Source organism: Colias eurytheme, chromosome 17 (genome assembly GCF_061535395.1).
Source record: "Colias eurytheme isolate Ceu_HAF_F1 chromosome 17, ilColEury1 Martin Lab GWU primary, whole genome shotgun sequence".
NCBI lineage: Eukaryota > Metazoa > Arthropoda > Insecta > Lepidoptera > Pieridae > Colias > Colias eurytheme.
This window is the reverse complement of record NC_142996.1, coordinates 2,198,849-2,343,027: the sequence shown is the minus strand read 5'-3', so window position 1 is coordinate 2,343,027 and position 144,179 is coordinate 2,198,849. Positions and strand designations below refer to the sequence as shown.

At 32.6% G+C, this 144,179-nt stretch overlaps 2 protein-coding genes and 2 long non-coding RNA genes across 4 annotated transcripts; 3 read left to right on the top strand and 1 right to left on the bottom strand.

The window, feature by feature from the left end:
- Positions 1 to 42,646: 42,646 nt before the first annotated feature.
- On the bottom strand, positions 42,647 to 43,630 carry LOC149901054 (uncharacterized). The gene has a single exon (XM_090111992.1). It carries the CDS (start codon positions 43,628 to 43,630, stop codon positions 42,647 to 42,649), a length of 984 nt encoding a protein of 327 aa, XP_089968118.1.
- A 10,692-nt stretch (positions 43,631 to 54,322) lies between these two features.
- LOC149901052 (neuropeptide CCHamide-1 receptor-like) lies at positions 54,323 to 116,170 on the top strand. The gene is made up of 4 exons (XM_090111991.1): positions 54,323 to 54,516; positions 113,061 to 113,254; positions 115,746 to 115,972; positions 116,151 to 116,170. Exons 2-4 carry the CDS (start codon positions 113,070 to 113,072, stop codon positions 116,168 to 116,170), a joined length of 432 nt encoding a protein of 143 aa, XP_089968117.1. The 5' UTR covers positions 54,323 to 54,516; positions 113,061 to 113,069.
- Positions 68,790 to 69,536, top strand: LOC149901053 (uncharacterized). The gene is made up of 2 exons (XR_016457667.1): positions 68,790 to 68,972; positions 69,066 to 69,536. It is a non-coding gene; the product is annotated as an uncharacterized LOC149901053 (long non-coding RNA).
- Positions 116,171 to 129,922: 13,752 nt separating the features above from the next.
- LOC149901051 (uncharacterized) lies at positions 129,923 to 131,322 on the top strand. The gene is made up of 3 exons (XR_016457704.1): positions 129,923 to 130,443; positions 130,571 to 130,632; positions 130,707 to 131,322. It is a non-coding gene; the product is annotated as an uncharacterized LOC149901051 (long non-coding RNA).
- Positions 131,323 to 144,179: the final 12,857 nt, after the last annotated feature.

Genomic DNA, 144,179 nt, shown 5'->3' with positions numbered 1-144,179 from the left:
AAAGCTTCCTAATTAGAATCATTATTATTTTTAACAATGCCTACAGTTGAAAGTTGAAACTTGAATGTTTGATGGGCCTTTTGTTTATTTTATTCTATTCATTACTAGTTGTGCCTCGCGGGTTTACCCTCATTGCTCCGCTCCGCTTAGCACTTATATCCTTCCCTGATAACTGGATTATCTAAAAGTGAAATAATTTAATCCAGTATTTTCTGAGATTAGCGCGTTCAAGCAAACAGACTAAGAGTTCTAACAGACGAACGGCAAGTTGTAAACGGCAGAGGCTACTTCATCCGTCGCCACATGTCGACGGCAGTCGGCGGCACGTTAGCGGTAGCAGTTAATACGCAAAAACGGATGCTGTCAAACGTCAAACGCTTGTAGTTTGCCGTCAACACAAAACTGCAAGCGTCGCCACTTATCGACGGCAGCCGTCGACATATTAACTGCTGCCGCCGACGTGCCGCCGTGCCGTCGACACGTGGCGACGGCTGAAGTAGCCTCTGCCGTTCCCAACTTGCCGTTCGTGTGTTAGAACTTAGAACTGTAACTCTTCACCTTTATAATATTAGTACAGATTTCACTGAACACGTGTAAAATTCAATTTTCTACAAATTTGAAAATTTGAAAGTCGTTTAACTGAAACTTTAGTGTAAAAATATCGGCTGTCGCTTCAACGTTGTGCAACCTATTTATTATCCTTGTTTTTAAGCAGATTATCCGCTTGTGGCTTTCCACATATTTCACTTTGTAGTAGGGGAGCCCAGGATGCTAAATGTGGATTTACTCGAGCGTCACGGGAACCTATTAGAATTGGTAGATTAGACTATAGCGAGAAAAAAAGGTCCTATAATGTTTTCACTTTTAGCGGTGGGGAAGGGTTTTTTGATTTTTTTTAATCTAAAAAAGAAAAAAATTGGCTTGGAAATACTCAAGCGCGTTAGATATTGATATTTTGCATGCTCCAGGACGTCACTGAAAAAAAGTATACGTTAATCTGACGATTTAAGTGGCGATTTAATCGCTATGAAGAAAGGATAAAAAATTAAAGTAATATTATTCGAGCGCGTCAGATTAATATATGGGGGGGTTAATTACAATATAAGAAGTCCCCATTTCGCTAATCTGACGATTCGAGCTCAACCTTAGGGAATTATGGATTATTCAAATTTTCCAGCGGGGCCCCTGAGCGCACCCACCAACCATAACTGCTCATATTGACTAGAGGTACTAATGAATAGCTAAGGTACCGTCCCTTATAGTAATCTGACGCGCTCGAGTAAATCCCAAAATCCCCTCTTGGCCTCCCCTACTATTGTAAGCAAATTTTCTAAGTGTAATCGGAAAATATACATTAAAAATCGATTAATTCTTTTGAGGTGATTTAAATAATTTCTCGAAAAAAAGATGCCGTGTGGATTCGAATTTAACCTATTTGTATGTTATGAATATACACAAAATATCCATAAGCATAAGAAGTAACCGAATGTAAAAATTGGATTGAATATTTATCCAAAGACCTAAAACCCAATGAGATGAAATGCGGCGTTGTGATATGTCACGGGAAAATGTTCGGATTCAATTTATGGGGTGAAAATATTATAATGATTCAGCCAGAAATTACGAGCTAGATTTTCTGCGTTAGCATTTTTATTTTAGGCCTTAGCTTTGCGAAACGATAGACGTATTTGTAAACGAATTTATTTATTTATTTATTTATTTGGTCAACCAACATTTGTTTACAATGATTCCTTAATATAATAATTATTATATAACATATTATAGTTCTTGCGATAAAGTAACAAATAATTAGAGGTCAACACAGCATGCGCCAATTATACAGAGCTATTCTTAAGAGTATAATACAAAATTATTTTTATTATTAAAAGAATAAGAATTTTTAATTAACAGATGATAGATGATGACAACAATTTAAGGTTTCAATTTTTGTATATCCTTCACTATAGAACGGAGCTTGTTGGGTGTATGGAAGAAGATGTCGATTTTATCACTGTATTTATTGATAATTTTTGATAGTCTGGGTAGTGGGGAGTTGGCCCCGGAAACGGATTTGCGGAGTGGAGGAGCTAAGGGGGTTATTTTAAAGCGGGGATATCTAGCCGGTACACGAATGTTGAATCTTGCTAGTAATTGGGGACAGTTAATTTTATTATTAAAAAGTTTAGAGACGAAAAGTAGATCAATAATGTCTCTTCGATCTTCGAGCGAGTTCATGTTGAAGTAAGTCAGTCGGTCATTATATGAGTGTGGTTTTTTTCTTGGTGTTCCGCAATTATGTAGTAAATGCCATAAAAATCTCTTTTGGATGCGTTCGAGACGTAAAGTGTGTGTGGCGTAGTGTGGCCTCCAGACAGTAGAACAATATTCTAATACACTGCGCACGAGGCTGTTATACAATGTAACTTTAGTTTTATAATTTCTAAATCCTTTGGAGTTCCTCATAATAAAACCCAATATTTTAGAGGCGCGAGCAGTAATATTGTCTATGTGTTGTAAGTATGTTAGTTTGCTATCCAATAAAACACCCAAGTCACGGACCAAGCTTTTTTCTTGAATTTTATGGTCGCCTATACTGTAATTATAGTTTATTGAATTTAATTTCCTTGTAAACCTGATGAAGTAACATTTTTTTGCATTGATCTCCATATCATTTTGGTGGCACCAACTAAGAAAACTATTTAGATCAGATTGTAATTTATATGCATCTTCAATATTTTCTATCACTCTACTAAACTTAATGTCATCAGCATACATAAAGCTATTTGAAAATTTGAAGCATGAGGGTGCATCGTTAATGAATACGTTAAAAAGGATTGGACTTAGGTGGGATCCCTGAGGTACACCGGATGTGATGTAGCGAGGCAGCGAGCTGTAGCCATTAACAACTACAAAAAATGTGCGATCACTCAGGTACGACTCAAACCATTTGAGAAAAGCATGAGATACGCCATATCCGTTTAATTTACTGAGTAGAATATGATGAGGAACGCGATCAAATGCTTTACTCAGGTCTGTGTAGATGGCATCGATTTGCTTATTCGAGTCGAGAGCCTCAGCTATATCTTCGTTGAAGTCAACTAGATTTGTTACGGTGGATCTACCTTGGACGAATCCGTGCTGTCTACAAGTCATGAATTTATTGAAGTGTTCATTGAGATACGGACATAAAAGGGATTCAAATATCTTGGCAAAAATTGGAAGAAGTGAGATGGGCCTATAATTTATTACAAGATTGGAATCATCAGATTTGTGTATCGGTACCACTTTAGATATTTTCCATCGCTCAGGGAAAATTCCTGTGCGAAGAGATGCATTATAAATAATCAAAAGTGGTTTAACCAAGGATTCAGCACAGGACGCCACAAAGTATGGTGCAATATTATCTGAGCCGCTACCTTTGTGAATATTAACAGATCTGAGTTTCTTTAGAAGCATATTATGTTCTATGATCGGAAGAGTTAAAATAATGTTGTTATTATTATTACAGTAACTATTATAATTTGGATCTTTGGAATTTTGGTTAGTGGATGTTGTGTATATAGATTGAAAAAATGTTGAGAAGAGCTCGCAGATTTGGTGTCCGTCTGAGGTAGATACATCTTCGTGGGAAATTGAACTTGGATAACTGCTAGTGCCTCCGCGCTTGGCCTTAATATAGGACCAGAAGTATCTCGGGTTTTCATTTATTTGTGTTTCCAAAGAATTAATATATTTATTGTAACAATCCGTTGCCAAGCGTGTACATCGTGCACTTAAGAGATCCAGTTCGAATGCGTCTAGGGGGTTTTTATATTTTTTAAAGCGGCGTCTTTTGTTAAATTTCTCTTTTAACAGTCTAATAAGTTAAATGAATTTATTTGGAATAAAATTTTTCTCTTTTATCTTAAAATTTGATTTTTCATTAATTATTTTACTGGAAAATTAATACTGCAACATAAATGAAATGCGATGCGGCAGAAATTATTTTCATAAACTATACCAAATTAAAATTATTTTCTGTTCCTCAGTTTTTGTAAGACAATAAATATCTTCATGTTCATCTTCAAAAACTGTGAATTTAATTATTGGCGATTGATATCTAACTTTTTTTGTTTCGTGGACGTTTGTTTTGTTTACCGTAAAATAATTCATCGACCATCACCCACATGCAAATTAGTTCCCAAGTTTTCCCATCGTTCATCCATGTCAAGAAAATTAATTTAGAAAAAAAAATAATAAAATGGCGGTCTACAAGCCCCGGGGTCGGTTCATCAATCATAGCAATTAAAATATCAAGTGTTTTTAACAGGTTGAGGAAGTGGACGAAATATTAGCGTTTCGTGAAAACATTTTTTAAATTAAATCTGTTTGGGTAAGCTTAACCTTTTTTTTATAGCCGCTGTGGAACAGACTTGAACCTTTTTCTTATACATATAATATTATGTTGTGTTTCTAAATAATTATGGCTTATTTTTAAAAGATTTTCTCACTTTTCCAACCATAGGTCATTTATAGCCTTATTGGCTGTAAGATTAGAACATTTTATTCAATAAAGTTACATTGTTATAAGGTTTATTTGTTAAAAATAAGGAGGCTCTCCGATGTCATGAAAGCTAGAAAGCCTAAGCCTTTATAATTATTCCAATTTATTTTTAAGCTGCGCGTTTGTCTATTTATAGAAGAACTAGTTTTCCGCCCGCGGCTTCGCCCGCGTTTTCAAAGGAAAACTGCATAGTTCCCGTTCCCGTGGGATTTCCGGGGTAAAACCTATTCTATGTGTTAATCCAAGTTACCCTCTATATGTGTGTGTCTAAATTTCATTGTAATCGGTTCAGAAGTACCTATTTGCGTGAAAAAGTAACAAACACACACACACATCCTCACAAACTTTCGCATTTATAATATTAGTAGGATAGTAGGATGATTTGTTTTTGAGGAAGTTTATTTTGGATAAACTCAAAAAACGATTTCGAAAAACTGAAGCTAAAAGAAAACGTCTCTTGTAATTTTTTTATAGTCAAACCCGTAGTTTATTAATCATTTATGATAAATACAATTTAAAAGACTTTTTACGTACAAAATTTTATGTCAATATGGTAATGAAATTAGTAGTAAGTTTAATTGTTTGTCCGCAACTTAGCTAATAAACTCCAGTTTGGGAACAAAGCCAAGTCATCTTGCTGCACCGCTGTTGGTCCCAAAAGTTTTGCAGTAACATTGTGGTAATTGGTTAATCGATACATGTCGGATTGCTTGTTACAGGAAAAACGATAAATGTCTAGTTGCTCTGATGCTAGTGGGAATTAGTTAAAATGTCAAATGAAAGTTGGAAGCTCTGATAGTCTTCAGGATAGATTTTTACTTCTTTTCTTTACTTCTTTATCTTCTAATATTATAAATGTGAGTTTGTTTATTTTTGAAGTGTAACTTCTTTAGGCGCTTTGACAGGAAAATTTCAAGGTCGCGTCTTGGCAATAGCATCAAGTCATGAAGTAAGGCTACGATTTTAGTACCTATCTTTGAATCGTGTCAAAGAAGTTGCACTTCTGACAAGTGTGATCGGCACACTCGCTCTTTTTATGTGTCTTTGTTTCATGTCGCAATGGAGATATTCAATGCTTCGATTTTTTGTCTAAAGATGGTTGAGAAGCTTGAGACAATAATTGGCAATTTTCCACGGAGAAACGTCTTATTCCCATAGGAATTTACTATGACTAGGTACGTGGATAAAGCTGTGAGTGTGAAGCTAGTATTGTTTATAGTAACAAATACAAATATTGAAATTCAATTTTCAGGCCTCCTATTGTTTAGGTTAGTAATTATTACATCTCGCTGAGTTAAGTGCGGGCTTTATCATATTTATTTGGCCATTATTGAAAGCATGCATTTATTAATCGCATAATATTATGTTTGATATGATCACCTCTGAGGCGTAAGCGTAGACCCAGTGGTCCTGGGTTCTGGGGTATTGAGTTACAAAAAATAAAAATACGTGTGTCACTAGAGGACTTCCGCGGTAAAGCTATTGCATAGCATTGCATCGCTGTGCCGGTTGGAGTGGAGGCGTTAGGTTTTTTCGTTACGGAATTTTTACATTCGGTCCCGGCGCTTAAGGCCCGCGAATCCGCGATAGAAACTATGCAATAGCTTAAAAATAAATTCGCATAACGCTGATTACTTACTTGTACGTAAAGACAATCAGTTTGTGAAACAGATGTATCACACAAGGCATATTCCACAAGGAGAAATGGAAGTTCATATATGTAGGTATTTGATTGATTGATTTTCTGAAGGAACAGCACCTGTAGACTGCATTTAAAACCATAGATACACTTTTTTATTTCAAAAAGCGTTTAAAGCTCCATACAAATACGTCATAATTTAAAAGCTCAACCTAATAACAAATACAATTCACCTGTGTGAACACAGTTTATTCACAAGAGGCACATACAAAACCGACTTTTACACATAACATGATGATTTATTGGTCCCGTTCTGTTACGAGGAAATTGGCAAGTTCGGGAAACTCCCCTTAATTTTCCACCCAATACACATTTAATGTCCGAAAGTGATGACGGTTTGCTTTCCATAGTTTGCTCTACAAATCCGATACAAATGTTGTTGTTACAAAAACTTACGTGATATACCTACTAATAATATATTATGGTGTTCACTGTATTGATACTCTCTGATATTGTTCACGTCCAGAAATTTAAGAAGATGGGCTTGTAACCATGTTCTATTATCTGATCTACCTCAGTGCGTTCAATGCGCTATGCATACATTCAGCAAATAAAAACTTTGAATCTATTCAACGTCGTGATTTCCTCATGAACGGCGCTGGCTTGAATGAAACCCCTGGCACACCTTAATGGCGCATCCATAAATGCCATGCAAGTGCCATGCAAGTGCCATGCAAGTGCGATGCAAGTGCCATGCAAGTGCCATGCAAGTGCCATGCAAATGCCATGCAAATGCCTTGCAAATGCCATGCATATGCCTTATAAATGCCATGCAAATATAATGCAAATGCCGCCGGCATTTGCCTCTTTTACCTGCAGCACGCTCGAGTGGTGGTATACATGTAGTTGTAAGTTTTGTTGATTATTTTAAATAGAAAATATATAGCAATGAATATTTATAAATAAATAAAGAGACTTTTTAATTTATTTGTGTACTTTTTCTTGTTTTGAAAAATGTTTGTAGACCCTTGTAGACCACGCAACCTCATACGTCACTTTTAGATACGCGACTACTGTAGGGTTAATTTTTATAAAATATTTCTTTTAACACTACATGCTTTGATTTGATTTGATTTAAGTGAACATTTGGATTAAAAATTATTTTCATTCCGTAAATTTCTTGAACTTTTAAATATGCGTCTCATCTTCTTTTATTATAAAATATTTTTTATTACAAGTGTAAACCATTACAACCTTTTTAAAACATAATAAAATTTCAAACGGTTTGACCTTAGTTGAAGTAATAACGCGTTAATTAAAAAAGCACTAACACAAGCCGCTAGTTAAAATTATTGTTTTGCTAAGTAACGTGTTATGCGGCGTTGTAAATTTCTAGTCTATGTTTAACATAGCTATCTAGAATATATATCTAGAATACCTTGGGAATTATTAATAATCTTACCTAATACTGAAAATAATTACCTAATAATGAAAATATTTTTTGTTGCATAATTTAGGTACGTAGAAGTAATGTTTATCCACATACATATTTGGCAATGGGATGGTGAAAGATATTATTACTTATGTATACTAACCATTTCAAATAAGATACTTAGGTAGATTTTATATACAGGGTGTAATCGTTAAGTGTGCACAGGCGTTTTTTCGGAAAACTATTACAGGTAACAAAAAACTTTAAACTGATATCGAAAGTACTTAACCTAATGAGTAAAATGGCCGTAATAAATTTTTACAAATAAAACGAGAAATATCAAAAAAAAATTCTTTAAACCCTCCCATACATTTAGTCTGAGATATGAATATCCCATGTACATTTAATATGAAAGATTCTAGCTTTCTCTTTCTTTTTTTGGTTCTCTGTTTTAATTACTTCGCAAATTTGAAGGAAAGTTCATTTAGAAACTTTAAATAGAGCTCCTCATTGTATTGCACAATGAGGACGTCATTTCGAAAATCTGCTATGAATACAAAATGTATGGGAAATCAAATGTATGGGAGCGTTTAATGTAACATTTTTGGATATTTCTCGTTTTATTTTAAAAAATTTATTATGGCCATTTTACTCATTAGGTTAAGTACTTTCGATTTCAGTTTAAAGTTTTTTGATATCTGCAATAGTTATGGAATAATCGCTTGTGCACACTTAACGATTACACCCTGTATATTATGATGATACTCGACTCTATCGAAAAATGCCATGTATACCTACTTCTTCTTCAAGATTCGTTGCTTGCGTGTACATTCATGTAAGTTGCTTATAGTAAGTACAATGAATATAATTTATTTACTATTAATTAGTTATTATTATTAAAACATAGATTTATTGTAGAAGAAACATACCTAAACCTATGTCTGATTTCTGTGGTCTGATTAGATTATTATTGGTTCTTGTAAACTCAAGCAACCGAGAATGCTTCTTCGGAGAACATTGAATGAAAATGTCATTTTTCATTTGTCGCGTCTCAGTATCGCGTATTGAATATTGATATGCTGTCATCCACAAATATAATTTGCGGTAATAAGTCTTGGAAAAAGTAAATGGAAAAGTTGAGTGAATTAGCGATATTAAATGGAGTCATATTATACGAATATACCCATTTATTATAAGTGCATATATTTTGTCTATAACAGGTCGTTAAAGTTAAATTTAAGATGGTGTCTAGAAAATTGATACCGTATCGATTTAGCTGTGCCCCGCGGTTTCATCCGCAATGGTCCGCTCCTATTAGTCTCAGCATGATGATAGGTATAGCCTATAGCTTTCCTCGATAAATAGACTATCTAACACTGAAATATTTTTTCAAATCGGACACGTGCGTAATTCCTGAGATAAACGCGTTCAAACAAACAAACATATTCTTTAACTTTATAATATTAGTATAGATGTGAAAAAAGAGAGCATTCATGAAATAAATATACTCCAAATATTGCAGGCTATAATGATGTGGGTATTTCGGTATCATCGTTACTTCCAAATACTTAAGTTACGAGTGTAAGTTACACATTAGCACTAAGTAATATTCAAGTAGAGACTGAGGAAGCTATTACGTCAGATGCCTCCAAACTAGGTTCCCAAAACTTAACACGTGGCTTATTACTTTGGCAATAATAAATGTGTAGGGCTTTTTACGATAAAACAAATTATAATTAACTCTTAAAAAGCTCTTCGACTTTGCTCAAATATACTTTCTGATTTGTAAATTATTCCATTTTTTTAACATCAGTTTTAACATTGTAATAAGTATTATATTTTTGTCGTGTTAATAAAATACGGGAATTATTATTATCGATTTAAATAGAGGGAAATGGTATACTGAGTTTGCTAAAAAAAATAACACGATACTCTATGTGTATCCTATCTTACTGTATCTATCTCATCACAAAGGAATTGGAAGAGCTAATGACCCATAAACCTACATAATTACACGGTCATCTGTCTCTTCTAGTCAATTTATATCCGTAACCAGCAGTAATGTCTTATTACGTTCAATTGTGAAGGCAGTGTGTTCTAACTGAATTTTATTGCAGCCTTATTTTAATTGCTATAAAACCTTGGGGGTATAGTTTATGTTTATGTAAGCTCGAACTTAATTGAAATGTTGGATCACATTCTCTGGAATATTTGCAAAGGAATATGACGTACGTTGTCTTCATACAAAGATTTAAATATCTGGATATAAATAGTTATTCCATTGATTTTTAAATATATTATGCATACTTCATAGTATTTTGGGTAAGTATATCAACTATTTTTAGTGGCATATATAATTATTTTCGATCCCATTTTCACTATGATGGGATAGAAGCTTTATTGAAAAATTATATTCTTTTACTTACTCTCTGATTCCCATCGGAATTTCCTTGACTTTTCGATGTTTCCTTTGATTCCAAAGGCAATTGCGGAAAGCTAGTACCTAATCAAGAAATTAATAAGTATCTTCCAATATCTGCTAGTATTATTTCTCATGTCGTCTTTCAAAATCTATTATATCGTTTTCAGGTTTAATAGTGAATAAAACGAAGCTGACGCACGTTATAAATTCCAACGTGGAAGTAGAATATGTACTAGAGCAATATACCGACTCAAATATTGGTTGAAAATATTAATTCGTTTAATCTCACACAATCCAGCTACTTTATCGTTATGACGTACTTACCTAAATTACATAATTAATTAACATTAACTATGAAAAAACGTAAGAATATATTTTGATTTGTAAACCCTATCAGAAAGTGACTTGTGTTCTATTTATCAGTAAATATTGGAAACTAGATTCCTAGTTTCGGAATATCCTCACATTCTGTTGGATACGGGCCACGGCACGCAATTTTGTAAAGCCGCGTATAAACTAAGCGCGGCAAACCATCGAACATACATACATACATACATCGAACACCTGACACAGAAACTGGGGTATACCCTGTGTGTGTGTGTGTGTGTGTGTGAGCGTGAGCGTGTGTGTGTGTTATTATTAAATAAACTTTCATACCTTAATGTTACTGCCAACATTTCCTCTGGTGATATGGGATCTCGCATATTAGTATGTTGTTTTTGAAGAGCACTCTCTGTTTTTCTTAAAAGTTCTAAATAACTAGATTGGGACATTCGAAAATAATTAAAGAACTTATCATCATCCTTCTTTAACTCATCAATAAGAGTAACAAATAATCCATAACGATCTCTTTCCGCAATCAGTGGATGTATCCAGAACCTTTTAGGCCTTCTTTTTTTAAGTCTTCTGTGAAGTAAGTATAACGCAACAGCTCGTTTTTGGTGTGTGTCCATGGCGGTCTGGAGCTCAACTGATCGTTTAACCGCCCGTCTTGCAACCGCTCGTCTTGCGATAATCAAACGCCAAGTTTGCGAGCGATAATCGCAACCGCGACGGCTGCGTAACCGCAAAAAACTCCGGTCTCATGAGTTTTGAAAATAAAACTCTATTCCGCAACCGCGGCGGGCGCGGGTGTAAAACGCTTCGTGAGTCCTTAGCTATAGGCGCGCGCGGCGGCCGCGCACTATGTAGACGGGATCGCCGCGCGCGGCGACGCGAACATTGCCGCGCTCGAACGTGCCGCGGGGCGATCCGCTCACTGTCGGTTTTTGAGACCGCATCAAAGGAGCTTCAGGCGTTCGCTCGCGCGCCGTGTGGACGGTTTGTAGTTTTGGTGATTCGGCTCGCGCGGCGTCTACGTAAAAATGGACAACGAAAAGTGCCGTTTACTAATACAATTGTATGGCGCAAATGAATTTTTGTGGAACAGCAAATCCTCCCAATACCACAATAAATCGCTGAGGTATGATGTGTGGGTAGAAATCAGTAAGAAAATGGATATACCTATTCCTGACTTGAAAAAGAAAATGACTACACTTTTGGCGTCCTACAGAAGAGATGTTCGTGATGGATCGCCTGCCGCGCGCGGCAACTACGTTCAACTTAAAATATATCTACATATTGGCTCGCGCAGCAAATGAACGTCAACTCTGGTCGAACATTGGCTCGCGCGGCTGCCGCGCTTAATTTATACGCACCTTAAGATCAACATAATACCAAAGTTTATTCTCTATTTGTTTGTCAATATCTCTTGAATTATTTACACATTTTCAGTATTTTTAAAGTGAAACTTCTTTAGGCGCGTTGCGAGTACAATTTCAAGGTCGCGTCATGGCAATACCGTGATGTCATGGAGTAAGACCACAGTATTACCATCCTACAGTATGGCGACGAATGTACTTGTGCAGAGAAACGGAGGGGAACTGGCGGGGGGTCGGGCGACGCGGGCCGCTTAATGCAACCACGCTGAGTTTGCATTAACTATCGCGAAAGGATGACGCAGTCGTATTTTTTGTGTAATAATTTTATTATACATAAGTACTTACATATTCTATTATGACGCGCAAAAACTGTTCCGTTTACGGATGTAAATCTACATTGAAATCCCAGAAGGAAACAATATTTCAGAAAGATTGTATTAATTGTATCTGTTGAATTAAAATCAAAGCTATGTATATGTTGTCCTCATTATTTTCTAATCAGATTGTACATCCCAATGCGAATGCATTACTTAGTTAAATGGTATAATATACAATTATGAACATCCAAAAATAAAGTGTCCACGTAAATAATATTTAGCAGTGCAATATCTGTAATTATATATTTATGAACAAATAATTACATCAGATTTAATAATCGCAATTATTTTGAATGTACATATGAATAAATGATTTCATCATAATATTAATAATCAAAATTGTTTTATTTCCCATTTGTTGCAACCCTAGCGTATTTTCGTGTGGCAGCGTAAGTACCTACGCTGGCGGCGGCATCGCGCGACATCAAAGGCGATTCCTTACTGTAGGAAATAATATTGTAATACTGTGAGTAAGACATTGATTTTGGTATCTTTGAATCTTGCCAAAGAAGTTTCACTTCTGACACGTGTGCATACACGCTCTTTTTTACTATATAGTATTCAAATATAACATATTCCATTAATTAATATAAAGGTAGTTTGAACCTTTAGCTATTTTCTTTATTCTAATAATATGATATTAGAGCCACACTTTAGTCCCAAGGCTCAGCGTCGTCGCACATTAATATTACATCATCTCCATCTAATTTGATGATATAATTTTCATAAAAATTTAATATAATATGCGATAATCCTGGACATTTTTAGTTATATTATTATTGAAACTATATCTACAATTTATGATAAAGATTAAATGAATTAATAAAGGACAAATAAATACACATCAGATAAAAGATATTTAAAATATTTATTACAAAAATATTTTACAATTAATGTTCCACTTCTAAACTAATCCTTAAAAGATATAGTCAAAACTGTAAATTTGAAATTGGGTTATAATAATAAGGATCCACAATGGAATACAGTAGATAACATCACTGTAAAGTCTGATTTTATTTGAAAACTTTGATTAGAGAGAAGAACTAGTGTAAAGTAAAAACTAGAAAGAAAAATTGAGTTTTCTCTTATTCGGAGTGATTGTACAGTTCCTGTATTTTGAAAAATATATTTTCGGCTTGAAAATAGTCTTGTCATATTATAGTTTATCTGATCACTAAAAGCTGGTGCAATGCAAATTGCTATTAAAGGGAAATAAGAAAGTGTGGAAAGACGGGAGTGTAAAGGCTAGGAGGATTGTGGAATAGGATAAGTGTCCTACCATTCCAAGCTGATTTTCAATGGGGTTGTACCACCGTCCGTTGCGAATTATTCCTAATGTATGCTGAACACACCCTCCCGAATTATGTGATATTCCAGAGAATATCCAGAGAATAAGTTCCAGAGAACGTAACCAATTAATTAACACGCTTATAGCTTAACCTGTATTTCCCCGACTCAACTTCAACTCGATTTTATGTATCGACAATTAAAAATTGTTTTTTTTTTATTTGGGAGCAGAATACATAATAGTAGCTAAGTTTGGGTACTATTTTTTGGCAAATAAAAAAGCAGGTTAAAGAAAGCGTCGTACATCTAGTTGTTTATAAAAGAATCAATTACACTACAAAACACGATGAATGCATTAGACACTACGAAGTATTGGCAACTGTCAAACTGTCAAAACACAACCGTAGCACGACCTTTAGGAAATATTGACACAGGCATTTCGCAAAATGACTGGTGATTAACCTGTCTCTGCGCGTCAGCGGTTGAAATTTTAATTTCCCTTCATGCCTGTGTTCAGTTATTGTTTTAGTTCGGGTCACGGAAACTTTTGTGCTTGGCACGCATAGTGTTATTGCGATATTGCACTTGCTTGAAGTTGCTGAGTCATGCATTTTAGTTTTATATACCTACCTATAGGTACTAGATTTACCCGATTGAATGGTCAATGTGGATATTTACGATATTTGTTTGTAAATTTTTGAGACACAAATAGACAAGAGAATATAATAATTATTTACAATATAATTTCATAACAAACAGTTTGATTTCAATACATCATTCATAATAATTATTAAATCTGCATCAAATGTGATGCCCTACGCGAATGAAGATTTTCATAGATTAATATGTATTTGCTTATGCGTAGCTTCAGGTTAGATTCATAAAGAACATTTTCTTTTTATCGTTCTACGAAGAAGTAACATTATAATCTAAATAGCTTCTAATAAAAGTTGATATGCGGCGTAGAACAACGTAGAACTAATGTCTAAACAAAATAACGGTCAGGTACTTATGTACCTAATTCTGAGTGAAGTAAATAAAGGTAAAACAGGGCTAATAATAGCTCACAAATAAGAATTTTACCGCAAAAATGTATACAATAGCCACTTAAGAGTGATTTAGTGCTCTACGCAACATGTTTCCCTGAAACTTTAATTTCGGTTCGTGTGATGTTTAATGGCAGTTTACTTATAATGGAAACCTAATTACTTACTGTTATTAAAGCTTCCTTTGATACGTAAATATAGGGCTAAGAAAAAGCCATAGTAGAATTCAATTATTTGGAACAAAAAAGGCAATATAAATATATAGTAAACTACTATAAATTTGCTGTTCTCGTCACCATTTGTAAATAATCACATCCTGAATCAACAAACTCACCAAATCCGCAACGCCGCATTTGATATATATTTTTTAATTATGTGTAAAATTAACTCATACTAGAGGTATTATTTAAAACACATAAATTAAAATTCTAGCAGTACTGTACCAATATTAACCATGTAACTTTGACGTTTATTCTATTTTTTTCTATTATACCTAAACAAGTATTAGGTAATTTACTGATACCATTCTAATAGTAAATATCTACTGAAAATTTAATAAACGAATTTGAAAAGAAAATACCCCAAACTCAATTATACCTAAGCTTCTGATATTTATTATTTTTGGTTCCACTTATAGAGCCTTTTTATTGGTCTAAATATAACATTAACGAAGTTGACCTTTAAATACGACTTATAATCTCAATTAGTGTTGATTTACAGATTGATTAGAATAATTATGTCCAATAAACCTTTTCTACGAAAAAGTCACCCACGTTTCCATCAACAAATAGTAACAAATAATTATACCTTTTTGAAACTTTATTTATAAGTCAATGTTTATGATTATGAATGATGTCTTTTTGAAATATAGCTGTTGTCTTGTAAATGGACTTGCAAATGTGCAAAATAAGTGTTTTGGATGAATGAAATCATTCTTTTAAGGCGAAATTGAAGTATTTTTCTATAGTTTCAAGTACAACCATTTACAGAAAGTTTCCCGTTCATTGCCTACATTATTTACAATATCCTAACGTTTTTTGTATTACCTTATCTCTTATACAAAATTATTTTTCGATTTTGAGTCATAAATGTTGAACTAAGCTTATCTAGCGTGACTGGGTATGTACATGAACATTATTAGCTTTAGTTCAGATATTTTTACAATAAACATATTGTATCACGCAAAAAGCCTATGGAAGAGATTGTTTTCTATTTTTATTCGTAAATGCCTTATATTTACGCAAAATTATTTGTGCCTTCTGGTAAGTTTGGCTGAATTCTGATCACAAACTATAACAACAAAAGATTATTAGTAAATAAATTTGAAAAAGATCTTCCCATCTACTTAGTCTTTCACCAATGGATTTAACAATAAGTATGATTTTTGAGCTATATATTGCTGTATTATATGTGCAACAGATGAAAGAGAAGTCCGGCCGCGTAACTAGTTAAGAAAACAAATTACGATACACGTACAAAAGCCATAAGAACATTATTGTTATTACTGACGGTGTATGCTTATTTGCATTTTTTATTTCTAGGCCAAACCAAATATCTAGATAGACTAAAAACCTATTATATAAACGGCGTAGACATGTGAGGAATACTAAAGAACAGACCGTTGTATTCGACCATAATTGTATTCGTATTAATATAAATAAAATAAATCTAGCTTTCTCCTGTGTCTATATTTAATATACGCCATGAGAATTGAGAGAAATACTAAGGAACAAACGCTTGTATTCAACCTATATAAGATGTTTTCGTATTTATAAGGTAAATAAAATAAGACTAGCTTTTTCCTGTGTGTGATTTATTTTAATTATTGAGAAAAGCTTAGGCAAAATTAAAATAACCTAAAAACGCTACGGTATGTATTGTCCTAAGTCAACAAAGGGTCAGTAATGAGGAGGCCAATGAATTTGTATTAAAATACTTTTAAGAGAGTAAATTAAATAAATATACTGAAATTACACACAATATCTACATAGCATACATTTTACGAAACATAATACAAAAATAACTCTGTCTTTTTGTTACTTATTACGCCCTAACGTGTATTTTAATGAAATTAGAACATAATATTAAAATATGTTTTTAATTGAAACATATTAAAATAATGCTAAAGACCGTTTTGCACGGACACAACCAAATAAATATCAAATCTTCGTTCGCAAACAACCAAAATCAAAATTTAATTTTAGCCACAAAGCTGCTTTAAAGAAATATATAAACAAACTAGCTGGTGCGTTGTGCGCGGGCTGCAAGCAGCCCGCGAGCCCCTTTTGCCCCTGGGTTGAAGCAATAGGGCAGTCATTTGAAAATGCATCAAAATCCCCCGTCAATTTGTTATTATTTGCCAACAGCGATTCCACAGTCAATCGGAAGTGCTTATAAATTCCCAATTCAAATATTTTCTATTTTGAAATGCTGTCGACCTTCGAGGGTGCGTGGTGCGCGGGCTGCAAGCAGCCCGCGAGCCTCTTTTGCCTCTGGGTTTAAGCAATAGGGCAGTCATTTAAAAATGCATTCGAATTTCTTGTCCATTTGTTACATCTGCTAACAGCGATTCTACAGTCAGTCGGTAATGCTTATAAATTCTTCATTCAAGTATTTTCCACTTCGGGAGGCTGCCCACCTTCGAGGGTGCGTGGTGCGCGGGCTGCAAGCAGCCCGCGAAGCATCCCAGGGCAGAAATCTTCAGTCAGTTGAAAATGCTTAAAAATTCCCCGTCAATTTGTTAATATCTGCTAACAGCGATTCCACAGTCAATCGGAAGTGCTTATAAATGTCCCATTCAAATATTTTCTATTCCGGGGGGCTGTCTACCTTCGAGGGTGCGTGGTGCGCGAGCTGCAAGCAGCTCGCGGCTCATCCCAGGGCAGAAATCTTCAGTCATTTGAAAATGCATTTGAATTTCCTGTCCATTTGTTACATCTGCTAACAGCGATTCTACAGTCAGTCGAAACTGTTTATAAATTACTTATTCAAATATTGGTTAAATTCTTGAAACGTGATCCCCGAATTTCATCATTTTGAGGTGTCTAATCGATAGCGGGCAGTGACTTTTCATAATAAACTGTTAAAGAGTTTACTTAACACGCTCGTCGCTTCGCTCCTCGCTACCTATTTGAATATTTACGCCGGCCGCTGACGTGACTTGCTCGCTTCGCTCGCTTGGCTAGTGCGGTAGTTCAAAAGTAACCTAACTCGCTCGTCGCTTCGCTCCTCGCTACTTCTTTGAGTATTTACGCCGGCCGCTGACGTGACTTGCTCGCTTCGCTCGCTTGCCTAGTGCGGTAGTTCAAAAGTAACCTAACTCGCTCGTCGCTTCGCTCCTCGCTACTTCTTTGAATATTTACGCAGGCCGCTGACGTGACTTGCTCGCTTCGCTCGCTTGGCTAGTGCGGTAGTTCAAAAGTTAATCTAACTCGCTCGTCGCTTCGCTCCTCGCTACTTCTTTGAATATTTACGCCGGCCGCTGACGTGACTTGCTCGCTTCGCTCGCTTGGCTAGTGCGGTAGTTCAAAAGTTAACCTAACTCGCTCGTCGCTTCGCTTCTCGCTACCTATTTGAATATTTAAGCCAGCCGCTGCCGTGATTCGCTCGCTTCGCTCGCTTGGCTCGTGCGGTAGTTCAAAAGTTAATAAATATTTTCTACTCCGGGAGGCTGTCGACCTTCGAGGTTGCGCGGTGCGCGGGCAGCAAGCAGCCCGCGGCGCCGTCTTTTGCCGTTGCTATTCAATTACCCTTCCTACTATGGAAATTTCCATACAAAATTTTCGAAAAAAAAAATTTCGCTTTTTACCAAAAATTTTTATATGCCTGGAAGCGGACCAGGTTTTGAAGCATTTTTTGCTTCGGCGACCCCGACCTACCTGCCACCGGTTCAGAGAGCCGTTGAATTTCGTGATGTATGGAAAATGGAAACCGAGGGTCGGAGAGAAATTCTGAGTATGCAGTTTTGTAAATCTGGCCGATTAGAGCATAGAAGTCAATTTTCAGACCGATCGTAAAGTAACCGGCACCACCATCTTGCTTTGAAAAATTGGCCATTTTTGAAAAAAAAATTGCGTCCAATTTGAAATTTCTCGATTGCCCTGGTAGCGCCCCATCTTTCTGATCATTTTTTAGTTCTACACCCCCCACCTATCTCGCGCTGTTTCGGAGAGCCGTCGAATTTCGCGTTGTATGAAACTCGGAAACCAGCGATGGAAATTCAATTATGAGTATCCCACCTTAATGTGCAGCTCGATTAAAGCCCCTGTGCCAAGTTTCAGCGCGATCGGACCAGCGATGGCCGTTTTAGCATTTGTATGGCGGCGGCTATTTTTTCCGCCATTTTGAATTTTTTTCACTATCTGTGGTAATTGCTCGAGGTCTACTACAAGTTTAGTTTGAGCACCCCAGATGTAGCTGCTACCGTTTGCGCGGGCCGTTGACCGTCTCCGCGGGCTGTGAGAAAGTTCAAAATTTCGGATTTTTCTGGATATCCTGGGAGCTGGGCGAGTATGAATGCATCATTGGTGTGTTTCTCCGTTGCGCCACCTCGTCTAAATTTACGTTTTTATGTTTGCGCCAAAAATGGAAAAATTCCAAAATCGAGCGACCCACTATGGCTCCCTGGTAGCGTCCCAGGGTGGTGATCATTTTTAGTTCCGACACCCCCCACCCAACTCGCACCGTTTCCGCGGGCCGTTGGATTTTCCAATGTATGAAAGTCGGAAACGGGAGCCCGGAGCCACTCGAACGGGGCACCGATCGATTCGCCGGCTCGAACAGAGCACGTGTGCCAAATTTGAGACGTAAGGATTCATAAACGGCGATTTTGGCAAAGTACGGCGGCCATCTTGTTTTCGCGAAAATCGCCATTTTTCCACCACCCCTGGTAATCGCCACCAGTTCCGAGCATTTTTTGTTCAGACACCCCCCCTCTAGGTACCACCGTTTTTGCGCACCTCCAGGGGTCCACTTGGTTTTCGAAGATGATCGAGATCGCTATATTTTTCCGGCGGTCACTCGGCGCACCTCTACACGATCACGTCAAAATTCCCCCAACTTTCCGCGTAGTTTCCGAGAAACCCGATGTCAGTGAGTGGTAGTGTAGCTTTATATTATATAGTGATAGTGATATAGTGATAAGGAAATTTAATATGGATGCTATAAAGTACATTTTGTTGAGGAAACAAACAATGAAGATCAATTGATAACCCATCAAAAAGTTTGAAACATCCCTCCGTTATTTATATACCTAATATTAAAGCCTTATTATGCTATTATCTACGCTTACCTATATTTTATTACCTAAAAACTTTTCAAATTATGATATGAAATCGAAATCTAAAATCCGTACAAAGTAATTTCACATATTATTATGAAGAAAAAAAGTACAGAAACTTGTAACTTTAGTATGTAATATGAATCTATACTAATATTATAAAGCTAAAGAGTTTTTATGTTTGTTTGTTTGAACGCGCTAATCTCGGGAACTACTGGTCCGATTTGAAAAATTCTTTCGGTGTTAGATAGCTCATTTAAAGAGGAGGGCTATAGGCTATATACCATCACGCTACGACCAACAGGAGAGGAGCCACGGGGGTGAAACCGCGCGGAGCGGCTAGTATTATATAATATGAATATGACCGATTTCAATGGCTCTGTCTCATTTCCCGATGTTGTATTATCACATTATTACATTTCGACGCGCAAAGCCACTACAATTCTTATATTAAAATTAAATTTCGAGAATCGGTTTACAATTGGCAAAAATATAACCACGTTGGTTGGATTTCCAATAATTCTACCTCATTCCATTTCTTTAGGTAAATCAATTTCATTAGTCAATTGGGATGCTCGAATAAGAATATAAGCTCCGCTATACTTATATGTAAAACTATTACATATATATTTCCATTTAATAAATTCTCGTAAATTATAAGTAAACATTTATTCAGAGTTCACTAATTCTAAATCTAATTGAAGATAAAAAATGCTCAATAAAAACTAGTTCTCTCTACATAGAGAATATAAGTTAGGTACATAGTTACATCTAGGATATAAAATTTCCACCAACCAAATTATTTTACTGAGAAAATATTGTTATAAGTTACTTTAAAATACTACCTATCAATTCCAAGCACTTCAAGCCTCGCTTCATCGAATTGAAATAAAGTAATCTTTAATAGGTCACAGATTACAAATCGCTTAAATTCAAAGGGTCGTTACCATGATTTATAGAAGATTTGTAGCATCGTAAAAGAGGGAATGAAGTGAGTACATAATTTTTATACGGAACATCTGGACTGAAATGTATTTGCGATCAAAGTGGAAGTTTGATTATAAACATTTTTAGGATTGCGATGTGAAAAACAAATTATGAGTAAGTACTTGAAAAAGGGAGTGAGTATACGGGAAGGTGTTTCAGCGTGGAAAATTTATATAGGCACTGGAGGGAAAGCCACTATCTTAGCCGTATTTTCGAAAATCTTTATAATATGCAGTTCTATTTATTTTTTAGTTTTTATTAAAATAAAGGAATGTTTTCTTTCTGCAAAATTGACTATCTCCAATATATCAAGTGCTTTCCCTCCAGAACCCATTGAAAATTTCCACCGTGTATATTATATTATGTAATATTATGTATATTGCATTGTCTATGGGGTGTTCTATCCCTTCTAATGTGTCTTCTGTATAATGAAGGTATAAGATAGATGATAACGTTATCTACATTGGTAACCCTTACCGCATTGTTAATTTGTTAATATACACCACAAGATGAAATTCTGTTTAGCTGTTTAGTATTTCTTTGGCAAGACCCAAAGATACCAAAATCGTTGCCTTACTCCATGACGTGACGGTATTGCCATGACGGGACCTTGAAATTTTACTCTCAACGCGCCTAACGAAGTTTCACATAAAAAACCTATAAGGATTGTAAAAGCTTTGATACAGATTCAACAATGACGCATATTTATTCACCAATCCAAGGAAAAACAAAGCTAAGAAGATAATAATAAAATTATATCCAATATCAGAATTATAAGCACAACAATAATAATTATAATAACGTCGTTTAATTTCTTAGAGATTTTTCCTGTTTTGTTTCCAAGGGCCACCCTTTCTTTATCAAGCGGTAGCCAAGTTTGTTCTGTATATTAGGTATGCTAAAAAAATGTTGCACTCATCGATTTCTTTCCAACCACTGGTGTTTTAACGGATTTTTTAGATATTCGTTTACCTTATATTACCTATTGTATTTGAACGTTGAAAGAAAACATCGTGAGTAAACCGAAATGTCGAAGAATCAAAATTTCGACGACATATTGTGCCATCCACCAAATGCTAATTAATCATAAGGTATCTTAGATTGTTACCTGTTAATTGACAAAAGCTACATTGTCGATTCAAACTTGTGTATGTAAATCATACACAAATATCATACATCATTACTTTAATGTATGGATATCCACCCTTTCATAACAAAGGGTAATGATGCCTTTACTTCTCATTCAGAAGGGCTTACTTTCGTCAGCTTTTCAGCAAATAAATACGTAAAAAGATTTTTTTGGACTTCACAATATAAATATTTTTCATTGTATATATTTATGGATACAGTTAATCAAATGAATATTGTAATGCATACATTTTAATTTCGAGAAACCCAGTCATTTCTATATCTATAGAAATAGCTCCACAAGATTAAAGTTTTGTTCACTATGATTTTAAAATGATGTTTTTACCAGAAATTTTAAGGTTTAATCATGATAGACAAATGAAATAATCTTATAGTTTATATATATTAGATATGTATGACATGTTTGTTACCCATTAACAAGTCATAGTTTTTCTATATTTGCTTTGTATGAATATTTTTTATGAGGCTTTCTATAAATAAGACAATAGTCATGTTTAACTGTCTGTTTGGGATACCGGGTACACGAAAAGCCTCTTTAAGGGATAAACTTTTTTAAGTCCCATGAGATTCCAGGTATGTTTGTTTACACTCGTTAAATTTCTGTTTTTAATACGTTAAATCATATATTAAATTAGTATGTAATCTTTATATTATAGTTATAACATAGTAGTTTAAACTCCAAAATAGATAAATAAATTATTTGAGAAATCGCTCTATGCAACTGGTGTCTGGAACAAGCTACAAAAAAGCCCGTGACAAGTAGTTAGTAAAGTTCTTGGTCTTAAAATTTACAATTTTAATCCAAGGTGTTTCTACTAATACGTATCATCATTATTCTAATTTTATAAAACTAACGTAACTAACGTAAAATCAAACACAAGCATTCATAATTTCCTTTCCAAAAATATAATAGTCTTTAATCGTTACAGTATTTACCATAATACGTAAACATTTCTCCCCAACTCAAACACCATTATTTTAAGAAAAAGCGAAATAAACAAGCCTTTGTAGGAAAATTATCTGCATAACAACAAAAGTTTATTGCCGAAATCCGTCGCTCTGTGTTCACTACATCCGTTAGACGGATATCCGGTTTAACATCGGATAGTGAAACAAAGGTAATCTTCCTCAAAATCGAAATAACACTTTGACGAAGGTATAAAAATCATTTGCATGGTACGACCTTAACATAAATTTTATTGAAATCTTGAGTAATATATATTTGATAAAATACAATTATTTTAGTATCTATACATATAATAAAATCGTAGGAAAGTCAAAACTGTACATTGAATATTTTTTTAAAAGAATACATAATCCATGATCTATAATCGATATAGAAGCCAAAAATATAGTTTTTAGAATTTTTGTCTGTTTGTCTGTTTGTCTGTTTGTCTGTTTGTCTGTATGTTTGTCCGAGCTAATCTCGAAAAGTACTGCATAGATTGACTTCAAATTTTGCATGAATATTACTAACAGGTCGTGTGAGGTTTTTTTAAACATATTATCATGCTATCACCTCCGGGGGAGGAGCTGTGAACCTTTACTTTTCTTACGTATTCCGTGTACTACGACAGCGTACAATCTAAAGACTCATGTTTAAATGTTGTTTTTGAGTAAGCCATGCTATTATCTAGCTTTACACTATAAAAACTACGTCATTTACGTAATTTGGGCAGAGAAACTGTTTAATGAATCTTAGTACTATAAAGACAAATTTGATTCAGCGCCATCTATGAGATTTCGTAAAAATCAAATCAATTTACATGTTAACACTACTGAACACAATGTTAAAAATTAATAATTTAAATATAATTATGTTATTTATTTATTTAACTCTTTAACCCATAATAAATCTTCCCTTCCCTATAAGGTGCGCTTATATAATTCGTGTGAATATACTACATTTTTAAAAGTGAGGGTAGATGTATATTATTTTAAGTCAAACTAGACACCATTACAGTTAATCTAATATTGATTGTGTTCATTGGTTACATTTTTAAAAATCTTCGTGTTTTAATAATTCGATCACGAGGCGGGACTCTAATACAAAAAGGTTAGTTCGTTGATAATTATTATTCCTTCATCATTTACATGTTGTTAGTAAAAATATACTTTGACTGTTAATACTTTTGTTCAGTATTTATCTGTATGATTATTGCTTGGTAATTAATATATTTTCATGTCGTATACCTAATTATAAACATAAGTGTGATGTGAAACTAGCTGGATTTATTTTTACACACTCACAGTCTTATATTTTGTGTTAATGTTAAAATAGTATTAATAGTGTAAATCATAATATTTTTTCAAAGTTAAAAATATTTCCTTTTTTCTGATGGTGTTGCCATCGAATTAAACCGCGCTATCGTTTCGTTCACAAAAAGTCATGTTATTAGGACCGAATATGTAGCCGCCTCAACTTACGGAAACGAGAGTAACCTGCGTTGTCTGTTAGTTATTGTATAGTCGAATTTAACGTTACATGGAAATTGGAATCTAAATATATGTATACCTACTTATATTAAATCTGTAGAGGTCAATTCTGCACATGAAATATATTTCCTAAATAACTATCACGAGGTGATTAGAGATCGACATCGACGTCAAAAATGTTTGTCCGTCTGTCTGTCTGTATAACCGTTATAGAAACAAAAACTACTCGACGGATTTAAACGAAACTTGGTACAATTATTTTTCATATTCGTGAGCAGAGCAGCAACTCCATTTTTAAGCTTTCGTCGCGTGTGCGTTCTTAATGCGTGTATCTTAATGGTTAAAGCTACACGAAAGAAATGTTCTCCATATTATATAAAAAATATCTCCCGACATCATAAATGTCTATCTTTTATGGTTGAGCTTAGGAGTTCAAAGCTTTCTGATTATATTTGTCTACTAGCTGTCCCCGCGACTTCGTTCGCGTGGAATAGTGACTATGGGACCTATGACCATGGGCTCAGGGTGGGGCAACAATAAAAAATCATTTTTATTTTCATGCTCCCACTCCCGCGCCCACTCGCACTCCCACGCCATATGCCACGTTCAGTCCCAATCCCACGCCCACGCCCACTCCCCTTCACAATTAGTACCTACCAGATCAAAGCCAGGGTAAGCGCCCCACCCAGCCCCACCGTGGCTACGCCCATGCTGAATTACGACTTAACATACAATTATTGAGTAAATACGTACAACCATACTGTACTGTTGTACTACCATAAATAATTAAAAGAATTGTTATTAAAATTTCTTACTAAACTGAGCTAAAAAACTTACGTACCAAATTATTAAAGAAAATCAAGAAATGAAATGCCTAACCTATACCAAATAGTTACTACATATTGTAATTAAAAATTATGATTAGTATATAATATCGAAAATCAAAAAAGAAATGCCTAACTAATTCTACGTAAAATTTCTTTTAAATTATGTCATATTATTTTTTAGGAACCAGGGGGGGGAGAGGAGCAAATTCTATTTCCTTCCTTTCTTAAACGGATGTTTTTAATAATCTATGGTGTAGCCAGTAGCCACTGATCAGCTTAATCGATACTCAGTTTTTATCAAATCCAGAAACAAATCCAAATTAGATCTTTCCTGTCTCACGCACGTAACTAAAGGCTGAAGAGAGAGAGAGCACGTAACTAAACCGTTTAGACGAAGAAAAGTGTATAGAAAAAGGAATAAATAATTTCATAAACTTCCCGACGATCTTTAAAAATAAATTATAACTTTCATTTTTTTCATTCCCACTTTTACCCCTATGTAGGTATAATAAGTGGATGAACCAATTTTGATACACTTTATCTAAGAACCAGCGTCGGAAAATATTCTGCCTAACAAAAAAAACCGCATCTAATTCGGTTTACCTGTTAGCCAGCTACGGTGCCATAGACAGACACACACACACACACAGAAATACATAGCGGTCAAACACATAACACCAGTCTTTTTGCGTCGGGGGTTAAAAATATAATACGACATAATTTAAAGGACATTTTATGTGGAAAATTATTTACCTATACACCAGGGTAGATAATTTTTGAAACAAAAAAAAATCGCAGTAGGATGAAACCCATTAGAAAAGGATATGATAAAAATGTACCTATACACCAGGGTAGATTGAGATTATAACACTCTTAGTCCGTTTTAATTTTTATTCACCCGCATCAGTGCCACCTAAAAAATCTTTATATATCGAAATTCGAGCAAAGTTAAGAAAATGAGAAATAAGAGTTCTCAAGGATCGTTAGAGATAAGAGGCTTACTATTGACCGAAAACAACATGTGTTATGCCGAACCTGAAACCGCTTCACAACGAGAATTGCGGCTCACAGCTGACCGCGAACGGCATGTACTATCCTGTGAGACCGAAACCTTCACTGAGGGTATATATAACGTCTCACAGCTGATCGCAAATGGCATATTGTACTATCCCGTGAGACCGAAACCCTCACTGAGAGGGAATTACGTCTCACAGCTGATCACGATCGTCATATTTTATCTCGAGAATTCTGAAACTTTTACTCAATATGAAGACCGTTTGACAAATAATAGGGTGCACCATAATATTATTCGATCTCTCGAAGATGAACATGAGCATAAGCAATGACTAGAGTAGGGACGCGAATATTACCATTATTTGAGACAAGAACGATTAATAAGTTTGTTTAATGAAAGATTAAGAATTGAAACTATTGGTCTCTTTAAACGGACGAATAGCGAGAGGCCCGTCTTATTGCAGACAGATTTCGACATAGTCTTAATGACTTAGAGGTAAACATAGAAGATCAATCTACAAATTGTTGGTGTGGTCCGACAAAATAATATAAAAGTGGGTTTGCTTATAACCTCACAATTGATTACAGATCATCTTCTGTATAGGCGATATTAACGTAGTATGTTCTTTTTGTAATGCTTTAAAGTGGAGTAAGGAGTCGGCTTTCGTTTGAAGATACGCCGGAACCTTTGAAATCACTACTTTTAAGTTTTAGAGGGACATGTGCAATCTAAACAGTTCTTAGACAATATTAGCTCTTATAGTATTGCGTTTTAAATGATCCTTTGGTGCTCAACAATTATCAGATGCTCCTTTCATTCTTACTTTTAAGATACAAGGTCAAGTTTATCATTTGATAGGATCCCTTTTGCCTGAAGGCCAACCTAAGTTTCTTTAAATATATTTTGTATTCGACTACGACGAATAATCGAATACAAGAAATCAATATTTCTCGAATTTAAAACTGAACTCATTTCACAATTTTAGAACATTTTAATTCATCAGGTTAATCCGTATATATGCGTTTTAAATCGACATTAGAAGCTTTTCCTCAAGATGGTGATATTAATATAAAATTGGTATAAATGCCGATAGACGGAAGTCTATCAGCACTCAGGAATTCCCTGAGCGTGTTATAACGCCCAGGCCGCAGTATTACAATTTTTCCTACAGTAGGGCGACGAATGTATTTTCGCATAGCAACGGAGGGGAACTCGTGGGGGGTAAAGTGACGCGGGCCACGTACCACAAACATGTTTAGTTTGTGGTACCGAGCGCGAAAGAAAGTCATCGTGTTTTTAGTAAAGTTAGGGCGTTTGTCCACTACAAGGAATTTTACGGTCCGGCATTCCGATTTTTTACGGTCCGGTATGGCACGCCATATAATCTATATACTAGCTTGTGCACCTACGTAATTTTACTGTCCGACATTTTACTTTTCCCTATTCCGGATGGTTTTTTGAGTTTACGAGTCGCTGTAGGTATAATTGTTTTCGAGTGCCCACTTGCTTGGATTTTACTCTTTTTATTGCACATGCCAATTGAAAGCAAGCTCTTGTTTTACTTTCTTTTAGCTGGCACTGAGATTTGAGAAGTCGGTATTGTTATTTTATATACATTGACCAAGCATTGACCTATAATTATCCCTTATTCAAACGCGAGCCTGTGGAGGAGCAAACAAAAAAGTAAGATACGTTCCTGGGTAATTTTGGGTCGTAGATTTCAAAAATACACACAAAAAAGGGGTTAATGGGGGGGAAGTACTCTTTTTTCGGTGGGAAGTATATATCCCGTCATCTGTTCTCTCTTGTAAAAAGTTTGGATAGGTGGGAACTATAGCTCCCAGTGTCCACTCCAGACATCAATAATTTCAAACACTAGTTAGTTGCCCTGACTCCACTTGTGAATTTAATGTTATCGTAAAAAATTATAAAGATCAAGTTTTTTAATAAAGGAGGTGAAAGTACTCATAAATGCAAGTTTATTTTACTGAGGGAAGAATTCGGGAATTGAAAAATGAATGACTTCAACATAAAAATGGCATTTTACTAAAACAAAATAAAATCAATAGGTATTGAGTTAAGATGTCTAATTATCTGATCAGGAAATAACGAATTACAATAAATAAGTTGCTTATACCAACTAAAAAAGATTTTTTAGACACACAGATTTTATATATAGAATTTCAAAATGTCGTGTGCAGTGACGAACACTGGGATGATATCTTCCCACTTAAAGACTTAATTTCAATCGACTCTACCAAGGTATATACGAAAGATTCTGGGCATATTTTTACGTTTCACGCAACCGTAATATAGTCTAGTTTACATAGCTAGAACTCAAATCTACTTATCTAATTTTTTTTGAGCACTACACCAAAAACTAAAAAATAACGGTCGTTTTCGGCTGCAAAATCCCGTCACCTGACTTTGATGTGTGTTTACCATGACATGTAATAATTCTCTGAAAAGTGTTTCCATGAAAAAAAGTTCTCGTAAATGTTAAGATTGCGTAGATAAATATTTCACTGCATTAGGTTTAAGCATATAAAAATAATACACGATTTACTTCAATCTGAGACGTGGGAAGTATAGCTCCCAGCGCTTTAATAAGGGTTATTATCTAAGTAAGTGTTGGTAAGTTAAAATTCAAGTGGGAATAGATTTAGCTCCTCGTCACCGATTAAAATAAATAAGTGAAACACGCATTTTAAATCTCTTACGGAACTTTACTTTTTATTATAACGAAGTAATATAATATTTCACCTTCTATATTTTTACTCGTTTCTTGTAAAATGCGAAAACAATCATTTATGATAGCATTATACCGCCATACTTCCTCGAACTGTACCGCACTGATCCGAGTAAAGACGGACAGGTGCACAAGCAATTCATCGGTTTTTTCATGCCACACCGGACCGTAAAAAATCGGAATGCCGGACAGTAAAATTCCTTGTAGTGCACAAGCGCCCTAACTATGTAAACTAACGTAATTTATTACTTAGGTACATATTCTATAATGGTACGCTCAAACTGTTAATCTACATTTAATTTAGATTATTATTTTAATTACTAAGAAATGTAGAATTTAAATCACATTCATTCATGTTTTCCTCAGATATTCGATGTCTATGATTTTCGATGATTTTAAGATTTTCTTATCAGAGTATTCAATTTTAATGTAGTTAAATTTTATAAGAGACAATTAAGAACATTCAAAAATAAAGTGTCACGTATTTTTTTTAAACGACGAATGACGAAAAACGACCGAATCGCGGACGAAGTCGCGGGCAACAGCTAGTGTAATATATAAATTTAAGTAAGTACATTGTAATAAAACAGTATTAATGAAAACAGATATCAGGACTTCCAATATATTAAATAATTGAAATAAACTTAGAACCAATTTCATAATATTATTACGGTGTCGGTGACGCGAACTCTGGCCACTCTGGCTCTACGTGGAGCGCTTAAGAAGTTATTCAGATACCTATAGCTATACTATACTATCCATTTTGCGTCCACGCGTAAATGAGTAGGTATCATTCTTTTCATAAATTCATAAATCATTGTGCAACAATTTTTGAAAAACATAATCGTATGCCATAATAATATGATATAGCTTTAGAGCAGGCTCCAAGGAGATGTTCGTTTGCATAAATAGCGGACCTAAATCTGACTTCTGATATATATTGTATAGATCCCAGACATCCTATAAACAGATGTTGCCAACCAGTTTTGTGGTCCCCTTCCCCGCACCCTGGTAATTAAATATGGCATACAAAGAAAAAAATAAACATTTCCAAAACATGCCGCGTGGGGTATCAAATGAAAGAGCTTATTGAGTAGATCACGAATATATAGCATACTATAACATTTCTTACACTTTCCCTAAGATTTTTTAGAAAATTTACGAAAATGGTCCATTTTTGAGTTAACTTTAAACCACTATAGATTGAAAACTCATGAATATATTTTTTAAATTATTATTTTAAATAATTAACAATAGTCCATTGTTGACGATTCAATAGTTCGTACAGTGAAATAGTTGCATGGGGGAGTGGGGGAAGCATTCAAAGATGGCGAGTATATTTTCAAGTTTATGCCAGAAATAAAGGCCTAATACAAAAATATCGGTGTCAGGGCTTAGAATAATTATCTCTGCACTGTCGTTGTGTTTGACAGAATGAAAAATATGGCAGAACATTCTTGAATCAGCCTTTTAACTTCATCAGCCTCTTCTAAACTTGAAAATATACTCGCCATCTTTGAATGCTTCCCCCACTCCCCCATGCAACTATTTCACTGTACGAACTATTGAATCGTCAACAATGGACTATTGTTAATTATTTAAAATAATAATTTAAAAAATATATTCATGAGTTTTCAATCTATAGTGGTTTAAAGTTAACTCAAAAATGGACCGTTTTTGTAAATTTTCTAAAAAATCTTAGAGAAAGTGTAAGAAATGTTATAGTATGCTATATATTCGTGATCTACTCAATAAGCTCTTTCATTTGATACCCCACGCGGCATGTTTTGAAAATTTTTATTTTTTTCTTTGTATGCCATATTTAATTACCGTTGTGGGGAGAGGGGGACCACAAAACTGGTTGGCAACATCTGTCTATAGGATGTCTGGGATCTATACAATATATATCAGAAGTCAGATTTAGGTCCGCTATTTTTGCAAACGAAACTCCACTGAGAGTCCGGTCTACTTGGATATAGCGTCTGACGCACATGGCTGTCAGTAAGATAAACAAATAATAGAAACACGATTTAGCTATCTTATTTTGAGATATGTCAAAATGTAAAAAATATATAAATACTGTTCATTTCGTGAATTAAAAACATCAAAAAATATATTGCTTTGTATACAAAACCTCAAATTACACAGGCAATAACACACAATATGTATTATGGCTGTAATATAGCCGATAAGCCTGGGAATCAAAGGGCCCTTATCTCTCAATACAAAAGCTAAGAGTATGCCCTTTCTACCTTTGATACACGGATTGAAATGAAGGCTTAGGCTTTGAAACCATATGACAAACGCTGAAATAATTCCTTCTTGTGATTCTGAAGTACTTATAATTGTATGTTTGAAAGCAGCTTCTTTAGCGATTGAGTTTTGATGGAGTTCTTTCTCGGTAATGCCTGTACCGGTGTACATAACAAAGGTCACGTACGCCTGCCTGTACAGTGTACATAACTATACGTGGTGACTTATTTTTATGTATTTTACTTCTTTTATAAAATAACTTCGCTGATATCACCCTACAGAATATTTTATTGTTTCCTACAGAAGCAATTTTACATATAATGAACATATTATAAACCTTTATTTTATCATACACGTGGAAAGATATCGGAATGGGACTATACTAACGGCTATTTTCTGAAACGAGTACCTATTGAATTGATTAAGGTTTAAGGAAGCTTATGTCACATGCAAGAAAATATTTAAGCGGCATGTTCAAATACTCAAATCAGCTTCCGTAAGTAGTGGCTACTAAAATCGGCGGGCAACTAAAGAGTAAAGACTACTTATATATTATTATTATTTGTGTTGTCTATCACGAAATTAGTGGGCACCTCCTAGTCGCACCTTTTTTTATTAATTATTTATCAATCGACAAGACTGTTTGCCCATTAGCACGATTGTCTGTTGAATTTGGTGGTATACTGTTACAATTTCTATTGTATGAGCTGACTGAATCATAAGAAAAAATAGCAAATGTATCTATTTTTATGTAGGTACAACGATTTCCTTTAAACTCTGTGTGTTAAGTCCAAACTCTTTTATTTTTAGATTATCGATTTAAATGCGAGCTAATATAATAAATTATTATTAACAAGTCACAAATTCACTGATGTAATTGCATAAAAATAATATGCATAAAGAATATGTAAGTACAAAATTAATAAATTCGATTCATTACATTCATATGCAATTAATCAGGGTTTAATACTAAGTGCCTCAGAACTTACGCATTTAGCATTAAAAAAGCAACACAAACTTTTACTTCATCGTAACAAACTATATAAAATCTTGTCACGATTCTTATATCCATTCCTTATTTTTTTTAGATATATATTGTCTGGTCATCTATAAGTTTAGAAACTAACCTAAATACAGAAAGATTTCAGGGATTTCACGTATAAGCCCTGGACATAAAAGAACATTTTATGACTTATAAACTGGTCTCGTAAAATATGATTTATTAATAGGTATTTATAGAATTTATTGAACTACATTTATTAACTACATAATTACTTGGGCAGCCTGGAAGAGATCGCTGATAAGCGATAAGGTTGCCTTATGTACTATGCATTTTTGTCCATTTCTTTTAATATTATGTAATTCTTTTAATGTAATGGTACATAAAATTGTTAAATAAATAAATTACTTCATACACGTGATTATTTACATAGAATATGTTAGTTTAAGCTCATATTGAAAAAACTGCTAGCTGAAAAGCTTTCTTTTAGCGATACATTTAGAGCTAACGAAGATAGAGCTAGAGCTAGAGCAAGATCTTTATTTGGTGTAGTCTATCTTAACGGATTTAAAAACCTTGAGTTTAGGTGGCGAACAATGATAAGGCTGTGTTAAGTGTTACAAACTTGGGCCCTCTTCACAATGGGCAGCATTAGGCGAGTAAAGGCAATCACGATAGTGTAGAAAATCGGCAGTAATTGTAGATTCATAATCGCCGTATTGGCGGCAAACATCGACTATCATTTATTGGGCCAACGCTGCCCATTGTGAAGACTCCCTATACCGACCAAGGAACACTTTAATATATTATTAATAAGAGAAATGAGCTCCTCCTTTTTCTGTTAGCTTAATTATGCCACATCGTTCCCAGTGGATTGGGGATAATGGAGGACTATGAACGTGACAGATTAATGTAACATTGTTATCGAAAAACATGACAATTCCCTATCTGTGTAGCGACACAGTAGCGTTAAGAATATTGTTACAATTGAACAAAGCCTATTGTGCATTTAATTCTTTCTATTTTTGATTTCTTATATAGGTAGTTTTTTTTTATTTGGTATGCAGTACCTTATTATAATATTCTTGTACTCAATGGAGTTATTTTCCATCATTCGTTTGAATCCTTTTTTCTATAAACATTACTTTTTTTGTTTCTCATTTGTCCTTATTTATAGAAATAATCTACCTGTTGCAGCGTAGAACAAAGCTCCATCACAAGCTACATACGATACAAAACTTTTTACATGAAGTTCGTCCATTATAAAGTTTCAAAACCTGAACGAAATGAACAACTTGTAACGGCTCAGTTCCGGCTCGGAGGACCAAGTTTCAGGAACAATATAAGTACCTTATTCACTTCAAGCCATTGTAGCCGCTATTGTCGTTGACATACAGCCTTTTATTCTTTATAGGAATTTGCAATAAAATTTGCTCAACGGACAGTCTCACTTTAAGATTTAACTCTCCTGGGTATATGCCAATCAGGAAGTTTTTAAGAATAGAATAGAATAAGAATAAAATACATTTATTAGCATCACCAAAGTACCACCACCACATAAAAAAAAAAAACAATAACAAAAGCACTCTTAAACACTATAGAAAATAACAAGATAAAAAGAAAACTTAAAAGCTAAAAATCTAATACATATTTGTGTGGCGACTGGTGACCTAAAGGGTAAGGCCACTCAGCGTATGCTATGCCGCACTGGTATGGTTGGCATAGCGCTGGTTTTCAGGGCCCAACCAGACAACAGACGCGTAAGTATAAGTCTAAAGTGTCCCTAATAATAAAATTTAGTTATATAACATAAAATAATATAAAATAAAACAAAGTAGAAAAATTTAAATAAATAAATGAGTGTTTGTATTTATAAAATATTAACATTTACAAATTAATGAAATACACATCAATACCTATATAACATAAATAAATAATGATAAATTATATTACATATATGTATATTGAATGCAATTATAATATACAACGCAACTAAGGTTTCCCGACGAATTCGTTAATCAGGTGTGTTTTATACTTATACTTAAAAGAGTGTTTGGAAATCGACTCACGTAGCGGCGGCGGAAGGTTATTCCAACACTTAGTTGCGTTGTATACAAAACTGCCTCTAAAAGCGGTTGTGTGGTATCTTGGCATAGCCAACATGTAAGTGGATGCTCTTGTAAAGTGCGAGCCATTTTTCTCACCAACCCATCTAAGCTTCCTGTGCAGGTATTTTGGTATTTGAGACGTCACCACCTCAAAAAGCATCACAGCAAAGTGAAGGCGCCTGCGTCGTTCCATGTTGAGCATTTTTGCTTCGATGAGATATGGCGTAACATGATCTCTTGCAGGTATGTCCCAACAGAACCGAGCACACGCGTTCTGAACCCGCTGTATTGCATTCTTGGTCCTTGCAAGCAATATTGCACCGTACATGGTATCACCGAAATTAAATTTCGAGAGAATTAGTGCCTCACAGAGCCTTATACGTAAGGGTGTGGTGATGTAGTTTCTGATGCGATACAGTAGCTTTAACCTATAGAAGCAATTCGATATAGTAGCTTGGAAGTGTTTTTCAAACCTGAGACTCTCATCGAAAACGATCCCGAGATTTCGAGCTTCGACGACCCGCTCCACAGCTTGACCTTCAATGTTTAATATCGGATTGAATTCACTGACTTTTCCGACGGACCTCGGTGTTCCCAAAACCATGAATTTGGTCTTTGCTGGATTAAGAACAAGTGAGTTATTCTCCGACCATTTCGATATGCGCACCAGGTCTGAGTTCAGTTCAGCAATAGCGTCAGGAGTTCGAGACGGATGGAATGAGATATACAACTGTATATCATCCGCATAAAGATGGTATCGGCTATATATTATTTCCTTGGTGATATCGGCAGTATATAATATAAATAGAAGTGGACCCAAGATAGAGCCCTGTGGGACTCCTCTGGTAACATTTCTTTGATTAGAATATACAACCGAGCCATCCTCCTTGCGTATTGCTACCGTCTGAGAGCGATTGCTGAGATAGCTATTGAACCATCCAACCGTTTCCTTGCCAAAACCATAAAACGACATCTTAGAAAGAAGCAATGGAATGTTAATCGTGTCAAAAGCTCTGGTGTAATCAAGAAAGACGATAACAGTGCTCATGCCCGAATCTTGCGCTGTCAAAATGTTGTCGACAACTTCAGTCAAAGCAGAGACAGTACCACGACCTTTCCTAAAACCGGATTGTAGGTCTGGTAATATTCCGTTCTGCTCCAAATACTGATAGAGTTGGTCGTGTACTATCCTCTCTATAACTTTTGAAAGGCATGGGAGAATACTAATTGGCCTGAGATCCTTTGTCGTAACTGGATTTTCTTTTTTTGGTATTGGCTGCACAAGCGCTCTTTGCCAAAGTTCAGGAAATTTGTTTGTCCTAAATGATGTGTTTATAATGTGCGTTATAGCTGGCAGAGTTTTGCAAATCGTGAGTTTTATCATATCAAGCGATATGTCATCTACTCCTACTGCTTGTGATTTTAAGGTTTGTAAAGCCTTAAGAACAGTATTTTCAGTTACAGATTTAAGTTTAAAACTGGACGTAGCGTCGCTGTATCGATGAAATTCATAGTAGGTAAGGCTTGAAAGGGCAGGTTGACTGTTTCCAGGAACATTAAGAAAATCATCATTTAGTTGATTGGGATCATTGAAATGTGGTGGTAGCTTGTTATCCTGTTTAGGCTTAATGACAACTTGTTCTTTAATATGTTTCCAGAGTTTTGGAGGATTGTTTATGTTATTATTAACATAAGTATCAAAGTAGGATTGTTTCTCTCTATGCAGGGCACTACTTACCAGTTTTTTTAATTCTCTGTAATATTCCTTATGTTTTGTGTCCTTACTTCTCCGGGCTACGACCTGTGCTTCATCCCGAGATTTCATCATCATTTTGATGTTATACGTCACCCAAGGATAGACCTTTCGTTTCAAGTACTTCACTTTCTTGGGGGCGTAATGATGAAAAATAATTTGAATGTATGCAGTAAGAACGTTCACCATCTCGCCGACATCATCCAATTCCAAAATTGTTTGCCATCGCACTTCTTCCAAAGTAGCTTCAAAACTTTCCATGTCAATGTCCTTGAGTGACCTGAACGTTATCCATTTTGGAGTATATTTATCTTTGGGTACATCTAATATACATGATACGAAAGCATGGTTGCTCAGGGCACTGACATGGTTAACGGACACGTGTGATGCGCGGATATTGGTGCAGATTAGATCTAGTAATGTCTCACTACTATCCGTGAAATGAGTTGGCTCGGATATAAGCTGGCTGAGATTCATCAGGTTCAAAAAACTGTTTAATTTGGTACAAGAAGCATGTTGCTTGTTTAAAAGATTTATGTTGAAATCGCCCAAGATTATTATGTTATCAGACCAGGCGAAGGAGCCCAGGGATTCCATAATAGTATCCAAGAAAAGCTGGACGTCAAGCCAAGGTGGTCTATACGCTGTACCTATAATTATTGTTTTACCCTGAACTGTGGTTTTTATCCACATCTGCTCGACTTGCATGGATACAGGATGCTGCAACGTTTTTACCACCATACCCTCCCTCACATAGAACCCAACACCACCCCCGCGGTTGCGAATGGATCTCGAGCGCGGTATGTGCCGCAGCTTATAGCCGGGGACTTGTGGCGCGCGACCGTCTTCGCCCTCACGAAGCCAGGTCTCGTTGACCGCCAGTACGTCCACCTGAAGTCGGTTTAGTGCGACGACAAATTCATCATGACGGGTTCCTAGAGAGCAAGGATTGATAAAACCAACCTTTAATTTATTTTTAATATTGAAGGCAATAGATAAGAGTTATATATAGACATACACACATGGGTCATTGTCAAATTTTGCGCAGGTAAACTTGTCCCTCAAAAGTTTTTTACTTTTATACCATTAAAAAGTTAACTGTCACTCAAAACTTACAGCAAATACAAACTTAATCGCATTACTAATAATATATTAATAAAATAAAGGCCTATTTTTCATTTTTTATTTTATTTTTTAAAGTAACATTGTGGTTTTTTCTGGTAACAGAAGGGTTTTCCATACAAATTTGACCTGTCCCAAGCAGCACTTCGTTACAGAAAATATAAAATAACTACAATTTCCAATATACCAACCCACATCAATTAAAATATTACTATAAACAGAATATTGTAAATATTTCTAAGAGTAGATTTTAAAACCGATCAGTGCTAAAATTTATTTTATAAAAAATTTTTTAACTTTGTCCCACGTAGTGTTTAGAATCGTGTGCTCTACTATGTTACTAAATAAATAATTACTCAAAATAGAGGTGGCGCTGTTTTCGACTTTCTATTAGCTTGAGCAAGGTTTCTGCAGCCATTGTGGTCGTTCGTGAGGTCGGGGGGAGGGGTACATTGAATTTCAGTCGACCGCATGGCGTTGAACGTGCCGCGTGTTTTTATTCCGCATCAACATTGTTACCTCCCTATTGACGTAAGTAAAACCGTTTTTTCTATTATTTTACGTTCAATTTGTTGTTTAAGGGGTAATTATGCTCAATTTGAAATAAAAAAATAACTAAATGCATTATTCTATGGTTTATGTCTTTTAGAATGTAAAATTTACAACTCTGTTATCATCATTCTGTTACTTAGCTCATGGTAACAGAGTTGAGTAAGCATGTATTCTTTAACTTTTGTTTGAAATTTTATATTTGTAATATTTTTTTTCCTTAATAATCGGTTTCCTAAAGTAATTTTGAGTTGTTATATGTAAATAAATCATATATAATTAAATGTAACCATGAAGATATTGTTACAGGATATTCTGCCGTTATTAACGCCCTTAAAATGCTTCTCACGCTAGCTGAGCAGCAAGCAAGTTAAGAGAAACATATCGCAGTTATTTACAGATTATATAAAATTTAAGTAACAATTACAAACAGTAAACAAGAGATACCAGACGTATTAAAAACAATGCAACAGAGAAAAACGAAAAAAGTCTAAAAATAAGGACGGCAATCCAGTAAAACCAGTAAATGCTATTAAAAAACGCCATGAAAAAGTTAGGAATCGGAAGGAAAAGTATGCTATTGATAAAATATTTGACAAGAAGGCCGTTAAATTCTCTAGGCAGGAAATACAAATTATACAAGAGTGTCTTGCTGTGGATCAAAGTTTCATATGAAAAAAATCAGCCCACATGTAAGAAAAATGTTTTAAAAACCAAAACAAATATTTTCGAACGTGACAACATATCAAGAGTATGCAATTTATTCACTTATAGTACAAAAAGAACAACTAAGTTACTGTGTTACAACTCTGTTACTTTCGTGTCCCGAAGATTAAAGAACATATTTACGAAATTTAGGAAAAGCTATTCAATATAATACTGCTATATTATAATAGGTTAATTTGCCAGTTAATGAAGCGGTTATATGTTGTAATTAGCTGTTAATTTATAGATATTTCATGGAGTTGTGTAGAATTTAAGGTTTGTTATTATTCATAAAGTAACAGAGTTGACTAAAACTTTAAATGAATTACTGTAAAACTTAAAAAAAGCTTGTACTTCTAATGGTGATTATAAGATATAAGACTGTAATTAATATAAAAGCCAAAATATGTGCGACTGGCTTATTTAATTTTATGATAAAAGGCAAAGTATAATGATAACAGAGTTGTATTTTTTCACCACCCTGACGCACTAAATCTGAAATAAATCTTAAATTATTAGCTAAACATCGCGGCCAACTTAAATTAACCCTACTTCAGTTGTTTTAACAGGCACAGGCATAAAGAAAAGTTCAATTTTAAAATATTTTCTTTTTCACATTTTTGAAATCTGGAGTTACGTTTACCTGCGCAAAATTTGACAATGACCCACATAACCATACGCAAAAATATAATAAATAAACTATACGATAGACAGACATTCGCACATATAACATAGGTACCTATAATACATATTATATAGATATCTGTGTGGGAAAGATTTATGTTATTAAGTGAAGAGACTATAAAATAATATGAAATCTCGAGGAGTGTGTAACGAGTATTGATATTCAGTTGAAATAAAATATATATTTTAGTATTACTATTCGTCACCATCATTCTATAATTTTTAATAAAATGCACAAGTTCATAAAAACAATTACTAAGTTTTACACGAAATACATACACAAGTTCATAAAAACAATTTCTAAGTTTTACACAATATATAATAAACAATATAATTTTATAAAATTTACAAGACATGTCGCCACACAATATTTTTTTTAAACAAATGTACATCCAAAAACTTTTTTTAAAACTAAATAAGTCTAAAAGATACAATACACAAACACTAAATAAGTTTAATATTGAATTGCAATAATATAATAGTTTATTTACTAGTTGGGTATAGATATTAGTATTAATTAACAAATATACAGCCAAACATACTTGAATAATTATTTTAATATAATAGGACAGTAAGGCTGCCGAAATTGTAATCTCACAAAATGATATTTTAAAATTGTTCAGATGCGTACACAACAGACAATGTACAAGTATAGTAGATCCGTTATATTTCTTATAGATGTTAGAATATAGATACGTACAATATTTTCTCACTTTAAAACAACAACAAACTACCAATTTATACAAACAGTTTTGTTTGTCTAGGCCAGAAGTACTACTGTTTTCATATGCATATGTTGTTAAGTTACTATAATTATAAATCGCATGCAATGTCACAGAATAATAACCAGTAGGTAATGTGTAAAAATAGATACAATTTACAATATGCTCATGAAATGAATTTTTATTTGAAATGCAAACACTAAATGATACGAGTTACGGCCCTGCCTTCATACGAAACTGATGAATACGCCGTTCGCACGGGAATAGAATGTTGGTCCGATTTCCCTTAGTTAGCATCCAAGCTTACGTCTTTATAATTATTAAAATGTATAAATTCTTTCTTGAACTCCGGTCTGCATCGTGCAGACATGGGTGTAAAAGTCTCACTTTAGTCATTAAATGTAGTTTCTAAGTATATTTGAGTTTCTTTTGGGGCCTCCGGGTGCGGGAAATGTATTTGGCGCAGTCGGTAGGATCCTCAAAAAACGTGGCATAGATAGTAACCTTGCTATCGCTACGGAGCTGAGGATCCAGAATCTACGATTTCTGCGGCCTGGAGGCTATATCAAAACATCGATCCCAAAAAGTAACCAGATTTGGTAAGTACATAGAATAGTCTGTGTTGCTTCCTTTTCCTATAGTTTATATTTTTAGTCCTTATTTCCTTTCCAAGATTTTCCATCCATGAAAGTCTTAATTCCAGAGAGCACTACATCGATTTAGGCTGCTCGTAGACTAGTTTTAAACAATAGAGATTTACTTTAAAATTAATTAGATTAACTAGATTGTAAAGTTATATTATAAAGTTAATGCTGAAGGTAGTGAATAGCCTAATTTCTTAATCAATGATAAATTAAATTAAATTACTTACATACCCAAAATTGAGTAGGCATTCAAAATCCATTAATAAATAATTTCAGAATCAAAAAGACAAAACCACTCTATATAATGATTTGGCATCGGTTGTAACCATGAATCGGTTGTAACCATCACAGAGGCAAAAAGTACACTTTATATAAAAAAAATTCTACAAGCTTTTATTCGTGGTTTGTAGGAGGCCTTAGGTTAAAGAATTTAATGTATGTGGCCGATTTTAATTGAAAAAACGTTTAAAAATTGTGAAAAATAATTTTTTCATTTCATTCAATTTAATTTAATCATTAGAATTTGTGTACGGAGAATTAAATGCATTTTATTTACAGAATAAAAATAATTTTAATAATTAGTAAAAATTATAGAAAATAATTTAATTCGAAACCCGTTAGAGGTTTACCTTTAACACAAAATTATTTTAAAATACGTGAAATGAATATGCATGAATTATATCCACCTGAGTACGGCCCTGACTTTTATTCCGAGAATTATTCGTATTACAATATAGTGAATCGCCTAATATACATAAAAATAATACATAATATATAATACATCCGAACTTTACACACTATGCTTGTAATAGCTTTGCTGACTGTGAAGATTAGGATCGATCATATTACCGGTATTAATTTGGATTACAAAGATGCTATAAAATATGACAATTTCATTAAAGCTTTTCAAAAAAAAAATCAGCATTCAGTTTATATCGTCAACTCAATAGTTAATAATATAAAACAGCCATCTATTTTTTCTCCGCTAGTGGAAAATCAGAAGAAAATTAATTTCACATTAATTCACGTCTAAAAAAAAATTAAATGACAATAATCTTAATAAATACATTAAGTTAGTTAATCATCATTCAATGTTAGTTATGGAAACAGTTAGGAAGATGATTAAGAAATTAGGTAAGATTTATAATAAGGATCAAATATAAGAATTAAAAGATAGGGAATATTATAATATACTTAAGCCTGGATACTACTTTTCGAATAAGCAAATTGTAATAATTCTTAAATTTCCATTAGTTTCTATAGATATTCTTGATTTATTTCATTAAAGTAGCTATTTTTCCAAATAAGAATAGGCAGGCCATCATCCCTTCCTTTCCCTATATAGCAACTAACAGTAACTCATTCTTGTACATAGAGGCTGAATGCCCGAAGTATAATATCTGGTATCTCTGTGAATCGAAAAACAATCAAATTCAGACGAAGCCGGACTGTATTCAGGAATTCATTCAGATTCAGAATCAAACCTTAAATAGTTCCTGCGAGACGACAGTTATTTCACTCTCAAAAGAAACGACGCAAGAACTAGATGAACGACATTACATATTATCTTTGCCACGCTCATCTAAAATCTTACTATAAATGCAACAAGAGGACTTCGTGATACTCCAAGGTACATTCATATTAACTATACCTACTGGATGTATGTTCGAGTCGGAGAATTTCAAGATCTATAATGTAAATGACAAAATTAAGGAACAGGCACTGAAGATAAGCGTCTTAATTTTGGCCATTTGATACATGATGTGACGCAGATCGACACATACTTTGTAGAGGACCATAGATGAGCAGATGAGCCCCAGCAACATTTTTTCACAAAATTCAAAAATGGTCGCTGAACTTCGGCGGGAGGAGTTACGGCCCTGCCTTCATACGAAACTGATGAATACGCCGTTCGCACGGGAATAGAATGTTGGTCCGATTTCCCTTAGTTAGCATCCAAGCTTACGTCTTTATAATTATTAAAATGTATAAATTCTTTCTTGAACTCCGGTCTGCATCGTGCAGACATGGGTGTAAAAGTCTCACTTTAGTCATTAAATGTAGTTTCTAAGTATATTTGAGTTTCTTTTGGGGCCTCCGGGTGCGGGAAATGTATTTTACGTTTATACTATTTACTAAACACAATGTTTTTCTTAATGGTTTATAAACAAAAGCTAAGTAATAATTATAATTATAAGTTATAGCGACTCTTTGCAAACCTAACCACGACGAAAAATTTTACTTATGTCGTCTTCACAACGAATACGGTGTGAGGTAGCTTTCGGATCGCGCCTGACGTATATGCGGCCCTCTTTAGACCACACGTATCGCCAGCTCTCAGCGGCAGCCCTCTCGCGGGCGAGGTAAAACAGTCTGCTATGATACTGAGACAAGTGTTCATTCACATAAAACCGCCGTACAGCCCCACCGATGCCCGTGCCAGCAGTGTCGGCGCCGCGCCGCACGCGCGCCGCGCGCAGGAACTCGTCGCGTACGCGGCGGCGCGTGAGCCGAACGGCGATGGTGCGGGGGCGCGCGGGGCTCACAGCTCCGTCCGTGCTAGACTCCTGCCTGCTTTGCTGTCTACCCATACGATGCGCGCTCACAATATCACGTTCATCGAGATCGAAACTGAGTTTGTTTGCGAGTGACATAACAATATGAGTGAGATTCTCGCCGTTTGTCTCCGGGACTCCCGATATACAAACATCGTTTAAAAGTTGCTGTTGCTCCGAATCGTTGAGTCGCTTTTGCATCTGATCGACTGTGTCAATAATTTCGGAACTGATTGCTGGAGGGGATTGCAATTCAATTGGATTCTCCTCAAGTTTACTCACACGCTCTTCGATACAATCCAGTCGTTTGCCAAGTTCAGAAATAACAGAGAATATTCCGGCCAGTTCTGATCTGAATTTGGAGATTTCCGCCCTCAAAAGCTTAATATCTTGTCCCAAAGGGGAAGAAGGTCCTGCTTCCTGTATACTATCTGAGACAGGGGCCTGCAAGTCTTGCGATGGGGTCACAACATCGTCGCTTGTCTTTTTCAATTTATTTTTACAAGTCTTGCATACATATTTCCCATTCGAAGCGGAATTAGGGCTTAGGTTAATACATTGTTTATGCATCACAACGTTGCATTTTGTACACCTCACGCCATCTATGTTTCCACAGAATTTACCGCAGGCCCCGCATCGATTAGTCATTGTATTAGGTGTGTTGCCTTGTCGTTAGATGGCAGTATGATTAAGATAGGCAGTTATTATATTTTACTTCAATATCAATTGAGCACGATATTCCACCTAGTAATTTATAATTTTTATACTGTGAAGTTTTATATAAATTCCTTTAATTCTATATGCAGGAAAACACAGCACAATTTTGTAGTCACTTTACAACAACTATCGAAGGTACTTCGTAAATACAGCTGATCGATCAGCTGTTAACTTTGTTATTTTATTGATTTTTACACGAAACACTTCACTTGCATAACAATGTCTAGTTTAAAAGGTTTGAAGAAACATTGAACTAATTACTTTTTACATCAAATTATACACTTTATGAATTTAAAAAGTAATAAAATATACAGAGACACTTCAGACTTCTACCCAGCCAGGGTTGCCCATTATTTAGTTTTACACATTATAGGAGATTTAATGATATTTTGCCAAGTTCGGATTAGTGAAGTTTGAATAAAGAGGGTCTAATCTGATATAAAGTGTCATATTAACATGGTTTTGAATAATTTTGTGTATAGAGATGGATTTTACCAAAGAAGTAAAAAGTAAAGAAAAGTTTACGTAAACCAAGCTACTCTCGCATGATATCACCCGCAGACCAAACATCTCATTATAATTATGTTTGATATTCAAATAACTTCAATTAAATTAAGACAATGCAATGTTACTTATTTGTACTGGTAAAATTTTAACATTGCTGTATGATGAACCAAATATTGAGCGTTTAATTTAAACATCATATTGATTACTTTGAATAAATACTGAAATGTGTGTAAAAGTGAACATTCAAAGCGTTATTACATTTATTAATTGAATCAAATGTTATAAGGTTTATTAATCATCATCAATAAATAAAGATATATCAATTAATTTAATAATTTACTATTTTTTAATTAAACTTTGTGTTAACATTCAAGTGAGTACGCAATACTTTTCGAGAATTGTTAGATGTATGTTATTCTATCAGGCAAAACGGATCTAGATGAAATCTGGCGCAGAAAAAGATTAGAGCCTGCATTAGCAAATCAGCATTTGATTTACAGAACAGAACAGAACGCGAGGGAAACCACGGCCTAATGCAAGCGATGACATTGTATATTTACAAATGCTTTTTAAGAACATACGCCAGTCGCCACTATAACATACGCCATAAATGGCCATAAATAAAGGGACATGCCTATATTATTTTATATTACAGTGACAACAAATATTTCTTTTTGTCATAAAAATGACACCATCGTAAAGTTTATGGATATATAAAATATTCAGGGAAGGAAACAATCGTGAAAGTCGATGGAAGGAAGAAAATAAGTTACAGTGTCATATTCCTGTTTCTAAATATCTATACTAATACTAATACTAATATTATAAAGAGGAAAGGTTTGTATGTATGTATGTATGGTTTTCACGCATAAACTACTGGACCGATTTCAAAAATTCTTTCACCTTTAGAAAGCTGCATCTTCACTGAGCAACATAGGCTTAGTTTTATCCCGGAAATCCCACGGGAACGGGAACTATGCGGGTTTATCTTTGAAAACGCGGGCGAGGCCGCAGGCGGAAAGCTAGTAATCAATAAGAATGTTTTTTGGCTCCGTATCGAATTATAATTTATTTTTTATTTTTTTACGTTTATGTAGAAATAAATGTTGTCTATCTCATTATTTAGTAGTTGCCACTACAGTAATTATTCACATATAATACATAACATAGAAACTGAGAAAGAAAATAATTTATTTCATGAGGATAGGTAATATTTTTTATCAAATTCAATAGTAAGTATCTATCTCTACGTCTTAACTCTTAACCATACCATGAGCCTAATAAACACTGGTTTTCTTCGTGTAACCAGATCTTTTCATATCCAGTTTTATTGTATTTCTTATTTCAGAAAAATAATAGGACAAAGCTAGTCGTCCGCTAAACGGATGAATAAAATAAATTAGTCGTCCGATTACCGGATGAATAAAATAATTTAATCGTCCGATAACATCTATTTATCTATATAGTTAGGTTATCGGGGTTTCTTTAGAGAACTGCCGCACGTATTATAGGTTTTTTTTGTGGGGGGAGGAGGGGGGAGGAGGGCACACGTTGGTATTTGATTTTTTTTTTGCGCGTCGACGGAGCCCCGCTTCGCGGGGCTCCTATTTCTGTGTAGTTTTTTTTTTAAGAAACCTAACCTAACCTAACCTAACGGCTAACCTAACCTAAACTTGATTTTTTTTGCGCGTCGACGGAGCCCCGCTTCGCGGGGCTTCTATTTCTGTGTAGTTTTTTTTTTAAGAAACCTAACCTAACCTAACCTAACCTAAACTTGATTTTTTTTGCGCGTCGATGGAGCCCCGCGAAGCGGGGCTCCTATTTCTGTTTAGTTTTTTTTTTAAGAAACCTAACCTAACGTAACCTAACGGCTAACCTAACGTAAACTTGATTATTTTTTTGCGCGTCGACGGAGCCCCGCTTCGCGGGTCTCCTATTTCTGTGTAGTTTTTTTTTTAAGAAACCTAACCTAACCTAACCTAACGGCTAACCTAACCTAAACTTGATTTTTTTTGCGCGTCGACGGAGCCCCGCGAAGCGGGGCTCCTATTTCTGTGTAGTTTTTTTTAAGAAACCTAACCTAACCTAACCTAAAGGCTAACCTAACCTAAACCTAACCTAACGAATTAAGGGCGAATATCTCGGCCATTTTTTATTTTAGAGAAAAGTTGTTCCTATAAAACATGCTTATATTAGCGTAATCTTTACGATAAAACAATAATAAATAGGTGTTATAATGACACCAACTCCATCAAAAATTTTCTAAGTCCTGCGCCCCCTTTGCTTTAGACCAACCCAACTAGCTTTAGTGTTAAAAGGTTATCTATTAATCCGAATAATCGGACGATTAAATTATTTTATTCATCCGGTAATCGGACGATTAAATTATTTTATTCATCCGGTAATCGGACGACTAATTTATTTTATTCATCCGTTTAGCGGACGACTAGACACTTCGAAAATAATATCAATTTACATTCAAAGCACAGCGTTAATTGAGTTTTACGATACCGTTTCACTTTCAAATGTTAACAACGATTTTCCATTATTCAAACTGAAAACATCGCAAGTCGGATTTATTCATGGAAGTAATGAACATTCACAGTTCATTGCGCGTCCAAAATGGGAAAACATCGAAGAAGTTATTACAATAATAACGAAGCAATCAGTGTAATCAAAAGAATATAAATTTACGACTTTCGATCCTTTTGCGTCCAATCTTAAAGCGGATATTACAAAGTTGGAAACTTTTTTCATTTGGCAAAGTAAATTTTATATTATAAATATGAAAGAGTTTGTTCTGACTGAATGACTGATGAATCGAATAAGCTGTTGTTAAATAAGATTTGTTATTATAACATGAAAGGAAAGAAAATTTTGTATTTTATTTATGCGATCACAGCGTATAGTTAGTTTATAAATAACTAGCTTTCCGCACGCGGCTTCGCCCGCGTTTTCAAAGAAATTCAAAGAAAAGGGATTTCCGGTATAAAACCTATCCTATGTGTTAATCCAAGTTACCCTCTATCTCGTCACAGACTCTGACGCTAAAGAAAAAGCACGCAGTAGTTTCTTTTTATGTATATTTTACGCGTAGGTGTTTTTTGTTATTTTTCATTAGTGGTTGTTGTGTGTGCGATCTTTGAACAAACTGTTTATTTATCTATTATTTTTATTCATGTTAATTTGTTAAATAAAGAAACAAATATAATAAGTGGAACTTAGAAGTAGAGTGGAGGAATTCTATTTTTTATTTGTATTGAATAGGTAGGCGTCAAAACTACTGGATCAATATTAATTATGTTTTGGTTTAAAAAAGCTATTTTATTAGGAACTAATAGGCTATATTTTATTACTTTTTATGGGAGTTAGCTTTTATGTGTGGCTAGTTATATACCATATGTACCATGGTTATATATACCATACATAATTTATGCAGAATTTGTAATCCAGATCATTAAATCACAAAGCCTTGTAAATCCCTGAACATAATTGACCCGTAATAATAAATGCATTGTAATTAGAGCGAGATAAAATTTAATGAATGTCACGTGATATCTAAATTAATGCAGAATTTGGTCCAGCTTGATATTAACCACGCATCGGTTAGGTGATTACTCATTAGTTACAAATATATTGACGTAGGTATACAATTAACTCGATGTCAGCTGAATCGTTTTCGGAAGTTTTAGCTAATTTAAAAGACAGCCATCTTTATTTTGTTTGTAGCAATTTGAGAATTGCAACGGGTTACTTATAAAAGTAAATATGTCATACTTATAAAAGAAAATATGTCATACTAGAGGTCCGCCCCGGCTTCGCCCGTGGTACATATTATTTCGCAATAAAAGGTAGCCTTTGTCCTTTCTCGGGTATCAAAATATCTCCATACCAAATTTCATACAAATTGGTTCAGTAGTTTAGGCGTGATTGAGTAACAGACAGACAGACAGAGTTACTTTCGCATTTATAATATTAAGTATGGATTTCTAATAATAGTCATATAAGTAAGTACAGTCGCTACTTTCACATGAAGTATACCTAGTGAACTTAGCGTTCAACCTACCTACTCAGATTTTTCGCTTTTTATCCATCGATCCTTTTAGCTATAAGACTACTTTGAGAATAATAATGGATTTTTAAGTACTTAAGTCAAGAAAACTAGCAAGACAATCTCTATAATATATAAAATTGTCGTGTCACAATGTTAGTTACCATACTCCTCCGAAACGGCTGAACCGATTCTCATTAAATTTTGTGTGCCTATTGGGTAGATCTGAGAATCGGCCAACATCTATTTTTCATACCCCTAATTGATAAGATTAAGGCAGAACATCGTTTGCCGGGACAGCTAGTATTATATAAAGTATAGCTTAGACTGTTATAAATAATTAAAAAAAAACACGGATAAAGTTTCATATTTTAACGGCGCAGTTTCAGTCACAGTGTATACTAATTAGATCCCCGTGGACTTGATATTTTCCGACGTACTCAACGATCATTAAATTATACAAAATATCGATATAAATACATAAAACATTCTACGTATTACTGAAAACTCTATAAAAGTTAGTTTAGCAGTTTTTGCCTTTATCGATTTCGAACAAACAAAAATCGATCGAATCGGAAATCGTGTCAAAATATTTTTCCATATTTCGAGACGATTTCGGAATATTATTAACAACAAAAGCATTCGAAAAATCGAAGTATTTAAAACAATTTTTTTTAAGTATTTATTCAAATTTTATCTGTATTGAGCTGGAAGTGTTTCAGTAAAGTTTTAAACTTGACATTTGCACATAGTTTTGATTTTATTAAGCTATTGCATAGCTTTTATCGCGGGCCTTGAGCGCGGGGACCGAATCGAGAAATTCCGTAACGAAAAAACCTCACGCTCCCCACTCCGACGGGCTCGGAGGTGTGGCTTGAAGGCATAGCATGCAATAGCTTTACCGCGGCAGTCCCCGAGTGCCACACGTCTTTTTATTTTTTATATTATTATCTACAATTTATAACTTCTGTTATAAATTGTAGATAATATTTAATTTAATTCACTATTTTGTTGATTGACTTCTTATCCAAACAGCAATAATTAGCGTTACTCAATATTTTAATTAACTGTTCGTCTTTGAATATTATTCGAAAAACTTAAGTAACATTATTATAGTTATTAAATTTATTTAATAATTTAATTAAATTATAAACATACATGTATACATAAAACACTTTAGTACCTATATAATCATTAATCGTATTCCTAATATGCATTCCTAAACAACATAAAAAATACATAAATATATAATAAAAATGTAAAAATACTCGTATATTTCATTCGCTTTTATTTTGTAACACTACCGCGTTCCCCGGAGACGATTGCTCTATTAGATTTGTATTGAAATAAAAATTTATGTTTTATCGTATTTGGAAAATGTTGAGCTTCCCTGAGGGGTTGAGAGGGAAATATATCCAATTGTTTATTATTCTGTACAGAGGTTGTATTGTATATTTTCTTTTAATGTAAATTGTGGCCAGATTTTGTTTTAATTCCTATAACACTTTTTTAACATTTCTATCTCTATCTAGAGCTATTTAGGTAATTGATAGACAATTTCATGCTTTATAGCTTACCGCCCGTGGCTTCGCCCGCTTTGTCTAAAACCTAATAAATTATATACCTTTCTCTTGAATCACTCGTTCTATTAAAAAACCGCATCAAAATCCATTGCGTAGTTTTAAAGATTTAAGCATACATAGGGACAGAAAAAGCGACTTTGTTTTATACTATGTAGTGATTAGTGTTTTATGTTATTTATAGCAAAATAATATTTTCCTGAGCTGAGGTTTTACGCGAGTATTATCATACACTTAGTAATTATGAGGGAAGAGGTTCGGACAGATAATAACCCATCACGCGTCCAGTGCGTGTTGATGGGTGCGCAATAAGCCTGCTGACTCGGCCTGTGAACGTCACCGTTGGTACCCTAAAGGCACTCCTCCGATGCCGCTCTAAGTAACCATCTCGCGCTGATGTCACTTTACCCACTAGACCTTAGCGAGATACTACCTCGCAGCTCTAGTGAGCCTTTACACTTGAGAAATCAAGTGTACGACAGTTTAATGTCTTATCGAGGATATAAACGTCGGGATAATCATATATATGTAATGAATAAATCGCGTTTATAATCCGTTAAAATATAATAAAAATAATATTCATTGCCAGCTTGGGATGATAAATTAATAATAAATTAGTTTTTATTTTTAATTTCTCTGGCACCCTTCAGCGCTATTCAATGCATATTCCATTATTATGGTTCTATAACTGCCAAATTACTGTATTATTGTTTTATTGAATACCATGTTAATGGTTTTGATTTTAAAAATGTATACCTATTACAAAATCTTAAGGAACATTATTAATTTAAAAGTGAATTACATTATAGATTAAAAATATGATACGCGCCATTTGAATAAGTACAAAAAATTTATGAGTGAATCGATTCGCCGGTAATGTTTAAAATAAATACAAAATGTTAATTAAAATTAATTCATTTTAAATATCCTTATTAAATATTCTTTATATTTATCGAACAAACTATAAACGAATTTAATTTCAGTAAAGGCATCAAGAAAAAGATATTACGTCATACTTTCCGTGTCTTGATTTACCAAACATTCTATACCTAATTGAGGACATCATTTTTCTGTACCTTCAATTGAAAGCAACCGGAATTCCTGTGAAGGAAAAAATCTCAAAGATTCACATAAGCCGAGACCGAAGGTAATATATTATGCATACACCCAAAGAAAATTGTTTCATTAGGAATTTTCTTACGTATTTCAGCAATGACACTCATAATTTACATGAAATGAAAATAAAAATTTTATATGGAATATGCTAATACGGCAAATCTACACCTTGGTTACCGCATTTTATTATTTCGCTCTGATAATAAAAAGGACTTGGAAATTAAAAAGTTTAAATTGCTTTTAAATCGCGCCCGTTATACGTATTTCGTTTTATTAGTTGTGAAGTGGTCAAATTCCAAAATAATATCAATACTTAATATTATAAAGCTGAAGAGTTTGTTTGTTTGTTTGAACGCGCTAATCTCGGGACTACTGGTCGGATTTAAAAATTCTTTCGGTGTTAGATAGCCCATTTATCGAGGAAAGCTATAGGCTATATTATATTATCTGGCTAAGACCAACAGAGGCGGAGCACTGCGGGTAAAACCGCGGAGCACAACTATTATTAATAACATGTTTTAATTATTAATCATAATCTTTTCTTTTTAAACGATGTCTATATTGTAATGTTTTATATTCACATATAATGAAATATATTGGCAAATGTATGTTTAAAAATTAGAATAGGAGACAAAAATGAATCTGTGTCTCGAAAATCGTAATAATAGGTTTAAAAAATAATGTTATATATTAACGTTATCAGCTTTAACACGTCTCTTTAAAAAAAACAATATTATATCTTCTCATTTATATCGTACTAGGTTTCGGCCCGCGGCTTCGCCCGCGCAGTCAAACTGCGCGCAGTTAATAACTCCTCATTAACTGGATATTAAGTTCACTAGCTAAGCTAATGGAACAATCAATATATATACTCTTTCAGAGATAATTAATGGAAAATTTTAACAATGATATTTGATTTCACTTTGCTTTAATATCTCCTTTATTATTTAAATAAGAAAATATTGAAATCCGTTATAATACATTAATTAGGTATTAAGTCATTACAATTTTTTTGTTATATCTCGCTTAACGATAAAAGGTGAATAAAGCATTGGAATAAAGACGGTTTTTCAAATGGACATAGACTTCAATTAGAAATAGTTTTGAGTTCATTTTGTTTCATCATAATATTGTCTTCGTATTATTAAAGATGAATGCTATAAAATCAATGAAAAGGTAGGAATTGTTGATGAAATTAAACATAAATTAATAATATAAATCTTTATTGAAATTATATCTCGAAATTCATTCTATTCCTATCAATCATAGACAAAAGAGTCTCAACAAAAAGGACTTTTCATAAGATATAAAATTGGCTCTCTCATTTTGGTAATAATACTACACTGAAGATAGATTCACAAGTATGTTTTAACTATAGTGAGGCATGAGACGTGTTCCACGACTATGCAGGCCACCTGATGTGGTCTAAGATGGAACGCGCTTCCCTAGAAGGTACCTGTTCACTCTACACTTGAAGACCCCCATATTGTACTCGTCGGGGAACACAGACTCAGGAAGCATGTTCCAGTCCCTCGCGGTTCGGATAAAGAATGTGGAACCGAACCGCTTAGTCCGGGTACATGGAACGTCCACCATATGGCGATGCCTAGAATCTGTGCACCTCGACGATCGATGGAAGAATGGGGATGGCGGAACGAGATATCCGTCACTTAAATCTGCATGACGCGATACAGGTAAGTTTAGACTAGCAGACCTTTAACTATGCAGTGGTAGCCTGAGTCTCTGGGTTTGTGAAAAGTCATACTCCACATCTGTAACAAAAAATTGTGTTTAAACTTTAAGTTCTATTGAACCAGCTCTAACAATATTACCTAATTTGTTATGATTGTAAAATTTCTAAGTGAAAGTCCTAAGCTGTGACACTTTTATAAAATTTGCATGCTTTTTGCATTTTGTTTACAATAATAATATTTGAAAATTTGTCTTTTTAAGAACTTAGAATATTGTTGAATGATATTTGTTGTTAACTCTACCATAGTGTTAGAACTAGTTTCAATTTCTAGAACATTATATTAGTCTTCAAAGCATTCCAGTTACAATTTGAATCTAGATAATGACTGTTACACGTGACTAATCACACAACAGGCGAAATGTATTGTACATGTGCTTATCACTTCAGAAAGTTATGTAGAACTCTAGTGACTCTGCCTTAAGTAAATAGATTACACATGGGATTAAATATGTAATGTTTGTTTAGTTTGTGTTAAATATTGGTGATACTGACATGAAAAGAAACAAACCGATAAGTTTAAATAATAAACATTTTAACGCAAACAAAAAAAAACGACGTGGTTATAAAAGTTTAAAAATAGTGAAGTCAAATAAAACAAAATAAATGTGGAACTAGTAAATTGTGTGTTTCTTAAGAAAATCTTTACTTTGCATACGTTTAACATCACCCCTACTATAATCGATAAAGGACACCATGAGGAAATCGTGCCCAAGAACCAATGACAACGTGCCAAGTTTGACGACATAATAATACTACGTAACATCTGCTACACTCCTTGGCCAACTGTATTAAGGCTTGAACCCTCATAGGACACCTGTGTCCCTGCAGTACAAATAAATTTATATTGTTGAAATAAGAAAAATACATTGTTAATTCCTACTTCCCTACTAAATATTATAAATGCCAAATTAGCTCTCTCTGTCTGTCGTCATCTTTATAGTGAAAAATTTGGATGAAATTTCTTATAAAAATAGTTTGGGATGGGACATACGATAGTTTTCATCGCAGAAATCCCACGGGAACTATGGCGGTTTTTCTTTAGTACACGGCTGATGTCGTGGGCAGAAAGTTTATTTTTATTTATTAAATAGCATAGAAAAGCTTTCTGTGATAACAACTTATAATAATAACGGTGCCTACAGAGTTTGAGAGTATTTGATAGATAAAGTGTTCATCTAAGTATCAACATAGTTTTACAATTTACGAAGCTTTATTTCAATTTGTTTGAACTTTCTGTTTCATTTCAATGAGATCGTTTTTATTATATAGTGATTTTCTTTTAATAAGCTTCTGAAAGTAGGAAATACTGCGAAAACGTCTCAGCATTATCTCTACATATTGAAAGTAGCTATTTCAATTTAATATTCATTTTATTTTTCAAAGGACCTCTACGTCCCAAAACTATAATTCACATAACAAGTTTATCTACGCTTATTATCTTTCTATTAAAGCTTTGTGTTTTCGTAAATTATGGCAGGGTGAGGACAGAACGATCTTTTTATTAATGCAAAGAGCACTCGAGATTTTTCCGCTACGTTACAACTATGAAGCGAAGTGAAGAACCGTTCAGAAACTCGACAGTCGATTTCTGGCTACCGGCGTTGACGGCTGGAGCGGGAGCCATGTCCATGTGACGTTTACAACGCGGGAATGTTTTCGAATACCGAATTCGAGTTTAACGTTTTGTTTTTTTAACGCGTTTGTTGTATGCCAGTGCGAATCTGTGATTGAAAATATAGTGAAAACTTTTTGGAAAGTTTAAAAATATTTTTGTGTTGTGAACTTTTTATTCGAACTGTGAGAGTTTTGGGTAAGCTTTTATTGTAATATTTTATTTTGTATTTATTGAAAGAAAAATAATATTTCGGTAAGTTTGAAGGTTTCTTTCAAACTTTCCGGTTAGAGATGCTACTTCAATGACTAATTTATATCTAATTTTTGTTACAAAATATTTGAAAATCCGTTATTTACGTTCCAATTCACAAAATAATGAACGTTTTATTAATGTCTTATGTGAACATAATATATAGTATTTAATTCTGAATTTTAATCGTGAATTTTCCTTTTTTTTCCAACTTCGGAGGCGGTTAAGGAAAAGTCAAAATTAGACTCATTAATTTAAAAATAAAACAACAAAAAATACAAAAATAATTTCCATTAACAAAAAGAGATAATGATTTTATTTATAATCCGTTGCTTTTCTTATTGCCGATAAGGGAAAATAGAAATCTATTAATAAATGTTTCCCTTTGAATCTAAAGCTATACCTTCCCTTAAGTTTGAATGACACTTGACCCTGCTAGATAAGCGCAGTCAGCAATTTTGTCAACCCTTGTCAGAATTCACACGACACTTAGCCGTAAATGTTCTTAAATATCCTATTAATATTAGTTTGAAAATATTTAGGATTGTCTTTTCATGACTTAATACCTACTTGCTAAGAGAAGTGTTTAAAAAAGTTCATGAATTTGTGCAATGCGAATATACATGAACAATGTGCATAAAACTAATATTATGCACATTATTCATGTATCTATATACATTATTACACATATATATATATATATTATACATTATATATAACTATAGTCCTTTTCACCTATGATGATTCCTGTGACACTTCATCGTGTTCCGAATTACGAATTTTATGTTTAAAAAGTCAAAATAATTTTAGTGCATAATATTTTTATTTTATGGCGGCATTATTACCAAAAATATAAAAATGAAACATCTTAAGCTTATAAATCAAAAACAGTATTGTTTAGTTTAATATACTTAATGAAAAATAAAATAAAATAACACAAAAATATAATACATACGCAATTCGTGTACATGAAATGGATCGTTGAAAATCATAGAGTTGGAAAATCATATAATCGGCGCCCATCTTGTGATCGTTTGTCAATCGAGTCAATCGTCTGTACGAGTGCGTCAGCCTTGTATACAAGTTGCATTTTTATATTTATACTTTACGTGGTATTCTGTTATTGTTACTAATTGTTATTGTTGACTTTTTGTTGCTGTTGTTTGCTAAGTTTCCTTAGTTAATTGTTGGCGAAATGCCGAAAAAACTAATTTTGGTACTTTATTCAAATCGATTTCATTTCCATATATAGAATATTATCGATTATCAGAAACAATTGATACGATTTCAGTAACCGACATCTCTACACGTGTCAAAAATCGATGTGTCACAGAAATCATCTTAGGTGGAAAGGCCTATAATAATGTTCATAATTAACTCACAAAAAAATTGTGAGCTAATTATTTATTCTAAGAACAACAATGTTAAAGTAGGTAGCAAACTTTGATTCTAAAAAACAGGACTTTACGTTTAAAATGTTTTCATGGCGATTTTTTCGTTGATAAATTAAAATATTAATTACTGAAATCTTCTTATTCGTAGAGCTATTGAAAACAGAAATCATTTCAAAAATAATATATTCTTAACAATATCGGACTTACTAGATCTCTTTTAGTTAAACTCAGTTTCTTAGCTCTACCAAAGCTTTAACTGTTACTTTAGATTCTTCAGTTATTATTTCTATTTACGAAATAAGATTTTAAATTTAAAGAGCTAATATTTAAATTAGATTTTTTATCTAACATTAGAAATAATAATAAATCATCAACTCTGAATTGCTGAACTTAACATTCGATTATAAATTCTCACAAATATTATAATCGTGTATGGTGGAATTAAAAAAAACATAGTCTAATAACCGTTTTTTTTTGTTTATTGTATTGCATAGCTTTTATCTCAGACTTTGAGCGCGGCGACCGAATGTAAAAATTTCGTAACGAAAAGCCTAACACCCCCCCCCCCCCCACTCCAACCGGCACATCGGTGAGATGCTATGCAATAGCTTTACCGCAGCAGTCTTCGAGTGTTTTTATTTTATTGGACTTCACCATCCTCCTTTATCAAAACCAAGATTTTGTCAACGCCTGCAATAAACAGTGAATTAAATAACACAATTACTCCATATTACTTTCATTGAAATAGCTCCTTAAGCCGATTAAAATTTAATTAATTTAGTTAGCACTTCGTCCATTTTGAATTCTAATCCATTTCAAAATTGAAAGCAATCAAATAAGTGGCTCAATTCTGCGGTTCTGAAATATTAATTTGCTTCTAGTATTCTAGGTTTAATTAAATTCCTTGAGAGGAAGACTCCACTTTTAAATCATTTTTCTTCAGAGGTTTTCGCCTTTTTCTTGTTTCCTTTGAAATATTATAAGGCTTCAAATGCCACGTGCTATAATTCCAAGTGTTTTTTTTTTCAAGTTGAAACTGTTAATGCGTTAAATATATTTATTACTTTAATATACTGTATTATAATACTTATGAATCTACCAAATAAAACTTATTTTTCAATTCGTCGTAGCTTTTGTGATTAACTCGTTCAAAATTTATAAATTTTTTATTTGGTAGATTCATAAGTATAGACTACAATATAAAATTTCTCTACGACCTATAGGAGCGGGTGAATCCGCGGAACACAGTAACATATCTATACTAATCTATACTAAACTAATAATAATTATTATAAAGAGGAAAGGTTTGTAATTATGTATGTATGTATGAATGGTTTTCACGCATATACTACTGGACCGATTTCAAAAATTCTTTCATCATTAAAAAGCTGCATCTTCACTGAGCAACAAAGGCTATATTGCATTTTCAAAAAAAATAGAGATCCTTACCAAAAATGGAATAATGTAACCAAAGGTGTAAAAAATTCCTTAATAAAAATTCTGTCATCGCGTGCGCTGCGGAATATATTCCTTGAAGTACGAGGATGGTTCTTATGTAGAGAAAACGTAAATATGTACCACGGGCGAAGCCGGCGCGGACCGCAAGTACTTCATAAAGTATTAACTATTATATTATTATTATTTTATAAATAAACTTGTTTTATACCTCGTTGAGCTTAGTCCCAAATACAAACGATTATATTCTACGGGTTACGGGTCGAGTATTGTGTTATCGGGGCTATACAATTTCTCATTTCTTAGAGGTCACTTATCCGTGGAGATTATGGTAATAGAATCCCGTATTACGTAGGATTTGTCTATTTATTTTATAACTGATTTCTTTATTGCCCCTTTGAGAATGGTTGTGATGTTTTGTTATGTCGTTAAATGCTACGTCATTTATTATTTTGTTTTTTTTCTTTCATAATCGTTTTGGTGGACAAATATAAATTGTTTTTTTGAAGTGAAACTTCTTTATCGGGGGTGGACAAAAATTTTGTGTAACATTTTTGCGTTACGCCGCGCGCGTGACATTTTTGCGTTACGCCGTACTCGTGACATTTTTGCGTTACGCCGTACTCGTGACTATATACATTATACATGTTATATTAAAGTGATCAGCAAAATCAAAGGGTTTGTTTTAATTCTAATTCCAGTGAATTTCTAAAAAAAGTAAATAAGTAATTACATCTATTTTTCTAATACTTAGGTGTAATAATGGTATTTATTTTTCTAAGTTATTTATGATTAACCTCACTTTTTGATTGTATTTTTCAATACACTAACACGTGGGTGGAATTATGGTATCAATTTTTTCTAATACTTGAATGTTGATTGTGGTATTTATTTTTCTAAAATTGTATTTAAAGTTAACCTCAGTTTTTGATTGAATTTTTTAAAACACCAACACGTGGGCGAGATCATGTTATTTATTTTTCAAGTTATTTAAGCTTAACCTCTGTCATAATATGTATATACTATGTGCGTCATTAATTTCTGACTGTTTCGAGATTTCGACATTAGGAATTTATATTTATTACCTCTATTGTTCGAACAAAAATAAGTTACCGCCTTTAAGAACTTGCCGACAATGTAAGTACAGTATTGTTTCTTAGAAAACATTTTAGGAGTATACGATAATAAATCTATGACTCACGTTAACACGTGTTTGCTTGATTGGTGTTCAATTATGATTTTGTGAATTCAATATTTATAAGAATAAACCTCAAACTCTTTATGTCCAATCAAAATCCGCCTAAGTCGAAATCCTTTATAAGTTGAAAACTCTATATAACTCGAATTTTTTGGCGTCTCCCTTGGTCTTTTGAACTACCGCACGAGCTGAGCGAGCGAAGCGAGCGAGTCGCGGCAGTGGCCGGCGTAAATATTCAAATAGGTAGCGAGGAGCGAAGCGACGAGCATCTTAGGTTAACTTTTGAACTACCGCACGAGCCGAGCGAGCGAAGCGAGCGAGTTGCAGTAGCGGCCGGTGTAAATATTTAAATAGGTAGCGAGGAGCAAAGCGACGAGCATCTTAGGTTAACTTTTGATTTTTGAACTACCGCACGAGCAGAGCGAGCGAAGCGAGCGAGTTGCAGCAGCGGCTGGTGTAAATATTTAAATAGGTAGCGAGGAGCAAAGCGACGAGCATCTTAGGTTAACTTTTGATTTTTGAACTACCGCACGAGCAGAGCGAGCGAAGCGAGCGAGTTGCAGCAGCGGCTGGTGTAAATATTTAAATAGGTAGCAAGGAGCGAAACGACGAGCGTGTTAGACTAACGTATTTCTGTAATATTGTATACAAGCTGTGCCGCGCGGTTTCACCCGCGTGGCTATGCTCCTGTTGGTCTTAGCGTGATAATATATAGCCTATATTACTCGTGGATAATGTAGCTTTCGAATGGTGAAAGAATTTTTAAAATCGGTCCAGTAGTTTATGAGCCTATTCATTACAATCAATCAAACAAACAAACAAACAAAGTTTTCCTCTTTATAATATTACTGTAGATAGTAAATTATTTTTTGAAAAATAAGGTCATAAAGAAGTTTCACTTCTTACGTGTGTACTCTAGTACACGCACACATTTTTTTTTGTTTGCAGTAGTTATTACCTATATATGCTTCATATTTCGAATTGATATAAAGACGTTATGAATAGTTTATTTTTATATGGTATTGCATACCACTTTGTTAAAGCAAGTGATCAGACTTCTATGCCCTGTTAGACGCAGGATTTTTTGATTATTCTCTACCAGCCAATGAACTGAGGGTGCAAATTAAATGTTTTCGAAAAATTTTCGCTTGGAATATCTCTTTGTCAACGAGGCACTTGTCATTTTGTGCACTCAATTTGCTCGAACCCCTGACCTTTTGTCTAGGTACCGTTCATCCAAACCGGAAAAGATACTTTATTTGATCAAAATATTTCGTCATAAATTAGTTTATTTCATTCATATAGAGAAACCAAATTCTTTGTTATTAGCAGTAAGGTGTTAATTGGCTTATTGTTTATTTTAATAATTTATGTAGATTTCGAATATTTGGTATTTCCCTTATGAATAAAATGTCAAAAGTTTTGATAAACAGCCGTAAAGTATTCCATCATAAAAGTGTTCTTACATCGTAAACGGATGTCAACATCTAGTTTGGGTATTTTATAGTCATAACAGAAAAATCTACATCATTGTTAAAATTCTATTGTATAGGTAGGAAATAATACAATTTAATACTGGTCAATGATATGATAAACACATAAAATATCGATATATCTAATAATTATTAACCTTCGTCCTGGTTTCATTTAAAATTTATATGAAAATATAAACGAAATAATCCATCATCTAAATGATAACGTGTACAATATAGAGTATTAGATTTGGTAAGATTATGTTACTCTGAATATCACCTTCATATAAATTTAAAAATAATTAGTAAAGATTCTTCTTAATAAATATATAAATATTTCAGGACAATTTTCACACAAGGCACGATCTGGTCCCATACTAAGCTTTCGCTTGTGTTATGGAAACCAGATGGCTGATAAACATACATATATATATAATTTTTAAATAAATACTTATATAGATAATTAAGACCCAGACACAGAGCAAACATCTATGTTCATCACACAAATATTTGCCCCGGGTGGGAATCGAACCCACGACCTCTGGCTTGGAAGGCAGGGCCACTACCAACCAAGCCAACCGGTCAGTCGAATAAGTTTTAACAAGGTAAGTTAACAGAATATATTGCATTGTAGTGCCTTCTTATTCCTAAAAATAGCATACCTTCATATAAGAATTTAAAAAATGCGGACTATATAGCTCAAAAAGTGTAAACATAATAAATAGATCTAAAAGTGAACGCTTACAGGTTTGGCGAGTTATGCACAGCTATATTTACTGGCGTTAATTAATACTAAAAATACGCGGGAATATCGATTCATCATCATCACTAATCACTATTACGAAGACTAACGTTTATATATATTCTGGACGCTGTAAAAATAGATCTGACATGTCCGGAACAATGTTTTTGCGCTAATGTAGGTAATTTACTTTTTAATTATAAATTGCGACGTCATCTCAGTGTAGTTAAGAGTACAAAATTTAAAATGAATTTAAATATATTTTTTTTGCTATAAGATATTAATTGATGCCTACTGTGGAAAAAATATCGTATGATGAAAATTGTGAGTGATCTTCGTATGCAAAAATAATACAATTAGCATTTATAAATGTTAAAATTTGTAAAGCTGTAGTAGTTTAAGGGTTAAAGGCATCCGAGTTCCGACTTCATACAAAAAGTCGAATGTTAGAGAATAGATCTAAACGACTAAATTTGTAGACAGCTAGTAGATTAGTGGTTAATGGCACCAATTTCAATCAAAACGTCGAATGTGCGACAGCCAAAATGTGCGGTGACATGTGACATCTGCATACTGCACTTGGTCAGCGTGGTGGATTGGATGCCTCTAGGAGGCACATATCCTGGCAGCAGGAACAAAAATAGGCTAGTATAATCGTAAGTATAGTGATGAATACAATTATTATCATACAAAAACTATAGCTTAGCAAATATCCCAACACAAGGCAACTTTAATAATGAACTTTTAAATAAAAGTTTTCACGAACCCTTTGTATAATATTATAATATTTGGCCTAAATCTTTTCTATACGAACAGGGATTTGGGGTACAAAGCCAAATGTTGAATCATACAGTTGCAGCAAAAGGAATTACTGTTGAAAGTCCCTCAAAGAGATTGTACAATAGAACACAACTCTATGCTATATAGATGTAAATTCTTTGCACGTGTATTTGTATTTTGCAGTGCGTTAGTGTGAGTGCAATAATAGGTATAAAGTGTAAGGTCAAAGTGCTTTTTAGGAAATGTTACTTAAAATCTCTTATTCTGGTGTTAAATTGTGAGCATCCATACTAATATTATAAATGCGAAAGTAACTCTGTCTGTCTGTCTGTTACTCAATCACGCCTTAACTACTGAACCAATTTGCATGAAATTTGGTATAGAGTTATTTTGACACCCGAGAAAGGACATAGGCTACTTTTTACCCCGGGAAATAGGATAGGTTTTATCCCGGAAATCCCACGGGAACGGGAACTATGCGGGTTTTTCTTTGACTGCGCGGGCGAAGCTGCGGGTGGAAAGCTAGTTTTAAATAATTTTAAATAAATTGAAAACTTTTAAAAAGCAATGTTATATTATGATTTTGTTATACATATTATCAAAGAGTTCTTTTAAAATATTTTGTTTTCAATAATTACTAACTTTAAGTTATTTTTAGGTACTTATGTCTATAAGGGGTCGTTCTTGAGATAGTTAAAAGCAATCCATCTTTGTTATTCTCGTGTGCTTGACGGCTACTTGTAAGATGCGATGTGTTCTGCTTGTTCCAGTGTCATAAAGAAAGAATAATGGTCTTTAACATTCTGTTAATATTCTGAATTGAAGTTTGTAAATTGAAGTGTAATTTTCTAGATTTACATTCATGAATTTGAAATGAAATGTATCGCAGAAAAAATATTGAACTGATTTAGCTGTAATTTGCTTGGGGTCGATATGATGGATATTACTTATAATCATAGCATATTTTCTGAATATAGTAAGTACGACAAAGGTTTTTAACACTTATAATTTGGGTTTAAAATGCAAAGTTTAAAAATAAGAATAAAAAAAAAACGGGTTGCACCCCGGGAGTGCCGGCAGAAGTGAAAACTTGATTATTAACGTTCAGCATGTTTGATATTTTGGAATGGTATCCGTCTTACGCATGGAATATAAGGGCTAAATAATATGTAAGTAGTTAAAAAAAACTAAAAAACACGCTTTTCATAGAAAACCGAACTAAAAAATAGAAAATTTTATCAAATTATTGTATTGTCATCGGTCCTCAATAAATCTACAAAGTTTGAACGAAATCTGGCCGTTTAAATCTGGTCAAAATTGCGCCCAAAGAAGTCGGTTACAAACATACAGTCGGTTACAAACATACAGGTGAAGCTAATATAAAGCGTGTAAAAAAAAATCCGTCTTACGCTTTTTCGATCAGGCCACGTGTCCTGACGCGAGTTTAAGATTTTATACCCAACGCCGCTAAAGAAGTTTTCACTTCAAAAATCCGTCTTACGCTTTTTCGATCAGGCCACGTGTCCTGACGCGAGTTTAAGATTTTATACCCAACGCCGCTAAAGAAGTTTTCACTTCAAAAAAATGTTGGAGACAATCAAGAATTGTTTAAATTATATACGTATTAAGTTTTCATCTTTTTTTGAAAAGCTGAACCAACTTTTTTATATTCACACCGAAGTTTGTGCAAATAGTGATATCGTCCGAATTCATTCTGAAAGAGGATTAAAAATGATTACTAGGCGCGTTATCCAAACATAAACAACAACATAAAACGAACGAATTTATTTTATTGTGTCTGCATAAAAACAATTAATATAGCTGTAAGAATAGAGTTGAAAAAGTATTGAAATCTAAAATTAAAGTTCGCAGAATTTTATATTTTCAGAGGTTTTTACCTCTGAAAATATAATTATTATTTAGAATTTTATATTTTCAGAGGTTTTTACCTCTGAAAATATAAAATTCGATTGTATGACGAAGGTTGAAATAGCTACATTCCTGTGTAGGCTACATAGACACTGCATTTACACTATCTTTATAATTTCTCAGTTCTTGACTCAATATTATACCTAATTACTCGGTACAAAAGAAAGCAACCGCAGACATTCTTGCTGGTTATTCTCGGTTAAAACAGCTATTTAAATCTATAGTAAATAATTTCTACATAATTATTTAGAGTGACTCAAAAATGTGTCAGATGGGCTCTCAATTTAATACACTACCTCAGTAAAACTAATAGAGTTCTATTTTAAAAACTACTATGTTTGAGTTGGAGTACAAAACTATATAAACCACTCACCTGAGAACCAAGCTATCAATTTATTTATAGCATGGGTTAAATCACTGTCTGCATAGGCGATATCTCACACTCACCCACATGCTATTGTGTTGTATAGAATTGCATGGTTTATTATAGTTCTGTGTGCATCAGCTTTGTCGGTCTTCTGATTAATGATGTTAATACTAAATTTAGATTAGTGCTGAAATTATAAAGGCCTACGATCGGTTTAAATTTAATATGTTTTTAATTAGGCTATTTTTATTGATATAGGGTTGATGTACCAATAGTTGACCATTTAAGCGGTTTTATCTTTAGCTACATATAAAAAACGGGTTATTTGTTTTACGTTCAATGTTATTTTTGGGACACAGATAAATGAATACTCACTGCAACTATTGTTCTTAATATCAATTTGATAACCTTTAAAGGTTTTATGAAAACTACTCTGAAAGTTACTTCTGCTAAAAACACCATTACTTGACCACTGATCACCAATATCTGACCATCATTGCTCTAAAAGTTGACCATTTTCAAAATGAACAAAATGTCCTTCTTCGAACATTAGTTTTGTTTAATAAATAAATATATTATTTAATAAATAAAAATAGGTTGATGAAATCAAACCACTTGGTCACGGAAATCAAGTGGACAACTCAAGGTTAATAATATTCTCAGCCCCGAAACCTGACCAACTAAGTTCGGTATAAAAATCTTACGGTGGTCAGCTTTTGGAAATATGTAACATAAAGCTATGACTTAACTACGGCTTATATGGTTTGTTAAATTAGGTAGGTATAAGCACAAAACAAAGCAAGTCTTTCTTAGCAAAATATAAAGAACCAAGAGCTGACCATACTGGTCAACAATAGGCGAAAAATTGTTTTTGTTGCTCCAAAAGATAACCAGGCCGCTAAAAATCATGAAAAACTGTTCATGCCAAAAATGAAGCCGAAAGTCTATAACAGAATGGTTCAACATTATGCCTATAACAAGACATATAAAGAGTAATCGATTGCATTCAAGATAAATTAAGATTTCCCAATCAACTCCCGATAAAAAACTCTTAGTAAAAAATGTGATTACTTACGGGGCACCTACTTAATGACATCTTCGTGTTGAAAAAATGTCAATATTTCTGACCATTGGCAGCAAGGTTTGTTTTTATTTTATAGATGATGTTGCTTTATAGAAAAAACAATAAACTATCATCTGGGGCTGCCGTATTTTCTTAATTGGCGCGTATATTTGAATTTTGGTCATGCATTGGCGCTTGGTCAGCTAGTGGTACATTGACCCTACTCTAATCCTGATGATTCTACCGTTCGTGACAAAAATTAGTATTTATTTTTCCTCATACTCTAATCTGACTGTAAACTGAAATTTTAATAAATTTAAAATTTAATTTGACTCTTGGATATTCTAGTTTCCTCAGAATGTTTTCTTTCACCATTTCGAGCAAAAATGGATAATGTGCAGTTAAATTGAAATATTTCTGGCACGTTCGTCTGAACTCGAACCCAGGACTTTTTAATTGAAGTACGAAGTCTTCACTTCATTAGTCAAAATGTTTTGATAAATAATTTAGAAAGTCCTTCATGAAAGTTGTTGAAAGTTCAAGTGAATCCAAGAGGCATAGTTTTGTATAGTGAATGCAATATGATATTAAATGCATGAATTACGCCGTTAATTTCACATTTCAACTGTAATCTTAGCAAAGCTAGTTAATTATAATTATGGAAATTATAATATGCAGTATCACTACATAGTATAAAACAAAGTCGCTTTCTCTGTCCCTATGTCCCTATGTATGCTTAAATCTTTCAAACTACGCAACGGATTTTGATGCGGTTTTTTAATAGATAGAGTGATTTAAGAGGAAGGTTTTAGTATATAATTTATTATATTTTAGACAAAGCGGGCGAAGCCGCGGGCGGAAAGCCAGTAATATAATAATTGTTTGTATAACACGCATTCTGCTAGCCACTTATCCTGGCTTTACATGTATTTAACCGAGATAAATAATATATTGAACTAAATCCATAAGTAGGTGGATATATAAACTTTCTATATACAAGATTTCATTCAAATCGGCTCGTCCATTTGCGAATGAGTAAGAAATTAAAAGTTTTCATATAGGTATCTATGAAAATAATAAGAAGCTTTTTACTTGGAGATACCCACAAACAGAGTACGTTCTAAATAAAACTACATATTTCTAAAATTATTACCAGCATGTTACATTAGTGAACGATATTTAGCGTTATTAAAAGCATAAAAGGAATTTCTGGAAACCATTTTTCATTAGAGGGCGGTTGCATTTTCCCGCTCAAAATTGTTAAATGTAGATGGCGAATCTATTTTGAGCGAATCCACACCATTAACTTGTAAACCGCAAAATGTTAACTTTAAATCGTAACTATTAATTTTCGTGAACCTTGGTTTTAAAATTTGAATTTTATTTTAAGCTTATCTAGGTGCTTTTTTTTATTTATACTATACAAAATTGAAGGTGTATATTACGGATGAATACTATAGTAAATGCGGAATTCACTCATATTATAAATGCGGAAGTTTGTCAGTATGTATTTATGTAATTTTGTTACTTTTTCAAGAAAAAACTACTATATCGCTATGATATATAAAAAAGCTAGATACGTTACCCGCTCTCTATTTTGGCAAGAAAAAACTCAGCTAAGTGCCCGAGTTTCACTTAGTCACGCACCATTCAGCGTCGTGGCTGGACGTTCTTTTTATATTTTAATCGGCAGTTGTTATTACGAAGTACATGAGTGAGACATGTATATGTCTCGTGCGTGAGAGTGAAAGAGAGAACAACTGTATTGGTGATAATGCGTTAGTAAGTAGGTATGTATTAATTACGCTGTTTTTTAGTGCAATGATGTTGGCGTATGCCGCGTCTACTAGTATAATAGCGTCATTGCTATATCGATTTGGATAAAACGTTACAGTAATAATGTATAGGCGGCACAGCTAGTATTAAATGTTTAATTTTGAAGTACTAATTAATAGGTAAGTAAATCAGTTTAATATACTCAATCGAATTAATACCAATTACTAGAAATAACTTTACAACATTATCAAATTACACAGAAGAGCATCAATACGCTTAATTAGGTATATAAGGAGGCACTTACCTACATTCGATACTATAAACCTATTTTCCTACTCAATTAATGTGTGACAAAGGATTTCTCAAGCACTATGTTTATATCATATAACTCTTGAAGCTATATTCAGACTATTGAAAAGCTTTTGTCGTTAATAGTAATTCATATAACAAGCGGGTTTGGTAACTTCTTGAAGGCGATAGAAAACTTTAAACCTATAGTTATAGGACTTAGGTATTTTGTATAGAAAGGGATAGGTTTTCAGACGACGAAACATAATTACGAACTATTAACGCAGAAACTGACCAAGAAAGCTTATTATAATCTACGTACATTCCTAACGTAGGTACTAGACAGAATAGTTCTTAAACTACACCTTGTCAAAGACCCTAACCACTGAAGAAGTATTGCTCCCTGCTAAAATATACCTAATTACCTACACAATGTGATTTCTGAACAATATTTTAATTACTTAACAATTCTTCATAAAACCGCTCATAATACGCATATAATCATCATACAAAAATAATTTTGTATAAGTAGGTAATATTTAACAATTTATTTTTTACCACAATAATCTCTCTCATTGTCATGATTCGTATAAATTTAATTAAAAAGAGCAACCAGCTATTAATCCCCGAATCTCTTCGCGTCAATTTTGTTTCCTCCTTAATTGTTAAAGAATTTAATTCCAGATAAGGTAATGCTAAATTCGTTAGATTGTTATTTTGAATGATAATAATTAATTTATTGTGTTCTATACTCCGCAACACTTCATTTTAACCAACGTACTATATAGACGTTCTACTGATAATATTTTTGGAAAGGTCTGATTTAGCTTCTAACCATTAGGTACTTGAAATAACTATGAGCAAGGAATCCCGTACCTATCAGAAATCGTCACAGAATTGTACGAAAACAGAACAATTTAAAAAAACACAATTTTTTATTTTTTATAATTTGAGCCGGAGACCCACTTGATGGTAGGTCATGGTCGCCGCCCATGACAATTCACAGCATTAGGGAACACTGCGAACGTATTGCCGGCTTTAATTTATTACTGTTATAACCTTTGGTGTTTTATAATATCGTTTATCACGTTCGACCATCATAATGCAGAAGTTCTTAAGAAATTCTAGTCCTGTCTTGAACAATGAAAAAGAAACAATGGATTTAAAATATTTAATAGCACCCGAAGAACATTTTAAAAGCAATAGTAAGGAATTTAGTGTCTTGGAACAGCCGACACAGCACGTAGGTCTACGTGCTTTCTGAAACGGCTTTTCTATTACCTAATCTCTTACCGGTCGTGTTGGATTTTCCATTACAACGAACTTTGACAATGATTGCAAAAGGACTTATTGCATTTATATTGCACGTATTGGTGAACTATGTTTGATGTTGTTTTTCTATGAGATCCACTACCTAATAGTATTATTAAATACTATTTTTAACATTCTGTCATATTTTTCTTCCTATTAATATACTTTTATGAGCCTCACCTTTCGATTTGATTTTGACCCACTTTAAAGGTATAGATTTAATTCAAAATTTGTTCACGTTGGTGGATGGATGGATCAGTTACTATATAATAATTTCATTCATTCAATCGGTCTAAAAAATAATTTTAATTGTTTTTTTTCAATTTTTAATAGCGTTATTCTTAGATCTGTTTTTTTTTAAGTTTAATTAAACTTTCTGTCACGTAATAGATACCAATTAACCCTTAATTACTCGCGTGGGGTATATCTAACCCCACGGCGTATTTGAAGCGTCGTATCTCCGCCATTTTTAAAGCTACCTGCGTGCCTTTCTTAGTAGCTGCCTAAACACCTTCCCCTGCCGTGAATCACTCGCGAGCGCCGCTCCATGTCGTGTGGTTGTGTCAGGAGATCGCGTCTGGGGTATATATTGCCCCACGCGAGTATTCGTGCAACTTTTTTGGACGAGTGAGTATGTGTATTTTTATTTTATAATGTGCAGTACATATACTAAATGGTTCCTTTTTTTACTTATCTTTGTTTTATGTTTATTTGTTTTAGGTTAGAACGCCTAAAATGGCAAATAAGCGTCTTTCTGACTACCAGATTGTTGAGCGTTTGGAAGACGACGAAGAAAGCATCATAGATAGTTCCGATGAAGATGAGGTAGACGACGACGTGATCCAGAGTGACCACAACTCAACCAAATGTGTGCTAACTATAACTACGGCAGACGAACAAAAATATGGCCTATGGTTATATTTACCACACTGCCTAGGGCCATACAAAAACGGCTAAAAAATGCTCATGTTCAGGATCCTAGCCCCACTTCCAGAGGTGGTCCATCCACAACTTATAAAAGGTGCCATATCTGTCCAAGGTCAAAGGATAAAAAAATAAGATTTATTTGTGCCAAATACCACCAGGAAGTTTGTCACGACCATGCCACTATGATATGTGATAAATGTATTAAATAAAAAGTTACTAAATTTAAAGTTTCATCTTTAAAAGTTTATTATATTTATATTGATTAAAAATAGTATTATAATTTAGAACAATGTTGTCTCTTTCTAATTTTTATAATAAAAATAAAAGTATGTCATTAAAAATATGTTTTATTGTACCTTTAAAATTGGGGTTAAATATACCCCACGCGAGCGTAAGTGTAACTATATGGACGCGAGTAATTAAGGGTTAACAAGTCCATTTGTGCATGTCCCAAAAACCTTTCCTCCAATCCTCATAATAGTACATTTACCTTAATAATTTAACAATAGTTACGCACTAACAAATCATGCCCAACAATACAACAAATTAACCTTTCTTTGTCCCATTGTAAACCGATTGACCGCTTCCTATCTAGTCTTTGTCTATTTATTCCTTGTCACGTGTTATTTTGACAAGAGACATGTAAGAAATAGTAATGATAATTCTTTATTCTTAGAATAGAAATGTGAGTATTTTTATAGAACACAATGATTCATTAAGAGTTCAATATTCACTTAACAAATACCTAATAATACAATCATATGCAAGAGAGTGTATCATAGAGTTTTATGAATTTGGCAAGTCCATATTATATAATCTGTTGATTCTAAAATGGCTTCGCTATTAACAATAATATTATGTAATAAGTATTCAACTTATTTCATAACATAATTATATGCGTGATTGATTGTGGAAATCATATTGTAATATTAACCGAATAAATCATGCCCTAATTATGAAAAGGGTAAACCTCTACAAAATTTCAAGTTACGTTTAAGTATCATACTGTAGGGAAGTCATAAACCAGGCTTAGTTGTAACTTAGTGTTTAGAGGTCCCAATAATGTATTGAATGTCGATCTAATGTCCCCAGGAGCTTCATAGACATACTGGTAAGTATAATATAATTTACTACACAATAAAATTAAACATCTCTGAGCTTTTTTTAAGTTATTCTTTTACGTAAAAGTCAAAAAATATTAATTCGTTTATACGTAATTTCCATACAATATTTTCAAACCGTTAACGCGTATTCGTATAAGGTTGATATGAATAATTGTATGACGCATAGAAAATAAATAATAATAATAGAAAAGTTGCATGTCCAAATTATTGTTGATGCTTTAAATCGGTTAATAAGTTTATTATTATAAAGATAAAAAATATCTCTTCTATCTCTTTCTAGTATTAGTGACGATGTAGTTGCAAAAACAGTTATTAATATATTTGTAATCATTTCTCAAAATAAACATTACTCATAACTCTAAGTAAATTGAAACAGAAAGGGATAATTGCTACACTCTTCAGTAGAAGCAAACACTAAAGCCAACCACAGTTCGATATCAATTATCTGATTGGGTCCACGTAGCCAAACTGCTACGTAAGTGCTACGTAAGTTCTACGTAAGTGCTACGCGTAAATTTATCAAATACAAACAATTAGTTATAAATCGACAAACTTCACAAAACAAAGGGAACAAGGAAACTTAGTTACGGAAAGTGGCTAAAGTATAATATAAATGAATGAATCGAACATTTCCCTGTTTCTTGAAAGTCAGCAGATTGGTGTGTTTATTTTTACGCTCTCTACTATCCTATTTGTGTTTTATCAAAATTTGCTTTAGTGTTTTATTATGAAAGAATAGCAATAAGGGGCATTTATTACGCTTATCTCAGGAACTACACCTCCGATTTGAAAAAAATCTTTCATTGTTAGCTAGCCTTATTGAGTAAGGCTATAGGCTATATAACATCACGCTTGGACCAATAGGAGCAGAGCGATGCGAGTAAAACCGCGGGGCATAGTTAGTGCTATAATATTACTCATCTATGTAAATAGCCGAGAACTAAAACAAAAGAACTAATTCAATATGACTAAGTAAAGTATTTGAACTATTATAATAATTAAACATTTTGCGAAGACATGGCTTTTGAATAATGAATGCGAACCGACGATGAAATTCAATTAAATAAATTATGAAAGTTTTACACTACCTTTTTGCATGATTATATCTCTCCGCTAGACATTTTAAATCTAGATTTAGATTTTTAAGCTTGAAATCAAGCTTACCTGATTGACTGACTTGATTTTGATGCTTTGTGAATATTATGTAAGGTGGGGTATTTTATAGATGTTAGGTACATAAATCTATACTTATTATAGTTACAAGTTTGTCAGTTTGTTTGAACGCGCTAATCTCAGGAACTACTGGTCCGATTTCGGTTTTAGATAGCTCATTTATCGAGGAAGGCTATATAGCCTATGCTATATATCATAACACTGTGACCAACAGGTGCGGAACCACGCGGGTGAAACTGCGAAGCGCAGCTAGTAAATATAAGCATAATATGATTATCGTAGATAAATTTTATACGCATGAACTTCTGAAACTTTTAGGAAATGTTATACAATTTAAAACTGGGCATGCAGATATAAGTGTATAGTTTCTAAAATATATTATGTGTATAATTTTCTTCTCCTCAATTACAAGACAATTGCTATAGAGCTTTCTGGAAATGATTAATGATTTACTTTATATTACATAAACTTCAAGCAATAAATACTACACTCATATAATAAGTCTATGATAATTTAAAATTGAATCTATTTATCTTATAGAACTGAAAGTTGTTTTGTTTGCTTACTTAAACACACGAATCTCAGGAACCACGAGTCTGATTTGAAAATTTATTTCATTATTAGATATCGAGGATAGCTAAATATCATCATGCTAAGACCAATAGAAGGGGAGCAATGCAGGTAAAAACGCGGTGCACAACTAGTGAAAATATACTAGAAGATCTCAAACAAGACGTATAATATGAAAGTATTTAATAACTTCCTAGAACTTGTACTTTGATAGTTCGCAATTCAAGTGTTGAAGTTTCTAAACTATTCAATATCAAGTCCTCTAAATCGATAAAATTTAAAACTTCTTTGTTCATATCATTCCTTTGATCTCAAGGAACAAAAAGTTTAGTAGTTCTTCAAGTGTAGATTGGAATTGTTTGTATTTTACAACTACATAGAGACATACTATAGAGCCAAAAAATTACAATGTTATACAAAAAAGAAATACACTCTATAACAAATATCTTTCATAATTAATATATTATTGTTATTTTGTTATGAGATAAATAAGATAATTACGAAATTACTCAATTTTAATGTACAACCAATGTAAGTGTGTAATTTCTGAAGGAAATAAAAGGCTTTTTTTTATTTTATTTATATGTCAATGTACAACCATTTTTTATGAAATTAAGATAAATATCAAATAGCAGATAACACCACAATATAAAGCAGCAGAAACTATTCTTAATAGAAATCACTTGTACACAGAACTTTCTAGAGAGAATTGTTTGGCCTTTGTTTTGGTTAAAGGACGATGGCAATTCGATCATTGAGATTTGTATCGGTACCTGTCTCACCTTTATTGAAACCTTTATATAGTTACGGTTGAGGGATTCGATTTTATACGGTCCACGTGGATTCCATTTCAGTAGGATAAGATTGATGGATAAATTTGAGGAGAAAAATAATTTAAAAGCGATAATTTGTCAATTTTATGTAACTTAAATAAAGGCTTTTTTGTACCGATTTGGAAGTACCCGGGGAAGTACATTTGAAATTTTCTTCAAAACTTGTTGGAATCGCTATGTATTCTAAACTGTTATTATTAAAACAACTCTGTTATAATGTTAAAAACAAATTATTATGTTAGAATATTGTACTTATTCTTGTTTCATTTAATTTAAAAACGCTAATGAAATCTTTGTTATTTTTCCATTTCATTGAGATTCATCCGTGAAGTACAAAAGTAATTGACGGCGTCTCGAAAAATCGATAATTAATAAAAACCAAAGGGTAGCCGATATCTTATAATTAATAAGAGCCAAGGGGTGGCAATTGACAAAACCATTATAAACTTTTACCTGAAGCAATCAAAGGAAAACGACTCAATCGTCATTATAATAATATGTATACCCGCATTTTTCCCGGAATAAAAAATTTACGATTTGGAAATTATTGTAAATTTTAGAAAAGAAAGCCATTCGGGTTTTTCTGCGATTCATTAACGGGAACTATTGGTCCGATTTGAAAAATTATTTCGGTGTTAGAAAGCCCATTCATCGAAAAAGGCTATATATCATCTCGCTAAGACCAACAGGAGCGGAGCACTGCGGGTAAAGCCGCGAAGCACAGCTAGTGTATTATATAAATTTGTGAAAAACATTAGAATGAAGTACGAAGAAGAATCAGAATCTATAAATTTCCATAAGAAATAATATAACATGGCATAAATAAGATTTTAACTTTATTTTAAGGAAAATATTACCGCACTCTGGCTTATATTAAGCCTGTTTGCGCAGATTATGAAGTTACCACGTAGCAGATTCAAGAAAAACAAATATTTTATAGGAAAAAGGATGAAATTGAAAATGTCAGGTGCAGTACAAAGTCAGAAATCTAACTTTGAGATTAGTATAAAATATTTTTCTTTTGTGTTGAGGGAAAACACAAGAAGGATGGAAACAAAGGAAGAATTAACAGCTTAATATTTTTTATTGATTATTTTTCCGACCCAAATATCGACCAATAGAATTGCACCATTCGACGTCACGTGGTACTACCTACATGGTATTATACTGATAATTTTTTTGAAAATTTTCTCTGGTAGTTGACGTCAAACTGACAGGTTGAATTCAATTGTGAAATTATTGGCCGACATTTGGGACGGAAAAATAATCCCCCGAATACCACACGAGCTTCAAAATTATCTGGCATTTCCCTCAAGGTTCCCTGCAAACAAATAAAGTCGTCAAGTTTTTCAGGAAAAATCACTCGCGCTTCGCGCTCGTGATTTTGAAATACTTGACTCATTCATTTGTTTGCAACGAACCTATCGAAAAATACCCGATAATTTTGAAGCTCTTGTGGTATTATAAGTGAATATTTGGTAGTAAAAATAATGTAGAGGCTTCACTTAATTTGTTAACTTTATTACGCACTGATGGTCGGTGAAGCTGTGCAACCGGCCTTATGTACAATTTTAAGGTTATAAATGACTGAAACAAAATTACATTCACGGTAAACTACATCAAATAAAACATAATAATAATCAAGTTTTTAAATTATCTAACAACATTTCTATGCACTTAATTTACAAGGGATGGCCCTAAATATTTTATTAGAATATGGCGGATCACATACCTTTTACCCAGGTGTCAGGTATATATGGAGCGGAAATAAGTAGGACATTTTCCGTGGAATGAAATAAAAGGGAATTTCCTTAGTCGTAAATTGAATGACATATGGAATTTGTGACAGTCCCATTAGTAATACTTATATATAGAAATGTATAACTGTAAATATATGTAAACAATGCATCCTTAGTGTTTTGGAAGATTTCATTATCATTTCAAGTCTGTATTATGTGTTATGAAGCTAGACGAATCTATCTAAGATTTGAGCCTAAGATGAGAGAATGTGATACCTACAAAATTAGTTATAAAAACATATTGAAAAACCTATAACATACACCATATTTTTATGTAAATGTAGATTAATATTAATCTTATTGTATAAAAACGGTTATTTTTTCTACATAACTTCATAAATAAACTTATCATAATAACGCAATTAGTATTCTGCCATACAAAATGTATTTGAACAAAAATGCCAACCTTTATATTATGTCCAAAAACATATGTATACAATTGCTATACATAAAAACCTGCATTAGCAAATAAATGAGTCCCCAATCGAATCCGGTAGAACTAAATGGGATTTCGAGATTCGGTCTCTGCTAATATAACCCAAATCTAGTCTATAACAGTATTTAACCGACTTCAATAAAGTGGTACTCGAATTTTATTATAGTTGTTGATACATAGCTTATGTACGTATTTCATGTATTACACAATATGTTTTTTTTCATAACTATTGATTTTGAAAGAAAATAAAACGTGCAAAATAATATTAAGTTAATAAATTGTTTATATTATTTGAATAACTGTTCTACAGAATAAAGACACGAGTAAAAAAATACAACAAGCAAAATTTTTGTAACTACGTTTTCTATAAAAAATTACTAAGCTCTAGAAATCAAATGCTAGCCGCTAGCCAATAATATATACCAAGGTATATACTTTTGGATATGCTTGGCAACAATTCAAAGTATTTCTTTGTCCAAAAATATAGTCTAGGTACTGCAATTCGTTTTCGATAACCTAATAGCGAATATTCGTTATTATATAAAGTATAGGACACATGTAACATAACATAAAAAATATAGGAAATGTCAAAGCATGAGGAAGAATTATGGTAGAATTCCATCAATATTGACTGTCACATTAGGCATTAATGTGTCATACAAATTTCATTGCAATTTATCTTATATTTTCCCATATACTTCTTATTTTGGTAAAAGACCGGGGAAAATCGTACATACCGGGAAAAACATGTAAAGAAAATGCTTATTGTATTGTGTCCGGTTCTTGATAATTGATAATAACATAAATACTTATGACATGAGAAAACGGGTAAGTAAATAAATGTATGTAATAAATAGAAATCTAGCTATTTCGTTTACTATAAAATCTTAATAATTAAATTCGTAATTTTAAGTACAGATTTCCATTAATTTCGTATAAGACTTCCCTATATACTTGAAGATTCAGGATGTTCCTCGTCGATAATACGAGAACAAATACCTTGTATTATGTAAAACCCACTAATCCGTACGATCTTCACGCGTGTTGAAATTTAAGCGACACGGCCAATGATTTGTAAAGTGTAAAAGGTCCCTTATCCTAATTGTCACTAACAATTTAATATTATAATGTATTGATAATTATTATAGGTATATGAAATGTCCTACGAATATTATAAATGCGAAAGTTTGTGAGGATGGATGTGTGTGTATGTATGTATGTTTGTTACTCTTTCACGCAAATACTACTGAACCGATTACAATGAAATTTAGGACACATATAGAGGGTAACTTGGATTAGCATATAGGATAAGCAACGGGCACTATGCGGGTTTTCTTTGAAAACGCGGGTGAAGCCGCGGGCGGAAAGCTAGTCATTTCATAAATGCTATCCATTTCTAATCACCAATCATTTCAACGAAATGATTTGCTGAGTGCTGACCGGAAAGCCGTGTCATAACTAGTTCATTCGGTTCATGTCATTCGGTCGTAAAATTACGAAATTTGCGAATATGATTTCTGTGTTAAATCTAAACTGCATTTTGATATTGAACGGATTACGATATAATAATAAATAATAAATATTTTCCCATACTAAGCTTTCGCTTGTGTTATGGAAACCAGATGGCTGATAAACATACATATTATATATTTTTAAGGTTGTACACATACATATATATAATTTTATACTTCTATAATTTTAACGCTGTTAGGATTTGTTACAGAGTTACAATTAATTATCGTAATATTAATTTGTTTTATGATATCTTAATTTTGACAGTTGTTTAATTTGATATGCCTACATTAATTAGATATTTAATAATCGGTACAATATTAATAAAATGGTACAATCTGAAATCATTTAAAAACTTGTATTTACTAAATCCTCTTCCTGAACTCTACAATGCTATATATTCCAGATAACAATCTGTTTAACGATGACAATTATACCTTCACAGATTAATATTGTGATCATATAAAAGTAAAGCAAAGATACCCATACATTAAATATTTAATTAATAAATGAATAGAAGACAAAGTAACCTCGCCCCCAAGTTCATTAAAAATTCATTACACTTGCATATTCACATCTCACATTCACACTACAATAAAACGTCTTCATTCATGAAATAAGTTATTCGTTGTATATGAATACCAAGAATATTAAAAGAAGCTTAGAAATTTATAACTCTGCGTTAATATTCAAATTAATTTAAAAGTTAATAGAGATAACTCGTATAATACACATAATTTAACACTCGAAGCTATTTAATTAAATATTCCTAAGTACCATTATGAAGACGATTAATAAAGCCTCGTTCTTAATTTACCATTTACGTATGTTGAGAGTGTGTAGGATATAAATAAGAAATGATGGACGAAGAATCTATTTAAGCTATTTATCACATGTTAAATTTATGACTAAACATCTTATATTATGTATCATTGAGAATAAAACGTTAAGGAAAAACATTTTAACAGAGTTTAAAGGCTTTTTTATCATATTACATGTTTATCATTTATACTAATATTACAAAGCTGAAGAGTTTGATTGTTTGAACGCGCTAATCTCAGGAACTACTTGTCCGATTTGAAAAATTATTTCGGTGTCAGATAGCCCATTTATCGAATAAGGCTATAGGATATATTATATATTATCACGCCAAGACGAGCTGAGCACTGCGGGTAAAACCGCGGAGCACAGCTTGTATTACATATTCTTACGTTTACAACACTAACGACAAGCTTTTTCTCGGGTATATTGTATTTGTTGTCTGCCTTCTGTTCTTTATAACCAAAATTTATGCATTTCTTAGCAAGTCTATCCAACTTCAGAGCTTTGTTTAGCTGCAAGATAATTAAACGTGTTTTAAATTGAGCTTCTTACAAATACACTTTTGATTTAAAAAGCAGCTTTACAAGAACTATTTCTTCACAAATTATCTCTACATCAAAATATTATTGGATTTTTAATAAAATAACGTAATATACAAATAAAAGAGATACCTATTTACGGGTAAGAAGATCCATTGAAACCTTGCAACACTTCCAAACGAAGTTTTAACGAAGTTAGTTTGAAAAGAAAATTCTTTAATTAGTCGATGCAGCTACGAGCTTGGGTTTCTATTTATTGGCGGTATTATATGATGTTCTTAAAGCTTGTGAAATTGCATTTAGGCGTTTTATAAATACACATTATTTTTACACGCTTATATTAGTTTCGCCTGTATGTTTGTATGTAAACTATAACCAAAAGCTCTCTTTGCTCGACTCGAATTTGCCAACCAATGTACAATACAATAATTTCATTTATTATTCTGAATAATAAAAAATACAAAAAATATTGTTTGCTCTTAGCTGATTCTATAATTAAAGCGTGTTTTCAGTTTTCTTTAACTATTTTTACATTATTTATTTTCTTTTTTAAAAAGATGAATTAAACATCATTTTGGGAACATCTTTTAAAAAGCTTCGAAACCATAAAAAATTATGTAAGTAATAGTAACCTCGTGGCACGCCGCTAATTAATGAAAGAAAGATTTCAAGAACTAATTAGGTTAAGAGTTCTACTAATTTTTTATGTTTTCGATGTTATGACTTGGGTTCCCGCCAAAAAAGGTCAATTTATTGTTCATACCTGTACTGAATGATGCCAAAAGCTATAATATTTTCCTTGTAAATGATGATAAGTTTTTAAAGTAACGTTCGTTTTATTGATTTGGCTTGTATGAGACGTTATTTTTATTTAAACTATATACAATAGCTTTTTATAAAAAAGTAATACATATGTGGCTATATACATAACCAGGCGAAAACACCACTGTTATGTCTCATCTTAGATTAACATCTCATCTCACTATAACATGTGTAAATCTACCGAATATACCTTTAACCACCTAAGTATATAAAATGCAATAAAATCATGCCTTCTTCAAAAACACCAAGTTATCTAAAACTATTTTCCTATTATCCAAACGTTTACATTCGTAAATCACAGCACGTTTCTAGAATATTCCGGAGAATTTGCCGACACAATGTGACGCCTCGTGTTCCGTTGGCGGGAAAAATAACTTTAAGAGATGTTCACAGTTCACGTTGTGTGTCGTGTGAAATTTTCTGTTAACAATGTGTAAAGTATTCGTTTTTAATATAACGTAATATTTTTTAAATACGCGTGATATTGCTTAATTGTGTAAATTATGAATGTTAATGTCAGGAACATTCCTTGAATGCTGTGTCACTGTTAATCAGATTGCGACCGTAATTTTTATTAAAGTTGAGAATCTTATCAATGCATCAAAAAGATATTACGGTCTATTTTTTGGTTATTCTTAGAATTTGAAAGATATATAAGGCCTATTATTTAATTTCCCAGTAATATCTTATATATCGTTTATTCAAAGAAAACTTAATGTTAATGTATATTATGGCACAATATCATGGCAAGGTTAGACAGCTATTCTGAACCTTTAATATTATAAATGTGTCCACACAGAGCAGATACAGCACGTGTTATTTTCCATGATTATAAACTTAATTAATATGCAAATAAATGCAATTTACGTCAAATATTAAACACGTGCTTTCGGCACGACTGCCTCCATTTGCATTGCAATGCCCTGAACCTCTCAGCTTAACACTAGCTGACCCGTGTGTCGCATGAATTATCTTAATTTTCCTTCTTTAGACGTTTTAATAAAGATAAAAATAAACTTGATGGTAATATCGTAAAGTGTACTTGTGTATTGACTTTACAAAGGAACTCTACATCTAACAGATCCATAATAAATCGTTCCAAGATAAACGAAGATATAAATTACATACATATAAATTAATTTTTAATTAATGTATCGCACAATGCTTTTTTTCACTAGGCTTTTAGTGCTGAGTTTGTTGAAAACTTTAGAGATTGAAGTATCACATCGACGTTGTCATGGAAACAACTAGTAGAGTACCTACCTTTCATTACGTACGGTGCCTAATATACAAGTTCAAGCCTTATTTTTCAAGAAAAAGAGAGGTACCTTGAAAGATTATAATCTTTATTTTCCTTACATTTATCCCAGTATTGCCAGCCATGAACATCAGAAATCGTTTTGGGTTCCCATAATAACATTTTTACCAAAGCCACCAAACTTTTCCTCATAGTATTTTATATTATACTTCTGTTGAGTAAAACTCATTCGTGATTTTCCCTTTACGTTTTGTCGCCATCACTTTCTTGAAATCTATTTTTTATTGGGAAAAAGTTGTATATAAGTCGGAGAATAAATAGTAGGTGCGCCACAAATGTACCCTTGGTACACTAGATGAGAACCATTTTAATGCGGTTTTAATAAAAAAAACAATATTCAACTTCTCTACAAAAGTTAAATATGCTTCTTTATTTTTTATGTGCGTATTTATAGGTAGGTATATCCGATTATATTTCGCCACGATACATAGAAAATATATTTTATATATATTATTAGATATAATCGAATTATCAAACTTTCCTTTTTATGATCACAATAATTTACATTAAATTCCTTCGAAGTCATTTTCTAGTTGTTACAGTACTTTCCTTTTTATGATCACAATAATTTACATTAAATTCCTTCGAAGTCATTTTCTAGTTGTTACAGTATACTGTAACAACTAGTCATTTTCTAGTTTCATTGTCTAATTTTCTAAACTAGAAAATGACTTCGAAGGAATTTAATGTAAATTATTGTGATCATAAAAAGGAAAGTTTGAACTTTAAAAATGTTACCTAGAACTGAAACGATAACAAACATAGAGAAACAAAATAAAACTTAAATTGTATTCTACCCTCTTTGTAATAATATCTTTGTTAGCGAACCGATATTGAGATAACTTTTTAGATAAAAAGTTTATTTAAATTTGGTCCCTATCCATTTTGTGAAATACTTTACAGCCGATATCTACGTTTTGTTTTCAGATATCTAGAAATAATCCTATCTAAAAATATAATATTGATGAGAGAAAATATAACAATAGTTTTTTAACAAATGACACTTGTTTACGTTCGCCACAATTATTATTTAACTTTCAAAGAAAACAATTATATCAGTTCAACAATCAGTTACACAAATAATGTACAAATGTAATGTACAAATAATACTTTTTAACTGTATATATGTAAAAATAAATATTTTCTACCTCTCCTTTATTTTCCCTGTAATCTAATTATCTGTAGTGTGCTACAGAATGTATAGTTGTAGTATATTATGTTGTGTAATATCATATATTACTGTAAACAAACACCCGAAACTATACAAATACACTCCAATCGATTATTATTTGTCCTGAGCGACATAAACTAACTGTGCCCCGCGGCTTGATCCTAATTCGATTATAATATATAAAATACTAGCTGTGCTCCGCGGTTTTAGCTGCATTGCTCCGCTCCTGTTGGTCTTAGCGTGATGATATCATATAGCCTATAAATGGGCTATCTAATACCGAAAGAATTGTTCAAATCGGACCACTGTTCGTGAGATTAGCGCGTTCAAACAAACAAACAAACTCTTCAGCTTTATAATATTAGTTTATATAAAACTTCAAAATGGTTACCATTCGTAAGTAACAATATTATGTTTATATTAGTAGTTATTACTACTAATGTTATTCTGGTCATCACTCGTAATACCATTAAGATAATGAAATAATAAAAAAGGATTAAGAGTCCCTCGTTTGTGAAGATAAAACAAATTCGATCACACAAATCAAGTAACATTTTTGAAAGGTCTGTTGTTTGATGAAGTGAGACAAAGATTTGAATACATTCACATATTTTATTTCTTCAAACAACTTTGTTAATAATTTCGTATGCATATTTACTCATAAACGACTTAGCTTTAAAAACTAGAAATAAGTAACTAAATACAGACGCAAAGAATTCACAAATTACGTTCAATATACAAGGTCTCATTTTTCAAGGCTTAGGTTAGTTTAGAAATTATATCATATCGTTCAAGAAGTACGAAATTCCTATAAAAAATAATAACTTTCAAATTATTCTGATGAAAATTTAATTAACTTACCAGTAAATCCTCAAGGTTTTAATTTAATAACCACATCCCATTAAAAGATTTTAATCAAGGTAAGCTTTTACAAACTTTTTTCAGCATTCTACAGATTTCTGCAGAACATATAATTCATTTTAAATGCAGTTTCTTAATTTGAAATGACCTTATCGTTTGGATATTGAATGAGTTCACCATTAAATTTTAATGAATGTAAGCTTGCTCCGAAATTATACATCATTGTTTATAAATGAAATCATTAAAAACAACTATGATAATAGTACAAAAATTTACACGGGCGGAGTCGGAGCAAACTAGTAGCTTATAAATTGTGAATCGTAATGCATGTCATGCCCGAAGCTTGGGTTAGTCACCCGGAAATTTGGAAAGGACCAAAGGGAATATTTGATGTCCACTTTTAGAAAAATATTTTCTGATGAGAATAGTAATTAATCTCTATCCTCTATGTGTTGATATTGTTACAAAAATGTATAATACTATCTTTCTATCCGCGGCTTCGCCTGCTTTGTCTAAAACCTAATAAATTATATACTAAAACCGTCCTCGCGAATCACTCTATCTATTAACGAAAACATGCATCAAAATCCGTTGCGTAGTTTTAAAGATTTATGCATGTACATAGGGACAGAGAAAGCGACTTTGTTTTATACTATGTACTGACGATGCAAGTTACTATAAAGATTCTTTGAGGAGCAGATAATGATTCGCAGATGGCTTTTTATTGTACCAATAAATAGGCAAATATACCCATAAAATATTATTGACTCGCTGTGGATCTTTATAACCTTGAATGTTTATGCAAATATTTGCTATAAATAAAACTCGTAAACTCTTACGAAAATAATCGAAGGAAAATTGATTGATATGCTTTAGAATACAGAATGTTTTGTTACTAGGCACGTGCCTAGTAGCTAATAATCACGGAAAGCCTACGAAGACTTTCCGTGATTATATAGGGCATAAAAATATTGTAACTTATTAGGTAATGGGGTTTATAATGTTGGCAATAGACACAGAAAAGGCAAAGGAAATGGCCCACCAGTATGCTATGTATGTACGTTTATGCAATGGTAACTCTTACAATGATGCGTGGGTGGCATGAACATTTTCAGTAGCCTACGGGTGCGTTTCCACCAATGAAGTGCAAGGATGTGTAGCGAGGAATGTGTTTGTAAATAACCAATACTATCGCTTCATTTATTTTGATTTTGAAGCGTTCCTAATGGTGAAAAGGCACCCTAACGCCTTTGATAATCTATTGCCGACTTTAAATTACACCTTTGGGATTAAGAATCTATTCATAAGGAGAATAGATGAATGTTTATAGGCTCCCAGTTTCTTCATTTATCGAACAAAACACAGTAGCTTACACAATACACATTATACTATTTCACAACGATCTTCTGGTGGATAACCTGGCGAGCTGTCCTAATTCGTGTCGAAGATTGTTCAAGTTCTTCATCAAAAAATGCAAGTTCGTTACAGCATATATTTATATTAGCATTTCAAATCAGTTTCACTCATCCATTTTCTTAATATGCAAATGCTTCACCTTTTACCCTTCGTAGACCTTCATAAACCTGGGTAAGATTATCATATATTAGTTTTATTAAAAAGAAAAGAATGGCATTTTTACATTAAGTTTTTCAACACCAAGAATCCAATTAAAACGCAAATATTTGTGTTATAAATAAGATAATTAATTTATAAGTCAGGGACTTATTTAATTAGATGGATAAAAGTAGCTTAAAGTTGGCTGATGAGCTCATTAATTATCTTATTTTAGTGACTAAATGATTAATTAATTGGTACGTTTGAAGATGTGTAATTAAATTCTATACCTAAATAGCCAATAATTTAATAATCCGGTCAGGTGCTAATCCAATTTACAGCACGAAATAAAATGGATCCTGATGATCCTGATACCTGAAATATACAGGAAAATATTAGTTTTATAATAATAGATGCAGCATGCATTATAAATAGGTCTCTTCTTGCGAATACGCAAAGTTCCAACTTTCCATTATTAGCTTTCATTTGTTTTATATATTTCACCGTAAGAATATCTATAAACTCTACCAAGTAACGAAAATACAATTTTTTTAACATACATCATAATTTAGTGGGATATTTCCTTCCAAAAATGAATACATAGATTGCGATAAGAAATATCGTTAAAATCACTCAATTTTGCGATTAGGTAATGCAATTGCAATGTACATAATATTACAGTATTTACGTTAACTATTTCTAATTTAATGCCTGCTTAACTCTGATCTCAATACTAACAATAAATCGACTGTCTATAAATATACATTCATAAACATTCAGGCCATAATGTGCAAACCTATAAACTTTATTATAACGAGGGTAATTAGGCATTTTATGTGGAAAATCGCACGAAGACGTATTATAGCTATCTGTGATGGAAACACCATCAAATTTGAGTACCGTATAAACTTCGCAAATACCTGCACGATTATTTAATCTATGGCGTATTATATTTCTTATCTGTGCCATTTGATTGATCATTTAATAAGCTTAAGCACAGATAACCAAAGTGCGTATACGTCAAATAAATTTGATGATCTGACCAACTTATCCATCATACTTCATGCTTATTATTTTTATCAAATTGGTACTTTCGAACAGATATTACAATATGTTTATCAATTTTTCGGAATGTATACTTCTTTAATAATATTCTATTTTTTTTATGATCCTATATGCTATCCTAATGTGAACCTAATATTAAGCGAACATTGTTTATCGAAATATAGAATTAATTATGCTCAAAAAATTCATAACTAAGAAAAAAATGTTGTGTGGTTTTATGAAACCACGGTAAAGTGAAACTGTTCGAACGGTTCCGAACACTGCTTTGTGTAGCGCATGTCGCGTGTCGGTCGGCTGCCGAGTAGGTATACCTACTCGGCAGCCGCGATACACGCGACATGCGCTACACAGACCAAAAAGTTTGAGACGATGTAATAAAAGTTTCACTTTAAAAAGTTCATACCAAATACGTACAACCACATAGTTGTGTTTATGTCGCGCCATTGCACTAAGGAAATTGCAGTCGTCACTTACTATCGAGGGTGTAAAAGTTTATACGAAGTTTATAGTGGAACCACTGTGGCATTGTAAAATTCGTTCATACATTACTTTTGCTAGAGGGCAGTGAAATGTCGCGCTATTGCACTTTTGAGTTACGGCGAACACGTTTTTATAGAAGTGTAGATACAATATATCTATATATCGCATTTTTAATTAAATTTACAGGCTTTGGGCTTCATATAAGAAAAGAGAAAATATTTATTTGTCCATGAATTTCCTATCTACACTTGTAAACAGGAGATATTTGATTGTTTACAAGTTTAATAACCTTTTTGTATTATAGAAAATTATTTTAGAAGGTATTATTGAAACTCTTATTGTAAATAAGTTTATACCTGACAACTTCGTTATCTATTTTCAAACTTCTAAACCCAAAAAGTTCATGACGTTGTTTAGCACTTTATGGCAGATGTCCCTTTTCTAACTTCCCGCTTTTTACCCCTGTAAAACCTTCTGACTGGTTCCAAGCAAAGTCAAAGTCCACTTTAACATATAACTTATCAAAACTATACATACAATTCTTCAAGAATAAATATTGCTTCCACAATCGACTCTATGATAGCCATGTAAAGCTCTTTAAGACGATGATACTAACGACTGAATTCATGTACTGAATCTATATACTTAATCTTTTCCGAATACAATTTACTTGCAAAATAATAAATGTTTTAAATATATTATATGTATAAATGAATATAACCATCTATGAAAGAAAAGACATATGGTAAATAGAATTTAGATTAAAAAAGTTTGCTTCTTTTCCCATCATTCATGACAAAAAATAATTGTTCAAACATTTCTCAAGCAAATCGTTGCTCCGTGTGAACTACATTCTTTTTACTTCCATAAATATTAAATACACAATCAAATTGGTGAAAAACCAGTTACCACTTTAAAATTTATAATATTTTAAGCAATTATTGTATTTTAGTCATTTTATTAGTAATTTATAACAGTATTTTTTTATTTTGTTTTAGGGCTGATTTTTCAATCCTTGGTTAAAACTTATTCGTCGAATAATGTATTGAACTACCATTTTAAAAACGTATTCTAATTGTCCGTATTTGACAGTTTACGTAATATTTTAATATTATCGTGTAATACTTTATTGGAGGGATAAGTTTTTACCAAGCATTGAAAAATCGGCCCTTAAAGTAGTATTTTATATTGTATTTTTATTATTCGTACAAAAAAAAAATAAAAGCAAAAAATGTCTCTGGACTATAATCCAGAGGTGGCGCGAACACCCTGTGATGACGGGTGCCTTATAAAAAAAAAAGTAACATTTAATATAACGAACGTGCAAAAATTGATTTCAATTTATCTTCACACTCACTGCTCAATTCTTGAAGTAAAATAGCGGTTTCATTAACTATGAAACTAGGAACATAAAAAGCTGCTCCTTTCTGGCTGCTCGTCAATTGGTCTATAATATGCAGTGGCGTGCATTCCATAAAGACATAAAGACACTGCCTACCCTACCATTTACCAAACTCTGATCAATAATTAATATGCATAAATGAAATTCACAGCGTCATTAAATTTTATTAATTGCGCCATGTGAGTAGTTATGAAATAAAAATATATTTCAAATATATTTTAGATCCATCTATCGGTATTTTGGTAGCATTATTATCTAATTTCTATAACACCGGCTCGGCTCAAGTCACTATTCATGCGCTGCACTAGCGCCGCCACAGGACCCAGTACGTCACGGGACGGCAAAGACACAAACTATCCGTGTCTAAGTTTTTATATGTGTGCTCTGCGTGTCTATGCATATTTTATATGTGTGCGTGCCTATATACACGGCACACTGATGTTATAAAACCACGCACACAAACACACAAGGTAGGCAGTGTCTTTTTACGAAGATATACGAATTAGGTACGAACCGAATTCGGAACTACATCGAAAGTCGAAACTGAAGTTGAATATGCGACCAATTTAAGAAGTGTGATAATTTATACAAATTTGTAGCGGTAAAGACCATCTGCAAATAGTATCATTATTCGTTTGTTTTGTTTTGGAAATAACAAACGTTTACTTTGAGGTTAAATTTGTTTTTTGAGAAAATTAATAATGTTTACTACGACAATTTGCAAGTGAAGTGTTTTGAGAGTAACTAAATAGATTATGTATATCATCAGTGTATTTTGTAAGATAATAAGGCATACCTAATTTAACGAAAAATTCATATTTTTGTTTTATGAATAAACTTTTATCAAACAGAGAGTGATTGGAAAAAGGCCGATCTATAAATGGATCTATACCGGAATTTGTAATACACAAAGGTAAAGTTAATCATTAATTTCATAATATAGAATACTAGTTAGGATATCATACCTACTTTGACAATTATTTTATAGATAACTAGTGGTCCGCCCCGGCTTAGCTCGTGGTACATATTTTGCAATAAAAGGTAGCCTATGTCCTTTCTCGGGTATCAAAATATCTCCATACCAAATTTCATACAAATTGGTTCAGTAGTTTAGGCGTGATTGAGTAACAGACAGACAGACAAAGTTACTTTCGCATTTATAATATTAAGTATGGATATGACCTATGTTCGTAATATGTTTTCCATTATTTTGCGGAAATACTATGTATACATCCAATCAAATATCAGTACTGCAATATGAAATATTAGTTTTATCATTACAATATTTCTGCCTACCCTGTCCAAAAACTCTGTGCACGCCCCTGATAATATGTAGTGAGAAAAAATATCTGTAATAAAAAGTAGTTCAAAAAGCGATGAAAGAATTACGTTAACCATCCATTTAAAAAATTATTGCAACTAGACAACTAATATTCTAATAATAATTATTAATTTTCCTTTCCCAAAACCACAAATATGAGCTATATGCTAAAAATATCAATACGGTTACAGTAGCTAAAAGCAACACGCTATAAAAGTTTAAACTAACAGGAAACATTTTACGTCAATATTTGTGTAAAATAACCGCATCTGGTTTTAACTAAATTATCCGGGAATAGTTAAACTTCATTTAAACTCGTGATAAAAATGCGCCGCAAAAATTTGCACCGGTCAATTTTAAAGCGCTCGACATGTTTTCGTAGTCTTATTTTGTTTTGTAGTATCATGAAAAACGAAAATCTGTTGTACTGAAAGGTAAAGGAGAATTCCCGAATATAGACGGGTCAGATTATACACAGCCGGTACTATATTGCAGGAATAGCTTTAGAACTTCTCACATAAATTCTGAAACGTTTATTTTATGCCCTTTTAAAGTGGACTGTATTCCACTTTTTGATTCTAAGAACTATAAACATTGTGGATCTTATGCGTCCAATGTTACTTTGATAGACCCAGATTAAATAAAAAGAGTATAGATATTAATGGATAAGTAATAAACTCTAGGCAGAACTTCTTTCTATTATGCTAATATAGACAGGAAATATTCGATAAAATTTCTCATATAAATAGAATAACGCTCCGATAAAAAACTGACTACTTTAAGGTTACACGTGGATAATATTTCATGAACGACTAAACCGATTTCAAAAGGAATTGCACTAGATGATACAATATTTTTAAGGTGACGTTTCATTATCCCGACGTTTCGTATCCTTAGTCTCCCCGTGACCACGCTCGCTGCAAAGTGTTCGAGACGTCGGGATATCTGGTGGTACCCGTGTATTATGGAGAGAGACATTTTCAATAAATCGCGTTTAAAATCCTTTAAACTCTTTAATTTCGAAATCTATACTAATATTATAAAGCTTGTTTGTTTGTTTGTTTGAACGCGCTAATCGCGGGAACTACTGGTCCGATTTGAAAAATTCTTTCGGTGTTTAAATTCTTTCTATACTCAATATACATAATATTGCAAACACTTATCAACGTAAACATCCAATCAGAAGCATGCATTTTCTCAATAGATGTATTATCAATCTTGAAGTGCCGGTTATCGAATGGGCTATTATTTATGTGCACAAAGCCTGCCATCTTAGCCTTACCATACAACCCGGTCACTTAGGCAGAAGGCTTATTGCAAACTAATGACTAAATGGTTCTGTTGTTAGACTGAATATAGGAACTAGCTGTACCTATACATATATAAAGGTGATTGAATGGTTAAATTGAATTGGAATGTATGATTGTATTGACCGCTACGTGACATACGGGTTATAATTGTAAGGTCCTTTCTAAGTGAAGAAGGCTCTTCCTAGCAGAAAAAATGCATTGTTTCTTTGGTAATAATATAAATTATAATGCCCTTCTTGCTTCAGTGTTTTGTTAAAGCACACATTTTTTTTATTTAGTTGAATCATTGCGAAAATGTAAAGCGTTGAAGAAGCAGTGTTGAAATCGTAATTTGTTGTTTTCGCCCAAAAAACATAAAATAATTAATGATTACTATAAATATTTTAATTTAATGGGATTCAGTAAAATGACTGATTTATATAACTCTAGTAAAATACAAAAAGGTCTTATTTCCAAGTATTTCAGAACGGTAAAAATATCCCAGAAAATTGAACGAAATTAATTGTGCGTTGTACTAAGATTCATTTAATTAACTGAAATATCTAATAAATAAATAGGCTATCTATTTTATTTTTATAATTGTGGTTGCGCTTTGCAGGTTTCTAAAACTTCCCTAGTTTAATATTTATTAATTAATGTGTATTTAAAATAGCGCAGTATGTTTTTTTATGCAATGCCTTGAGTAAAGAAAATATCATCATCTGTCATTTCGATTTTTACATGAAAAAGTTTTCTTCGATCTAATGTTGGACACACATTGTTTTCGAGTGTGATTTTTTTTTTTTTTTACTTTTTTAATTAAATACTTTTACGATATTAAGCTTTAACATTCATACATGTAATAAATAATCATTATCCTATATCTTACTTCAGTTAAAAATCTCTCTCTGAAATCAGATCAAGATGTAGGTCACGCTTCAATCTTTGAACGTCATTCACCATTATATGTAGATTTATCCATCACTAAATCCTAAGAGAATATTCAATTATAAATTGCAATCAATCAACTTAGTAGGTACCAACTTAAGGTAAGATTTTCCCTTACGAAAATCTTCCTATTGTAACCAACAATATAATCCTATTATAGCCTCTTTTCCCGCCAAAAGGCTGTTAGACGAAGATCATTTAGTAAATATTTTCCTAGTAATATTAGTGACACTGTAAATATTGGTTGTTTACAGGAAAAAGGGACTTGACTGGTGTTGTTCTGATGTTCCTTTGGCGTCGATGTTATGTCATGAAAAATACATAGTTACGTAGCGTGATGGACTTTCATTACAACAATTATTATTAAAGCCTGATAATGCAGCTTTGTCGCATTAGAGTATATAGGTATATATATTTTATGACTTTATTTCAAATATAATATAATAAAAAATCTATATGTACTTTTCATAAGTTAGATATTCACTCCGCTTAAATGTAATATGTATTGTGTTTATATGAGTTTTTACTCAATATCTAGAATATAGGATTTTACATTTATTTTGAAAATAAAAGCTTATCTCTGAACAAATATTCTTCTTTATTATTTTGTGAATCTCTACCGATATATTTTTAATTTTTATAAAGCTTAGACACTAATATTATAACCAAGGAAGAGATTCTAAATATATTTAGTTAATACCAAATACCGCTAATTCTTCAGACTAGCTTTACACCAAAGCCCATGGATTATCATTGCGATAGAACAAGATAATACTTGGTTTGGCCACTTTGCCAAGAACCTACCTGTATTTATACGTAATCCTTAGTTATCTAATCATCTAAGCTGATCCGCTTCCGTTAAATTAAAAAATTTGGAAAATCCAAAAGTGCACGCCTCATAATTTTTTTTTAATAAATATTTATTAATTATTATTTTTGTTTATTTAATAACAATTAAACCACATCGAATCAGACCCTGAAAAATGAAAGGGTTCTATTCCTGAGCATACTCAAGCGTAAGAGAAAAAAAAAGAGTCGATTAGTAAAGTATTTCGGTCGCTATCGTGTTAACAAGAAAAAGGATCCGCACATACAGACACACGGACGTCCAAGACAGAACTTTTTTAAACTGTTTTTTAACTAGTTTAAATAACAAAAATGACATCAAAAATATCATGAACGTTAAAAATAGTGTTTTTTCTTAATATGTGTGTGTATGTATTATCTTACAAGTGCAATGTATGATACATAAAGACATTTTAAGTTTGAAAAATCAGATGTTTTGCGCGAAGTGACAGTAGTACCCACCTCAACGCTTCGCTTATGAGGCGTGCAATATGTCTGTATTTTAATGTAAAAATAATAATTATTGAATGAATATTGTAGCCGAAATAGAGTTAATTTTTAACAATACATTCAAAAAGTATATTGAAATTATACCTGGAAGTAATTTTACAATACGTTTTCAGATATGAAACTTATGAAGTAAAATTTTGTATATATATAATCATTTAAAACATAGTGTTAAAACGATGCATTTCGCAAAAACTCATCTGAAAATACAACAACAACAGATACACTTTTCAGCTTTAATTAAATTTCAGAACGCTCAACGCTTGTCTTAAATATGGCATTTAAAAGAAACGTGACCTCTACACGGTGGATATAACAGAGCAATTCATATGGCACACTACAATTCTTATATTTCAAAAATGAATGCGAAATATTTTGTGAGATTAAATAACTTTTTTTTTATAGAAAAAGACATTTAAATTAAAGATAATATAGAAGATAATACAAACCTTTTTATCATTTAGGTATTCAATTATAAATTAAGGGATTTTAAGCGCGATTTATATTAACACGACGTTTCGAACAGCGAGCGTGGTCACGCACAAGAAAACATTTCATCAATTTCGTTATATTACCAAAACGTTACTATGGAGTACATTAAAATACGTTTTTAATACTAACCTTGTTACAATCTTACTATACTAACAACTTACAAAGTTTTAACGTATTTAAAGAGAAACGACAGTAAACTGTAAACACGGCTTAATAGAATTAATTTTGAAGTTCTAAACGGCCGATTAGTTTCAGAACACACGAGATGTTAATTAAACTCGGCTCCAAGCTTGTTGAGACATCTCTGTCGAACTTTGATTTGAGTTAATAGTCTATGACAAATATATGTTGATATCTGAAGTATTGCTACCTATGATTGCTACCAATGTATTAGATCTTTAATAGTCTTATATTTATTTTATTTATTTCAGATAATTGCAATATCAATATTATTATTGTTAGTATCTTGTTACCTTAAAACTATGTTAGTATTAAAATTACACAATTAATTATTAACAATGCTATTTTAAATCACAATGTGCTTGAGACATGGATTTTAACCCAATGTCTTAGGACATTGCTTTCCCACCTTTCCACGAAGACAGCTAGGATGCTGCTGGACGATTGCTGGACACGGCGCATCATGGATGCCGCTCTTTTCCGCACGATTGCGTGGAATCCGTCAGTGTAACATTTTCATTTCAGATTGAAGAAAAACCTGATAGCCATGAAGATACAAATAATTATAAGTTTTAATGATGTGGTCTGAAACTTACCGCTGTTCTATACTCCAATGTAGCTCTCAACAATAGCCTATTGAGATGTAAGCCTTTTGCTTCTTTCAATAAGTAAAAAGAAGAAAACACTCATAAGTGATAAGGTCGCCATCTGTGCTGTGTCTTCTTTTAGCATGAGTTTTCTTTTTGTAATTTTGTTGGCAGTACAATAAATTAAATTAATAAATAAATGTATGAAAATTTGATAACAAAGGATTTTTTATTTATCTAACGAGGTTTTTTTATATATTGAGATAATATTATTAACGTGAAAGTTTGTGGGGATGGATGGATATTTTTAATGATGGATGAATAGATGGATGGATATTTGTAAATCTTCCACATAGAAACCATTGAACAGATTCTTATGATAATTGGCAGAAAAAATAACATATTAGCTATAGAAATACCTGTAATAGTGTAGTTTAATGTGAAATCGCGCTATAAAACTAGTATAACAATAAACCTGGGTTACATACAGTCCATAAGTAAGAACCTAAATACGGTCGAATAAAATGACCTAGACATCTTGACCTTGAGTCATTAAAGAGAGTCATAAACTCATCTTTTATATTTACGACAGTGTTAATTACGTTTTTATTAAACAAGGTTATATTTCATTTCGGAATAAGAACAATTAATATTGTATGAAAGTGTCTTGATTTACTCGAATGTTTTATCCATAGGATTAATAAAACTCTTTAATTGGATATAAGTAATTTATATTTAGGTAATTAAGAAAGAGTACCTATATGCTTCTATTTAACACTCTTTTTTATAGAAAAATAAAAAAAATGTACTTTTTATAACGAAAACAGTTAAATCAAATATTTTAAGTTTTACTGTTTAAATGAAATTGACTACTTACCAACATTAAAATAGAAAAGATAAAAATATTTGTTTCAAATATCCTTTACAGTTATTTTTAAACGCACCATTTCTTTAAAAGAAAAACAGTTAACAAGTTTTAATTAAAACTGAAATAGGAATCAAAGCGATTCAGAAAAATTGTAAACTATACCGTATTCTTGGTGCTTCGTTAAGAAGAATTTTCTAGACTAAAAGGAATTATTTTCCTTTTGACTATTTCGTTAAGTAATAAATAAGTTAAACTCAAGCGACTTTGCTAAGACCATTACTTAAATAAGTTAACCCTGAAAAGTGTGCTGGTTGTAACATACATGCAATCTATGTCTTTATCAAATATGCATTAGCTATTTTTCGTATTATCAATAAATATTTTGATACTTTTATTTAGAAACAAATACTTTAGAAATATTTAAAATATTTTTACTAGATTGATTTGTGTTTTCTTGATACAAAAATGTTATTTTCTTGGCGTATTGTGGCAAAACGAATCTTTCTATTTTCTTGAACGAATATCATCTGAATGCATATTGACAAAGTTTCAATATTTTGTATAGAAATCCTGTTGCAAGTGAAATAAATATAGGTAAAAGAATATGACTGGCATATGGCTATACGGTTCATTTGATATCCGTCTAGATATCACAACCATTGTTGACCATAACAAGAAACAATTTATTTTATAATATCTATAAAGTATGCATTTGTCTACCACTACATAGAATAAAACAAAGTTGTCCGCTGTATGTCCCCATATATGATCTTTAAAACTACACAACAAATTTTTATGCGCTTTTTTATAGATACAGTGCTTCTCGAGAAAGGTTTAAGAAAACATTTATTAAGTTATAGACAAAACGGTCGAAAGGTAAGTATTTACATCTATTATTATCTCGGTCAACAAGCTGGAAATTTTTGATCATTCAGAGTTGAAAGCACTTCGCGGTCGGAGAGAATTGAATGTTCAACACTACGGGATGTAATTGCTATTTTAAGCATCCCTGTTAGTCGACAAACACTTTTACTGTGGACGTTTTAAATGTAAGCCTTATAGAACAATAAATGGTTGATTTTTATAAGATTTTTTTATGAAATATTGAGTATAACCGCTTCATGAAAGCATCTTATAAAATAGGTAATACTCGTACTCGGTAATACTCGAAAAAATCGTGCTCGTGCCGTTTTACATCACTTGTAACTCAAGAACCGCTGAAAAGATTTCAATGATTTTAAGTATTTCTCCATTTGGATGAAGATAAATACTGTTCAAATTTTCAGAAACCTACCGATTGACCTAGTCGGGGTTAGCAGAAAGTTTTATACATTTCACAATAAAAGTTTCACTCTTAATACTACAATACTACTATGGTTTGTTGTGCCGAATGTATCTTAAATTCGTTGGAATGAGAAATTCGTCCTGCCGGTCCATGTATGCTTTTTTCATTAATTCGGTTTCCTTTGAAATTGCTGCACGCAAAACTATATTTATAAACATCAAATGTATTTTACGAGCGTTTAAATGCAAATGTCTTGTTACAAAGAGATTTAGTCCCATTTGTACTGCTTATTAAATTTGGGACAATTGAAATCTTGAAAGTGCCTTTTTACTTTTGTCGTATACACTTTGCTTCTTATTTCTTTGTCAACTGAGGAGTCTTTTTAAGATTTTTAGGTATTCTGTCTTCATTTAGAAAAATCTTTCATATATGGACAATCAAGATAATCAATTATTTGAAAAAAAGTTACAAAACTTCGCCTGAATATGATCAGCGTATTCATTATCTAACACTATCATTTATGATTCAATAATTCAATTACTCCAGTCATATATAACAGGTAGTATTTAGTACATATTAATATTTTTAAAACATAATATACTTGTGAGTACAGATTTTAAACCAAGATCATCCTTGATTTCTAACTCTCTCTAAACTATGTGCGGTTACTAAGGCAAAATAAAATAGGAAGATCTAATAATCCCAATTCCCATATCTTAAAGCCTGAAAATTACACTTGCATCATAACATATTCCATCACGCTCCAAGAATTCATAACCACGAAAATTAAATCAAAATTGTCATCAATTTAAATCCCATGGCAACCCTGCTTGAAAATGTTCATAAAACCATGCAAACATTCGAAGATTACACCTTAACTTGAGCTTTATGAGTTCGTAAAATGATGATTACACCATGAAGGCACTTTTCACCATAGCCTAAGAATACATCAAAATATTGTTGTCATTACCATAATGAGCCATGAAATCTTCATTCCTTAAGAAGGCGTATAAAGCCAGATAATTCTACGATTAAGCCCCGCACATTACGCGCCATGCCGCGCGCCCTCACAATACCCTCATACACCCGGCTCATCCAACGTACGTAAAGTTCATCGCACGCTAAATTATACACAATATTCTTCGCTCGTTCAACGCGTATTTTCGGTAGTTAGTAGGTATGTTGTCTAAAATAATTGTATAAAACAGTGAAGTTGAAATCATCACAAATTATGTAATATGTCTTTTTATTATTATTTGTTTATAATTATTAATGATAATCTATTTACATATTATAAAACAATAAAAAAAGTAAAAACTGTCTGTATGTAATATATAAAAAAAAAACAATATTAGGGAAACAGTATAGAGCACGAATCCGTAAAAAAAGTCTGTCGAAATAGCGAGTATAGATACTATTTTTAAATAAACATACGCAGTCGACGACACACATTCCTCCAGAACTTTATTTTGATTAATTTGGTTATAGTCCATTGAATGAGTCCCTCCAAGGGGGGTCTAGAGTGCGTGAGTTAGTAACGTAAGATGTTTCTTCGGAAACATGTCAAGAGTCCCTAGGTAATAAACATACTAAAACCCCGGGCCACTAGGAGGAGCCCCGGAGTGGGGGGAGGGGGGAAATGGGTCCATTTTTTTCATTTTTCGCTTAAATCTCAAAAACGGTACATGTTAGAGAAAAACTTTCAAGGAAAAATTGAAAGGCCATAAAATTATCTACAAGTTGTACCTGAATCATTTTTTCCTATATCCTACCGTTTCTGAGTTATACGCAGTAAAACATGATTTTGGCTCAAACAATTTCAACATCAATCGATCAAAAAATATTTCTTTCTTCCAAAAAACTCAAATGTGCAACTTGTGACCAGTACTGATAGATTGCTCTTAATTAGGTCTATAATTGGTAAAATAAACACATTCCTCCATGGAAGCCTTTAGGAGGAATCGATTGTCAAAATATTATATTAGGGCAGTTTGAGTTACTGAACTTGATCTTTTTATTTTTTTCTTCCAAAAAACTCAAAAGTGCAACTTGTGACCGGTACAGATAGATTGCTCATAATTAGGTCTATCATTGCTAAAAATACCAGATTCCACCACGGAGGCGTTTACGGGGAATTGAATTTTATCAGGGTAGTTACGATACATGAACTTTTTATTTTTTTTCTTCCAAAAAGCTCAAAAGTGCAACTTGTGACCGGTACAGATAGATTGCTCATAATTAGGTCTATCATTGATAAAAATACCAGATTCCACCATGGAGGCGTTTACGGGGAATTGAATTTTATTAGGGTAGTTAGTTAAAAAGTTCATGTATCGTAACTACCCTAATAAAATTCAATACCTCCTAAAGGCCTCCATGGTGGAATCTGGTATTTTTATCAATGATAGACCCAATTATGAGCAATCTATCTGTACCGGTCACAAGTTGCACTTATGAGTTTTTTGGAAGAAAAAAATAAAAAGATCAAGTTCAGTAACTCAAACTACCATAATATAATATTTTGACAATCGATTCCTCCTAAAGGCTTCCATGGAGGAATGTGTTTATTTTACCAATTATAGACCTAATTAAGAGCAATCTATCAGTACCGGTCACAAGTAGCACTTTTGAGTTTTTTGGAAGAAAGAAATATTTTTTGATCGATTGATGTGGAAATTGTTTGAGCCAAAATCATGTTTTACTGCGTATAACTCAGAAACGGTAGGATATAGGAAAAAATGATTCAGGTACAACTTGTAGATAATTTTATGGCCTTTCAACTTTTCCTTGAAAGTTTTTCTCTAACATGTACCGTTTTTGAGATTTAAGCGAAAAATGAAAAAATGGACCCATTTTCCCCCCCCCCCACTCCGGGGCTCCTCCTAGTGGCCCGGGGTTTTAGTATGTTTATTACCTAGGGACTCTTGACATGTTTCCGAAGAAACATCTTACGTTACTAACTCACGCACTCTAGAACTTTTTATTCAATGGACTATTAGATTGTACGACATTTTTCGACTCAGCAATTATTCTAAAAATAAAAATAAAAATTATCCTTTATAAAATATTACAAAGTTCTTCGAAATTTACGTATTATTTTATCGACAGCTGGTAACTTTAGCAGGTACCTTTCTGGAGTATTTTTTTCTGCGTGGCAATAGTCAGTAGACACAGGTTGAGAGTGAGGGTCCACATTTTCCAAATTTAAAATTGTTCTGTGAAATTAGTAAATTACTTTCAAACAGGGTCAATTTGATTGATTGCATTTGCAAGGCGACCGTAGGAATTAGGTACCTACATAACTAAGTATAAAAAGTGTCTTTGTAAATTGTAGGCAAGGCAGTGTGTTGCACTATGAATGTAGGTATCTATAAATATCGTCGCATGAATACTCAACTCGCGGAAACGAATTTACAGAATTTACACAAATAATAATATCCAAACTCGCCTGGATAAACTTTCTCAAATGAATCTATAGTTTAGGTGGTCTGTTGCGGTTCTGCATCAGGTGTTTCAGTTTTCAAAATAAATTATTATTTTATATTTCCCGGATAATATAATAGTACCTACACAACAAAATAACTTTCATTCAAATCCGTCCAGTAGTTCCGGAGATTAGCGTGTACAAACAAACAGACAAACACAGACAGTTTTTTTTATTAGGGTTCCGTAGCCAAAATGGCAAAAACGGAACCCTTATAGTTTCGTCATGTCCGTCTGTCCGTCTGTCCGTCTGTCCGTCTGTCACAGCCGATTTACTCGGAAACTATAAGTACTACAGTGATGAAATTTGATGGGAATATGTGTTGTATGAACCGCTACAAAAATATGACACTAAATAGTAAAAAAAAGAATTGGGGGTGGGGCCCCCCATACATGTAACTGAGGGATGAAATTTTTTTTTTCGATGTACATACCCGTGTGGGGTATCAATGGAAAGGTCTTTTAAAATGATATAAAGTTTTCTAAAAAACATTTTTCTTAAAGTGAACGGTTTTTGAGATATCAGCTCTCAAAGTCGTAAAAAGTATGTCCCCCCCCCCTCTATTTTTATAACTACGGGGTATAAAATTCTAAAAAAAATAGAGGTGATGCATGCTAATTAACTCTTTCAACGATTTTTGGTTTGATCAAAGTATCTCTTATAGTTTTTGAGATAGGTTGATTTAACTGTAATTTATTATATTTGCTGCTACGGAACCCTTTGTGCGCGAGCCCGACTCGCACTTGGCCGGTTTTTTACGGGATAAAACTCATCCTATGACCTTTCTCAGGTCTCAAGCTATATCTGCACCAAAATTAGAGCCCAGACATACCTACATACAGACACACATACAAAAATTCTAAAAACTATATTTATGTATAGATATGTACTACATATTACTATGTAATACAGATTATGAATATATTATATATATACATATACATATGTATATTATAAAAAAAATACCTATTCAATGTAAGTACAATTTTGACTTTCGTACGAATTTGTTATACCTATGTATAGATGTTATGTATGATTATCTAATACAGATTGTAAATATAATATATATGTACTATTCACAACCGGTTTACATATTATTGATATTATTATTTACTGGAGCGAACATAGGATCTGCCTATAGTAATAATAATAATATAAATCTTTCTTGACTTGATTGATTGCACCGCGACTGTAAGAATTAGGTACCACTATGAATTTTATTTACCTAACTAAACTTTCTCAAATAGGTAAATCAAGACTTATCTTTTTATATTATAATTATTATTTATTAATATTATAACAATACTATTATATTATACATTATATACATTATTACCTTCGACATTTAGTTATCTTTTCAATTTGAATCTTCTTTAGTTCTCGTTTCTTAAGTCTTTTCATTTTGTTGTTTACCATTTTCAACAAATCAATATTCGGCGTAATTATAAAACACGGCGCAGCAATTTTAGCGTGGTCTACTCGTCTCAACGGAGCGATAGCGTCTGATGTATGAAATAGAATTATGTTTTTAGCTCCCGGAACGTGCGATGGAAGATGATTTCTTGCGTAATTAAAAATATAGTAAGCGCCAAAAGTGTTTTATCGTGATTAAACCAAAACTAAAAGTAATTACACAAAATGCTCTGACAAATATATTGCAAATGTTTTAATATAATTGTTTATGAAAAAAAAATCATAATAAGTATTACCATGTCCAGTAAAAAACGTAAAAGTGTGAAATTTAGAGGTAACTTCGTGAATTTTTTCTATCGAGTCAATTTCAATATTTTATGTTTTTGATCTGACAATATAATCGAAAATATCATCAAGTTTTACATATATTTTATTTTTTATATTTGGTCTTGAATATTACACGTATCAACTAAAAGTTGATTGGTGATTTGACTTTATACGCGCCCTTAAAGTATTTTTAAATTGTTAGAGCGGGGGCACACGATGCGTTGCGGCGGCGGTGCGGCGCCGGAGCGGTGTCGCTGCGTCGTCTTACATAGAAATATCTGTGGCATGTCACACGATGCGCTCCGGCGCCGCACCGGACTTGTAACCACCAAGACGAGGCGGGGAGGGGTGAATGCGGTGCGACGTCGGAGCGGCACCGCTCAGTTGTTTTGCGTCACAAGGAAGGACACGCTGTGCAACGCTGCTACGACGCCGCTGCGACATAACAACGTTGCGGCGCCGCACCGCTCGTGTGCCCACTGACACGGTGAAATCTTTGCGGTGCGGCGCCGCAACGCATCGTGTGCCCGCGCCCTTACGTGTTATTATTATCTTATGTGAGATATTAAATTTACCAAGCCTTGTTAGCTTGGGCATAACACAGAATAAGTAGTATGTTACATTGGTAAACATGCCAAATATTTGCACTAGAGAACCTTCTTTGATGTTTAAAACTTATGCAAGACTAGAATTTGAAACTTTTTAAACTAGAGCTTTATCAATTATTAGCTACTTCTAACCTCAAAAATACTGAAAATATTGAAAAAGTCTTATCGTCACAACAGCCAGTTTCACTTATATGTAGTACCTACCTGACGACGCGGTTGGCGCAGTGGTCAAGTAACTACCTACTGAGCCGACGGTCCCGGGTTCGATCCCCGGTCAGGGCAAATATTTGTGTGATGAACTCAATTATTTGTTCTTGGGTCTGGGTGTTATTATCTATATATGTATTTATTAAATATTATATTTATCGTCGCCTAGTACCCACAACACAAGCCTTAATTGAGCTTACTGTGGGACTAGGTCGATTTGTGTAATAATGTCCTATAATATTTATTTATTATTATATTTATTTATTTATCTATTTTCGTTTAAAACGAATCTATAACGCAATCTTACCGCAAACAAAAAACATCAAGCAAAAAAATATCTTTTAAAAACGAATTTTAAAGTCGACTGAGTGAAGTAATACTCTTAAAATCATGTTTTCTATCCACAAAGCACTACATTGTTTCTATTCTACCAAAAGCTATGGAAAAACTTCATTTCTATGAAAGCTTTAGTGATAATACATTTGAAATGCAGTCACGTATTTAATTGTGGATATCAAACAATACTTTTGTAGTGACATAAGTACAAATATGTATCATGTATCATTTAATTGAGCTTACTGTGGGACTAGGTCGATTTGTGTAATAATGTCCTATAATATTTATTTATTTATTTATACTGTTTTATTTCTATTTTTTTTTATAATGTACCTACTAAAGTAATATTTAGACCTAATGTCTATATATTTTGTAATGTAAACGTTTTTGCACATTTTCATCAACAGTTTTATTTTTAATGTTTAAGAAACTTCTTGAAAGATTGATATTTTTGTGAAAGTTTCTAAAAAAATGGCAGTAATTAATATTTGTGTTGTTTAAATTTCTGAAATGGCTGGAATTATATTGAAGAAATAAAAGTTTCTTCAAGGGTGTGTCATTGACCTTTAAGTTTCTGTATCACATACACAATTAAGACGAATCTCAAGCTAAAATTCCCTTGGAATATCCCTACTAACAAAATAATTATATGCGAATGTACGCATTGTACTTCTATAACACTTCTATACGTATCTTATATAACACAACCCTTCATTACTGAGGTATAACAAAACTTTAACAAGACATACAAAATTTGAAGTTACAAATGAAGTAATAAGTAAGAACGCGTAATTATAAACTCAAAACTTCCTTTTCACAACTAGATCAAATTTATATTAAACAAAATGAGCAACAGGTTTCAATTAAACAACTCTTTAAAATTGATGAGGTAATCATACATTTTATAACACATAAAAACACAGTCATTTTAACTAAGAAGCATTTCCTGCAGACAGTTATAATTTTCACATAAACAAAAATAGTGTCAAACATTCCTCCTTTTTAACGTCAAAAAAGGATAACAAAAAATGGTTTATAAAACAGAATCAACGCACAAATTAATTAAATATTGTTTTAGAACTTACCGTATACCTAAAGTCTTGAATAACAAGAGGCAACTTTTATCTAACAGATTATGATATTGAAATAACTAAAGACATAATGCTATATTATAATTAATCTCAAGTATTTTCCAAGCACGTAGTTCGGAATCTTCTGCGTAGTTGCCATCAACATTATACGATTACCATGTTTACGCATATTGAATATTTTATAAGCTTACTCGCTTATCGAGAAATTTCATTTTCTATTTAATAATTATTGGGAAACATATTATGTGCTATTAATTGGAAGTTAAATGCCACATTTCTCAAGGATACGTTCTTATGTACAGTCTACACTGAAATTTCGGTTATAAAATATATTGGTACGTTGAAGCAAAGTCAACGCTATTTTACGTTAATTTATCAACTAATTGAAAACTACTACCGCAAAACCTAAATTACAAATGCTATTAAATACTAATTAAGTTTTAGTAGAAAATTAGAAATATATAATACCGAAGTAAACACGTGATATAAAATAGAAAATTATAGCAGTAAATTCAGATTCTTCGTCGCGAATATCTAGACTTGGAATAAATTATTTCCTTGTTGATTTATCGCTTCTTCTTAGTTACCATGTGTGGCGCGTTGGGTTTCTACACTCCATTATGTGTGAATAATATGTAAATACGAAACAGGCGAAAATCATTTGTTTTCTGAAGTATGGAAATGTAGGTACTAATAAATTACGAAAACAATGTCTATTATACCTATTGCTTTTGACGAAAATGCGCAATAGTAATAGCAAACATATTATCGTTTGATTAAACATAATTATATATCGTAGTTCTCGTCTGTTGGTATTGTATAAGGGCAAAAGCAAGGGCAGGGCCGACCGGACCGTATCCTCTTTCTTACCCTTTCCAATTACGGCCTTTTTTTATTTTTCTCATAGTTTTTTCTTTATTCCCTTCCTTTTAACATCGGCTATCCCAGGCTATCCATTTGTATAGGCATAAGATCTGCAAACCGCATTGTTAAAAATGTTTATGGGTGGTGGTAGCGCTTACCATCAGGTGCCCCAACAGTTTCTTTGCCGACGTATAAAAAGAAAAATCCAGTTGCCATACAATTAACTTATTTAATAGTGTAAAATATATGTTATGCATAACTGGCTAGACAACGAGACTTTCTAATTGTAGCTCATGTGTTAACAACTCTTCGGGACGAGACGATGTTTTAATTATAGTTTTATGTAACGCCATAATTCAATTAACATCTCTATCTCAAATAGTAAATATTCATTTGAATTCAAGTGAAATAATTTCTAGATTTTTAGTATTGAAGTGAAAACTGCTTTAGCGGCGTTGAGCACTTTTTCTGTAATGGGTATAAAATCTTAAACTCGCGTCAGGACACGTGACCTGATCGAAAAAGCGTAAGACGGATGGAGAGTAGACAGCTATCCCCTCTCTACTACGCGCGTTTTCACTTCTGCCGGCACTCCCGGAGTGCAACCGTCTTTTATACCATGACACTGTGATATTAACATAATAAAATATCGACTGTATTACGCTAATCCGATACAAAATTCTAATAATCTCATCGAACACATCAAACACTAATTATAACAAAAGCGCTATTATAAAAGTTGAAGCGTAAACAATTCGTGTACAGTGCCACAAACTTATCTGACCCGGTGGCAAAAACTGGAACTACGTGCCGCCATTTTGAAATGTCACATTTTCACAGACTTTTCATACGGAATATTTTGTTTATATAAAAGAAAGCGACATCAGTGACACTGTCACCGGGTCAGATAAGTTTGTGGCACTATAGCTTCGAATAAACAAATTTGCCTGACGTTTAATTGCCCGCCGTGACATGACAGCCCATCACGTAACGTGACGTTCGCGTGTTTATATATTTTGCTTCATTGCCTTCGCTTATTACTAACTCTAACACTTTAAAGGGCAATGCTGGGATAATTGCTCTATACTGTGTACTAGCGCGGAGTAGTGGAACAGCTGTACAGTTCTGGGCTGTAATTAAAAATCTCTTGAAATATATGTGGCACAATTTAACGATTGTGTTTTTAATTTACACACTTATCATAACCACTCAAATCGCTATAGGGAAATAAAGATTTTCCTACATAAGGGTCTAAACTTTTGGCACCAAATATTTCGCAGAATAGGACTCAAACCCTCGTTGAGAAAATTGTTCTTTAGAAGTTCTGAGATTCTTTTATGCGGATGTTGTAATGATAAGATCATCTCTGATCCCAGTAAATCTCTTTTTTATTTTTAAAGACATTGGCTTTTATGTTATAACCTTACTTTACATATCTTAGATCAAATTTATTCCGTTCTTGAAGATTCACGTGTCAATACTAAAATACTAAAGTACTTCCATGAAATGGTGTCGCGAAGACGTGATAAGTTGCAGCCATTTTCTACAATTGAATTCAGGGCAGAATCTTAACCTTTTATCTGTATCTCTATATATTCCTTAGACTCGACTTACCGCTATGATTACAGTCGCAACTTCTTAATGACGTGAGGAATCAATATTTGCTTCAATTATGGGAGTGACGTAACTGTGACCTTCCGAAGATGTATTATGTATGCAATTTTAAATCTCTCATTTTTGATGCTCACTTAATAACTTTAAGGTCAAGGTGAATATGATTTTGTATTATCATATATTCAAAACAAATTCCTAAATCTATAAAATTCTTTATTAAAAACACATTCCATAGATTTATAGTAACTAACTAAATTTAAAAAGGGCACTCCACGCTATGAAACTTTGTAGTTTGAGAGTGATTAAAAATGAAACCGGTGTTTTACTGAACCTGCCAATTTCAACGTAAGTATAAAAAATAAATAAAGATACTGAACGATAAGAATAATACTATGAGCCGCGGCTTCAACGATCGATGAATACTCATTATATTATATCAAAGCTATTTTGTCACGCAAGCACATAGCAATTCGCATACATTTTGTTCAACTGAATTCGGAGTGCATATCTAAATCACATCTTCATCAAACAATAATATGTGACATAGAAATACTTTTTAAGATCATGATGGTTTAGCTAATACTGAATTTATTTTTCAAGTACATTATTAAAACGATTAAACTCTATTTTGTATAAGAATACTGAATACCTAAAAATAACATTATGAAAATTTACGTGTTACAAGCATCACACACACAGTTCGACTTATTACAGTATACCATACTGTAATAGGTTGATCTCTATAACACATATTATTTCGGGATTTAAAAGCATCTTTTTTTCTCAGCTGTTTTTGAAAGCAATAGAAATAATTTTAATCAACTATACACGTACTTATAACTGACTGGTAACAGCATTTCACTCGCCAATATTACTCGACGTCAATCCAAGAATATTAAACATTTGTTTGATTGAACAATAAAACACAATAGAATATAAAATGCAACAAGCCTCAGCATTAATTAAGCCGGGAAGTTGAAGACAATTGCTGATTGCAAGTCTTTATGAAACAACGTTTTATATTAAACATTCTATTTTTATTATCATTGAGCAATAATAAAATATAGAGCAGTGGTGGCATTGGTTAGAAGCTCGGACTTCAATCAAAAAAAAAAAATTAAAAACATGATTTTTCCATTTATCTGCACATTAAATACATCACCACTGCTTCAAACGGTGATGAAAAACATGGTTAGGAAACCATTAATTTTAAAATGTCCACAAATGAAAGGTTTGATTCCTTCCGATAATTTGATGTCCACACATCAGCAGTTGCCAACCCGCATTTGACCAGCGTGGTGGATCATTATCCAATTGAATTGAAAGAACTTTTGTTCGGAAGGCTGAGCCTGTGTCCCTACAGCGGTAACAAATATGACGATGATGATGATGATGAATAATAAAATAAAATCGTGAAATAAAAATAATAAATACCACTTTTTGAAATATATTTGTTCGTCCTGGCTTTACTAAGCCTGAAGTAATATCATTGATCAAAAAAAGTATTCTATGTGCTAATCCAAGGCATAAACTACCTTTGTGCCTGTGTGCCTTTTTCATCAAAATACGTATTGTATATGAATTACATAATAACAATAAACTTGCTCAGTAATCCAGGCTTGCGATTTCAGTCCAATATTCTAGGGTTCAACAGAGCGAAATAACAAAAGTTATAATTATCTTTATATTACTTACCTAATTTAAATGTTAAAAAATAACACTTTTTATCTAAACAGCGCTTTATTTCTAAGGAGCCCCAGACCGAAAAATGTCGACGAAATGAATAAAATAAATTAATTCAATGCCAGATGCCAGATTCCTTTTCAAAATAATAATGTGCAGCTTACAATATTTTATTAGAATCCCCTCGTGCGAAGATAAGAAAAATAAATTAAACCACTTTTTTTGCTGCTGAGAGGTTTCTATGGAACGTCGTCCGTCATTTTATCAATGGAGATATATACTTCCCAAGCACTCCCAAGATATAAGATTCTTTAAAGTTTACATTTTATTTATACAACTTGTAAACTCGTGAGTTTCATACTTCTTGTTTATAAACTTCTTCGAGTTGTAAACAAATGCTCAGAAGCGTATGACTTAGTGAGACTGGTAAATCTAAACAAACTTACAGGAAAGTTTAATATCTAGAAATAATTATGTGAACATTGTACATACAGCATTGTAACCGAGGTGTGTGTAACGGTGCATTTACATCAAACGAGCAAATGCTCATTCTAACCCCACTATGTCAATTTATTTTAGGTGTAGAGTGTGTAGAATACAGGCGTAGGGCAAACTTTTGTTGTTATTAGTGCTTTCGAAAAGATTATATGCAATGTTCTAATACTAAACAACACTGAATACGAGTTTTCGTTTACACTAAAAGATCACGAAAGAATGCTCATGCTCTAGCTCTATGTTCGTTTGTTGTGAATGAACCATTATACAAACGTAAAAGAAGCACGGTACATTTTTCACAGCGAAACCTTTTAAAATATTCCTGTGTATTCTAGAAAGTACGAGAAATCTCCACAAGGATGTAGGAAGTGAAAACAATTAATTCTCAGTCAGATTAATGCGTTGTTCGTAAGTTGTTGTTAGTGGCCATTAACAGTCGCTAAGAAATTAAAGAACATTAATTTTACCTTTACTTCCATTAACCCAGATACAAAGGTCAACGCACTCTTAAATTAACATTTTTGTAGTGAATTAATGGAAAATCTGAAACAGATTATAAATAGGTACTGAATTATTTTCTGTCTAGACAAAGCGTCACAAATGATAATTAAAAAGTATTTAGACACAACTCGTCTTTTATATATTTATTCATTGAGTCCTTACATTATCTTTTTTAAATTATTTTATAAATAGTTATATAATAATAATTTTAAAATTAATTTGGTATTGCAAATCCAATGGTTATATTACAAGTAACGTAGGTAACTATTATAGTAGGTAACTAAACTAAATATAGTAGGTATATAAATACATAATAATTACACATTGATTTCAGCTATAAGGCGAGGATATCACGGGAACGGATCCATAATTAAAATCTTAATCTCTTCTCTTGATTCGATTAGACGAAGTCATATTAATAGATCCCATTGAGACCTTTAAGAGGAAAACAGGAATCAACCAGCTTTCATCTCGCAGAATAAATATCATTAAATGCCCTATCCATGTCCGGTCGCACGTGAATGGCCGTAATTACATCCTTATAGTACGAGATCGAATTGGAGTATTTGTTTGGAACTACTATGATCGTAGATTTTAATCAACTTTAAATAAGGTTTCGATTAATAGGCGACTAACACTGTGTTTCAGTCGAACTCTGATCCATTATCTATGAACTAAAGTGCACTTTTTGAATGCATGGTAAATTTTAATAGCTATTTCTTTTTATATACAAAGATATTGATCAAATAATATCCAGTCATGAGATAAATGAGATAGAGAAAACTAAAATGGTTACTTAACAGCACTAAACACAAAATTGTTCTTCTTTCAAATAGGTTGTAAAAAAAGGAAGATTTCGTGCTGATTAGAACTTCATTTTTGTCATATAATTTTCTCTTTAGAATTAGGATTACAAAAATTTACACTACATAAAATTCAATTTCATTAGAAATAATTGTTTCATGCATTTGTTACATTAGATATTCATAAAGCATACAGCGGAGAGCAAGCGACATTTTCCGCTCTCAGAATTTTACTGAAAATGTTTGTTTAAAATAAATGTTATAACAGATTTATATTTAAAAAACGGAACTCGTTCGTTCTCTTCCTAGTTAATATATAATCAACGTTCTCAAGTAAAGCCATGAAATTTAAATAAAAACAATACGTAGTTCCTTTGTTAGTTGTTATTTTTGCTAGTTTATTTAAGACTTTAATATGTTGATTTTTAGACACATATTCGTTTGAACACGTGCAACCACAATCCAGATTTTGTCGATGTTCATCGATACTTTTGAAACTTGGCACCTTTGCATGCTTATCATTTTCAATCTAGTGCTATGTTCTCTTTACTGGAAAGGAACAGGAAAACGGTAATAGAATCCTTTCATCAAACAAGAACTTTTCGTTTTATACTATAATCAATTTTCAGGAACAATTCGCCCGCCTTTTTCCGCCCCTTTGCTTGCTCTGTCATAAAAAAAAAACAATCTTCATAAGATGCATGTTTATTTTACAGTTTAAATTTGCCAAAGATGGAATCTGATTCTGTTTAAATAAAACTAGATTAATTTGACGAATTTTTTTGTTTATTTATAAAATATAATGTTGCATTTACACCAAACGTGTGAATGCTCATTCTAACTCCACTATGTCAAAATCTTTTAGTGTAAATATGCGTAGAGCATTTTTTCGTTGTTCTTAGTGCGTTGAAAAAGATTCTATACAATGTTCTAATACTGAACGACATAGAATACGAGTTTTCATTTACACTAAAATATCATGAAATAGTGCTCTTGCTTTAGCTTTAGCTCTATGTTCGTTTGATCTAAAGGTACCGTAAGAGTCATAACTCAAAATACTTGAAACATAAATTATAATTATTAAAACCTTTTGCCAATAATATAGCTCTATCACAAATTTTACTGCCACCTCCCGGTCCATGATATGATCACGTATCTTCAACACGTGAGCACTAAGCCAGGGGTAAATGTCAATTTTACGAGTGCCCTTATCACGAGATTACATTTGAGGGCAACTTCGAGGCGTTTATACCTATTTATGGACAATAAACTTTGAGGGTAGGTAAGAAAATAGAAATAAAAACCTATTCTTTGAATATCCTTGGTTCTTACTATACAGAACGTATGTCAAGGCTCATGAACGTAAAATATACTATTTATGAAGCTCGATTTTACTCGCAGAACCTTTGACCGAAATCACGTATTTCTAATGTATTATTCTGGTACAAAAGCTACATCACTGCCAAGTTTGATCAAACTCTGTTCAGTTTGCACTGAAAGAGCAACATACATACAATACACATTCATCCATCCATCCTCACGTTAATAATTGTAATAACATTTCACTGTGGTAAAGAAAAGCTGCAAATAATGACATGAAAATGCAAGGCACGAGCACTGACGATTGTGATAATGAAAGGAAGTTTTGGGAGAATATTAAAGCAAAAGTACCTTCCGCAAAAGGTAGGTACGTGGCCCAAAAAGTTGGCAAAGGAAACTTCAGGCTTTCATTAGTTCAGACTTCCTTACATAGGTACTTATTACATTACTACATATTTATAACTCAAAAACAGCTTGACTTTTATGATAGCATTGAAAAATGATTTTATAGCTAGTGTCCTTTCGATACGTCATTGGTATATAGTACACGGACCGCTTCAAGCAGTTGAGACAGACGGCTTGAAGCCGCGACCGCGCGATGAACTAGACATTCATTCACTGCCGCTACAAACCGCGCAGTTGACGGTTTGAAGCGGTCGCGATGGCTCGAGCAGATTTTTCTCTGTACCAAATAAAATAATAACTATTGCAATAATCCAAATGCTTTTGAGGAAAATTAATGAAGCGATATGCTATTACCATCTATTTATAAGTAAATTATAAATAGAAATAACATCGGTAGAGGAAAGCTCTTCTATTTTAAACGGGCTTCTGATAAAAGCAACTTTATTATACAGTTTTCTTAGACGTCATAGATCCCCATTTATATTCATATAAGATGATGCAAACACCGATGTTGCATTAGGTTATATTGATGCATACTTTCTTAGCACGAGGGACTCAGTTGCATTTGTATAACGATGCACATTTTAGTAACATCAATCTGTTCGCAGACAGCTTTAAGATATCGCTGAAAGAATTTAGAAGTTTCCGTAATTTAAAGTCAGTGCATTTAAACGATATATACTATGTGCTTATATTCTACTCTTTCGATGGCTTAGTTACAATTTATCGGTAGTAGAATGGAGCTGGCTTGTGTGGTTCTTTTAGTTTTTTGTTGATAAAATACGGATTAAAGTCACGTAATCACTGTTTCCTATTGATATTAAATAATTATGAATGAAAGATTATAGTAAATAGGAAACTTTAGAAATTTCAGGATTCAAATTCAGTACATAGGTATTAATGTACTTAATTTATTTATTAATAGCTGAATCTTCTCAATTCTTTAATTTTATTTCAAACGATTTTTTGAATTTTTGAATTTATGCGGTGTGAACATATTTATTGATACTGAATGAAACAATTCCTATTCAGATAATATTATATTTTATATTTCAATAAAGTGATTTTATTCTAATAATGAATGCATTTTCTTTATGACGAAATAACGATTATACACTTATATAAATTGAATTATTACATAAATAAATACTAAATTCAGACACCAATAAATCGAAGGCGATATCTCGATACGGATTAATGAATGAACTGAGAAAATACAATCCATCAAGTGATTGATGATATTTAGTCTCCGAAATAGAGAAGCATCTCATTAATTTGTTGGATTTATACAAATAACGCCATTCCCCTTATAAATGCTTGTAATACGTATGAGTAGTAATTGATAGAACGCATAGCTGTTACTGTACATTTTTTTTTGGTTCGATAATCTTAGAAGTTGAAAGGAATTATGGAAAAGAAAACACAATTGTTTATCTATTAATAAATCTTACAGTTTGTAGTATCGAGTGCAGCATTCATACATAAATATTATTTAATAAAATTTAATAAAAATAAGTAGATATCGTAATAATGTTTATTTTCAAAAACCGTCATATGAAATCAAAAATTACTTTCTAAACTTTGATCACGTATTATGAATCTGTTTTCAGCAAAGCTTAAATAAATTTAATAGCCTACGAGCTTCATAACAATTTTCTAGTTTCTTACAGTATTAAGCTCTACGACGTAGCGTCGTAGGTAAGTCTACGCCATATATTGCACGTTCGTAACTTTTTAATAAAGTATAGTTTCTTTCATCTCTACGTGAAATTTTAAAGAGATATGTTTAGAGGGAATATTACTTCAATATTATGTTGGTTAAAAGAAAAGAGAAAAGATTATTTAAAATAAAGTACACAATTAAAATCTAATATGTATTTGACAGTATTGAATCCATTTCAACCAAAAATTCGTTTATCAAATACTAAACCCTTCGTTATTCTAGGCCTAGTTTTGTACAAACTTACTGAACCTTTTCGACCTATGTGACCGTAACCCTACTCAATACTTTTCAATTCATTATTGTAATTGAAGTTATTCTGTAACCTCAGATATCCAAATACCTTAAATAAATAGTTATTTTCCAATCATATTAAATTGCGTTGAGAGATTAATCTCTAGTAAGACAAAATTTTTATTTTATTTGATTAAATAAATTCTTTTGGAATTTAAATTTTTTTATATAACATGATTTTATTGGCTAAGATTATGCTTATTATGTTGAGCTCTAACAAGATATTTAATTCTTCTAACAATCATTACTAATTAATTACTCAAATTATATCAAAGTTATAGTTAAAAGCTAACTCGTTAAAAGATTGAATAATATTAAACATGTTTATTCATAACAATAAATGAAAAAATAAAAATCGGTCCAGTCGTCCGCCAGTTATTTATGGCATACACGACATTGCTTTACATACAAAATTGTTTTCGTAACAACGAATGAAAGTTAATCCTCACTAAATAAATCTTCAACTAGCATCAGTCCATGTTTCTTCTTACTGCATACATTCATCTATGAAGGTTAGGCTTTAATCCAGTAGACTGACCAACTGACTCATGTCGTAGTAAAGCGTATGTTGGCATTTTCTTATCGCCCCATTTTTTATTTCACGACTTGGATCAGTAATAAAGTGGATAATTTCATTCAATTTAATGTCTACTCTTTAGTATACTCGGACTCTTGAGCCCTGAAACTTTTTTAGTCGCAGGCATTTTTCAATATAGCTAGTAAAAATTGGACTCCATAAAACATCATCGAATATAACCACAACAATTCGAGTTAAAGGAGATGGGATTCAAGTATATAATATCACTTTTTTATTTTCAGATATGTACAATGGCAGACTACAACGACACATTACTGCTAAACGACACTGACACCTACAAGCCGTATTCACAACGACCGGAGACGTACATAGTGCCTATACTGTTTGCTTTCATCTTCATCATTGGAGTGGTTGGTAATGGGACCCTGGTTGCTGTGTTTATAAGACACAAGGCTATGCGAAACGTCCCTAACACGTAAGTAATTTATGTTAGTAGTATTGCTCCCGCAGTTTCTCTTGCGTTGACTAAATCGTAATAAAATTATACACATCTTCTTCGATAACCACGCTATCCTTTGCTGAAAAGAAAATTAGAATTGGTGCAGTGGTTTTTTGAGTTTTTCGTGATGGACAGACTATCAGACCGACAGACGTGAATGAAGATAGCTGTATATATAGTAGATTTTTTTTGTAGAATCTATAAAATCTACTAGTAGGTTAGTACTATGTAATAAAAATTTACAATCACTTTTAGCAATTTCATTTAAACAAAGAAAATAATCTTGAAGCCAAGTTCTAAAAATAACGCAAGATAAAATAAACTGTGATTCTTTGCAAAATGAAGCAATTTCCGAACGAAGTTATTCCGTCCCGAAACGGTATAATTTTTGGGCATTAAGATAATTTTCTTTTTGCATGCCAATAATAAACGGTCATTAGATAGGGATTTATTCAATTTACATAGCTTTTATTTTATTATAGTATTTCTTTGATATCAAAGCATAGCAGAAAGAAAATAATAATACCTGTATTTAGTCTGTGGTCATAAAAACAAATTTTGGTTTTTTAAACTTTTTAATACTAGGGAAGGTCACAAATCGTTCAGAGTCCGGTTAAAGGGAAAATGACTTCGATGTAATTTTTTTAAATAATATCCTATAAAGATATAATATACAGATTTAATAATTAATTTGAGAATTGAGTGTATAAATTTTAAAGATACACACGTTAGTTAGATCATCGGTGCGTTAAACAAACATCTCGTAAACACGTGAAGCATACACGTGACACACATCAACACATGTTCGAATTGTCTTGACAGCTTTATCATAACCTCTCCCGTGTAGGATAGTCAAATGACCATTTAAGGGCCGATTTTTCAATGCTTGGATAAAACTTATCCGTCCAATAAAGTATTGCACAATAATATTAAAATGTCACGTAAACTGTCAAATACGGGCAATTAGAATACGTTTTTAAAATGGTATAATTTTATACATTATTTGACGAATAATTTTTATCCAAGCATTGAAAAATCGGCCCTAAAAGAACATAATATTGAGTTCTGAGAATAAAATTACTACATCTTTGAAATGGAAAATCAAAATTATGTAGCGTGAAAATAAACTTATCATAACTATATAACAGCTTTCAAAATCCTTTTATTCAAAGCCGATTCTCAGATTAAAAAACTTTTGTATATAACTTAAAAGGCTTCCTGTTAATAATTTCCAAAAAGTCAATTATTTATTCTCGTAACCTTGTATAACTTTCGAACTTCCATGAGAGATGAGTTAATTCTATTAAAATATAAAAATTTAAAACAATAGTTGTTATTATTATCAAAATAACAACAATTGTTTAAAATTTTAGTCTTCTAGTTTTAGTATTTTTTCAACGTTCGATTAACCAACCAAGTTATCTTCTCTTATCTTATATATAAAAATGAATCGCAAAATGTGTTGGTAAGCGCATAACTCGAGAACGGCTGAACCGATTTCGATAATTCTTTTTTTATTATATTCCTTGAAGAACGAAGATGGTTTTTATGTAGAGAAAACGTAAATATGTACCACGAGCGAAGCCGGGGCGGACCGCTAGTCTTATATATAAAAATGAATCGCAAAATGTGTTGGTAAGCGCATAACTCGAGAACGGCTGAACCGATTTCGATAATTCTTTTTTTATTATATTCCTTGAAGTACGAGGATGGTTTTTATGTAGAGAAAACGTAAATATGTACCACGGGCGAAGCCGGGGCGGACTGCTAGTTTCAAATATATCTATGGCAAACAATAATCTACTTAAACATTCAATTAAAAAAGTAGTTATTTTGTTTATCAGAAAAACATTCGTGTTGAAAATTTGCTTTAAAAAGAATACAAATACTTATAAATTCAATGAAATAAATAACATTATCCTCTTCTTTACGAATATTATTGAAATAGTATTATTGTAATATTTACATACGCTTTTTAAGCTCTCGTTACCATAGTAACGTGTAGAAAATGTGTTTGCTTCCAAATATAAGAAACAGGCAGACACACGCATTTATATGTATAGATTTTCACGAAATAAGAAAAGAAACGATTTATTTGCGCGATATATCTTCTAAATCCCATGTGATTTATTGCTCCTAAATTCTCTTTACAAACATCACAGAATCGTAGGTAATGTATCTTTTTTTCTATTTAATTTGCGTTGCAATATGATATATTTTTATAAAGAAAATAAAATTAATCGTACTTTTTTTAAGAAGTTAAAAAATAACAAGGCTAAACAAAGGCTATCATGTCCATTAAATTTTTTGTTCAACGATTTTACTTTTTAATTTTTATTCCAAGTAATTCATCAGATATAATAAATGACATCAATTAATAGTGGGCAACCAATTATCAACTTTTAAAAGCTCATAAAAATTAAATCAATAATATTGGAAAATATTTATCACCATTATATATTTACAGGTACATCCTATCTCTCGCGCTGGCTGATCTCCTGGTCATCATATCCTGCGTTCCCTTTACCTCCGTGGTCTACACCCTCGAGTCGTGGCCGTGGGGCGTCACAGTATGCAGACTGTCTGAAGCTGCGAAGGATATCAGCATCGGCGTGTCCGTGTTCACGCTGACTGCGCTGTCCGCTGACCGGTACTTTGCGATCGTGGACCCGCTGAGAAAACTGCATGCTACTGGTAAGTGTTTAAAAGCTATAGAATTATTCAAAGTTCAAAGTTTAAATTGGTTATTCGGATCATTATAACATACAATACAACAATAATTTGAACGATGGTTCATTGTATGTTATAACTTGTGTTATTTTACAGGCTTTTTTATGCTGGTATGGTGAAGTACGTTTTTATAAATCCACAGGTCTGAAAGTTTCTGCGTGATTACTTCATCGAACTATGCAATGTATATTTATATAATAAATAAATAAATAATAAATAAAAATCTTTATTTACCAAAAAAGCAGTACATTACAGTTTTATAGGAGATCCAAACTAGGCTGTTGCCTGTGTCTTGGATCTAAGAAATGTTATTGGTCTCTAAAAAGTCTAAAGTTTAGTTACATAGGAACACTTTGACATTAAAATAGAAATATTATTTATTTAACAAGAAGTGTGATTGTGTATAAGAGGGTCGTGTGTGATTGTGTATATGAGAGTCGTGTGTGATGTGTGTGTGAGTGTGTTTGTGATTGTGTGTGTGTGTGTGGTTGAGTGTGAGTTTATACTTCTGTGTGTGTATTTGTACTATCAATGCTTTATATTTTGTTCCAAAAACGGACGAGAAGAAAATTTATTAATTGCTTTGTTTTCATTCTTACGTTTAAACCAGGTCTTCTGTGTCGCTATACGTTAATTCGTGAAGCCAGGATTTCATTATCTTGTTGCATTTGTGCAAGTTACAATTCTTCAGTGATTTAGTTTTGCAGACATTATTGTAAGTGTGGATGAGTGAGTAAGATGGACTTCGTCTAGCTATTTTTGAGTTGTATGCAGGAAGTGGGATACGATATTTTCTTTTCCTTAGTAGTTCCTCGTAATCGGGGCGTGAAGCAACAGATTTGTGGGTAAGGGTAACTGCTGATAGTATGTATAGTTGGCGGACGCGATGAACATTGAACTCCCGATACAGTTCGTTTGTCGGAAAGCGGAAAGGCTTTTTTAGAGTTACTTTGATTAATGCACGTTGTGCTCTCTCCAATTGCAGAAGGTGTGATTTAGCGGCACTTCCCCAAACGGAGATGCTGTAATTCATTACGGATTGACAGAGAGATATGTATACTTGTCGTAAAATATTAATGGGGGTACAGTTGCGGAGCTTCTTCATTATGAAGATGAGTTTCCTTATTTTAGCTGAAACTTCTGTTATATGTTGATTGTAGTTTAGGTTGCTATCTAAAGTAACTCCTAAGTATTTTATAAATGGAGTGGTTTCGATGTGATTACAGTCGCAAGTTGAGTGAGTGATGTTGGGGTTGGTACAAGTATGAAGTTTAATAGTCTGATTTGGCAAAAGCTTTTGATGTGCGGATTTTGAGAAAGACAAGAATTTCGTTTTCCTAGGATTTAAGGTGAGTAGGTTTTTGTTGAGAGCTTCTAGTATGGTTAATAATCCTAGTTCTGTAACCTTTTGTGCATGTTTCCAATCTTTACCGTGAAACAGAACAGCAGTATCATCGGCATAAGCAATTGTGTGGGAGTTTTCTATAGTCAGTTTGAGTATATCATTAATGTAAATGGTGAAGAGAGTGGGGCCGAGAACACTTCCCTGTGGAACACCGAATTCTATTTTTTGTTTAGAGCTAAGGTTACTGTCAATTTTTATGCACTGAGTGCGGTCCGTTAAGTAGCTCTTAAACCAATTTAACGCTGTGTCTCTAACTCCCATTACCTCCAGTTTCTTTGCGAGTAGTCCGAGTGATATTGTGTCGAATGCTTTAGCCAGGTCTAAAAATACGGCTATGCAACATTACATATAATATCAAGGTTTATAATTCATAATTCATAATTCATTTATTCAGCAAAATAACACATAAAGTTACACATAAAGTTAATATCATAAACTTATTTGAAAAATTATACAATAAAAATAGGAGGAACTCCGGTATCTGTGTTAGTAAAAACTGTGCTACAGATACCTGCGCCCACCCCTCAAATTAACTAGAAATGACTATGTTTATCAACGTCATTATGCCAGAGTTATTTATTTGCATGCGAATTACTAAAGATCTTTAGAAAATATGAATGAAGAAAAAATTCCTGTTTACCTTTTCCTCCTACATGCTATTAAATATTTATACTGTTTCTAACGCAGAATAAGACTTTCCTCGAGATCAGTCGGGTTAAAATTAATACAAAGAAATGTTTCCAAAGTTTCCTCTTCTATCCTTGAAATACTGAAAATGAACTAATTACTAATACGACAAAACATAATAAAAAATACTCATGCATGAAATTTTTACTAAATGGCCCAACTTCTCTTAGCTAACTGCGTACAGTCAGCTGTAGTCTTCCACTGGGACTCATTCGCTACTTTGAAACAAAGAAAGTAAAAAATACAAAATAAGCCAGATTTCAACCAATTATGATTCCTCTAATAAAATAAATACTATACTAAGTTATCCAAATTTCAACTGAATATACCTTTAACAAAATGTCTAGTTTTATCACTCTATTTCGATCTTAAATGCAACAATTTACTCAAATTGATACTACAATTCTAATCACTAAAGGACAAACGGCAGAGCGGAAAATGTAAATCATCCGAAACTTTATCCAATAATTGATTGCTAGATAAACTAATTAGCAGTTTGCGAAACGTGACTTCAGTCTGTCGAAATGGTCACTCCATTTCCGCAAACCTATTTATTACATACCTCTATTTACAAATAATATCAAAGCAAACTGTTTGATTCTGCGTCTTTATATAGTCAAGTACTAAAAAACCTGGAACCAATTAATTTGAGTGTTTTTTTGGACTTTGGCCTTTGTTTATTTTACCTTACTCTCTCATACGTGCTATTTATAATATTATTCACTGTAAATACTCATTGTTGCACGCCTCATAAGCGAAGCGTTGAGGTGGGTACTACTGTCACTTCGCGCAAAACATCTGATTTTTCAAACTTAAAATGTCTTTATGTATCATACATTGCACTTGTAAGATAATACATACACACACATATTAAGAAAAAACACTATTTTTAACGTTCATGATATTTTTGATGTCATTTTTGTTATTTAAACTAGTTAAAAAACAGTTTAAAAAAGTTCTGTCTTGGACGTCCGTGTGTCTGTATGTGCGGATCCTTTTTCTTGTTAACACGATAGCGACCGAAATACTTTACTAATCGAGTCTTTTTTTTTCTCTTACGCTTGAGTATGCTCAGGAATAGAACCCTTTCATTTTTCAGGGTCTGATTCGATGTGGTTTAATTGTTATTAAATAAACAAAAATAATAATTAATAAATATTTATTAAAAAAAAATTATGAGGCGTGCACTTTTGGATTTTCCAAATTATTTTTTATTACAAACAATCGCAGAAACTTATAATAAAAGTTAAAAAAAATGTGTTTCATATAAACCTACATATTTTTTATACATTTCGAGTACCTACCTAAAGAAAGTTAATTGAAGATGATTATAAAAACTCTAGGTAAAATAATAAAGCTCAATTTTCTATCAATTATTTAAGGTAAAAAGTAAATAAAATTAAGTGCCTTTCCTTTGCATTTAACTTTGTTTTTACTTAAACAGTTAAACAACTTACATACCTACACGCTTTTTTAATTTATTGTAGTAAAGACATTAATCGTATTGTTGAAAGTGGATTATCCTTGAAGCCTTGTTTATTTAATGACTGTTGTTATTAACTAGGTACTAAATATTTTACTAGCTCTTAAAAACAGCAATAGCAATTTTATTGATGCCTACGTCAATTATTTTTAACTGAAAATTTTATAGCCTCTACGTTAAATTCTTAAATAAATTAAAAACTTTCAATGCAAAGAAATAAAAATATATCATGAGACGTGTATATATCGCAAATATTTCCGAAAATTTGCATACATCTCTTGAATATCGAATGATTAAAATCTGCTAAAATAACATCCTGTAATTTGATTGTAGGATAAATTATTGTAAATTATGAGGTTGATGGTCTATGAAACTTGGTAAACCAAACGAAAAAAAACCATCCATATACTTATTCATCCATAAGGAACATAAATAGAAGCGACAGGTACGCCTACATACAATTTGCAAGTATAAACCATGGCATACTTGACTGGCTTGAACAATATGCGATTTATCACTCACAACGACGGCATGATTTAACAGCGGGATCAATGTATGGGATAGGATATAAATTGCACCGGCCACAATTTCATGCAACTCTTCCTTTATTCAATTTCGGGTTAGGCGCCCGTGAAATCGACCATGGGACTGTGAACTATAGTGTTCAACAAACTAAAGATAATGTACAAACGAACTCCAGTACATGGTTTCAACAACCCTTATTGCAAAACAGAAATAACGACGTCTTTAATGAGGAAAAACGAAAAATCAAACGACGAAAGAAAAAAATGATAAACAAAACTTTCTCCATAAAATTTCACAATGTATAAAAATGTTGTCTTTAATAATATCAAACGGTTTGTTAAACTTGAACATTTTCCCTAAAGAAGAACGGAATAACATCCACTTTTAATATTTAAATGGTACCACTCTACCTATTACATCGGTATTCCTTACATCTGCTCCTTTTTATCCCATAAGGGACATTTCACCAAGCGTAATAGAACCTTCATAGGAAAAATAACTCCACATCCGTAAGGGTGATCGCCCCATAGGGGTTATGTTTCACCATAAAATAGAGTGGAAACTACGAAATCGGAATGCGATCTCACACGACACGACCGATTTTCCTTTGGCTTTATGGTAAATGAATTTTATTACACCATTCTCAACCAGTTTTGAAGTTTATGCACACCATTGCTTTGGCTCTAGGACTCTTTGGAATTAGGAAATAGGAAATAGGGATTATATTTTCATTTTCCACTAGTTTTGAAGTTTATGCACACAGGTGTGTGCACACTTTGCCTGTAAGACCCTTTTGAATTCAACATAGAATTCTGGTGTTTTAATCCTGTATTGTATTGATTAGCTTTTGATCGCGTTTCGCAATTTTATACGCAATAGATTGTGTTTTATACGCAATAGAATGTCCCCTGAAACATGTTGTTTAATAAAAACACTACGAATAGAAAACCGTCGCTTTAGGATTGTTGATTAAAAATAGTTCATGGAACTCCTAAACTGATATTAACAAAAAAGAATTTCATTGTATTACAATACTATAAGGGAATGTACTCTTTGACTAAGCTATTGAATAGTAGTAACGTGAAAATAATCAACGAATTTTGCGACTTGCGGTTAGTTATTAATGTAACAATATTATTACAACAAAATAAATTAACAGAATGGCATATACATAGGCTTTTTACGTCAATTGTCAAAATATTTAACAATTAACACAAAGTAATTAAGTAACGCACTTTTACCACGTTTTACTGAACAGCGTACTTTTGGAAATGATTACCTTACAGGTAAAATACATTTTTATAAAGAGCAACCGTCTCTCTAAAGAGTATAAAAACAAGGTTTCCTGCATGCTCGTGTGATTATAAACGTTCTGTGTACATTTTATAAATGCATGAAATGATAACGTATCCTTGTAATAAATTTTCCCAGCGGTAATCTGATATGCACACATTTCTTCAAATGCATACAAAATAAGCAATATGCATTGGCTTTGAATGAAAATATACGATATTTATATTTCAATATGTAAAGTTAACTTTGTTTGGTCTGTCAATATAAACATGATAAATATTTATAATACTCAACTTCGATTTTATAAATGAATACTTACACAAATTATAATCACAATTGAATTTCTTCTATATCGTATAACTAAATATTTCTAAATATCGTATTACTAACTGAGTCACGCGGTTTTACCTGCGGATGAAGCCATGGGTAATATTTCTGTAGCTTTTATTATTCTGATGCTGCTGATACATAAGCTGCATCACCGCAAGTATTATCAAAATCTTTTGAATGTTTGGAGAAAGATTAACAAACATACATAATATATCCGTCCTTGTACAAACATTCGCATGTATAATATTACGAGGATAGGACTAACTTTTAGCACGCTGTTTCAGTGTCGGCAAGTCATGGGCAATAGCACGAATTTTTATAGCTTATTTGTTATTCTGGTGCGGAAGCAAGAACACTGCCAATTATCAAAATCAGTTCTATAATATACAAATTTATTAATACAACTTTCATTCTTTCAGCTGCTACATTATTCATACACAAGAGATGATGAAATCGGAGTATAGCATGTCAAATAACGTAACTTACGTCTGACTTCAATCCTACAAACTCCAAGTGGTGACAGCTATAAAACAAGACTTAAATCAGTATCCCAAATGGTTCCATCTCAGTTAATGAGTCCTACCATTTGGCTACAAACCCGTTAAACTTTCCGTTACTTCAGTTAACTGAGATTTGGCGGGAATCCAACATCGTACCGTATTGAAGCACAAATGTTCCTGGATACAGCATCCCACGTTCAGTCGATAAAAAGCAATGATATGAGTATAATAAATTCGATGCACTGTTCAATTTATTTACGATGACTTTTAGTGGGCATATTTATTTGCAGTATGGACATATTAAGGGAACTGAAAGTTTTTTTTGAAATGTTAATTTTTATTCAAGTCATGTCAGCATTATTATTTTCTTTCTAAGAGTACTTGATCAGAACTTTTAGAGAATAAATCTTTACTATTACTTACCTACAAAACATGTAATAGACTATAAACATGGTATTTTATATACTTCTACTAGCGGTACGCCCCGGCTTCGCCCGTGGTACATATGAAAAATAGATGTTGGCCGATTCTCAGACTTACCCGATATGCACAGAAAATTTCATGAGAATCGGTCCACCCGTTTCGGAGGAGTATGCAGACTAATATTGTGACACGAGAATTTTATATATAAGAAGATGACACGAGAATTTTATATATAAGAAGATATAACTATATAAACAATTTTGATACTAAGCATAGATTTATATGAACTCTTATTGTTTCCGTGTTTTTCCTCTCACGTTTTGTTATAATATAATATGTTATTGAACAACAAAAGGACATGTGATTGATTGCAACGTCAAAGAGAGGCTGAAACTGTGGAAATTTGATATATTGCTCATGGCTCATTATTATTTAATACAAAGAGCCCAGAATAGTTACTTGGTAGAATAAATACAAGCACGTTATGTATTTTTTCTTAAGGGATAAGAACCGGGCAACATTACTCGGTTAGATGAATTAATCTAGTTTGATATGCACAGACTAGCTTCCAACATCTACACTAAACGAAAATAACCCGATTTGTCCCGAGCCAAATTAAACATCTCAATATAATAGGGGAAAAAACAAACGAATGATCTGGCACAAATTGCCTACGTATTAGTTAGTTCTTTAAAGAAACGAATCTTCAATGGCGGCGCTTATCATTCCCTCTCGCTCACACACGGCCGTACGGTATGCAAAAAAAAAATGGAAAAATAAAATTACTAAAATGTATTTGATTTTCCCTATAATAGTTTTTATCATAAATTTACAATGACAATTATGCATTTGCGAAAGTAAATAATGTTTTATTGGAATTTGACAAAATATGTTCTTTGGGAAAAGTTGTTCAGTTTTATGGGCTTATTACAAGTATTATGGGGATTTTATTACATTCTGTATACGTAAATATGATAATTCATATAAATACACAAATACAATAACAAAAAAGTTTGTCAACAAACAATTTGAAATAATTAATAAAATAATTATCAATTTACGTTATTTTTATTTTCTTTTTTGATGATCCTACCATCTGTCAAAGTCAGCTTTGGCCGCCATTGAAGATTCGTTTCTTTATTGAACTGACTAATATTTTCGGTAACGGTAAGTGAAATTGGTAAAATGCATCTACCCCACATCACACCAGACAACAGAGACCTTCATTTTGATGATTCAAGTTAAATACCTACGTCTATAGTCAAAGAGATCACCCTTTGAAAATTAATATAATATAGCTTAAATATTCAGAGGAAGTAAAAACACAAAATTTTCCACGATTGACCGAAACACTTAAAAGCTATAACAGGTCTCCCGAATCGCACTGAACTGTGAAATTTATAAACGCTCGAATAAATTGATAATATTAAGCGACACTACTGAATTCGCCATTTTAGTATAATAATTATGTTGCGGTAGAATTTCAATAAACTGACGCGCGGACCGCGCATCAGAGCAAAATGATGCACGAAATTTTAGCTTGTTATTAATTGATATTCTCGCTTATTAATACATTTCTATAGCTCTGAGCGAATAGATATTTTAAGATAAAATTATGATAACGTGATTGTGTTAAATTGTAGATTTACTGGGCAGGTGATATGGCCTTGCTATGATTCCTACTTACGTTTTGCTCATTTTGATAACGACGATGATGATCTTTGAAGCATGAATAAAGTGTCGTCATCATTATTACCTGCCTATACTTGTGAACTTGTCACAATGACATGTCGTCGAACTTTTGATTCTTCGACATGTCGGTTTCCTGACGATGTTTTCCATTCGTTTGGAATATAATATACGTGATAATATTAAAGATACTAAAGATTAAAGTCTTCAGAAACCACTAGCCATAAATGTTTAATGATAGTAAAGAAACATTTCCTTAGTTCTGATAAAATTGAGTTACAGTACGGATGCAATGAGAAAGTTGCGAACATTAAATAGAGGCAGAACTCGTGTGATGTTAACTTTTGAAAATGGTTAACTGTCGCATGTGAAGTTCCACATAGCCAATTATGTGGGAATCATTTTATTATTTTTATCCTTTCAAATTTTTAGCTGTGAATCTTCTTAGCTACAATTTAATAGATTTTTTTAATAATTATTTATCAGACTAACGCTTCTTCTTTCGGCTTCAGGAATACTAATTTTCAATGGTCTCAAATGGCAGTTACTTCAAAATACATTGCATTTTAGAAATATTATTTCATGTAATAACTAATATCCTAAGGAAGATTAGAGATAACAGCTGTTCTGTTTATAATTATTTTCAGATGATCATATTTTCGTACTAGACTGCTAAAATTACATGAGTGTTTGTCCAGAATTATAACAATTTTATTTATTAGCACTCATAAAACTAATCAATAACACTTCCCATGAAAAATAATCTCCTGTAACACATAAATTATTTAAACAAGCATAAAAATATCTTATCAATTTATTATATTGGATTATATTGTCCTCTGATTCCCATGATAGCTTTTGGTTTTTCTTTGTTCCATTTATACAACGTCGATATCAAAGGACACGTCGATTGCAAAGGTTTTTGAATATCCAAATATTGAAAAAATGATCGCCCGAGGGTTTTTGTTAAAGAATGCAAAATATACCTACGTTCATTGTTATATTTAATAGATGCAACATATGCATTTAATAGTAAAAGAATTCCTATACTAAGTGCTGAAAATAATGTTATAGGAAAGTATCTGTTGATAAACTTTTCGTCTTTTTACGTACTCGGTAAAACTGGTTATAGGTTTAAAATTATCTAAAATAAAATAGCTTAAAATGAAACTGGCGAAATGTAAAGAATGGCCTTTATGTGTTGTCATTGCCACGTACCTACTCGTATGTGTAAAAAAGTAAAAAGAACGTTGTGCAAAAAGACAAAATTAACTCGAACGAATAATTTTTCTGCGTCCTCGATCAAGTGAAAGTCTAATTTTTTTGTCGACTTGCGACAGCCCTAATCCAATGATAATGTTCGTGTTTTTATGAATATAATCCTTGCAAAATCCTAATTATCCCTAATAGGGTTGTACAATTCTGTTTAAAAGACTTAATACTGATCATTAGGAGTAACACTAAAATTTTCACTCAAAGCTTTCAGACTACGTGACTTTTAGATAGTCCTACAAGCTATTTTTAGAAACTTTAATATTGGTTAATTTTACAGAACTATTAGCGGCCGTTACGAAAATGGACTCGCAGGTTATAACTATATTTTTAACAAATTTATATATTTTCGCATTTTAAATATTATGTTTTATAATATTTCGACCATCGGACAAACTTAGTCCTAATTTCAATTCAACTTAATCAAATAAAAAAAAAACAATTTCTTTTTTATTGAAAACGCTTTGAAAATAAGTTGTTCAGCGGGAATAGATAATTTTTTACCTGGTTCTCAGGTTTATTGCTCATGTTGTTGACAGTTTCATATGAGATAAAGTCTTATATCAAAGTAAAATGACGCTCGATTATGTTGTATGGGAAATTTCATATTTAATATTGCTATTTTTTAAGAACACTGCTTACGAGTTATAATATAAAATATTAATTTTATCCATGCTTTATTAAAGTAATAGTGTTTGCCATTATTACGTTAGGTTCGAAAGTAAAATATATAAAGGAATAATTTTATTTCCCTCGTATGTTCCTGCCCTGGCATTGCCTGGCCTGAATTAGCAAAAACTCTCTTATTCATCATACGTTATCCACATTATAAAGTTAAAGACATTATAATATGTTGTTTTTATTCATATTTTAACCCACAAAAAGTCTTGTAAAATTCCCTTTTCTTTGTACGCTAAAAATAATAATTTTACGAATTGATATAATATAAGTAAATTAAAATCACCAACATCTGATGATTAACTACATTGTTAACTTCAGCCTTTTGTCTTTTATTAACTAAAAGTTTTATATGAAAAGCATATAATATTAAGTATTATATTGTATAGTAGATAGGTAAGTTAATTAAAATGTTTAAACAATATACGTTGAAATAGTTAGATCCTTGTTTGTGATATATCAAAGACATTTTAACTACGCTTCATGCAGCATACCTACTATAGAAAGTGGACTTCAACGAACTTCATTTTATATTATTAAGCTATTGCATAGCTTCTATCGCGGGCCTTGAGCGCGGGGATCGAATCGAGAAATTCCGTAACGACAAAACCTCACGCTCCCCACTCCGACGGACACGGAGGTGTGGCTTGAACGCATACTATTCTTGAACAATAGCTTTACCGCGGCAGTCCCCGAGTGCCACACGTCTTTTATACTAAACTAGCGACCCGCCCCGGCTTCGCACGGGTGCAATGCTGAATGCTGATACTAAATACACTACAGAAAAACTTTTAACGTTGTATAAAAAAACATAGCGGCCCGGCCGGCCGGTACCGCCGCAAACGGTACGCCCCGCAATTTTTAAATCTGTAATATCTTCGAAAATATTCACTTAAATCATACGGTGTAAAGGGCTATATAGATCTATATTAAATGAACAATGTATTCAAGGTATTTAATTGGTTAAGGATTAATGCTGTATTGGTTAAAATCGCTTCGATAATTAGCCATTATTTGTCGTAAAAAGTAAATGACAAAAAAAAGTTATTGTGGGTTATCCATAAGAGATAGACATATGCCATCGCGGACTTTTCTGTAGACCTTTTCAATGTGTACAATACTTAGTACATTATTTTGATAAAACTCGTAGGGTTCAGCCTGCGTTTGCAATGTAAGCGGATAAAATGTAATTATTTACGACATCACATTAGAAACCTCAAAAATAACAGTACTTCTCCACTATTTAATGGATGTTATTATACAAATAAACCTTCCTCTTGAATCACTCTATCTATTAAAAAAAACCGCATCAAAATCCGTTGCGTAGTTTCAAAGATTTAAGCGTACAAAGGGACATAGGGACATAGGGAAATAGGGACAGAGAATGCGACTTTGTTTTATACTATGTAGTGATGATAGTGATTGATACGCTGCATAAAAGATTATATCAGTAATAACTTACACATATTTCCCTCATGCTTTTGTTGCACAAATAATAGTATTTAGTCATCCAGATAATATTCATTTAAGTTTTCTAGAAGGTAATAAATTAAATGTGATTCCAAGCTTACACTTGCACTTATATGAATAATGGAGTAGCGATTGTTAAAGCTCTATATTACGCAAAAGCAATTATTTCTACAGGTTAGGTACTTTGATTTTAAATTATTCCAAGTATAAGCCCTACAATATAACGTCGTAACCTGTAGGTACATTTATTGATGTACATCCACATTAAAACATTTCAAATTAATAATAAATATTAAACCTAAGATAAATACAATACAAAAAATGTTCCAATCCGTTGACGTTTCTATTCCCCATGGACAACGTCGCAGGCAATAACTAGTGCTAGAATGGAATCATTTGTTCTTAGATCTAGGTTTGTATTGCGTGTACAAAGCCAATGTCTCTCTTGGGACGTAAAAGCTAGCAAATAATTACAAAAGTCACTTTATTTGTATCACTTTTCACGAAAACCTAATCGGATAATTGCTAGCTTCAATCTCGAGTGAAGATTTATAATCCAGACATTTATATATTATATGGTGGTGATATTGGATTTGAAGACGAATCGAAAGTGTAAAAAGAGTCGTAACTAATTAAAACACGCATTAGGTAGGTATTAATTACTTGTCGCTACGTCGCGTCGGTCGTGCTGTCTAAAACTCAAAATATTATCATCTTACCTTACTCGAAAAACAATATTTTCATTAGTGAGAACAGAGTTCATGTTAATGTCGGTGCATTTAATTTTAAGTTTATGGCGAATAGACAGACGCGGCGGAGGACATTATTTTATAATAAGTCATTGGTCATATTCATAGGTCATATTATATTAAATACACCGTTTATTCGAACATTTTACAAATAATGAATTAATCCTACAAAAATATTTCAGTATTTCGTTAAAAACCTGGATAATAGAAGTATATTAGTTCATATAAAAATAAACCAACAAAAATATTCAAAACCTTCAACTTTCCTTATCTGCCTTGAAATAACTTTTGAAATCGAAGTTTGAACTTGAAATTCAGAACTTCTTATAGGGATATCGTAAAACTTTTTTCCTGCGTATCCAATAAGTATAAAAATATAAAGGTTTTGGTCTGAAATAAAAGGTGTGAATATTTTCAAAATATTCTTGAACATAGTTTTAGTTTACTTCAAAAAATATTTCAACGATCGTTGAAGCATGATCATTGATCACATAATATCTATTTACATTATTTTTTTATTTTACGATTCAAAAGCGTCGTATTTTAGTGGAATAATAATATCGTATTACTTTCATTTGTTTAAAGATTTTAAAACTAATTTTTATACAAACGAGTACTACCAAAAACATTTATTACATGCATAGCAATTCCCATACCAAGTTCAATCCGTGAAATTTCACACAATAAGCCGCTAAAGCATAGAGCTAAAGTCTTCCAATTTTCCACTCAGTTGTTACATCCCACGTCGGAGTTTCTACATAGCAATTGCAAATGAAAACATTACGGGATAAAACCTCTCAACTTCTGCTCTTTCGTTTTTGTGGTGTTTCTTAAATAATTTGTGCAAATTGTGCATTATATTAATTTTATGTTTTAGCAGTATTTTACACGACCTATATATTTACTGAATACTGTCCAATATAAATAATTAATCAATAGTTTAAATAAAGAATACGATACTGTAAAAGAGTTAAAATGGCATTGAAAAATGAAAATTTAGCCCGCTCACTAAAAATTTCAAACCGCGTGATTATGCTTAATCAAGTTGCAACTTGCAGCAAATGTCAAACAGATTTTATCATCTTTTATTGTTTGAAACATCCATCCCCGCATAGCTACAACTTTTATTTTCATTACACATAAAAAACTTCACAGAACTGACCCACAGAAGCAATTACACGTAACTTAAATAATGACAGCTCTTGAGGCGTTTCACAGAGAATAATTTAAATGCCATGTGGGCGTGACGAGCATAATTCACTGGCCGAATCCAATAATCCCAAGCTTTTGTCTCTCAATAAATAATATCATCGCGATCTCTGTTTATTCCGTATTCGGTTGAAGGGATTTCGTTTAAGGTGATGAATTAATTTTTCTAACATTTACGGCCCTTTTTAAACCTTCGTAATTTTTATATTATTAAAGTTGTCGTGATGAAAATTCTTGACAAGAAAGTTCAATAGTAACACAATACGTCTACCGTTTTAGAAACATGATTCCATGATATTTTCTCGATAGAAAAAAAATACAAAGTTCTCATTGTTATTTTTTTTTAATCTCTGGCATCTTCAAAATAACAAACGTAAAGTTACGACTTTTTGGATATTAACTATAAAATATACAACCTATACGTCTACCGTTTTAGAATTTTGAAATATGCGATGGTTTTGAAATAAACAAGAAATACTTGAAATTAGCGCGCGACCAGCCAATATAGCGAGAGCCGCCCTGTACCTTCCTACCCCGATCGCTGCACGAGTCATTCCCGCTACGGCCGTCACACGGGGAACTTGTGTCACTCGCGCCATCGTAAAAAAGGGTGACAACACAATAAGACAAAATGAGACAAATGGGGACAATAAAGAAAATAAGAAGAAGAAACATAAAGGTTGGAGGAAAAAGAATGCTTACAATTGGAACAAATTAATGAAGTAAGTTGGTTTTATTTTAAATTTGATGATAATTGTATTATAGACGATGTTTGATATGTACCCCTGTTTTAAGTACATAACGAATGTGTAAGATTTTTTTCATTTATAGCATAGATAATCTTTTCAGAAATCCGGAATCCAGAAGGAAAATAAACCCACTGATTGTTCACAATGTGAACCCACTCCTTCGTAAGTACCTTTATTCAGTCAAAAATGTATGTTATCAACGCTCTACTGGTTTTATCGCATGATTCCATTTTTAGCAAAAATCAACAAAGTGCAAAGAAATAAAAAATCATGGTGAACTTAGTGGAAGTATGGTGGCCGTAATATGGAACAGGAGCTCATTGGAGTAGTATTATATTTAAAAAAATACGAAAAAATTTCAAGAATTACATTTCTTAGTAGGTGGTAGATAAGTATGTTGTATAAAGAATTTGATGTTGATATTTATTTCATTTATACTTACTACATCTGTGCGGGAAATTGCTTAGTACTAAAACAGGTTTATATTCATATTTACATAGTAATGTGAGTTTTCATTTCGAAAAATTTTGTGTAAGTATATTAAATTGAGTTCCTGGGTGATCTGGAAACACAATTGGGCCCGGAAGATGGCGCTGCAGTCACTCCTCCTAATCACATGAACCGATTTGGATGAATATTTGTGTGCACATTTCATTGTTGTGGGATGATTGGTTGATTCGTTTTCACATTAGCTAATATTATGTATTTTTGTTGTTAGAAAGTAAACTTAATTTAATGTTTATAATACATTATTATTGGTATAAATAAGCCAGTGTTCGTCTCACATTGCTGTACCTGCCTACCTACCCTACCAGGGCCTAACTTTGTGCTGGCTATTTTATTTTGATTATTTGTAATGAATAATTACAATTATAATAGAGTGCAAAAAATTTTTTTTTTATTTAAAAAAATATCATTCCGACCGCGGCTTTGCCCGCATGGAATTAGGTTATATCGTGAATCCTGTTTTATCCCACAGAAGTGTTCAGCTCGGATAAAAAGTATCCTATGTATAAATCCAGGCAATTAGCTATATTTTATCAAAATTGGTAATGTAGTCTTGACGTGATTAAGTAACAACTAACAAAAAAATATACAAATTAACATCCAAAGTTTCGCATCAGTTTTACTGTATTAGTGATATCTTCCACTCTTGACTTAGACTGAGAAGAATTAGGGTTTATAACTTCTTTCAGAAATAGTACCTTTCATTTCTGGGCATGATGTAATATCTACGTCAGCATCAAATTCTATCTAAATCAATTCAGTAGTCCGCGTTATTGAGTACCATTTCATTTTTTCAGAGTTACAATATTTTTTGTTATTTTAAAGATTATTTATAACCTTTATTATTTTGTAATAAAGTAAACATTACGAAATGATAATAATTATTAATAATGTCTAAGTAGTTGTTAAAAAGAAGATTATTTGTTTATAAGCAAGAAAATAAAACCAATAAATCAACAATTAAATAAATGTATGACAATATTATAACTGTATGACGACTCCATACATGTTTGTCCCGAGTCGGCCAGCGGCAGCGCGGCGAGTTTGCAAGAATGACTTCGCGCACACCCGCGTTCGCGATAGCGAGCTATTAGACTCCGCCCGCCAAGCAGTGGATTTTTTTTTTGTGTATCGTCTTAAGAGCTGTTATGCTCACTTTCGGGTCGTTTGTGAAATAAAAACCGATTAAATGAACGTCAAAAACGTTTATTGTGTGTGTTTGTTGAATGATTTGTATAATTATTACATTATATTTATAACATTATTTTCGCTAAAACCTATAGGTTTATAGACCTTCTACGAGGGTTTAGGCCGTAATCCGTTAGGCTGGCAAATGTGGGTTGGCAGGTGTCAAAAGTTGTCAAAGTTTTTACCACATTTTTACTTCGAGAAGATATTAATCTTCGTAAATGAATTGAGAAATAAGAAAGATATATCTATGATATCCATAGATATACTTTTATATGTTTATAATGTATTCATTATTAATTATAATGAAAAGCAAAGAAAGGCAGCAATTTGTTTCATTTCGTTTCAGTGCACAACCCACGAAAACACTATCATGATCAAAGTATTTATTTTCACTATAAAAGATTTAAATAGAATTCAATTGGCAAAGTATACAGCAAACGAATTTATTTTTGAGCTGCTAAAACTGCGGATTTCTGTCTATCGAACTAAAATTATTAAAGAAAAATCAATAAGAGTCGGCTGCCAACCAGAAAATTTTATAAAAGTATGTGCGCTTTCCTAGACGATTACAATTTACTCACTTACTTAATTTAAAAAATATATAATAAAATAAAATATGCAGATAAAATAATACAACAATGAAAATGCAGCATATCTCATCTCTATATTACGCGTAACGAAATAAAAAAACACTGTTTTTAGTAAGCTTGGCCGCAGCAAAACTATGAAATTCAGTAGTTTCAAAATACCATAAAAATTATTTATATTCACGCTTATCGCGCAATTCGTGGCCGTACGTTATTCAATTCCAATCAATACTAGAAAATAAAATGGTATTTTTATTATCAACAGAGCTTAAAACGTATTTCCACTTCCTACATAAAGTTAAGTTTAGTTTTGCTTTATTTTTAGTTAGGTTTACGACAAATGAATGAAACAAAATTCATAAATTCGATTGTTATAGGATTTTAGACGAAACAAAAACAAAACAGTCAGCGACATTGTTTGTTTAACGTAAATACAGTATCTAAGCATCTAATAAAAAGTAGCTATTTTCAAATTACAAACAGTCAATTCAATTTTACAACCGCAAAAACTCCATCTCCATAGTTAGCTTTCCGAGGAATAGGGGACAGTAAATATATATGAATGGCAAAATTAAACACTGGATGAGGGTCGAACGAGACAAAGAGTATATTAAATCAACATCAAATGATAGAACAACGTAGCGAATTTAAATATATTGTCTTGTTAATGAAATGAGCTCTGATTTGTTTCATTTAATATTTTCTTTTGAGTATTTTTTAAATGAGGATTTTGCTGTTGTTCTTTAAGCTCAGCATGCAAACTAGATGAAGCTTTCGATTGATTTGCAATAAATGTCCATGCTTAAAGTTTAGCATGAAGCATGAAGCCAATTAAATTTTTTTGTTAAAAAGATAATCAAGCTTGTATTCTTTTATATTTGATTTTAAAAGAATTCAAACAAGTTGTGTGAAGATTATCACAGCTTTTAGTCAGTCATCGTTAATGTAATAATGTTATCCAATTAATTGTTATAAGCATATAAAGAATCTATTATCGTGTTAAAAAATAATTTGTACATCTCACAATGTTTCGCCATTTGGCAGCGTCGTAAATAAAGAATAAAAGCTGTTGTAAAGTCTCAATTTGAAATACTTTGAGTTATCCAAGGGCAGCCTAGGCATTTCAAACAGAGTCGTTGACGATGCGATGTTTATCGACAGTTTTATTATTTTATCGATAAAAGAGCGCACTTATCGTGTCGATGTTTACGTGATGGACATCTGGTTTAGGTATTTTTGGATGAGAAAACTATTGTATGTGATGCATGACGGGATATTGAAGGGAAATCGCCTGTTTGTTGAGAAATCTTAATTGCGAGTTATGGTTTTTTAAAGGTGCATACAGCATCGGTAGTTATAAATCGTTATTGTATACCGGTGTGATTATAAACAACGGTTATTATAAAGTAAGGTTGTAATTTTTGATAGGCAAGGTGGTTATTCTAATAGGTGGTTATTTTGAATGAATGAATGAAAAATTCTTTATCACCATATATATGATACATTTTATAAACTTAAGAATAAATTAATCAATGTTATTTTAATTGATTTTACCGATAAGTTTAGTTTACCTACTTATGTAAGTTGTAACTAACACCTGCAAAAACTTATTCAAACATAATTATACTCTCATAAGTATTTAATGTTTGGTACTATCATAGAAATCTAAATAACAAGACTATATTACCATAGACTAATACACTCAAGAAGACTTACAATCGCCATAGTAAAAAACGTAACTCGTTTCTCAGTTCCCAATTTTGTCGATAGATGTCACTCACAGTAGCATTTGGCATTTTTATAAGCTTTTTTATACGTTTAAGAACTAGATGTCTCCTTAGAGCATTAAGTCGGTTTAATGAAGCTAAGAGATGTCGCTACAAAAAAAATCAATGTGCCAAATAGTATCTTGACGTAAAATATAATACGCAAAAAACGTAAACTATAACGTAAAATATAATACGTAAAATATAATACGCAAAAAAATATTTTTATTTAAATGTTATTTTTTGCTCTGAATCGCACAAGCGAAATGTTTTCGCTACAGAGCATATATACAACTTTCCGCCATCAATAATCGGGGCCTTTACGGCCGGCCGGTCGAGTAGACTAGTCTCTCCCTTTTTCGATTGAGGAAATCCACCTCCCTACCTCCACATCATTTTGTTTTAGTTTTAAAGCTTCGATATTGTATACAATTCATATTCAAATTGTTGTAAAATAGTCACACTTTTTTAAGTTGGTTGAATACACTAAAATACTTATAAGGATCGTACCTACTAATAAAAGTAACAAAATGAATTTTTAAAGTTATCTTCTGGAATCAATTTCAATAAAAATATAAAAAAATAATACTATCAAGTATGAAGATGATCTATAAAATGGATTGCGCTATGTTTACGTGATCTTTTGTTTCGCGAAGGACTGAAAATTTCTCTTAACCTCTTATTGGATTCCGTATTTAGGCATTTGATATTCGTATTGGAGTTTAGGTATACGATAAATTTAATTTAAAATTAAAGATATATTAATTGTTAAATGAATGAGCACAACTTTATTATAATTATTTATGGGAGTTCACTGCACCAGCGCTCCTTAGGATGGACCGCCTATTTTTGTCACTTCGTTCATCGCTGTTCGAGAGTGACTTCGTGACCACCATGGACTTAGATCATTAAGTAATCGATAACACTCGCAGATGTTTCCCCTTTTGTCGAGGTATAAGATTATTCGAATCGAAAAATCTTATGCTTTCATAAAAACTACTTGCGTAATCGATTACAAACACTCTGCGTTTTCCTAGGCTAAAACATCGAAAGGACGTCTGCGAGTGCTCCGCTAAAAATTCCGTTTTGCACTGTCAAGCCTTGCAGAAGCAATTCAAACATGTCGAATATTAAAAAAGATGGAATAACCTTTCATTTGTGTATATTTTTTTAACGTACATTTCTAATTAAATGCAATTTCTAATAATCGTCGATGTATCGTTTAGCGATATGATCAAAACAAATAATCGAGTCGATTACTCGATCATTGATGCGGCCCCACGAGACTATCATGGAAAGAAAATATACAAATTTAATCTTTATGAACTAAGAGATAAAGTTGAATTTAAAACCCGATAATGAACCGCATTCCTTACGAGTCTATCTTTTAGCCCCTTGACCACCGAGCGGCCCGATCGGACCACGGCCCAGGACACAATAGATTTTCTATTGTGTCTGTGATTCCGGGGGCTGAGGCATTAAAGAAATACAAATTTAATCTTTATGATCTAAGTTATAAAGTTGAATTTAGAACGCGATATTGAACCGCACTCCCCACGAGACAACTTGGAATGAAATACAAATTTAATCTTTATGAACTTAGGGATAGAGTTGAATTTAAAAACTCGTCGCTTAAAAGGTCATAAATTTTTACGACTTTCGTGACACAAATTATTTTTGTGAATGTGTGATTGTGTTTCAATAGTGTGAGTTACCTTCCCCGCACCAAAATCAGCAGAAAGTTTAGTTAGAACATTTGCCAGCGTACTCCATCCATTACTTAATGATCTAAGACCATGGACCACGTTGCTATGAACTGTTTTTGTCAAAGAATTACTCGAACAATTAGAACATAAATTTCAACGTAAGATGTATAGGTGCTCGTAGCTGTATCGATGAGTGTCGTACTTAAAAACCGATAGATGCTGGTTCAAATCATTGCCGTACATCTTTTTTTTTTCTTTTCCCGTATTTTATGGTCATATAAATAATACTTTTTACAAGGGAATAATTAAGAAGAAAAAAGATATAGACATTTTTTTAACAGAAAATAAAGAATTTAAATAATATATATTACTAGCGGTCCGCCCCGGCTTCGCCCGTGGTACATTTTTACGTTTTCTCTACATAAAAACCATCCTCGTACTTCAAGGAATATAATAAAAAAAGAATTATCGAAATCGGTTCAGCCGTTCTCGAGTTATGCGCTTACCAACACATTTTGCGATTCATTTTTATATATAAGAAGAAGACTAGCAGTCCGCCCCGGCTTCGCCCGTGGTACATATTCACGTTTTCTCTACATAAGAACCATCCTCGAACTTCAAGGAATATTATAAAAAAAGAATTAACGAAATCGGTTAATCCGTTCTCAAGTTATGCGCTTACCAACACATTTTGGGATTCATTTTTATATTATAAAGATATACACAACTCTGATCACTATGTCGAATGTTTGTAGTGGGTGTCGAAATCTTATTAAAGGTAACTCTCTTCCTTAAGATGCTCCACAATCCTATATAAGTTACTCTATGATGCTCCACCACCGCGTTGCTATGAACTGTATTTATCAAAGAAATACTCGAACAATTAGGAGAATGACCACGGGTGGTATCGGTAAAATTTTAGTTGTGCCACGTATTCGTGATATTGTTAATTCCTATTTGTATTTATAATGATCATATGTATCAATATTAAGTCTTAATTATACCGGATAAATTGAAATAATAGTAAAAGTTATTCTTTTGAAACATGTATGACCACGTATGGAATCGGTAAAATACTAGTTGTGTCACGTGTTCGTGATATTGTTAATTCCTATTTGTATTTATAATGATCATCATTTATCACTATTAAGTCGTAATTATACCGAATAAATAGAAATAAAAGTAAAAGTTTCTGTTTTGACACATATATCTATCTCTCTTGCAAGCGTCCTGCGTCATATGTCATAGTTGAATGAATGTGTTCGACGCATTGTTCGACGTTATTTATTTTGAATTATAATGTTTATTACGATTTACTTTTCACATTTGTCTTGTAAATTAAAATATTACCTATGTAATAAATGTAAAACTTAACGTTCATCGTTAGTATAAACTCGATAAAGTATTTTTTTGAAGCGTTGAATAAAATTATTGTTTTATTTTTATTGTCGTGAACTGCGGCTTATTTACATAAAAACTTTAATCGTTTCTAAAAGTACTAACATCAAGCTTTAAATTGAGCTATATTTCATCTTGACACAATAAGTTTGATTGCGATACCAAGTGCCATAGTCACTTGGGCAATCTCCTTTCAATGTAAGACGTATAAGTGCCTGTAGCTGTGTTGACTGAGTCTCGTACTTTAAAATCGATAGATGCTGGTTCAAATCATCGCTGTACATCCACATTTTTTTTTCTTTTCCCGTATTTTATGGTCATATAAATAATACTGTTTACAAGGGAATACTTAAGAAGAAAAAAGATAAGACATTTTTTTAACAGAAAATAAAGAATATATATAATATAATTATATTATATACACTACTCTGATCACTATGTCGAATGTTTGTAGTGGGTGTCGAAATCGTAATAGAGGTACTCACTTCCTTAGATGCTCCCTAAAAACTAAAATAATAATTCAAAAACACCGGAGTTTTTAAAACAACGCCCTCTAGATGTAATAATTGAAAATCGATAGTTTGCTGTTTCCTTAGTTCTAAAATTGGTCACTAGGTGGCGCTTTTAAAACTGCAAATTAAATAATAAGCTCAAATGAGAGCGCCATCTAGCAATAAGCTGAAATTACGGGGTACGATCTAGTATGACAATCATCAGTCCTCTTTAGATTCTATTAGTCCATGATATTACTTATATATTATAAAATAAATATAAATCCTTTTGTGAGAAATAAATTAAAAATGGAAGAACAGCTAGACATCGAGATTTATAAGATATATTTTTAAGCCTCGGTTCTAAGTGACGTTGTAAATCCTAAAGTAATTTACTTCGAAATTCGAGAAGTAGTAAGAGCTGGAAATTTTTATATGTGAGCTTGGATGCTGTATCTATTTTAATTTAATTCCTTTTATATATATCTGTTATCCTTAGCTTCGTTCGCTAGATAAAAATAAAATTTCATGTCAAAAGTATACTTTTTAGCGGATGTTTACATCATAGTGGCTATCTGCATACCAAATTTCAGCCCGATCGGTCTAGTAGTTTAGACTATGCGTTGATAAATATATTAACATATATAAGCTCATGTTTTGCACTGACAAGCGCCGGTAAGCGCACATAAGTTTCCAGCTTTCTTTCTGAATACGCCCTAAGATAGGTAATAATAATTGAAAGTATGTGCTGTTTGAGTGGGTACCTACATAGTTTGTACCATTATTTTACAGCAACAAATACCCTCACAATAATAGTATTTTCTTGTGTTTGATTTACGCGAGTAATACGAGTATACAAGAAGCGTCGGAATAATAATTTAATGAATAAATCCCGTTTAAAATCCGTTAAAATCCTTAATTTATAAAATTATCTAAAATCTAGGAAAATCCTCCTCCTTTAGTCTAAGACGACCAACGTCACGTGCTCCAACTATCATACCATAAAGCTCAACTCAAATTGAACGATTTCATCGACCATTTAACTTTGAGTAACTCCTCTGACGATCCTTCCACAAAACTTAAATGACTATTCTCCGATACTCTGATTTATGCTTTGAATACGAAAAACGTTTAAGGGCCGATTTTTCAATCCCGAGATAAACAGTCTAATAGCTACCCCTCGAATAGATTTATTCAATTATTTATCTAACTCATAACGGCTCGCCTATTTTTCAATCGTGATTTATTTGATGAATAACTATCTGACCAAATATTTCCATATTGGCAGCTCTGCTCTCGGAGTAGCGAAACAAACATATTAAATTAGTCAGGTTAGAGCGGGATAGAGTCAACTCTTGCAATTTGTCAACAACCGTCATTATGACTCACGTCAGGAATGCATTTTAAGTTTGTCTTTTATTGCTCTTGTCTTCTATGATTGTTGATTGTTGTTTTGATTCGAGTAAAGAGTTTGGTTAAATTTGTGTTTCAATTTATATATTTTACGATGGAAACGACATACTTAAAGGCAGCGTTCGGCAAATTTTCAATGGCATGGTCATCAGTACTATCAAAAACATCAATTTCAATATGATTTTAATTGATAATAATTATATAGAAAGAGGTTTAATTGTTAATAATTCTACGCTCTATGTTATGACATACGAAAATATCCCAAATTTGACGCGTCAGTTGTCAACTCAAATGCCTAACCGTCGAATAGCGCGCTATCTGGCCGTTGGGGCGGCAAATAGATTTATTCCTCAAATAACGTAGTTATTTGATAGATAAGTCCTATTCGTCTATTGAAAAATTGAATATTTTGTTAACTGAAGAATAAAGTCTATCTAGCTGTTTATCTGGGCATTGAAAAATCGGCCCTAAAACGAATAAATCACCTCGTTCCTCTGAAGTTCGTTTATAGTGAACGATAAATACGGTGTCCAATATATTTAAATGAGATCTCTTTAGAATAACATTAAACACGGTGTTAATTGTTATTAATTGAGTTTGTAAACATATCACACAGTTATTCCACACCAATTAAATTTTAATCACGATTTCCCATTTGAGATATTATAAAATTAAAGATTTTTATTTTTTAGTTTATCATATTTATCTTACACACATTTCAGCACATATTTTAAGAGTATCAAATAAATTGTCTTTCCATTTCCTTATTTATAAAACAGAATGAAAATCGTTTCCAGACTTATCACAATACATAATAATATTCGATGGAAGATACAATTAATAAAGGAAGCTTCGAAGAACTTTTAAATGAAAAAGTATATTATGAGGAAAAACGCAAAATATTAAACTTTCCTTAGAACATGATTAAAATCGAATTATGTACGCTCTATATCCGATCAAATAAAAATGCACAACGTGTTACATATATATATATACATATATTACATTTTTACATATACATATACATATACATATTATATTACATTTTTTTGTTGTAAACTGAAGGAATATTATTCTTTAACTTCTTATAAAAAATCACATTAATTTCACTGTCTCCTTGTTCTTTAAAAAAAGATTGCTTGCTAAATCATCTTTAAAGAAATCAGTCACAAATATGCTTACGATATGTCAAACCCATTTCTACTACTAAAAATACACTAACCATAAACAAAACCATTGATTGATCCTTGTGACCTTTGCTTTTGAAATGACATTAAAGGTATATGGGGTCGTTGTAGGATTCAGTTTCATCTAGCACTTCCATTAACGAAAATATAAAGGTAAACGTGTATCTGAGCTTTGAGGAGATGTTTTATATATTTTGAGACATAATACCAAAGAAAAACATATAATATATGTACCAATTTTATGACAAAGGTTCTATATAAGGGACTCAAGTACTAAAAAAATATACTTAAAATGTGATTTAGTTTGATATCCTCAATACAAAGTACGATTAACTGAAATAGTGAGAGAAACTTCGCCTACCTTTACAAGTTATAGCTCATTAAATCAGAAATAATTTAACATTAAACGCAAAGAAATAAATTTAAGCTTAAAATTCAAAATGGCACAGCATGATATTAAATATTATTTTAATATTTGAAATACATACCTCGTGAATATTATTTTTTTAAACTTTACTGTTCCAACAGTTTCTTAGTGTTAGATGTACCAACTCGTATACGCAAAGTTGAAATGAATACCAAGAACCAGCTCGTTTCAGCTTAAACTAAAACACGATAACGTTTCGAGTTATGGCTGGTTCACACTTTGATTAGTGTGAGTGCAGGTGATTAGTGCGAGTGCAGGTGTGTAGTGCGAGTAGTGTCCAATCTGCGAGTGCAGGTGATTAGTGGGAGTGCAGGTCAATGGTGAAATTCGCGACGCTACACACTACGCTAAACACTAAACTACTAGTACTACTCATCACCTGCACTCGCACTAATCAAAGTGTGAACCAGCCATGCATAGTAAAATTACCACTAAATGAGTTTAACTGTTTGATTAATACGAGTGAGGGTAGTTGGAAAGTACCCCAGCTAATCTGAATGTTCCTTCTACCCTATTATAAGTTGCAATTCTACGTTACACAGTCATTTAGGTCAGACGTCGCTATTGTATGTTTTTAAAACATGATTCAACGAGTCCAAAGTTTAAGAGGTTACGTGCCATTCATTTAAATTGATAACTAGGTAAAGCTCAATTTTCAAGAAAGGTTTCATTTTCTTAATAACCAGTTTGTGTTGATTAAACTCGATCAGTTTGTTATATATAACTAGCAAACCAACGTTGTTAAACGGAGAAAAATCATAAAGGAATCTTATATACTCAAAAAACTTGAAAAAATAATTCTCACGAAAAACTTTGATATTATTATCAACATGTCGCATACCACCACCGCCTTTATTGCGTCGCATTAAAATGAATGAACAAATACGTCAGTAGGTAGCCATTCGTTCTCTCATAAGAGCCGTTCAATTACTGTTAAGGTGAAGTTGGCAACATGTTGAGAAATATTTAGACACAGACGAGTGAAAATAACCGTGTTTACTCTCATTTGTTTAATAAAGCGCGCTTTTGCGTAACAGATGCATTTCAGCCTATGTGCTGATTCAGACTTATACTTTATTTTTGCGTGATTAAAAAACATGCATTCCAACTTTCGAATGTCTTACTAAAATTTTTAAGGTCAACATCTCATTATGACAAAAAAACACTCATGCTACTTTAGTTATTTATTTTATTCAAGGCACTTTATTTCTCAGAGAAAATTAATTGCTATTGCCTTACGTTATCTATTAGTTGTAAAATTAATATCTACATAACTAAGTAAACCCTAGTTCACTAGAATCGGATAAGACAAATGTAAAATAGGTTTATGTAGATTATTAACTATCCGTACGCGAAACTCCAAATCATTTAGTTGGAGGAACAAACAAACAATATTCATTAATTTAATAGTATAATAACCTAACGAAATTATAAAGTCTGCTTTTAAAAATGCTCAACTTACGAGAGGAATATCTTTCCTATCTACATATATATTATTTGAATCTATGTATATAAAAAAAACCAATGAACATATCAAATAAAACACTAAATAATTAAGTACTTCATACAAATTTTAGCAGTTCAGCCGTGAAATTTGTGCTGTTAATAATTTTCGATTTAGTTTCTAACATCAATAACAACAATTTCCTTTCATGGCACTTACAATAAGTGTGAATAATTATCAAAGACCGTCTATAAAGCAATCCCTTCAAAGTCACCAAGGTATTGGAAATATTCCAATTACTAAATGATGTCAAATAAACGTCTTAATAATATCGTGGATTAATCATACTTTGCTGAGAAATACACAGAAATCAGTTACCTATATTACAGCTACACCTATATTATTTTCCCTCAATGTACAAAAAATTACATCTTTCCTAGCCGAACTTTCATTATTTATATTGCGAGCTTAAAATCCATACTTAATATTATAAATGCGAAAGTAACACTGTCTGTCTGTTTGTTACTCAATCACGCCTTAACTACTGAACCAATTTGCATGAAAGGTATAGAGATATTTTGATACCCGAGAAAGGACATAGGCTACTTTTTACCCCGGGACATAGGATAGGTTTTATCTCGGAAATCCCACGGCAACGGGAACTATCCGGGTTTTTCTTAGACTGCGCGGGTGAAGCCGCGGGCGGAAAGCTAGTACCAGATAATTTTTTAATTATACTGTTAGTTGCGTTGCTTGTAGCAATAATTGTAACTAACAGTCAATATAACTTGCCTTTTAAAATTAAATTGTAATGATCATGTAATTGTTATTTTATATGTATGTATTATTAAATGAAACACAGGTGGGCTTAAATTGTAACACGGATAGAGATATCACGTAAACAGATAAGCAACCAAACTGTCTTTTTAATACATCTACACAGCAATACAGCTGTAAGAGAACAATTTCTATTTTCGTTCAGCTACAAATAAACACCAGCAGATTTGCATTTATATTAAGTGAGGAACACGATAAGGATCCACGAAGTTTTGCCAAATGAATAGATTGCGTCTATGACCTTTAGCTAAGTACAAAAAGTGACTAAAACCAGCCGTTTAAAAGAAAATATATGGCAAATATAAAACATCGCGAACACTTCTGTAGAATAATAAATTTTCGACAAAAACTCTTAGTACGAGGGCTTGGGGCTTAAAAGATCGCGCCCCGCTATATTTTTAGATTCAATTGTCAATTTGGAGGACATTTTCATATACATATTTATCTCTATTGTCTTTTTATATGAAGCTAGATGTGCCCACGGCTTTTGGTTTAATGTCAAGTAATTCTCTATGAATTCTGGGATAGATAGAAGCATATACGTTGATACATTAACGCCTCTTATCTTCCTGTGAAAGTCCTGATTAGTCCGAAAAAAACGCAAAGACGGAAAGATCATTTTTTTATATATAATATAATTAAGTAGATAATGTGTACATTACGTGGTCATTTTTTTATACACTGTGCTACGTTTGACGCAGCGTATGCTTCTTTGGGAGCAATATGTTAAAAGGTGGTATTGAACTTATAACCTT

What these genes read in the sequence shown, in the direction of transcription:
- LOC149901054 (XM_090111992.1), bottom strand. Translation starts at nt 43,630, where the DNA reads ATGACTAATCGATGCGGGGCCTGCGGTAAATTCTGTGGAAACATAGAT.
- LOC149901052 (XM_090111991.1), top strand. Translation starts at nt 113,070, where the DNA reads ATGGCAGACTACAACGACACATTACTGCTAAACGACACTGACACCTAC. An exon ending in ATGCGAAACGTCCCTAACAC is followed by an intron (nt 113,255 to 115,745) that starts GTAAGTAATTTA and finishes ATATATTTACAG; the next exon opens with GTACATCCTATCTCTCGCGC. An exon ending in GAGAAAACTGCATGCTACTG is followed by an intron (nt 115,973 to 116,150) that starts GTAAGTGTTTAA and finishes ATAAATCCACAG; the next exon opens with GTCTGAAAGTTTCTGCGTGA.